The sequence below is a fragment of the Halichoerus grypus genome, chromosome 3, assembly GCF_964656455.1.
Source record: "Halichoerus grypus chromosome 3, mHalGry1.hap1.1, whole genome shotgun sequence".
Classification (NCBI taxonomy): domain Eukaryota; kingdom Metazoa; phylum Chordata; class Mammalia; order Carnivora; family Phocidae; genus Halichoerus; species Halichoerus grypus.
This window is the reverse complement of record NC_135714.1, coordinates 93,366,108-93,510,286: the sequence shown is the minus strand read 5'-3', so window position 1 is coordinate 93,510,286 and position 144,179 is coordinate 93,366,108. Positions and strand designations below refer to the sequence as shown.

The window sequence follows — 144,179 nt, the reverse complement described above, 5'->3', positions numbered from 1 at the left end:
ATGAAGTGTCATAAAAGATACAGAAATTGAGTGAGCACTTCTGTGGTACATCATGAATGCGATTGGTCATATTAATTTAACAGAGCATAGGTAATATGTGACTAAACGAAAGACCAAATGCTACACAATTTAATTATATAAAAACATCTATGTCAATTTTACTCTGTTAAAAATTTAACAGAATAAATTAAAATTAATTAATTTTACAGAATTATTAATAGTTATTAATTCATTAATAATTTTAACAGAATTAATTAAAATTTAATTGCCTGTAAAAATTATCTCAACAAAAAATTGTCTATTTTTTGTGGTAATGTTGTTTTGTTTCTTTTATGGTGTTCCCACTCAGCCAATTTTGGTCAAAGGTACTTTTTCTCACAATGTACCACCCATATTATACATATGTTCAAATATTTTTCTTTTTTTTAAAGATTTTATTTATTTATTTGACAGAGAGATAGAGAGAGGGCACAAGTAGGCAGAGTGGCAGGCAGAGGGAGAGGGAGAAGCAGGCTCTCCGCGGAGCAGGGAGCCCGATGCGGGGCTCGATCCCAGGACCCTGGGATCATGACCTGAGCCGAAGGCAGCTGCTTAACCGACTGAGCCACCCAGGCGCCCCTCAAATATTTTTCTTAAATGTAATACCTAATAGATTTTTGGAGGGGCATTGAGTTTACCATTCATTTTAATAACAAGAGAATCCTTTTGAAACTTAGTTTTAAACCATAAAATATATGCTGTGCACAATAGATTTTAAATGTTAAAGTGTTTCCATCACTATAGAGTAAATCATTCTGCTGACTTTATGATACAATGGATACTTTAATACTTAAAGCAATAGTTATTTTCTACAAATGCAGTTTCCATAGAAACAGTATGCTTTACTTATTAGACAAAGAAGGATCGGAACTGACTCTACTACACTATGAAGTCCTTTTCAGCTCTAATTTCACTAAATTCACATATATGTTAAAATCCATTTCAAACATTTAATATATTTTGTCTTGAGAGCATAAAATAACCTTCAAATTTTCTTGATGGTATATTTAGGATATTTATAATATATTTAATATATAGACATATTTGTTTATACATATATACACAGAGGAAGCAGGTGAGAAAGTAATGATATATTTTCCAAGTCTATTAGTTGCTCTCTAAAAAGATGACACATTTAGGGACACCTGGGTGGCTCAGTCTGTTGAGCGTCCAAGTTTTGATTTTGGCTCAGGTCATGATCTCAGGGTCTTGAGATCAAGCCCCACACCCAGCTCTGCACTGAGCATGGAGCCTGCATGGGATTCTCTCTCTCCCTCTCCCTCTGCCTTCATCTGCTGGTGCTCTCTCTCTCTCTCTCACTCTCTAAGTAAATAAATAAAATCTTAAAAAAAATAAATAAATAAAAAGATGACACATTTAGAAATACATCAGTGTAAAACTACAATAGTTTTGTTCCACATATTTGAAGAGTTGAGTTTTTTAAGTATTTAAGATATTTTAAAATGATATGCAGTCTAACATTATAATATTTCAGTGTACGAATGTTCATTCAATGGCATCATACTCATTTGTGTTAAATTGGTGAAGGTAGAAATGACTGATAAATATTTGTGGACTGAAAAAAAAAAAGTAGGGGAAGACATATGGAAGTGGCCTGTATTGTGGCTTTCTTTGAAATGGGACTCTTAGTCTCCCTCTTTTTAGTACTCTAATACATCAAGCGGTTACTTGGCCACTTGGAAAGAGTTAAGTCAAACCACCTGTCAAAATCTCGAATATACAGTGTTTATAAATATTCAGAATTATCTTCATTCACTCATTAGTCTTTAGTCTAAGAAATTATTGGATTATCAGTTTTTCACAGATGGAACCACCCTTCCTTTTTGGCATACTATACCTGAATGAATAAGCATACTGAATTGGAAACAGTACAGTAAAATAAACAGAAATGGTGATGTAATTTGCCTCCTGTCCTCAACATCAATACTTATTAGGAAATGGTTCAGTAGCCAAAAGAAATCTTTTTTTCATTTTATTTCGGTCCTGGTATGAGGTTGAGTAAGAAAAGTGAGTGTACTGGATCTAAAGAATACAAAGCAAGTTTTTAAGTGTGACGTGTAGCTCACTAGTCCCCAAGATTAGGACAAATAGCAAAGTATATAAACTTACAGGAGAATAAGTTCATGCTAGGCATTAGAATAAATGTCTTGAGAACCATGAGAGACTATGGACTCTGAGAAACAAACTGAGGGTTCTAGAGGGGAGGGGGGTAGGGGGATCGGTTGGCCTGGTGATGGGTATTAAAGGGGGCACATACTGAATGGAGCACTGGGTGTTATACGCAAACAATGAATCATGGAACACTACATCAAAAACTAATGATGTAATGTATGGTGAATAACATAACATAAAAAAAAGAGTAAATGTCTTGATTATGATGGTGGTTGAATAGCAAATTGAGGAACAGAGGAAATCATGGAAATATTACTATCCTAACAAGATCATCCAAAGGCACAAACATGAATTAAGTGGAGTCTATCTATGTACCATGCATGCTTTTCCTATCCTTGACCCTCACTTTCCTATCCCTAACCCACTTGTGTTTTTCTGTGGCTCGCCCATCAGATGTGACTGAGCAATGTACAGCTAAACTGCACTGATGGAATCCATGTCCTTTGACCCATGTGTTGCCCTTCTCCAATCAAATATAGCACTTTGTGAGCTATTCCCTAAGGTTACTCTCCAATTAGAGGAAGCTAATCAGAATAACTATGCCAGAAAAATATGTTAATGATTGTTAATTGCGTCACATATATTTTGAACTGTAACTATGGAAAGAAAGAAAGAAAGGTAAATTTTTTTCCTTTAGTAAGTGTTCAAGTCTCACTTTAGAGAGTTTGAGTCTCATAAAGATCCTGTTGTCTGATTCAAAGTATTCCTATGCTGCAAAAGACTCAGCTTTGAATGAGATATTGCTTACATGCTGGTTTGGATTTCTAAAACAATGAACTGCATTAACAGTAAGATCTTTTCTACCAATTGACTAAATAGCAGCCTAAATTCAGCATTCTTTTTGTATGTCCAGGGACTATTACAGAATTTGAGATTTGATAAAACAGACATGTGTTAAAGCAGGAAGACCTTAGCAAAATATTTGGTCAGATTTTAAGTTATTTTGATTTATTGGGTGACATTACTTTAAAATAGGTTATGTTTTTTATTTGTGGAATTAGAAAATGGCCAAAAGTGATCCCATTTTTATAATATCAGACAGTTTGAAGACACAAATCAGGCCAAAGAGATTATCGCCTAATAAGCACCTTCATAAAAATAAAAATTAAAAAACAAAATAAAACACAGAAAAGTAATATTTTAAAAAGCAGGAGGATTTCCATAACAGAAACAAAACTTTAACTTATTATCTCACTTTATCTTCAAAGGAAGTTGGTGGATAAATGGTTCTAGTACACTTGAATAAAAGTGGATCAGCACATGTATCTCAGTGTTTCAGGCAAGCCCCATTTACTGGAACCTTAGTCCCGACCTGGAATAAAAATCCCAGTGAAGATTCCATACATGCACAGGTGTTAGCTTCCACACGCTTTTAAATTTTTAAGAAGTTGTACCACCACCCGACATCTACATGAAGAATTCATGCATAAACAAGAGGCAATAATCAAAGTCCAAAACTCTTTGGTTCTTCTTACCATGTGTGACCAAAGATACTAGAGTCTGAGGAGGAAGAGAGAGGAGCCAGTCTCTGTGGGTGAACTACTACTTTCCCGGGGTGGATGTAGGCTCTTTACATGGCTTTCACTCAAAGCATCGAAGTGAGTTATGATTATTATTCCCACTTTTCAGCTTCAAAGTGGATTTTTTTTTTATTTCAGTGACTCAGACTCAAGGAGATGACTGAGGACTCAAAGAACTGAGGACTCAAAGAAAAAAAGTTCGCCTAATTTATACTACTAAAATGTCAATTTGAAGACAGGGGTCTACTTCTGGCTCTGCCACTGGATAACTTTGGTCAACTCAATTTCTTTAGCCCTCAAAATCCACATCTGTAAAATATTGTCATCATATTAGGCTGACACCTTGGAGACCTCATAGATCTCAAAATTTCTGAAACTATGATAGAAAAAATTAATTCACTGCCCAAGGTTGTTAAAGCTTAATAAATGAGTAATGAAATTTCATTATACTATTCTCTCTACTTTTTTACACAATTAAAATTTGCCATAATAAAAAGTTTTTTTAAGTTCTCTGTTATCTAAGGAGTAGCATACCAGCTGACCTTCACTAAAACACATAAATTAGTGGTAATTTGGAAATTATCTTCATCATCTTCCTATTTATTTTTCACATGGAATAGATATGCAAAAACTGCTACTGAAGGAAAGTGAATTTTTCCATTTGTTTCACATTTTGTAAAACCAAACTCCCATGTAACAAAATCAAACAAGAATATTCTTCACTTAAAAACAAACCCAAATTTTATTTGTCTTTAATAGTTGCAGTTTCCCCCTGAAGGGCTAAGCAAGCATTTTGTTCCTGTGGGAGCCTATTCTGGTGTAACTAACTCCTGTGTTTTATTTACAATCCTGGCAGACCTTGCCTAGATTCCTTTCTTTAAGGGGTGCAAGGACAAGAGTCCCATGTTCTGACAGACACTTTGAACTTGAGTATGGTCGAGTAGAGTCTGAGTCACTGAAATCTAGAAAATCCACTTTGTAAACCATACCATTTCTGCTGGGGTATGCAATGTTGACCAGAAATGTTTGAGCAAGTTAACTGAAGGACAAACAATTTCCCACATTCCTAAGGTTCCATCAACAATGCGATGTTCTCTTTTGAAAGATCAGCATTATGAACAGTAACAATGATCCCACTTAAGTATTTTTCATTCAAATAAGGAAAGCTGGAATGCTTAAAATATAAAGAACTAACAAAACTCAACCAGATGTCTTACGATGGCAGATTTCATTCTTGTCTTGTAGTCCAAAGTCCCTAAAACAATGAAGGAGGAAATAAATGTTCTAAGTTTTAAAATGTTTCCTTTAAATTTTCATTTAGCTGTTAAACTCTTATCCTATATACATTATATATAGGATATATCCTATATCCTAAACTCTATCCTATATACATTCAGAAAAGAATGAGGATTCTTGCCAGTTTTAGGACTATCTTTCTTTTGGAATGTCAATTCCCCTGCACTGTTCAGAATTCAATGTGAGGCAAACAACATTTGATTGGTGAGGGGCTTCCTTTGAAATGGAAATATTAAAGAGGTAGTGTTTTATTGTGTCTTAAAATATTTAGAATCTCAAATTAACTTATTACTTAAAAATTATTTCTGATTCAGAAATAATTATACATTAGATTCCAGATATATGATCTTGGTATTTCAAACTCTATTGGCTCAAAACCCCACCCAGAAGCACAAGACTGAACAGAAACAACATGATAGTCACTTTGTTGGCACGAGCTCCTTCCAACATGTAAATGTAAAATACACCACCTTTGGACATGAAAAAAAAAAAATTAGTCAGAAGTACTCTATTGTAGAAGCAAGTAAAAGGATTTAAAAACAGCTGTTGCTGCTATGGGGAGGATAAATATTTGATTACACAACACAGAAAATAATAACAAGCAAATATAATTCTTTAAAAATGGCTGAGATTGAGTACTTCCAAATATTTTCATCCCACCAAAGGAAAGAACAGAAATACTCCCTGGTTAGTACTTGAGAAAAAAAGGCAGATTTGAGCAGTTTTTTAATGGAGAAGAGTTTCAGTGGAATGATGTTTACTCACCCAATAGAATCTTGGAAATCAGAGTATTTTAATTTTATTTATTTTTTGGTATTTTGGACCTCAATCTTGTAAAAAGTAGCCATTCTGTATGAAGGGGTTCAAGTGACCAACTTCAAAGAAAGAATTAGAAGAATGGAAAGGGTAATCCCAACTACAGGAATTCAAAATTGGGTACAGAAGTTCAACTGAGCTTCCGGTGACATGTAAGAATAGAGTCCGTAAAATATAGAACAAGATCCATGTTTGAAAAAAATTTGTTAGATGCTATAAACTTGATAATTTGAGAGCTTTTGTTCACTTTCCTCTTGCAAGTTGCAGCAATATACTTAAATTGTAAAAGGGCTGTATTTTGACTATTTTCATTCATCAGTCTCCGTACCTATCATCGTCTCTCCATCCTTATTTATTCTGCTTGTTCTCCAGGAAGCTGATTTCTGTGGCATACCTGGATAGCCGCCACCCGCTCCAGCTTCTTGTAGGTTTGACCAATGAGAAGCACCAGCGCCTTGGAAGGGTGGAGGAAGAGGGTGGAGGAGGAGGGTGGAGTTCAGGGCATGTGTGTATCCTCCCAGGTCCATCCCCGCTGGAGGCCGGAATTGGCTCTAGCTCCACCGAAGCTCTCAGTTTCTGTCAGGTGGCCCCTCCCATGTAGCTATTTTCTCTGCTTTCAATAAAACTTGCCCTCTTCTCACTCTTTCTCCCCCCACCCTCCTCAAAGTACAGCAACCCAAAAGTGATTCCACATGCCCGGGTCAAGTGAAAAAATTAGGTCCGCAACAAAAGATTTTTAACAGGGGAAGTTATTACAACCACATGTCCACTTAAATAACTCATTTGGCTGGTATACAAGTTTGATAGGTCTTGGAGACTGAGCGTTACCACAAACTTAATCTGCAGTTGAGGATTAGGAAAAATCACTACAGTCCCTAGCTGCTAGTTTACAGCTATTGACTTAACCTATTTTTTTTTTTTTTTTAAATCTAACAAAGATAATCAGAAGCAGTTACTTCACAAAGTATCTTTGCCATTTTGGCTCAGGCCTTCTATCATCACATAGTTCTTTATAGTCTTTCTGTGACATAGATATTATATCGGCCTGTTCATTATATTGATGATGTTTTAACAAAAGCACCTGGGCATCAGGAATTAAGAACCCAGATGCCTTATAAGACCCACGCATGTCAGAGGGCAGAAGCTAAGCTTGAGAAGTTTCAGAGGTCTGCCACATTGGGGAAGTATTTGAAAGTCCAGTATCTATGAAATGTCAAGGTATTTCTTAGAAAGTGAGAGAAGGTTGTTATACCTTCTATCACCTACCACAAAGAAAGAGGCACAATGCTTGGTGGGTCCTTTTGGATTTTGGAGCAAAATATACCAGGTTTGAGTTGTAAGTTCCAAGTGGGTTCTACATCAGGACAAGGCTTCATGGCAGGTCCAACTAACCTTCTCTCTCTGAGTTTTTTTGAGAATTTAACGTAATAATCTGTAAGTCACCTAGTACAATGCCTAGCACATAGTAACCCCTCATTAAATGATTGCTTGAAAATAAGCCCTTTAAAGAAATACATTAGGGAATGGAAGGAGTTGGGGGGAAGGGAAAGAAATCAGGGTGGTTCACAAGCATAAATTTTTCATAACTTACCCAGTGTCTTTACTTTGCTGTATTCTAAGTAGGCTCATCTACATAATGCATTTTTAAGAGTGCTTTCAAATGCCAGATATTTAGCTTTGAATTAAAAAACATGAGTTAGCACAGCCAAGAAACTAATTGCCTGCCACCATGCATACAAAAATCAAACTCTTCTAGTACAAATATTTTCATTTAATGTACAAGCTTCCAACCAAGTCTCCTCCTACAGTCTTCAACCCAGATGGTTTATCCTACTCCTCTTGTTTTTCTATGTTATCTAATGGAGTAATGCTTAACTGAAGTACAGAATACATTTTTGCCAAATTATCACCACTTATTTTATAAAAGTTATTATACATTTTCCCCTTTCTTTCTACAATTCTTAGATAGTAAAAGGAACCTGATTATGAGAAAAAACTACATTATTGAAGAATCACAAATCACACAACTTCTAATAATAAAACAGATACCACTCTTTCTTTATTTCTTGGTGGAGTCAACTGTCATATAAGTAGAGAATTACATCAAGAGTGATGTCATCTGCTCCTGCCATCCCCTAGGCAATTCTTTACAGCTTCACACAAAAGATACTGTGGAAAAAAACACTACTTTGGTGTCTATGATATTGTGCTTCTACCAATATTGTCATTGAGTATACTCGTGACCTTGGCAAGTCACTTCAACTCATTTCACATCTGTAGTGTGAGGGTGGAGGTAACTCACCCACAGTGACTCTTACCTTTCTAAACAGAACCTTGCATCACGTACAGACCCATCTGCTGGGTACACCACACAGGTGTGTACCATGCCTATACCTAGGCCACAGGACATTGACTCATGTGGACCAAAGTAGATGCAAGATAATTTCAAACATGAAAAGAAACCGATAAATAACACTGCCCTTCAAATGCACTGAATTTCTTGTTAAGAACATTTTTTTGTCCAGTTTTACAACAACAGTCATGATATAACTCAACGGAAGGTAAACGTCTTAGTCCGTTCAGGCTGCTATAACAAAAGTACTGGGTAGCTTATAAACAACAGTAGTTTATTTCTCACAGTTCTGGTGGCTGGAAGTTCAAGATCAGGTAGCCAGCATGGTTGGGTTCTGGTGAGAGCCCTCTTCTGGACTATAGACTGCCAACTTCTTGCTGTGTTCTCACATGGTGGAGAGCGGAGAGAAGAAGCAAGCTCTGTCATGACTCTTATAAGGGCACTAATCCATTCATGAGTGTTCCACCCTCATGACCTCATTTAATCCTAATTAATTCTCAAAGGCCCCACCTCCTAATACCATCACACGAGAGAAGAAGAGTAGGGTTTCAACACATGAGTTTGGGGGAATATAAACAGTCTATAACACACCATTTCCCCCTATCTTGAAAATAATTTAATATTACCCATTGGACGTTTGCATATAACTTGGAACTCTTTTTCTACCTTTGACCAGAGTGCAAATATATACCAGCCTAGAAAAGTAATGGCAATAAAACAAGAAACCTCTGTAATGAAGTCCAGTGAAAGAAAATAAAGGTTTTCTCTATAAAAAAAAAAAAAAACAGACACACAAACTTCTAACAATGGTTGTTTGATTCCACTGCTATTAATATTCCTCTACAGGGTAGACCAATACCTTTTTATATAACTGGGAGTGTTAGAAATCCCAGAAAACTCATCTAGCAGTATAAAAGTATCTCCGTTCCATGTATAAAATGCTTTGTCCCTGGTGGGGCTGAGTTTAACAACACTGTCAATAGCACAGAGGTGGCAAAGAAACACCTGCATGGGCATACATCTCAAAGGGGGGAAGAATAGGCTGTTTTTCACCTCAATTACTGTTATCTATAGCCAAAAAATGTCAGTTCACCTAAGAATAAAACTTAGATTTTTTTCTTGTACATGTCCCTCAAAACCCGTCTTAGGTTTCTTATATCATACACAAAAATAAACTCAAAATGGATTAAAGATCTAAATGTGAGACCTAAAACCATAAAACTCCTAAAAGAAAACATAGGCAATAATCATTTTGGCATCAGCCTTACCAACATTTTTCTAGATATGTCTCCTCAGGCAAGAAAAACAAGAGCAAAAATAAACTATTGGGACTATATACCAAAATAAAAAGCTTTTGAACAGTAGAGGAGACCATCAAAAAAAAAAAAAAAAGAAAAGAAAAGAAAAGGCAACGTACTCAATGGGAGAAGCTATTTGCAAATATATCCAATAATGGAGTTAATCTCCAAAATATATAAAAAACTTATACAACTCAACACCAAAAAACAAAACAATCCGATTTAAAAATGGGCAGAAAACCTGAAAAGGCATTTTTCCAAAGAAGACATAAAGATGGCCAGCAGACACATGAAAAGATACTCAACAGCACTAATCATCAGGGAAAAGCAAATCAAAACCACAATAAGATATTACATTATACCTGTCAGAATAGCTAATATTAAAAAGACAAGAAATAAGTGTTGGTGAGGATGTGGAGAAAAAGGAATACCTCATGCACAGTCGGTGGGAATGTAAATTGGTGCAGCCACTGTGGAAAACAGTATGGAGGTTCCTCAAAAAATTAAAAATAGAATTACCATATGATACAGTTATTCCACTACTGGGTATTTACCCAAAGAAAACTAAAACTTTAACTCAAAAAGATATTTGCATCTCTATGCTTATTGCAGCATTATTTACAATAGCTAAAATATGAAAGTGAACCAGGTATCCATTGATAGATGGATGAATAAGGGATAAAGAAAATGTGGGGTATGTGTGTGTAGTGTTTGTGTATACCTATACACAATGGAATGTTACACAACCATAAAAAGGAATGAGATCTTGCCATTTGCAACAACATGGATGGACCCAGAAAGTGTAAGTGAAATAAGTCAGATAGAGAAAAAAAAATACTGTATGGTTACACTTACGTGTGAAATAAAAAAAAAAAATTAAAAAGCAGAAACAGACCCATAAATACGGAGAACAAACTAATGGTTAACTGTCAGAGGGGAGTTGGGTGGGGGGGATGGGCAAAATGGGTGTAAGGCAAGGGAAGGTGCAGGCTTATGAAATGAATAACTCACCGAAATGAAAGGTACAGCATAAGGAATATAATCAATGGTATTATAATAGCATTGCATGGTGACAGAGGGTAGCTACACACGTGTGAGCCTAGCATAACATACAGAGTTGTCAAATCACAATGTTGTACACCTGAAACTAATGTAATATTGTGTGTCAGCTATACTTCAATTTAAAAAAAAGAATAAATTCCCACTAGCAAGAAAGGCCTACAGGAGCACAGCAGAATTCTTACTTCGGAGATGTTTGAAACCAGAAGTGAATTGAGCCATACCTCAGACTCCAACACAGCCCTAACCAAATCCGTTCTGGACTGAATTGAGGTGATCAGCCCTTCATTCTCTGTGCCCATAGAAAAAAGGTTGAGGCATTCTATGTCTGTGCTGCTTCCAGACACAATGTCTGACATGCTAGTAAAAACAATCCCGATAAAAACATAGTAAAATCCTTATTAGAAGAAGTAGATCAAACGTAAATGTTACTATAAAATGTTCTAGGATGACAAAGAATGTTAATGAGTGACAGATAATATGTGATGCATTCAAGGTCAAAGTGCAAAAATAACTGCTAGTGTGGGGATTTGCATTTATTTTTAGAGGAGAGGAAGATTAAACAGTAGCCTTTCTACAATAGGATTAAATTTGGTTCCTTCTTCCTGCTCTCGCCTTTTCCACACAAACAAAATTTGTATCTTCAAAGAGATACTTCAGGATTCTCACCTCTAAGTAAAAAGATAGCTCTCAAAAATTCTTGCAAAAAATAAAAAAATTCAAAAATCCCTGTGAATGCAGGGAATACTCTGAGGAGCAGAAATTTCCAAGAATTACCAGGTAAGAATGAAATCAAGTTTTAATAAGACAGCATAAATGAAGAATTTCTCATTAATGCAAAAAGGAGTTAAAGTATTTTTTAGTTAATTTGAAAATAGTAGATAAATTGATTGTATCTTAAAAATATGATCATGTACAGCTAAGCATGTTTTTTTTTTAGTTTCTCCCTTGAGTGATTTATATGCATGTATACTTTAAAATGATTTCCATACAAATATATATATACTTGATATCTATATCAAATGATATAAAGATCTCTCTATATATATGTAGAGAGAGAGGTATTTTGTATATATACCTCTACTGCAGAATAATTACATTGTATTGGGATTGTTTATGTCCCCACTTGACTCTCATGGTATCTGATAAATGAAAGGTAGTCATTAAAGTTTGAGTGAATGAATGATTCATAAACAACATAAAAAACTGTGTGAAATTTAACTTCAAAATATGCAGCATTACCTTTATTTTCTACATAGTTCCAAACTTGCCTACCATTATATTTTCAAAAAGAGGCTTTTTAGCCATGAGGAAATAGTAGTATTTACTTTTAAACACGAACAATCACATGATTTTAAAAAATATGTAAAGATACCACTTGCACAGCATAAAAAATTCCAATCACTCAAAACAAATGTACAAACTATGTGCAATACCCCCACACAGAAAATTATTAATCTTCATGGACAGAAATTTTAAAATATATACAAAATGAAAAGAAATGTTATGATTATATTGCAAGTGTCAATATTATAAAGAAGTTGATCTCCCTAAGTTGATTTATAAATATATATATATAATTTTTTAATTTGTAAATTATTTTTTCTTGTCTATCATCTAGTTTAATTCCCTTTGACAATCTTGTGAATTTAGTCTTGCTAATCCCTATGGTAGACATGGAGACTCACACAGGACAGACTCCTCAGGTCCCACAAGTTATAATAATAAGGCTGGGACTCAAACTCAGGTCCTGGACTCAAGGAGGGGCCCAATCCACTGTATCATAAACTTTCCCTGGCACTGTAGCCCCATCAGTCTATAAGGTACAGGATTCCCAGGGGAAACATTCTGTTAAAAAGACATCCTTGATTGTGTAAGACTGTTGAATTACAGACCTGTACCTCTGAAGCAAATAGTACATTATCTGTTAAAAAAAAAAAAAAGAAGAAGATAGCAGGAAGGGAAAAATGAAGGGGGGGGGAATCGGAGGGGGAGACGAACCATGAGAGACTATGGACTCTGAGAAACAAACTGAGGGTTCTAGAGGGCAGGTGGGTGGGGGGATGTGTTAGCCTGGTGATGGGTATTAAAGAGGGCACGTACTGAATGGAGCACTGGGTGATATATGCAAACAATGAATCATGGAACACTACATCAAAAACTAATGATGTAATGTATGGTGATTAACATAACATAATAAAATTTTTAAAAAATGCTAAAAAAAAGACGTCCTTGATGAACTTGACATGTCTTTCTCCTGGAATGTAAACTCCATGAAAGCAAGGATTTTAATTTGTTTCGGTTATTGCTATATCTCCATCATGTAGAATAATGCCTATGTCATACATAGGTAGCAGTCAATAATTATTTATTGTATGAATAAAAATGAAGAATTAATCTTTGTACTGAAGTAGACGAAGGTAAAGAGAGACTTAGATACCACTGGTTTTTAGATTTAATCTAAACATTCAAATTCAGAGTAAGAATTAGAGATATGTGCATAGTACATAACATGGCTAGGGATGGCCTGCACAAATGAAATAATTACAGGCATCTCTTTGAACTTTAATGGTAAATTTGCTTTGCTAAATTGTTTTTCTCCTATTTCCAACCTAGGATCTCAGTCATCACTCAATAAAGCAATGAAAATACATTCTTCTTGTTACTTACCCAAAGGAGTCAAAACTTATATCCACACAAAAACCTGCACATGGATGTTTATTGCAGCTTTATTTATAATTGCCAAAACTTGGGCCCCCGGGTGGCTCAGTCGGTTAAGTGATTAAGCATCTGCTTTTGGCTCAGGTCATGATCCCAGGATCCTGGGACTGTGTCCGGCATTGGGCTCTCTGCTCAGCGGGGAGACAGCTTCTCTCTCAGCCCCTCCCTCCTGTTTGTGCTCGCTCTCTCACAAAAATAAATAAATAAAATCTTTTTAAAAAGTTATAATTGCCAAAACTTGGAAGCAACCAAGGTTATCCTGCAGTAGGTAAACTGTGATATATCCAGATGACAGAGTATTATTCAGTGCTAAAAATAAATGAGCTATCAAGCCATGAAAAGACATGGAGGAATTTTAAATACATATTACTAAGTGAAAAAAGCCAATCTGAGAAGGTCACATACTATATGATTTCAACTCTGTGACATTCTGGAATAACAAAACTGTGGAGATAATAAAAGAATCAGTGATTCCCAGGGTGGGAGAAGGGAGGAATAGATAACTAGGCAGAGCACAGAGAATTTTTAAGACAGTGAAAATATTCTGCGTGATATTATCATGACAAACATATGTCAGTATACATTTGTCCAAACTCATAGAATGTACAACACCAAAAGTGAACCCCAAGGTAAATTACGGACTTGGGGTGATTATAATGAGTCACTGTAAGTTCATTCTTAGTAAAAAAAAATATCATTCCGGTGAGTGTTGTACATAACAGGAGGGGCTATACATGTGTCAGGGTGGGAGATATATGAGAAATCTCTGTATTTTCCTCTCAATTTTGTTCTAAACCTAAACTGCTCTAAAAAATATATATTTAAAAAAACCAAATGGTTAAAGCACTCTTGAAGGAAAATAAGGTGGGATGTTTTTCTACTGAAATCAAAACACTATAAAGCTGCAATAACTTAATGTTATAATGGCATGAGGATAGAAAAATAGAACAATTTAACAGAATACAGAGACCACAAATATATCCATTTGATTTATGCCAAAGTGGCCCTATAACACAATGGGGAAAGGAAAGAAACCATAAATGGTGCTGGTTTAATTGGGTACCCATATGGGAAAAAATTGAATCTTAACCCTTACCTCACACCACACTCAAAAACAATTCCAAATAGAGTGTAGATATAAACGTGAAAAGGAAAGCAGTATAGTTTGATAAGAATTTAAAATCATATAATCACAATCTTGAGTTGAGTAAAAATTTCTTAAACAGGAAACAAAAAGTTTTAACAGTAAGGGAGAAAATGATAAATCATTACTTTAATATGTAGAAATTGTGTTCATCAAAAGATGGCATCAAGAAAGAAGTCAAAAAAATCAAATATACTCACTATACATACAACTGAGAAGAGGCTTATATGCAGGATAAATGAAACACACATACAAAATCAATAAGGAAAAAACACACAACTCAAAAGAAAAATGGGCAAGAGACTTAATACTAAAATGACAAATCTATGAAAATTTGTGGAACATACTAATCATTAGGAAAATTAAATTAAAACATAATAAGACATTACTGCATACCCACGAGAGTGGCTAAAATCGAAAGGACTTTTAGTAACAAGAGATGGCAAGGGCATGGAGCAACTAATTCTCATATTCTTTTGGCTAATGTTAAATTGATACCAGGAGTTTAGTAATCTATTAAGTAATATCTTCTAAAACTGCACACAAACACTCCTTATAAGATAGCAGTTCCATTACTAAAATATTCCCAATAGAAATGCTTGCACATGTATCTCAAGAGGCATGTAGAAGAACTTTCAGCATTATTCATGAGAGCTAAAAATTGGAAACAAATCCAATTTCCATCAACAGTGAAAGGAAGAGATAAATTGTGATACATCTGTCCAGTGTAACAAAAACCAGCAATGACAAAGAATAAAATACCGCTACTCATAACAACATGGATGATTCTTAGAGGCATAGTGTTGTGAGAAACAAGACAGGCACAAAAAATACATATTTTATGATTCCATTTCTATAAATTTTAATTCAAACCAAACTATAGTGGAGGAGGGAAAGGATAGAATTTGGGAGTGCATAAGGGAGTAGGCATTCTGTAGTGCTGGTAATTTTCTTTCTTGTTCTTTCTTTCTTTCTTTCTTTTTTTTTTTTAGTGCTGGTAATTTTCTATTTCTTGATATGGAAAGGGGATAATCATTGATCTTTACATTCATATTTTGTGCACTTCTTGAAAAATGGATTATATCTTACATTAAAGACTCAAAACCATGGTAGATAATATTTTTTGTAGAGAAGTTTGACAACCATAGAAACCATAGGGACAGATATGAGTCAAGTTCAAACAAATGGAACATTTTGATAAAATTCTGAGAGGAAATACATTCCTGGTTTATGGAGAAAAAAACTGATTAACCTAAGCTATTTAAATTTCCAAAAACCATTGAAAATTTCCATATCAAAGACTGGAAAAAATTTCTACCAAAATGACTAAGGTTTAGAGGAACATTTGTCATGGAGAGGAAATTGGCTCAGAACAAGGGGAAAAAAATAAAAGGGAAATTGTACTCTCCAGATGAGTTAATATAAGAACCTGTGCATTTTGGCATTTTTATAAATAATCTTAATGGGGTAAACAATACACTGTTTATATTTACTTGCTAAACTTTATCAGTTTCACTTCACCTTCCCTAATTTTTTCTTAGAAATCTTTCCATATTGCTCTTTATGTTCATTTATTTATTTGTTAATTTTGTTTCATAAATTTACTGGGGATTATTGTATAGGACTAGTGTGTACAGATAGTGTGTTGGGCACTCAAGTTTCAGTGTAAACAAGCCAGAAGATGCCCTCACTGATTTTGTATTTTACTAAAGAATATAGACAATAATCAAACAAAGAAATAAATCAGCAAGATGACTGCAGATTGTGAAAACTGTTGTGAAAGAAATTAAAATGGTATGGAATACCATTAAAATGATAAGGGATAAAGTGCAATTTAATCTTGGGGGTGGTAACCTTAGAAACAGTGCTTAGGAAAGGCCCATCTGAGGAAAGGAAATGGTAGCTAAGACCTTAGGGATGAAATGTAATCCTCCATCTAATCCAACAATGCATGTGGAACACCTAATGTGTAACAAGAACCATTCTAGGTGCTGGGAAATCAACAATGAATGAGAAAGACAAAAATGCAACTTTAATGGCCTTGACATTGAATCCTACAAGAAGAAGACTTTCATGCTGATGCAACAATGACTACAAATAATCTGGTTGGAAAAGAGCTTGATGGGCTCATTAACCTTTTAAAAGGAAAGAGCATCAATAACATAGTGAACTATTGCAGAAGAGGCCTGCAATGGATTTAAAGGAGGCAGGGACCAGAGCATGTGTGATCCGTAGGTCATGAAAAGAAGTCTGCCTGATATTCTTAGTAAAATTAGAAGACATTGATGGGTTTTAAGCAGAGGAATGGCATGATCAGATTTAATTTAAAAACATATTTGCTGGGGCACCTGGGTGGCTCAGTCGTTAAGCGTCTGCCTTCAGCTCAGGTCATGATCTCAGGGTCCTGGGATCGAGCCCCGTATCAGGCTCCCTGCTCAGCGGGAAGCCTGCTTCTCCCTCTCCCGCTCCCCCCGCTTGTGTTCCCTCTCTCGCTGTCTCTCTCTGTCAAATAAATAAATAAAATCTTTATTAAAAAAATAAAAATAAAAACATATTTGCTGTTTTGTGGGGAATGATATGAAAGGAGTAATAGTAGACATAAAGAAAAAAATTATTAAGCTATTTTTTAGGCAAGAAAGGATAGTAAACTGAACTGAGATTTAAAAACAAGTGGAGATGGAGAGTAAACAGATTTGGAGAATAATGTGAGGTAGTCACCAGAATTTACTGAAAGATTGGGTACAGTGTGGAAAAGAAAGAAAGTTATTACTCTTTTGGTTTCAGAAGAAACAACTAGATGGATTTTGATGCCATTTGCTAAGGTGGCAAAGAAAGAGAAGAGTTTAAAGAGGAGATTAGGGTGGAAAAGCATGAGTTTCTGCTTTTTTAATAGGTATGTTTGAGATATATATGAAGGATCTAATTGTGGTGTTAGATAAGGAGTTTGAAATACAAGTCAAAAGCTCAGAGATAAATATAAACATTTGAGAGTCATCAGAATAATTACTGAATTTATACCTATGCCAAATGAGGAGATCACCTAAGAAAAGTACGTTAAAGATGCAAAGAAAGGGCACCTGGGTGGCAAGTTGGTTAAATGTCTGACTCTTGATTTTGGCTCAGGTCATGATCTCAGGGTCCTAAGATCCAGCCCTGAGTCCAGCTTAGCATTGAGTCTGCTTGAGATTCTCTCTCTCCCTCTCCCTCTGACCCTACCCGTGCTCACACTGTCTCTCTCTCTAAAAAATAATTAATTAATTAATACAGTACACAAACACAACCCCCCCCCACATGCATGTGTGCACACACAAACATGCCAGTAAATATGATTTATATATTTAATATGCCAAATTCTCCAACTTTTATTTTAATTTAGATAAGTTTGCATTTCTCCTTAACCTTAGTAATAGCAACAATAATCCATTTATCATATTTTGTATCTTGTATAAATTATAGAATTTATTTTCACATACACATTACATTTGAGTGCAGTGGGTAACCCATGAGGAAATAAATGCAGTGTTAAAATTATTTTAGTGATTTGAATTATAGCTGTTTTGTGTTCTTATACAGTGGTTTCTAGGTTCTTATTTTCTTTTCCTAAGCATAGTTATGATTATTTTTTTAAAGAATTTATTTATTTATTTGAGAGAGAGAGACAGCACAGGAGAGAAAACACAAGTGGGAGGGTGAAGAAGGGCAGAGGGAGAAGGAGAAGCAGGGGAGCCCAATGGGGGGTTTGATCCCAGGACCCCGGGATCATGACCTGAGCTGAAGGCAGATGCTTAACCGACTGGCCACCCAGGCCACCCAGGTGCCCTGATTTTTTTTTTAATTATACAAATTTTAAGAAAATTGTAATAACAGTTAAAAGTAATTTATGCAATTTAAAACTTAATATAATTAAATTTTCATTTATTAGAGGTGAGGCATCAGCAAAATGAGTGGTATCTAACATTTGATGAATATGCACTAAAAAAATTGATGAATATCACTTCTCACCAATTCCATGAACTACATGGAAAACATTTGATTTTATTTTGTCAATAAGATATTTTGACATATTGACATATATTTACTGCTAAAAATATGTAAGTAGAGTCTAGAGTCTTAATGTATTCGAAGAATTGTGGCAATAGAGATACTTGAATAAATGTGCTAGAAAAATAATGGTGGTTATAGGAAAATGAGATATTTAAAACCAACATTTCATAAGTGCTATATTTTCTGGGGCTGAAAAAAAAACAGGGTAAAAATGGCTGGCCAAGAGAAATAAGAAGAAATTTGAAGATAAGACCATAGAACCAAAAAGGCAACATTTTGGATGATTTATTTATGTGGACACTGAAGTTACAAATACACAGGATTTAGGAATCTATATTCTTGAATAGTAGGCAAATAGACAACAATAACTTAATAATAGCTTCCAAGCATTTTTCACAACTTTTCTCAGGTCCCACTTCCTTCGGTGAAATTTTTCTCACCTCTCCAAACCATAGTGTTTGAACTCCTAGGACACTTACTACTGTCTGCACCATTCTTCTCATTATTTAACCACATATCAACTAGCCCTAGGAACTGTCACATATACATGCAAATCATTGTTTCAAGTATTTAACATGTTCATAAAATGCAGATACCACATTTTATCCTTAGGATATACATCTCTCAAACTGCAAATTAAGGTCTACAAATAGCAACTCTATTTTTCTGCAACTAACTCAGTCTTTGCCCATTCCTCTTAATGGAAGAAATGTAATATGATCAATTCCAGGTGTATTCAGACATTTATGGATTTCCTAAAAACACATAAATAGTACTTATAAGGTATGTTCACTAATTCTAGAATACTGGGTTAAGGAATTATGCTTTAAAACTTGAAAGCATTACCTCATACAGCTAATAATGGAACACTTCATCTCAGAAGGATATTCAGGCCAGTCATTCATTCAACAGATATTTAGTATCTGCTATTGATTCTGAACCCTGTAATAGATACATGTAGGGGACAAACCTTGATAAGACACAATTGTTTGTATCAGAAAGCTTTCAATATATCAATATGGAGTATTTCTTATAAAGAGGTGTTTTTGTGTATATATTTGTAACAATGATGGATCTATAAAATGATACCAGTATACACTATCTAGAAGAAAAAGAAAGAGAGGAAGGAAGAGAGGGAGAAAGGAAGGAATCTGAAGCAAGTTTTCCACTTTTGAGGATGGGGTTGAGAAAGAAAAACCACACCCTTCCATATGACCACCACAACCACTGTCATTAGCTAAAGGTCAGACTCAGAATAAACAGATCAAGAATGGCTGATCTGGTGTTCTTAGGTTCTCAAGGCAGATATTTTCAGTAGCAGTGAAGCTGATCTGTTTTCACATGGAATGTGGATAAAAGTCACAGTGTGTGACTCAACTACTTTTGAGTAGTTATCAAAACTTTTTTCTTGGGGTGCCTGGGTGGCACAGTCAGTTAAGCCTTGGACTCTTGGCTTCGGCTCTGGTGGTGATCTCAGGGTGATCAAGCCCTGTGTCAGGCTCGATGCTCAGCATGGAGTCTGCTTAAGACTCTCTCCACCTCCCTCTACTGCCCCCCTCACTGTGCTTTCTCTCTCTCTCTTAAATAAATAAATAAATCTTTAAAAATTTTTTTCTCAACAAACTACAACTTTCATTATATTACAAATGAGCTATTAATTGGAAAAAAAAAAAAAGAATCTGCCATCCAAAACATGTATAAAAGTGGTAGGCCCCATATATGATCCTTGAAAAGTGATAAACTAAAAATTGGGATTTGTCTAAAGTATGATAGCTACATTTAAAATCATTGTTCATTTATTCATCCAGCAAACACTACTACAATTCTATTATGCATTAAGCACCTAGGAGATATATTTGTTTATACTGATTTGTATTTCCAAGTAGTTTATTCCAATCCCAAACCAAAAATATTTAAATGCACACAAAAATTACTCTCCTACCCAGGTATATAAGCAACAGTAGCTGATTTTAAAATAGTAAATATGCAGGGGTAGAGGGAAAAAATGAATTTAAGGGCCCTTCAAAATTTATTTTAAAGTACATAGCAAAGACAACACAAAATTACCACAATTTTAGTAGTACTAGAATATTCTATGAAAGATGTCTGTTCCTTGATTTAAATGATGTAATTTTGAGATTAAACATGTGTTTTAACAAACAAAAAAACTAATAGACCATGGAAAAAAACTAGAAGGGTCATGAAGAAACTAACAGCAACCCAAGCAAGCTGGTTACAAAGTATGCCTTATTCAATTAAAGTTCAGATAAACTAGTGTACACATACTGCAAATTTAAGATGTCCCTAGGCATTAGTAACTTGTATAACTAAACCTTGCATAGTTGATTTTTTAAGGAACTCTAGGATTACCACAGTTTGTAGTCAATGTGCCTTTGAATGGGTCTTCTCAATTCTTGCTCTTTTCTCTTTTAGGTAAGTGAGCCAAGATATTAGTCAAAGAACAGCCTAAAAAGTAAATGGTAATGTTACTTGGTCTTTAAAGGAAAAGATCAACACTGAAAACAACATGTAGGTTGGTACCTACAACTTTAGATGTGTGTGACCTCATTGAAGGAATTCTCATTTTAATTAATTTTCTTAGGGTTAATCATTACCTAATCTATATCTATGTCCTATGTTAAAATGGATACAATAGAATGTAGATAATAGATAAACATACAGTATAGCTTATCTCTAATATGTAATTGATATACATATATATGCATATGTAATATATATACACATACATAAATCTTAACCAATAGAAATTTTATTTTTTTAAAACATTTTATTTATTTATTTGACACAGAGAGAGAGAGCACAAGCAGGAGGAGTGGTAGAGGGAAAGGGAGAAGCAGGCTCCCTAATGAGCAGAGAGACTGACTTGGAGCTAGATCCCAGGACCCTGGGATCATGACCTGAGCCAAAGGCAGCCACTTAACCCACCGAGCCACCTAGGAACCCCAACCAATGGAAATTTTAATGGCATTCTTAGAGCACCATAATATCATTGCCCATTTGTTTAGTGGGTTCCCCCAATTTTTGACTAAATTTGCATTTTAAATTGGGATTCAGACTTCTTTCTGATTGTCAAGAAGGGAAGAATAAACATATCTATATTCATTACTACAGAGAAATTTATATTAAAATGAGAGGAAGTAAAACTGACTACACCTATACTTAAACAGGCAGGAAAGAGAGTAAACCTTCCAAGGTGGGCCAATATAAAGGATGCCTTGTAAGAACACAGTAAACAAATATATCCTATGGAATGGATGCTCATTTTCACTCATCCCGTACTCAAAATATCACAATATTTAAAGGAAAAGAAAAACCTGAACTACCCTTGTGTATTTACATTTCCACAGGGAGAATGGTGAATACAACTTTAATAAAATATGCAGATTTTATTTGATAATTAAGTCAATTCCATTCAGAACTAAGTAACATAACAAACTGTGAAAGGCCCTGTCAGTTACTGTTGGAGATGGTTTCTCTTTGTTCTAGCAATAAAAATACTGATACAATAAATTGCCTAAGCTGCAGCTAGTCTTCTGGGAAGTTAAAGGCAAAGGTGGAAGTGTGCTCTCTTCCTCCTCCTCATCCGTTCTCCAGATTAATTCAGCAATTCTCCCAAGAAATATTACTAATGATAAAAACCATAGTAAGTTCTCAATCTGTGTTAGTTATTGTATTAACTGGCTAGGGCTGCCATAACAAAATACCACAGACTGGGTGCCTTAAACCACAGACATGTATTTTCTCACTGTTGTGGAGACGGAATGACCAAGATAAAGGGGTCAGTGTGTTTGATTTTTTCTGAGGCGTCTCTGTTTGGTTTGCAGTGGCTGTCTTCTCTCAGCGTCCTCACATGGTGTTTCCTCTGTGCTGGAGCATGCTTGGTGCTTCTCTACTGAGTCCAAATTTCCTCTTTTTATAAGGACTCTAATCAGGTAGAATTAGGGCCCACCCTAATGGCCTCATTTCCCAACTTAATCACCTCTTTAAAGGCCCTATCTCTTTTTTTCCCCTGTGTTCACTGAATATACAAAGATTCTTTTATTTTATTTCTTTAATTTAACTTCAATTAGCCAGCATATAGTACATCATTAGTTTTTGATGTAGTGTTCAATGATTCATTAGAAGCGTATAACACCCAGTGCTCATCATATCACATACCCTCCTTAATGCCCATCACCCAGTTACCCCATCCCTATCTCCAAATACAGACACTCTAAAGCAGTGGGGATTAGGCCTTCAAAATATGAATTTTGAGAGGAATACAATTTGGCCCATACCAGTTATTCTTAGTGTTATTATCGTGATGATTGCATTAGTCTAAAAACACTATTTTACTTGATCTTCATAGCTACACTGAAAGGTTGAGTATTTTCATCTCCATTTAACAAAAGGTTCTAAGACCTGAATTAAGGTTTCTTAAGGAATAAGTGGAGAAACTAGAAAGCCTTCACTGAAAAGTTTCTTTTGGAAAGTAAGTACCAAGAAAAATGTAGATTACTTTCCCTATCATCATTCTTTCCAGCCTACTGCTAGAAAATTCCAACTTGCAGCTAGAGGAAATCCTCCTTTCAACCAGGCAGAGCACCCACACACAAATAAACAACCATAACGGGTTGGTCTAGCAAAATTCTTCAATCCTTAGTTTTAAATTCTTTCCCCTTTGCTCAGAAGAATTCAACGTTGATTCTGGGTAGCTGATGAACATTTGGTTTTCATCACAGGACTTCTTGTATCAGGGTTTGGCTTTAATCTTAAGGAAAGAAAAGCCACCATGTTGAAAATGGTCAAAAGATTTCACTAAGTACATGAGACTAAAACAGTCATCCTTGCTTAGAAGTGAAGTGGTAGTTTCCATGGCAGCAGCTTTGGGAAAGGAGAGCAGCAGCTACAGAGTTCTCTAACTGTGCCTTAAAAAAAAAAAAAATGAACCAGATATTCAAATATATCATAAGCTATTTAATTAAGCTCAACAAATATACTTTGGGACCCTACTCTATGGCCTCCTTATTTGGGAATGTCTTTATTTTACTTAGACTAAGCTCTTTTCAGGAGTTCCAGCACTTTCTCAAGTCCATGGGGATCTCTCTACAGGCCTCTGTTTCACGTTATTCTATCAGACCACACAGATGCCTTTTCCCCTGCTTCTCTTTGCATTTTTTTATTTCATTCCTTTCTTTTTCTCCATGGAATAAAAAAAAAAAAGATATCTTCTTGCACATACTCAGGCAAAAATCTAATGAGTTCTGTTGTTTCTATTTAGAAGCATTTAGATGTAACCAAAACCTACTAAAGAAATACATGGAAAGCTATGATTAAAATGGTGCATTTCAGGGGCACCTGAGTGGTTCTGTCGGTTAAGCATCTGCCTTTGGTCCTGCGATGGAGCTCCCCGTCTGTCTCCCTGCTCAGTGGGGATCCTGCTTCTCCCTCTCCCTCTGCACCACCCCCCTTCTTGTGCTCTCTCTCACTCTCTCTCTATCTCAAATAAGTAAAATCTTAAAAAAATAAAAAAATGGTATATTTCATCCTTTATAATATTCACTTGCTTGTGTTTCTTTGTCAGGAATAAAGACATGTAAGAATCGCTAATGAACTAAGCTGGCTAGAAGTGTTTGCTTGTTTTTTCACATTATGTTTTTGCCGATTCAGAAACTATTAAATGATTTTATTGTTCTCTTGCTCCTAAATGCCATATAATAGAATACAATTTTAATTAATCTCTCTTAGTGGTGTATATAAATGATATCTATAGCCTGTTTTCTATGTTTTTCCAAATGGGCGACATTTGAGCAGGTAATACAATTTCCCTTTAAAACAGCGTAACAACAACGACAATAAACTAATTACAGAAAAAGAATTCCATTTCAACATGAAAATCAGTTCCACTATATAATAATGATTTAGGACATTACGCCCTATTTGCCCATTCCATCTCTTCCACTATTTGAGAAACTGGATCTCTTCATTTGTATCCTTCTGTAAGGAAGGGGCAATGTTGTAACCTTGGTGATTTTCCAGATCTGCCCCAAACCATGAAATGAGTGGTCCCTGTGGCCTTTTCACAATGGACATGCTGTGAACTGGTTTGTTTTCACACCTCCACCCAAATGGCAGCTCGAAGGTAATTCTCAGGCTCAGATGTGGCACAGTGCCTGACACCACCAATTGATTTATAGAGCCTATTTGCCAGTTGAAAAGAAAAAGTAGATGAGATTAGATCTGGCATAAAATTTATATATATCTATATATAGAGGTTGTGTTTTACCATGTTTTTAAGATAAATTGTCTTCATACTAGAAAATATGTACAAATGAACCAGTTAATTTGTAACAGAACCTTATTAGCAAGTCTACGAATTGGCAGACGTTCTGTTTCTACTTACATATTGAGTTCAGTGCTGGCATTAAACTCAGTAATATATGCAAAGATGTAAACTTTGAGGTATTTTTAATACAAAAACCCATATGCTGACTTTTTAATTTTTTTTTGTTGGTCAGAACATAGAAAATCAGCAGTAAATTCTTAAGTTATTACACAATCAATCTATTAGTGACATGTTTTCATGATTTCTGCCAGCTGGCACCAATATAAGAACTTTACTTACAATATTAAGCGAAAGTTTAGCAAATTTATTTTTTTAAAAAGGAAGTGATTAGATCTGAAGGAACAATTTATCTAAAAACTCTTACTAAGCAGAAGTCACTGGGCTGATCCTAAGGATAAAATGTGGTCTAAGAAGGAAGGGATGCCTTCAAGAAGTTTATAAGATACTTTCGGGGAGAAGCCACATAAATCTAAAATATACCAAAAACTAATCACTGAATCCTATTATTTTGAGAAATGGGATATTTAATAGATCAACAAACATTCTCTCATACTCCTTTATAATGAATCTTAAGACATTTTTCCTAAGAGCTTAACCTACACGTATAAAATATCCTACACTAATTATTTTTCCATAAATCTTTAAAAACACAGCATCTTGGGCTTGCTAGATTTTCAAGACCCTTAAAAAGATTATTGGCTAAAAATATGAAAATTAAATTATACATTGGAATTATTAATTGATAATAAAATGTATACAAAATAGTGCCTTATATCAAACTATTCAACTGCATTGAAAATCAATTTAACATAAATAATGTTTAATGTGGGATGTGGGGGCATATGAATATATTCGATATATAGTAATAGAGAATCAGATCTCTAAGAGTTCCTAAACTCTGTGAAGGCATTTAAATGGTCATGCCCCAACCAAATATCCAAATGGCATTGCTAAACATTCTGAGTAAACAACAATGAAACACAATTAAATAGCAGGGTTAAAATCATATGAATAATGTAATAAGCCTCAAAAAAATGTCTTTACCAGAAAAATAATAGAAAGAATACAAAAACATTTTTTTTTAATATATAATAGTCCTATGATCTGGACCAGGTAGTAAAATTTCAAACACCTAAATCAGGATAGCAATAATACTCTAATTGTTCTATTTTCAATCATTTCCTCACTTCCCATCTACTAGTAACTGCTGGTTGACCAATTTTCTCTCTGAAATGATGCTGCCATTCCTACCTCCAAGTCTCAGTTCATGCTTTCCTCACAAGGCAAGTTTTTGCCTTTCTCTCTCAGATCCAAAGCCACCCACTTTTCAAATATGAAAAGAATTTCAACTGCCCTGATCTTTTGCCCAGTTTCTTCATATCCACAGATTGGGAAGCAAATGGGGGAGAACTGTGACCTCACCTCAGACACCATGGTCCAGAACTGCCCGTGCACACCCATGATCCATAATTATGAGCTCCCCACTGCCTGATCCTATCCCCTAAATCTAGGAAAGCTGCTCCAACAGTAACCTGGTGCTGGACTGTGTGCCACACTCATGGAGGTGGCTGGTTCTCCTTGGATTTTGATCTCTGTTGCCCAGTCTCTCTGCATTGGTTCTTGACCAAGAGTTCAGGGGCTTTCTCCCTAGGTTTTGGATTGGTTGTCTCTCCAATCTGATCCTTCAACATTATTTGACAATTTGGTTCTCATTCTCTTCATGGCTCTGACCTTCACTATTCCTGCCTGCCCACTTTGTTGCTTCCCCCATCACTTTGAATTACTCATCTGCTTCCTCATGCACCATTGTCTTTTGTTATTATATTATTTCTTGACCCTTAGCTTCTGAACTCTTCTTTAGTCCTGCTTGACAAATCCTGTTCACCTGACTAAAGTTCATCTTCATAAGATCTATTATCAATTTTTAAAATAGTGGTTATCTTCTGAGTATCAATTTTTGACAGGTGTTTTACATATGATTTACTCTAATCTACATAGCAGGTTATCATTTCCCCCTTTTTAATGATGAGAAAAGTGAGACTCAACAAATTTAGACCTTAGTATCTCTGACATCAGGTCTACTCTGGCTATTGCAGTGGTAGCTCCCATACTAGAGAGATTTTTAAAATAGGATTCTCAGGACATATCCTAGAACTTCTGATTGTAGTGGTTGCAGGGGCTATGTCAAGAGATTTCAACCATGAGCCAGGTTTGGGAACATGCTACTGCAAATGTTGTCACTACCATACTATGTGTAACCTGTATTGTGGGGCACACCACCCTTAAAATGAAACTTGGGTCATTTTTAAAACTGGCAGTGTGTTCTTACAGATTTATGAGGTGTAATTTTACTCAGGGTCCTTCCATGCACTATTCTGCTTATCTGAAGAATATGTTACGCATTCTAGATTATATGTCATCCATATTCTCCTCTTTTAACCCAGACCTCAAATTTGAAGAGCAGTTGGTTAACACCAGTAGTCTTGGACTGAGAATTTTTCTCCTGAGGCACAGAAGACCTACATAAAGACAAAAATCATGACCATGAGGTCATAATCATATGGACACAAGTTTACATTGTGTGTTAGGAGAAAATATAATACGGTGACAGTATGCTCTTTTAGTCATTAGCACAAAGAAGTATATGCAACTGTATTGTTCCTATAACGAGATCAAATTTAACCTAACTATTCTAAAATAAATCTTTCTACTAGAAAATAACCATGAACATTTCTCATGACTTGAGGATATACTTTGTTGTATCACTATATTCCAACTAAAAACAAGAGTCAAAAATAATTAATTCATTCCTCTGAGAACTTCTAGGTGCTTCGTAGCTTGAAGTCAAGTATTAATTTTTTAAAGTAAATTGAGATGCATAGGATAGTTGCAATTAATATTGCTACTTGTACTCCTTAATCAAATGAATCACTAAACTCTCAGATATTTTAAGGGGATAGTGAGTGAATCATCATACTAATGGATTAAAAAAATAAGAACAAAGCATCTAGATAGCTATTTTACCAAACATGATAGTGACCATAATTTTTTCCACATTTACGCAAGAGAGAGAAATAAGGAATAGAGATATCCAGTAATCCTCTGAATCAATTTAGAATTTACTGGAAGATACAGAGAGGAAACCCAGGATTTATGACTGATGATTGCTCACTAAACACAACAGTGCCTCATGATGCTCACATTAATGTTTCTACCTTGCTTTCCCATTGTTACAGAATTCTCTTAGTTGACATTATCAATTGTGTTTTTCCTACAGGTCAATAAAATAATCTAAAAACTGATGTTTAAAGTACAAAGTAAATCAGCACAGCAATGAAAACCATCAAAAGTGAAAAGGCAACCTACTGAATGGAAGAAAATATTTGCAAATCATATATCTGATGGAGCTAATGTCCAAAATGTATAAAGAACTTACACAACTCAATAGCAAAAAAATACAAATAAGCAATTTAAAAAATGGGCAGGAGATCTGAATAGACAGTTTTCCAAAGAAGACATACAGCTAGCCAACAGGTACATGAAAAGATGCTCAATAGCACTAATCATCAGGGAAATGCAAATCAAAACCACAATGAGATATCACCTCACCTTATCAAAAAGACAAGAAATTACAACTGTTGGTGAGGTTGTGGAGAAAAGGGAAAACTTGTGGACTGTTTATAGGAATATAAATTGGTGCAGCAACTATTATGGAGGTTCCTAAAAAAATTAAAAATAGAACTACCACATGATCCAGCAATTCCACTTCTGGGTATTTATCCAAAGAAAAAAAAATCAGTAACTCAAAAAGATATATGCACCCACATATTCATTGCAGCATTACTAACAATAGCAAAGATGGAAACAACCTAAGTGTCCATGGATGGATGAATGGATAAAGATAATATGGTGTGTGTGTGTGTGTGTGTGTGTGTGTGTGTGTGTGTGTGTGTGTGGTGGAATACTATTTAGGCATTAAGAAGGATGAAATCTTGCCATTGCAACAACATTGATAGACCCCAAGGGCATTATGCTAAGTGAAATAAGTCAGACAGAGAAAGACAAATACCATATGATCTCACTTACATGTGGAATCTAAAACAAAAACAAAAGCTTATAGATACAGAAAACAGATTGGTGGCTGCCAGAGGTGGAAAGTGGGGGAATGGGGAAATGGGTGAAGGGGGTCAAAAGGTGCAAACTTCCAGTTACAAAATAAATAAGTCATGGGGATATAATGTACACCATGGTGACTATAATTAATAACAATGAAAGTTGCTAGGAGAGTAGATCTTCAAGGTTCTCATCACAAGAACAAGAAAAAAACATTTTGTAACTATCTAAGTTGACATGTTAACTAGACTTATTGTGGTCATCATTTTACAATGTATACAAATATCAAATCATTATGTTGTATGCCTTATATTCATATAATGGTATATGTCAATTATACCTCATTAAAAAAAAAAGGTATAAAGTAAAGAAGACCAAATGAGGTATGTTGCTTTTGTTTGGTTATTTTATCTGTGGTAGCACTATAAGAAAATAGATCTGGACCTTGGTTGGTCAAAACTCCACATAAAAGTTCTGAGTTGAATATAGTTGATTTTGGAATAAACCCAAAGAAGGACGAGGATCTACTTCTGAGATGGCAGCCCAAGAGGGCACTATGCCAGGAAAGAGTTTAAAAGCCAGGAAATGAATCAGGCTTGTGAATGGAGGGAGTCAAACACATCACTAAATCAGGAAGACCAGGCAGATGGAAAACCAGAAAAATATACCCAGCTTTGAAAAATGCCCATTGCAAAGGAGATTGAGGTCAAATGGGCTGATGTTTTACTGGTTTAATCATCTATCTCATCGTTCTTTTTATCCACAACATGCTGGGTCAGGGTAATTTCCATAAAGCAAGGCATATCTACTTTTGTTATGCCGTGTTCCTTTAACAGAGAAACCATGTTTTCTAAATTCTGACCTGTTGTCTGGAATTACACCTTTTGTGAACTCTAAAAAATAGGCTAAGAGATCTCAACATTTAATATAAATAGCATCTTTTTTCAAGGATGGGAATTTGGCATATATACTAGTGCTGAATTTCTGAAAATTATTCATTCACTTATTCATAATGTATTTTTACTCTAGACAAAGCAGGATCGTGTCAAGGGCTAGAGACTGCATATTACCAAATGGCCACAGCCTATATTTAGTAATGTGAATTTCAAAGGAAGAAGAAATTCTCTAGTTCTTCACTCATATTAATATTGCTCAAAGCAAGCTATTATGTATAAATCCGAGCAAAAAAAAAAATTAATCTATGCCTTGGAGAGCTAAGCAAAAGGAGAACGTTTCTAATTTTTGTTCTGTTAAACTCCATTGGCTTTACACCTTGTCAAAAGATTGCCCTCTTTGCATAATAACTTGATAGTTTTATAAATCTTTTATTTATAATTTGACATTCAGACAAAGCATCTCTAAGAGGTATTTCAGGATTCTTATCAATTAATTTATGTATCACAAAATTAGTATCTAATGACTTTTTAAGGTTTCTCTGCAAATCTGTAGTTAGAGTCAAACCCTCACCTTACTGAAACAATACTATTTTCTATGCCATAAAAATTTTCCAGTTATAAAACGTACTATATATACTTTTTCATCTGTTATGTTTTCTTTACTTCCATCTATAAGCTTTAACACTTTTGCTGTGCTGGGAGAGTGGGGACAGAGGATGTCCAAGCTTTGCTTCATAAAGCCTTAGAAAATGGGGGTCTGTAGGCAGAAAAACATTCCATTGAGTTACTTATGAAATCCAAACCAAATTTAAACCCTGACATTGGGAGGTTTATTGTGGTTTCTTTTTATTTAACATATAGTCACTAATAAAGTAAAATACCTCTAAAATGGACGTTTGAAAGTCAAAAATGTTTTTACTTCTCCTCTAACAAAAAGGTGGGGAGACCTGGAAATTGAGTTTCTTTGTGTGTGTTTGAGGTATGCTTAACTACCTACTTCTTTAGTTTTCCTTTAGAGTTTAATTTTGCTGCTTATTATAATACTTAGTTATATAAAGTGCTTAAAATAGGCATATATGTATACTTTAAATCCTCACAATAACCCTATGGGATAATTAATTATTACCCTTATTTTATGGATTAAGAAACTAAAACACAAAAAATGGAAATAACTTGTCAAGAAAGTTACTGGCTTATATTTCAATGGTGTCACTGACACATATCACAAGTAAACTATTTCTTGAAGGATTGTCATGTAATATAAAATAACAGAAAGAGGAATTTTCTTCCTAATTATTGATTTTTGAGGTTAAAATATAATTACTGATTTAATATACTCTGCTTCCTTGAAGTTGAACAACCAGATACAACATGCATATGAGTTTAGGATAAAACCCAAGTGAGGCATTTTCTATAGAAATTAACAGATGCAAATATGTCATTATTTTGAGAAATTTTCACCTAGCATATATAAATAGCAAAGATTTTTATATGAAGCAAAAATAGATACAAGAGTCTTTCTTTCTCTTGCCTCTTTCCTTTCTAGAATTGATTTTTCTTTTCTCCAAATATAAGTATTTTTTAAATTCTATTTGTTGACTTTACATCTGCATCAAATCCAAAAAGTATTGAATCATTACCTGTAAATACTTGTGTAATGGCAATTTCTTGATGTTAAAGTAGCCATCCTTAATAAGTATTACACAATCACATATGGTCTAGGCAAGTCTTTCATTTGTCAGTTTTAAAATAACACAGTCCTACTCAGGATGTCGTAAGAGCGCAAAACTCCACCCAGGTGTGGGATATAAAGCATGATCATTTCCTGAGAGAGGGCTTAGAGCCCATTCTTCCCAGATGCTTCAGTATTTTTTTTTAGCAGTCTTCTATTTGCTTCTTCCACAGGGAACAGCAGAATCCCAAGCATCTCCTTTATAACTTTCAAAGTAAGACTTATCATTTGCAACACATATTGTGATTTTGAAAAGCTACCATCAAAAGTTTTAGACTATTTACTCAGAGGCCATTGTAAATCACAGGGAATCGTTTTGTTGCTAAATGCTGACTCTGATAATCTAACTAGGTTAGTGGGTCATTGAAATTTTTTCCCTCGTTTTAAGCAAATCTTTTTTTAGGGGAAAAATACTATAACCAAATATCAACAGATCAGTTTTTCTGTGGTTTTTAAGAACTAGCTACAGAAAAATAACAAGTCTGTGAACTACATTTCAGAGTTGAAAAGGAGCTATGGTTTGGCTCATCTCTCTTTATGTATGCTAGCAATAGGAGAGTGACAGATGCTCTTTTTCTGCCCCTGTGTCCTCCTAATTTACTTTATTCACTGGACCAACTTGCAATGTAGATAAACATAGCCTCTGCTCTTATTTTATCATGATAATGGTGGAAAATCCTTAATTTTTCCCTTGTTGCCTCTATGTCCTTCTATATTTTTTAGCACTGAGACTTGTATGTGCTTGGTTTTTCTATTCACACAATTCCATTATGAATAATCTGATTAATTATGTTTATTTCAAGCATTCGCCTCCCCTTTTATAAATTCTCTGTTAAGTTCAGATTCTCATGTTCCTTTTGTTTTCAGTTAAAAGATAGAATTATTTATTGAACAAGAGAGGAAAAGGCAGCAAAATGTGGTTGAAATCAATGGACCCGAGGGTAAGGGCCTGAGTCTAAAACCCAACTAATTCATTCAGACTTCATCCACAATAAGTGTTTTTAAATCTCCAATTCTGTGCCAGATAATGAAAGAATATGGCACACGAAGTATTTATTGTCCCCACTCTTGTGACACAATCTGGTGGGGAACTCAAGTGATAATCAGATAATCACACAAATAAAAATGTAATTACAAAATGTGAAAAATGCCTTAGGACGTAGGAGAACTTGACTCCACCAGAGAGGCTAAAGAATGCTTCCTGGAGAAAGCAACATCTAACCTGAGAAATGAAATAACAGGGTAGTAGGGTCAGGAACAGGGAAGATTGGTCCAGGCAAGGGAAAGAGTAAGGGAAAGCCTTGAGGCAGAGTAGTTTACTTATTTTTTTTATTTTTAAAGATTTTATTTATTTGACAGAGAATGAGAGCAAGCAGAAGCAGGGGGAGCAGCAGAGGAAGAGGGAGAGGGAGATGGAGAAGCAGACTCCCCACCGAGCAGGGAGTCTGATATGGGGCTCCATCCCAGGACACTGGGATCATGACCTGAGCTGAAGGCAGATGCTTAACTGACTGAGCCACCCAGGCACCCTCACAGAGTAGTTTAAATAAGGAATTCTAAGCCCCTAGTTAAGAGGAAGAGAGGTTCCAGGTATCAAAAAGGATACCTGTAATATCTTGTAGGATCTACTAGGAGTTGTTAGTGATTTTGGTCTCAATGTTAATAGCAATGTGAAGAAATTGAACTGATGTGATCACATTTGCATTTTAAAAGAATTACTGTGCCAAGTCCAAGAATGGATTAGGAAGGTACAAGAGCAGAATCAGGGAAGAAACTATTACAGGAATCCAGAATGTAGATCATGGCCATTTGGATCAGTAGGAAGAGAGAAAAACAAATGGATTCAGAATATACTTCACTTGAAAAATAAAATCAGGAGGATTTCATGATAGACTGGATGTGGTAGATGAGAGTGTCAGCAGGGACTTGCAATTTGGGGGCTTGCATATTACCACTGACTGAAATAGAACATGTTTTCAAGGAAGATCATGAGTTTGGCTTTAGACTGCTAGAGCTTTGAAACTGAGGCTTGTAAGGGGTATCTACAAAATGAGAGAGTGAGTAAATCATCTCCAAGATTCCCTTTCAGCTACATATTTTGATTTTTATTCTGTCTCTTTTAAATCTTACCTATAGGAAAAACCAGGAAATTGTCCTTGATCTAATAAGTTCCTTGATCATAATCAGAAAATTTTAGAACTGGGAAAGAAGCAACTTTACCCTAGTGTTGACTAAGTATATTTTCAAGTGTACTTTCAAGGAAATGACTTTTGGAGTTCAATCTGTCAACTATAGTTTACTATTTTGGCCTCTAAACGAAATACAGTATTAAATTCCCTATCCAATTTTTTTGCCAGTAGTTCTCAAACACTTTTACAGGCCCCTGTTCCATGGAGAAGAAGGGGAGTGATAACAAAGAATTGGTACAATCAAATGCTATTAAAAAGTAGAAAAGTAAGGGTGCCTGGGTGACTCAGTCGTTTAAGTGTCTGACTCTTGTTTTGGGCTCAGGTCATGATCTCAAGGTGGTGAGATCCAGCTCCACATCAGGCTCCCCACTCAGCCGGGAGTCTGCTTCTCTCTCTCTCTCCCCATCTCCCTCTGCTCCCCCCCCCCACTTGTGCTCTCTCCCTCTCTAAAATAAATAAAGCAATCTTTTTTTAAAAAAAAGTAGAAAATCAGTACACACACAAAAATAAAAGGCCAGGAAAAGTAAATTTTAAGGTCAAGTCTACAAATGTATTAAATAATGCATTCATTCCAGGAAGTATAAATCATGGTTAGTTCAAGGCAACACTACATTCACGGTGATAATACAGAGTCCTTCCTGAAAATGGCAGTAATTCCAACTATCTACATGGACATGTTAAAAGAATTTGGCTGCTGTGGTAAGTAGCCTCTAAGATGGCCCTCAGTGATCCCCATTCCTTGGAATCCACACCCTTGAACGAAAGCTGGTCTTTCTGGAAGATACTTGAGACTTAACTCCATATCTAACCAAAAGGTGAGAGCCCATCAGAAAAATTTTACTCATTCATACTATATGCAGTGCAGAGCTCCATTTTTTAGCTCTTCTCTGAAAGATTCAACTATCAGTAGGAAGAGGCAGTGCAAACTCTAGCTATGACTGAAACCTTTTAATTTCCTACCCAAAAATTATATACATCTTAAATATACCTCCATGTTCTCTCATGAGAATATCATTCATCCCCACATGAACTTTGAGAAATCTTCGAAGGATAGAAATAACATGTTAACATGGTAGTCACACTTTGAAGCTCCTGGGATATGCCCATTATTTCATATAATTCTTACAACTTCATAAAGAACATTGATTAGCACCTTCAAAAAAAAAACCTGAGACACTTAGACAAGCACATTGTTCAAGGTTTTATCTAGCAATTGATAGAATAGGGCTTGTATACGAGTCTACCCATCACATTCTGAACTGCCTTTTTCCCGCGGCCCTATTCCCATCCCTCAAAGATATGCTTGAAGAAGGCAGCCCCCATCTACCCAAGGGGTCTTTCAGGCCCTTTCAGATTTCAGATGTCAGCTATCATAAATCCTTGTTTCCTCACAGGACCAGTAGATTTCCTTGCATCTTTCATTATTAGCAATGCATCTGATTGTTTTAGAATTCTCCAAAAAGTATTAGATTATCTTTTCAAAGGATGAACCCCTTCAACGGATGTCTTTCCAGTGGTACAGAATGGCTTTTCTTTGTATCTTCTGTCAATTTCTTCTCTCTCTCTTTGTCTGTCTCTCCTACTGCCAGATGTGTGTTCCTTTCATATTACTGAAGTGTTCACATTCTCTTTTGGTTTTATGCCCTCCATTAACTCTAGCAACTCTTTCATCTCTAGACCTGCAGAATGTGTGGGGAAGTGCTCCTTAAGCCTTCTCTGTCTCTCAAGCATGCTGTATAGTCTGTTTATGATGCTGGCGTTCACCTTTGGCAGGAAAGAGGAACTCTCCCACCAGCCACTTAAACAGCCTTCCAGCTTTGAATCCTCCTACTTAGGGCTGGCATTGGTAACATAAATCTTGCCTCTTAGGGCACAGCGCTTAACTTGCTTGGCTAACTGTGCAATAGGAAATGGATACATACATTGTTTTCTATGTAAGCTGGTTTGAACAGGGCTTCATGTTAAGTTTCCATATGGGAAAGAATGGGTAGGGACGGCAGGGTTATTTTTCAATTTGGGCTCCATCCCCCTATAGAGGAAAGAACCTCTGCTGGCCATCTAAGCTGCATATTAATTCTTTAACCCACCCTTTCTGGAAAGGAAACTGTTCTCTCAGGTGAGCAAGCCCTTGAGTAAGGAAATTGCCCTATGAGTTCAATGCACAATTGCATTCTGCTGCAATATTGCTAGTTGAGAAAGAAGACCTGGGTAGATAGTTAGAATTCTACTACCCTCTATTCTAATGTTTGCCACAATATACTTCTTAAATATTTATTGAGTGGAAATTTAAGAGTGAATTAATAAATATGAGGGTTAAGTTATCCCAGTGTACCTGTGGAAGACAACAGCAATTTTTTCAGCCAGATATTTGATGGAACTTAGCAGCATCAGGAGCTTCCCAACCAATCTCTCCTTTCCAAAGGTGGGGATTGGGCGTTTAACTCAGGCATTTTTAGAAGCTAAGAAGAAATATCAAATATCCCAGGACTTTCATATTCACTGAAGATAATTAGGCATAATATAGGAAGGAACTTTGTTTCATGAAACATCAGTTTCCATGGCCCCCTTTTCCTTCAGCTAGTATTTATTAAGTACTTGGTATGGAACAGGTACTATGGTAAGCCCTGGGCCTAGAATAGTGAACAAAACCTAACCTAGTCCCTATTCCAGTGTGGGGACTGGCATTAATCAAATACTCACAGTGTCTTTATAAGCTGAAATAAACATTCTGGACAAAAAGGAATATGGAATAGATGGAGGGCAGGACTGGTGCATAATGAGATCTGTGATTTTTTTTTAAACATAATTGCTGAATGTAGAAAATCAATTGGAGGAAACCCAAGTAATTACTCAGTAGTAAAATGTTCTGTCGCTTTGCAAGGGAACTGACTTTTCATATTAGTTAATAAAAGTACACATAGAAGAAACCTCATTTTATGTACACTTGTCTGAACTTTAAAAAAGAAATTTTATATTCTATGTGGGAAAACATGTAAGCTGGGCAACGTTCAGGCAAAACTACTCTATGTTCATGGTACTTTTGATGTTTATTGTGTATTCTTTTTATGCATGTTTTAACTGGAGTAGGGTCTGAGTGGGTGATAAGCAAGCACCCTTTGTTAAAACTTGCTCAACTCATTTGCTCTATAATGTTTCAGAATATGGCTACCAGTGGGACTAGATTCAACTAGTTATTATTTCTGAATCAAAGTATTAGGTCAACATGGATCCTTAAAATAAACCATAATATAAAATATACCATCACAGTAGATTCCTCTAGTTATTTCCAGAAAATAACATCGACAGGAAATTCAGCTAACAAACATGATATAGAAATGTTAAATTAGAATAGTACAAGAAAATAACTTTCTCCTGAAAGTAACTTAAATAAAATATATTTCAAAATGTTTAATGAGACAGCTCTCCCATCTTTATCTTTCCATCTTTATATAATACATATTTGTATATGTGCTGTCTCTGAAAATTCTATTATTCTTCCACTATTCTTCTATGATCTTTTCCTATTTAACCTCAAATTAATTGAAACACCACTATTTGCTTACCACTCCCTATACAGTCTAAAGTTTAGAAAGTCTCTGACATTATATTTACTTCCTTCCCTTGCATTTGATCTTTTCTACTTCACTAGGTATGAACTAGAAATACTCTCATTACAAATGACATCAAAGTTTACCACACAGGGAAAGTATGCTTAACCAAAATCAGAATTATTTTCTACCTATTAATTATGAATTTGAAAAGCATTCATCACACTAGCTATACACATATAATTATTGATTATTTTATGTTGAATTCAAATACACATAAATTAATTGGATAGTTCCACAAAGAGATACTATATGATTAAATGTACATTTACATGTAAAATTTTATAAAAACTATTAACATATCATCGTAAAGTACAGATTCCTTAAAATCATTCCAAATTTATGAATGTTATAAAACTTGTTTTGATGTGGTATTAAACTAAAAGAAACAATAAATACATTCAATTTCTTTCCAAAGGCTTTTAAGGAGCATACAGGTTTTTTTTTTTTTTTGAAGATTTATTTATTTAGTTATTTGAGAGAGAGAGCATGAGCAGGGAAGGGGCAGAGGGAGGGGGAGAGAATCTCAAGCAGACTCCCTGCTGAAAGAGGACTCCATCCCAGGATCCCTAGATAATGACCTGAACCGAAATCAAGAGTTGGACACTTAACCGACTGAGCCACCCAGGCGCCCCAAGGAGCATACAGTTGATAAAACACTGTGTGGATCAAAATCCTCAAGATGCTAAGAAGAACATCTGCAAAAATTCTGTTTTTTGTTTTTGTTTTTGTTTTTGTTTTATTGTGGTAAGTAAACACAAGATAGCCACAAAGGGAAATATGTCTTATAAAACCGTATTTTTATGAGCCAGATCTTCAATATTAAAAGGAAATTATATCAATTGCAATAACATTTAAAGCACTGAAGGACCCTTCTCATGAGATTATTTTAATTTTTTTTTTTAAAGATTTTATTTATTTGCGAGAGAGAGAATGAGAGACAGAGAGCATGAGAGGGAGGAGGGTCAGAGGGAGAAGCAGACTCCCTGCTGAGCAGGGAGCCCGATGCGGGACTCGATCCTGGGACTCCAGGATCATGACCTGAGCCGAAGGCAGTCGCTTAACCAACTGAGCCACCCAGGTGCCCATCATGAGATTATTTTAATATGAAAAGCTGACAACACTTTTTAATAGGGAATGCTGTTTTAAAAGGCATTTAAAAAAAATCTTATCAGCAAAATTAGTGCTTCCCATTTTGGACAAGAAATATTGCAAGACATCTGTATTTGTTTTAATGTTGCCAAAAGATGGTGTTATTGCTTCAGCTGACCCATTGACTTAAAATCATTTGCTTCCTAAGAGTTGGGGGTGGGGAGGCTAAGCAGGGGAGAGAAGGAGAGATCCTCCTCAAGAATCCATCATAATATAAGAGCATATTCTTTGCCAAATCTACTTATTTTCTGAAAATTAAATTCCTTCCGAATAACTGAGTATAAGAACTGACCTTACTAATGATGTATTTATGGAGTGCTGTGTTTTACTTTTTTTTAATTAAAATCTTCTGGCCTTTAATTATAAACAAGAAGGAAGACACCTACTTTAAAAAATAATAATCAAGAGCATGATGTAGTGAAAAAGGAAAGCAGAGGCAAGAGGTCTGTACTTTCATTGACTCTTTAGTCACTGATTTGCTATATGACCTTGAAAAGTCAAGGAATGACCTGACGCCAGACTCTCTTTACTCATTTGTGAAGTGAATACATATAGTAATGGTTACCAGCTGCTTCCAGGATTGATGAGTTTGGGTGTGATCCTCCCATGTTACAGAAATACACCCCAGCTAGGCCTGGCTGAGCCTATTACCAAAAGGAATAGGGTATATCACGAAGCATCAGGCCTGTGCCAGGCACCACACAGGATGCCACCCAGCTGAAGGCGGTCCAAGATGGAAACTAGGAAGATCCTGAACCTCCCTCCTGCAGACTCACCAAATCTATAGCTACACATGGAAAATTCCCTCAGAAAAAGACCTGAAAACTTGCTAAACATTTCCTTCTCAGCCGCAAATGAGAAAAGGGGAGGAGAGGCTGAGACGCAGTCTCGTCATAAACCCCAGCCCCAGCACAGCAACTCATAATCAGAAGAGAACTTACAAATCCAGAGCTGCTTTCTGAGGCATGAAAGGTTGGTACCCCACATCAGGCACCTCAACTTTTACAATCTGCACCTGAGAGATGAGACCCCGAAATATCTGACTTTGAAAACCAACAGGGCTTTTGTCCACAAGACCCAAAGGGCTGTAGCAAACAGAGAAACTGCCCTTAAAGGGATCATGTGCAGACTCACTCGCCCCCGGGCCCCAAGCAGAAGTGGAAGTTTGAAAAACACCCAGTCTATACGTGATGGAGATTCACTTGCTAATCTTAAAGTGTCCACCAGATGGGCAGAGGCCTGTTAGGATACTCTCTGGGGAATAAGGTGCAGGCAGGCGTCACTCCTTGTTAAAGCCAATACGTGTCAGGCAACTTTTTTTTTTTTTTTTTTAAATTCTGGGGGTGCTTTCTTCACGCTCTCCCTCTGCAATGCTCCACAATGCCGGTTTCTCTGCGGTGGGGTGGGAGTGGGGGCTTTTATACACACAGCTGATGCCCTGGTTTTTATGTCTGGTGTCCTGGTTTTTGCAGCTGTAACCCAGGGAGCACGCTTTGAACTCGTGGCTCTAGTGGTCAGGGAGACTTGCATTCCTGGGTCCCATGAAACTGTAACAGTCAGACAGTTCTTCCCAGACTACCACACTCAGGGCACTGCACAGATAGCAACTAAAACACACTCCCTGTTTTTCTGATAAAGAGGCCTATTTGGTTGTCTGGGAGCTTTGGCCTGAAGGGCAGGCTTCTGGTTGAGCTCACAGAGAGGTGCTCTGAAGGAAGGAGGCCAGCAGATTCAGTCTTTGTGCTTTCCCTCTGCCTTGCTCCTTCTCACTGGCATCTTCCAGGAAGGACCATATACCTTTGTCTGATTTCCTGATTTTTGTAGCTGCTGCCAGGGGACACCTCTACATCACCTGGTTCTGGTGCCCAGCAGGGTTTATGCTCACAGGTCCTACAGGACTGTGTATATTTGCATACTTTAAAAGTTGTTGCCCGAGGCTTTGGCTTCTAATCAGTCTGATTCTAGGTGCTGAGATCTCCCCCTCTGGAACACTGACAGTTCTTGGGACACCCTCACAACTGGGAGCCATGAAAAATAAACTAGGCTGCTTAGATAATCACAAAGATTCAAAAGACTACTAAGAGCTAGGGCAAGGTTGAATGATAAGGTTCATCTCTCCTACATGAGGCCATTCTTTCAAGACTGGAAGAGGTGGCTATTAGACCTAATACATAGAAACACAGAGAGTCAAGCAAAATGAGGAAACTGGGGAATATGTTCTAAATGAAAGTACAAGACAAACTTCCAGAAAAAAGATGAAACAGAAATAAGGAAACAGAGATAAAGAGTTCAGAGTAATGGTCATAAAATTGCTCACCAAACTAATGAATGAACACAGTAAGAACTTCAACAAAGTGATAGAAAGTGTAAGAAAGTACCAAACATAAGTCCCAGAGCTGAAGAATACAATAACTGAACTGAACATTACACTAGAGGGGCTCAACAGCAGACTGGATGAAGACTGGATGAAGCAGAGGAAAGGCAGCTCAGGTGAGTGTGTGGAGAATGAAGCTGGCACACTGGGAGATAGGCCCTCTCCCAGTCACTGCAGAACCAGGAGCAGAGAGGGCAACAGTGAAAGTGGGGAGAAAAAGGGAAAAGAGGGACACAAATCTAGCACATTTTGAGCACCTACTACAAAATGCAGATAGCCATAGTACTTCAGGGTGAAATTATGAGAATTAAAGAATTTGACTCTTTTTGGAAAAACCTTAGCAAAATTCCTGAAATAAGAAAGTGCTAAAAAAAAAATTGGTTTTATGGAGGTGGCTTAGGATCCAGATGGACTAGGTTCAGATTCCTATTCCAATATATTATCTATTTAACTAATTAATTTCCTTTTGTCTCAGTTTCCTTAGTTATAAATGAAAGTAAAGATACTACCTACTCACAGGGCTGATGCAAGGCTAAATATGTTAATAACGGCACAGCACAAAGAACAGTGCCTGGCACCACTAAGCCATTCAGTAAGTGTTATAGTTACAGTGAGCTTATCACTTCCCGCCAGATTCTCTGCATGATGCTTTCACAAGATTATCTCATTTTCCATGTCCAATTAATGTTCTCTGGGGCAAAAAAGGCTATATGGTAATTTGTATTCTCTTGGAGAAAGATATCATGAGGATGGTATTATGTTTCTGACCCAAAGAAATCTAATACAAAATAATTTTAAAGTAGATAGTACTCTGCAGTATGCTAATCTTGAAATACCATAATGAAAAATATCCATTGATGTCTTATTTATTCCACAAATGTTTACTGTTTACTATGTGCCAGACATATGTTGGAACTCTATATGCAGAATATTGAAGAGATTTCTTTTGAAAAGCTCTTTTTATTATCTGATGAAGGTTAAGATCAGAATAAACTTTCTACCAAGTACATTATATTCATTAATTTTATCCCCAGGAGACTTTTTTTCCTTCTAGTTTTTTACTTCCTTTCTAAAAGACATTCAGCTTCCTGTTCACTTTGGTCTCTGCAATCAGTCCTTGTTAGTCTTTTCATTCCCATGTCGGGATGCTTCTCCTTTAGGAAGGCTCCATCAATTTTGATCCCTTTGTTGCCGGGCTTTGTATCATGGCCTGAGCACAGATAAAGCCGAATTAACCATGGCAGGAGGACTGTTGTTGTATAACAAACCATACCCAAACTTAGTAGCTTGAAATAACAGGTCACTTCATTTGCTCATGATTCTGTGAGTAAACTGGGCAATTCTGGTCTGGGCCAGCTTGATGGATCTCTACAGTTAGATGGTAACTCAGCTGGGGCTGATGGTCTAGAAATGGCCTTATTTATAGCTAGGTGGTTCTAGTATGCCTCATCTCTGGAAGAAGGGGCAACTTGTTTTTGCTTCATGTAATTTCCCATCCTCCAGTAGGTTATTCCTGGTTTCTACCCACAAGTTCTGAAAAACAGAAAAGGCAAGTCCCCAGGTACAAGCACTTTTTAAGCCTCTGCTAATATCAAGTTTACTTGTGTCCCACTGGCAAAAAGAAGTCAACAGTTGAGCCCAGATTCAAGGAGAGGAAAAAATAGATTCCTTATCTTAATTGGAGGAGTTTTGCAAAGAGGCAGCATACAGAGATGGGAAGGATTTATGACTAGTGTGCACAAGAGGCTAAGCCTAAAAAAAAAAAAAAAAAAGCAAGACATCACAAATGTTGGAGAAAAATAAAATTTTTGATATTTGAAAATTCAAAAAAGCATTAAAGTGATTATAATGAAAAAATCAGTACTGAGTTAGATTGCCTTACACTTATAAATGATATAATATCTTGATGTTTTCAACCAAGTGGGATTTATTCCTGGGCTGCCAGGTTGGTTCCACATCCACATATCAATCTATGTGATACAGTACATTAATAAAAGAAAGAACAAGAACCATATGATACTCTCAATAGATGCCAAAAAAGCATTTGACAAAGTACAGCATCCTTTCTTGATTAAAACTCTTCACAGTGTAGGGATAGAGGGTACATACCTCAATATCATAAAAGCCATCTATGAAAAACCCACAGAGAGTATCATTCTCAATGGAGAAAAACTGAGAGCTTTTCCCCTAAGGTCAGTAACATGGCAGGGATGTCCACTATTACCATTGCTATTCAACATAGTACTAGAAGTCTTCAGCAGTCAGACAACAAAAAATAAATAAATAAATAAAAGGCATCCAAATCGGGAAAGAAGAAGTCAAACTCTCACTCTTTGCAGATGATATGATATTTCATGTGGAAAACCCAAAAGACTCTACCCCAAAACTGCTAGAACTCATACAGGAATTCAGTCAAGTGGCAGGATATAAAATCAATGCACAGAAATCAGTTGCATTCCTATACACCAACAACAAGACAGAAGAAAGATAAATTAAGGAGTCGATCCCAGTTACAATTGCACCCAAAACCATAAGATACCTAGGAATAAATCTAACCAAAGAGGCAAAGAATCTGCACTCAGAAAACTATAGAATACTCATGAAAGAAATTGAGGAAGACACAAAGAAATGGAAAAATGTTCCATGCTCATGGATTGGAAGAACAAATATTGTGAAGATGTCAATGCTACCTAGAGCAATCTACACATTTTATGCAATCTCTATCAAAATACCATCAACTTTTTTCAAAGAAATGGAACAAATAATCCTAAAATATATATGGAACCAGAAAAGACCCTGAATAGCCAGAGAAATGTTGAAAAAGAAAAGCAAAGCTGGTAGCATCACAATTCTGAACTTTAAGCACTATTACAAAGCTGTCATCATCAAGACAGTACGGTACTGGCACAAAAACAGACACATAGATCAATGGAACAGAATAGAGAGCCCAGAAATGGACCCTCAACTCTAGGGTCAACTAATCTTCGACAAAGCAGGAAAGAATGTCCATTGGAAAAAAGACAGTCTCTTCAACAAGTGGTGTTGGGAAAATTGGATAGCCACATGCAGAAGAATGAAACTGGACCATTTCCTTATGCCACACACAAAAGAGACTCAAAATGGATGAAAGACCTCAATGTGAGACAGGAATCCATCAAAATCCTTGAGGAGAATACAGGCAGCAACTTCTTTGACCTCAGCCCCAGCAACTTCTTCCTAGAAACATCACCAAAGGCAAGGGAAACAAAGGCAAAAAGGAACTATTGGGACTTCATCAGGATAAAAAAGTTTTTGCACAGAAAAGGGAACAGTCAACAAAACCAAAAGATAACTGACAGAATGGGAGAAGATATTTGCAAATGACAAAACAGATAAAGGGCTAGTATCCAAAATCTATAAGGAACTTATCAAACTCAACACCCAAAGAACAAATAATCCAATCAAGAAATGGACAGAAGACATGAACAGACATTTCTGCAAAGAAGACATCCACATGGCCAATAGACACATGAAAAAGTGCTCAACATCGCTTGGCATCAAGGAAATACAAATCAAAACCTCAATGAGCTACCACCTCACACCAGCCAGAATGGCTAAAATTAACATGTCAGGAAACGACAGATGTTGGCGGGGATGCGGAGAAAGGGGAACCCTCCTACACTGTTGGTGGGAATGCAAGCTGGTGCAGCCACTCTGGAAAACAGTATGGAGTTTCCTCAAAAAGTTGAAAATAGAGCTACCCTACGACCCAGCAATTGCCCTACTGGGTATTTACCCCAAAGATACAAATGTAGTGATCCAAAGGGGTACGTGTACCCCAATGTTTATAGCAGCAATGTCCACAATAGCCAAACTATGGAAAGAGCCTAGATGTCCATCAACAGATGAATGGATGAAGACGATGTGGTGTATACACACACACACACACACACACACACACACACACACACACACACACACTGGAATATTATGCAGCCATCAAAAAATGAAATCTTGCCATTTGCAATGATGTGGATGGAACTACAGGGTATTATGCTAAGTGAAATAAGTCAGTCAGAGAAAGACAATTATCATATGATCTCACTGATAGGAGGAATTTGAGAAACAAGACAGAGGATCATAGGGGAAGGGAGGGAAAAATGAAACAAGATGAAACCAGAGAGGGAGACAAACCATAAGAGACTCTTAATCTCAGGAAACAAACTGAGGGTTGCTGGAGTGGAGGGGGGTGGGAGGGATAGGGTGGCTGGGTGATGGATATTGGGGAGGGTATGTGCTATGGTGAGTGCTGTGAATTGTGTAAGACTGATGAATCACAGACCTGTACCCCTGAAACAAGTAATACATTATATGTTAATAAAAAAAAATCTTGATATTTTAAATTACATATGGAGCAAACATGGGCACCAATTTCTTTTCATGATTCAGTGTCTTAGCCTATTTGGGCTGCTAAAACAAAATACCACAGACTGGATGGTTGGGGTCTGATTGCTCCCACACTGGGCTAGGACCCCTGTTTTAGACTCTCAGAGATACACATCATCTTCGTAGCACTCATCACAATTGTAACTAATCACCATTATCAGTTCTCCCAGTAAACTGGAATGGAAACATGCAATTTCCATGAAGACATGGACCGTGCCTGTCTTATACCCTGTTGTATGTATCACCAATGACTGACCAGTAGTGGACCCTTATGGGGGATAGTTGAATGAATGGCAAAGCAGGAGAGAGGAAAGAACAAAGAGATAAGTATACAAACATATCTTTGAAATTGATTGAGAGGATGTGAACTGAGTAAGGAAATAAATAAAGAGGCCTGCCTGCACAAGTTAACAAAGGGAATGATTATCCACAGAGAGAATGATAACAAATAAAGATGTATTTGGGAGGAATTAAAGTAGAAAAAGGGAATGAGCAAAGATTTCCCATTTTGAGGATTAGAAGGCCCAAAGTGAAACTGAGCCCAAGGGTGGCTACAGTGGAGGTAAGTAGGACTTTGGGCAATGAAAGTGGTTGATAGATCAAAAAGCCAGAAACAGTATGGTAGGCCTGGGCAAGAGGGGCACCCACCCTGGGTTCCCACCCTGTGAGGGCTATTCTCTGGCCTTCCTCCAGCCCTGCTCCTTCCCAAAAGGTAGGGAGCCCACCCAGTGTCCATATACCTCCTTTTAGATCATATTTGGAATATCTGGGACCTGGAAGCTCCATGCAAAGATCACTCTAGATGTCTGTCCTCCTGAGGATGGATCACACAGCTACAGCATACTCTCTGGATTAAGGGGAGAGGAAGACAGGACTGTTTGGGGCCAGTTTGGCCCTAATCTGGAGTGTCTACACACTTTTACAAGGGTCTTGTGGTACAAGAGCAGGAGCAGGGGAAGAAAGAAAAGAGTGAACATGAACTGGGGACCACCCAACCCACCAGCTAGTGACATGGAACTCTGACAAGTCCAGGAATTCTAATCTTGAATCAGCCTTCCAGCTCTCAAATTGTATCTTTGTTTTCTATATATATTCCTTTGCTCTCCCTATAATAAAAGAGAATGCAGGCTTTCTAGGGCAGAAACAAGTTGGACACCAGCTAAATTGATGAAGTCAGAGATCTCAAACTGAGGCTTGACTTATTAGCTTGACTTATAACTATTAAATACTTAAGTATATGACATATAGACCTCCATTTTTAATCTTGACACCAGCCCTGCAATGTTAGGGGTGGACCTGGACAGGATGTTTACCTTATACTAGAAAGCTATGATTCTTAAATGATCTTTCATTATGGGTTGATCTTGGCTGGTTATGGACTTCTTACTATCCATAACTCTTATTTTTATGTGGAAACTTAACTAGACTATTCCACAACCACTGGCTTAGGTTTAGAGTTCCACTTACTCTTTTCAGATGGACGCTGAGTCATGTATTTGCTCAGGAGTCCCTAGAGGCTAGAGGTTTTCTGAACTCAAGAGAAATAAGAAAATTGGGGAGAGATGAAGAACATACAGGCATATGGTATTTGATTTCAAAACCCTTTCATATATATTGTCCTAATTTGGTTCTTAGAACCACCCTGTAAAAATAGATAGGGAAGATATTACTTCTTTACCTGACAGTTGAGAAAACTGAAACTCCAAGAGCTTGCACCATGATGGATAGCAGAACTAGAATTTGAACCTAGTCTTCAAATATCCTTTTATTTTTCATGTAAGGAAAGAGGTGATATATTTACAAAATTTGAGGGTTTTTTCCTTAACAAAATAAGACATGTAAACCTACAGTGAATACACATATGTAATCTCACCATGAGAAGATGTTGTAAGCACTTTTTGAAAAGATACAAATTCCTCTAGTTGGCTTCTGTTTGAAATCTCTCTGTCTTCATCAATTTGGCAGGTGTCCAACTGGCTTATGCCCTAGAAATTCTGCACTTTCTTTTATTAAGGGGAGAGAAAGGAAATAAAAAAAAGGGGGGGAATCAAAGGATATAATTTTAGGGATAGTTTTCATCTAATTCTTTATTTTTACTTGAGGTCACTGCAACTCAGAGAAGTTAAGTGAGTTGCCCTAAATCTCAGAGAGATAGAAGGAAGAGCTAGACCATGAAACCATATCTGATCCAGATCCCTGAGTCTTCCCTTCTTTCTGTGTCCTATGTAATAGTCTTTACTCCCTCCAGTTAATTTTACTTTTTTTTCTTAATTTCTCATCACCTTCTATTCTTTTTAACACAGTCTCTGCTACTAGTTTGAAACTATGTATAAGATATGCATACATATATCTTGTATGTTAACATATATATTTGTATATATATTTCTAGTGTACAAAATATTTCACATCATTTTCACTATGTATTACTTTAGATGCATATTTTATGTCCTTTTATATTCATAATTATCATTTCTAGTGATCAAGGCATTGCATCAAGTTGATGACTCATAATTTATTTAACCCATTTCCCTATTACTTAAAATTAAGACCATTTTAATATTACCTGTTATAGATAGAGCTCTCATGACCATTTTTATTAAGTATTTCTTTTATTCTACTGAATTATTAGGATAAATGTCAAAGAATGGTACTACTGAGCTAATGTGTAGAGATATTTGTGTGGTTTGTATGTGATACTGTGATATACATTGCCATGTTATTTTTTGAAAAATATATCTCAAACCAACACTCTCAGCAGAGTACCAGTTTCAATCCAATCTTACTAATACTACAAATCATTTATCATTCTTTTTACTAGTTTCCTAGGTATAAAAATTATGATAGTTTTCTTTACTTTATATTCCTTTCATTACAAATAAGACCAATATTTTTACTCTCTTTTGATCCATTTCTATTTGCATTAGTTGTCCAAATTCTTTACATATTTATTATTGGGGGTCAAGATATTTTTCTTAAAAATTTGAATGACTCTTTTAATGGAATACATATGAACTCTTTTCTTGTTATATTACTAGAAATATTTTCCCAGTTTATTTTCCTTTTTGATTTAGTTTTATAATTAATTTTCATACAGTTAAAATTTCTTATCTGTTACATTGAACAAGAAAAACCGGTAGATACCCACAACTTTGTTTTTATTTCTCGATGTCTCTAAATTCTGTGGGCCAAGCTTCTCTTGCCCTTCAGACTTCTGGAGTCCATCCTAAAAACAAATAGTCTTGTGATCACTCTACTTCACAAAATCTGATATTCAGATTTAGGATGCCCAATAATATATAGTTCTGAAAACTGTGAACTTCATCTAAAGCATATCTTTTGTCCCTTCCCCAGATCAGGACCATTTCAGCCTGGAAACCTAGAGTATTTCTCTCATTTACTGTTCCCTGCCTAGTATTTCTACCGTTCCTTCCCTAGCTTGTTAACTTCAACTTCTCCAGGATGAGTGTGCAGGGAGGGAGAAAGGTGAGAGTCAAGTAAGTCCTTAAATGACCAGTATGATGCACTCTGGGCCTGGTAGTTGTGCAAGGGTAATTTTTTCTCCTATGTGCTCCCAACCAACTTTTGACCATCTCCTATCTGCAGTTCCTTTGATGTGAGAACAGGTATCTGTAGGCATAATCCGGAGAGTTAGCCTTTCAGATTGGAAAGCTACCTCGTGATTCTTTTTTTGGAAGTCTGATTGACTGAGCCTTCGGCAGACCTTCCTGAACAGGGCCAAAGACAACTCAAGGCCTGCTTTTACTCACACATGGCCCACACCTGGTTCCCAGGAAGCCCTCAAGCATCCTTTGCCCTGTCAAACTGTGGGAGAGCTGGCCAGTCCCTGGGAGCCTCTCTTTTCCTCTGGCTCGTCAGCAGTCCATCCTGAGGCTTTCTCCAGCAGCAGGCAGACACCAGACCACTTGAATCTCAGGAGGTCAGCACCTCCCTCCCCAGGCCCATGTAGGCAGCAGGGTGAGGAGCTCTCAGGGCACACCAACAAGTTATTAAAACATCTCCTCACTCATACTCTCCAATGGCCACACGCTCTGACCCTCTTATTACCTTTGCATGGGTAAGAATGTTAAGAGTTGTCAAACTGGTTTTTAATAATCTCCTTTGAAAACTGGCACCTTGTTCTGGCACACCTCTTTGGAAAAATCACAGCTTTGAATCTTAGTGCCTTAGTTAAAACTTCTGATTTAATAGTCTATTATAAATATTTTATAATCATCTGTCATTGAAATTTCTATATCATTTAAAAGCCAAAAAATAGAAGAGTTTCCCTACATATATTTAATATAGTCAATTAAATTTTCTGTTGGGCTTTCTTTAACTTTTTTTTTTTTTCATTTAGCTCTCCAATTTCAACTAGATATGTTTTTCTCTTGGTATGTGCTATAAGATGTGGATTAATTAATCTTTTTTGATGTGGTTATATAATTATCCAATTATTATGTTCATCATTCTAAATGCTTACTTTCTTTTATTTTGAAAAGTTTATTTTCACATATTGTTGTCCTATAGCATCGGATCAGTTTTTGGCCTCTCCTTTCTTTCACCCATCAGCATTAAATTACTGTTGTATAGTAAAAAGTCCTATCTATGGTCAGTAGGACCTTTATGTCATTGGTAAGAGTTTATCATGCATATAAGAATAGTTCACAAACTGGAAGCTTTCAAACCAACGGTGGAATGAGGCTCAGAGGTATATGCTGATCAGATAGTTTATATAGTGACAATGCAGAGGCTGCTTGTTCTTTACAATGATTGGTTATGGCTTTAGACTTTTCTTAGTGGTAGGGAATAGGTTAAAAGTGGTTACCTCATGCCAATTTTGGGGAACAGCTTTTGTCTGTTACTATTCTTATAAATATTATCATATGTTGAGTTCTGAATTATCATCGGACTGAGGTTTTACTGGAATAACATTATACTATTAATTAATTTAGGAATAATTATAATAGGAATAACAAATTAAAACAAGCCTTAATATTGCTTGCAATGGACAAAAGCTGTCTTATGTGCTTTCAAGTATTAACTCATTTAATTCTCAAATGACTGTGGTCGATTTAATTATTGGCCGCATTTCATCACCTTTTCTGGCATCCACAACTTTTTTATAGCCTCATCCTGAGAAGGATGTATTTCCCACCCCTTGACTCTGGGCTTAGTTATAAGATTTGCATTGGCCAGTGAGATGTAAACAGGTAAACAGAGCCTTGATCTTGGTTCAGCTTGATCTCTTGTGCTTCAACTATGCCCTGAGAAGAATTTGTGTCCATCCCACTGATCCCAGGAGACAGGAAACAGTTGGAGCAGATCTGGCCCAGCAAATCCTCAAATCCATAAGAATATATTATTGTTGCTTTAAGCCTTTGAGTTTTGGGGTAGTTTGTTAAGTAGCATTGTTTGGTGATAGATAAGTAACATGCCACACTATGAAATAGGTATTATTATTATCTATATTTTACAGATGAGAAAAATGAGGCAAAGAGAGACTCAGCAACTTATTAGCTAGCAAGTGGGCAGTATGATTCCACAGTGCATGTTTTTGATCATCTTTATAACACTGAATCCTTAGTTTGGAAAACAGTATATTCAAAACTGTGTATTCAAATATTTTCAACTCCAATATAAATATATACTTCTCTTTATAAAGATTTTGCACGTCTCATCTAGTTCATCTAACACTTATATGATTTGATGATTACCAGTTTCTTTTAATACATTTTGAGTTAAAACCCTGTTTTCTTTCCAAACCTACTTAGTTCATCAACACTTCAATACTATAGATCTCTATCATTGTCTGTTGGTAAATTCAGAGAAAGAAAAAAGCTTTAGTAAGTTATTTGCAGAGACCTTATTCCAATGAATTAACACCTGCTATGTTCCTCATCTCACTCTTCACTCTTGACTTTATTGACCTTTCTCACTTCCTGGTGTGTTAGTTCTCTGGTTCATAGCTATTTGATATTCTGTTCTCTTATGATGTCCTTCCCTTGTTTTTTCTTTGTACAACCACCTGACATAACTTAACCTTAGTTTCTTCACACGTAAAATGGTAATAATAGCATCTATCTACATAGGTTGTGAAGAGCACTGGGATAGTTCATGAAAAACCACTTAGCATAGTACTGGCACTGTGCCATTACTGAGTAATGTTCAATGAAATTTGCCATCTTTGCTGTTACATTTCTCTTGCGACTTCTTGGTTTCCCTGTGGGCCCTATTTTGTCTTCCCTATCCTAAATAGTTCTGTCCCCAGCCCTTTTCTCTCTTCTTATTACCCAACTTCCCTTGGGAAATTTTTCCCACCCTATCTAGATGTGGATACAATTTTCTCTCCTCCCTTGTTCTCTGAAGTCCAGACCCATATATCCACCTATCTACTGCACTCGTCTATTGGGATGCTTCACATATCTCAAGTTCAACAACACCAGAGTAATTTTTTCCATCTAGTCCTCAAATCTGCTAGTCCTTTCATGACTTCTACTATTATAAGTGGTACTACCATTCTGGCTATTTCCCCAAACCAGAAACTAGGTATAATCATTTATTCTTCCCTCATTTTTATTCTCCAATCACCAACTTCTATTGGTTTCTCCACTATATCTTATAAATTCATATGATTTTTATTCTTATGATTTACATGATTCTTATAGTCTTTAAATCATATGATTTTTATAAATTTATACAGTTTAAAATTGGGAATATGCTACTTTCTGGATGCCAGATCAGGCACTTATTCTTACTGAGGAGCCTTGACTCTAGATGTCACAGCTATCTAGCCTCATTGAGACCAGACACCAGAACATTTCAATCTCAGGAGGTCAGTACCTTAGACCTTTGGCCCATGCCACAGGGAGAATACTATGAATCCTGCCAAAAGACACCACTATAGACGAGCTGGATTTAGAACTCAGCTTTTCCTTCCAGTCTTTCCTTTAAGTGCATCTGAATCCAGCAGTGCCTGCACAGGCAATTGCCCCTGTCACTCACCCACTTAAGCTTCAATGCCTTTCCCTTCTTTTCTTGATCCTTGTGGCTTGGCTATCTCCCAACTTTAATTCTTCCTGCCATCTTACAGAAACTCACTGTTCAGCCCTCAGATGTTCTGACTCTAGATTTATCCACCCATTTTTCAGCTGTGTTTCCCATACTGTATTTGATAGATGGCACCAACCTCATCCATTAAGTAACCTATTAAAACTTTTTGATGATTTGGCTTCTAAATCAGTGATTTTCAAAATTCTATACACACCAGAATCACCTGGAGAGCTTTTCTTAACATAGATATTACCAAACTCTGGATATTTTGATTTAGGTCTTTGGTGGAGCTGGGAATTTCCTTAAAAAAAAAAAAAAAAAAGAAAAAGAAAGGCCCTAAAGGAATCTGATGAGCAGCCAAGTTTAGAAATTGATATTCTAAACAGAAAATTGCTATGTAAATAATAAAGAATTTTACTTACAATTTAAGCAGTAAGAACAGATTTTAAAATTGTGGAAATGACCAGGTTTCCCATTTCTCTCTTCTTATTACCCAACTTCCCTTGGGAAATTTTACCCACCCTATCTAGATGTGGATACAATTTTCTCTCCTCCCTTGTTCTCTGAAGTCCAGACCCATATATCCACCTATCTACTGCACTCGTCTATTGGGATGCTTCACATATCTCAAGTTCAACAACACCAGAGTAATTTTTTCCATCTAGTCCTCAAATCTGTTTAAAAGTCTGCTTTCACACGTTTGCTGAGTGAAAGATCTCTTCTTTGACAGTTCAGATTTTCTGAGTTTCTAATGTCAAAAACCTTGTTACTTTTGGGTAGCTATGTTTATACACTGTTGAAACTTTAGTGTCACTCACATTACTCAAATTATTACAGCTTATTTCAACAGAGACTTCCCAAGAAAGAGAAGTGATTTTTACTTAACAATTACTAAATCAGCTACTTAACCACCCTAATCATAGAGCTCTTGTTTCTTGAGACAATGGCTCAAAGCAGCCTTTGTTCTGTAGACTAAAAAAGAGTTAATAATGATGAATAAGGAGTTGATTATATAGAATGCATATCAAAATGACTATATTAGGACAAATGTTTCTTTTAGACTGTGCCTGAATTTAAACTTGGTGACTATTCCTTCATTTTTAAGTACTTAATGTACTTATAAACCCAAACAAGCTGCAACTGAGTTTTAAATCTTTTTAATAGTCTGTAAGTCCTGGAGTGACTATTTTCACAACTTTTTAAGCCTACATTTAAAAAATTAGCTGTATCTTTTAAGCATCTAAGTACATGTTTAGTTGAAAATAAATGCCTATAGAGAAAGGGAAATAGGGTGGCAGGCATGCTCTCTTAGTAAGCAAAAACATAATAACAACAACTTATCTAGGTGTAACTACAACTACTTATCAGTAGTAAGCTAGGGCATTTCTGCCCATGCATACGGGGGGCTATGGGAAATGTCTTTATGGTGAGGATTAACATGGAAGTTTCAAAGAAATACTGTGTGACTATCCATTTTAGTGTTTGTCTGTGATTTTCTTAGCTTCTGCATTTACTGATAAGCTCCTCATATCCACTCCTTTATTCCACCCTGGCATCCACTACCCATGATCTGTCCCCTAAAGAGCCCCAGGCCACACTGTGGTCTTAGATCACACTGTGATCTTACTCTGATCTCCCTCTCTGATGGTGACCTTCCTGACAATACATTCTATTATTTCTTTTCTTTTTCCATCATCCCATCAAAGAAGGTCCTATACTGGGTCCCTGATTCCTTTGTCACTTGTTTTCCTCTTAGGTGATTACTTCTTCCTAAACTTTTAACAAATGCCCCTCTCCCAGAAGATGATGTAATCTTTAAGGAATATATTGCTGTAGAAATTTCACACTGTGGCAGTTGTGTGATACTAGTCTTTACTCCCTCAAATCTCTCCCTAAAAATGTCCTGGGATATCTTTTCCTATATTTTCATCATGTCTTGCCCTAACCAAAAAAACTTTAATAGACTTAGTGCTCTCAGGGTAAAATTCAACTCTTCAAATTTTTATGGACTGAAGCCACTTATTTGTTGCTTCTATGTCTATAAATCCATCCCAGAAAGGACCTTAATATGATTTACTTAAGTATTTTTTCATGTTATGTCCTGCACAAAGGACCTCATCACTCCTAATGCCCTCAAATCAAGTTCCAGCCCTTTATACCTTTTCAAAGCTTCCAATATCTGGTGTGATCTGAATTTCCTAACATCATATACCAGTCTCTCCCAGTCCAAATGTGTCTCAGCCAGTTGGTCTTCTCTTTCCTTTTACCTGAAATGCCCTTCCTGTAATCTCCTCTCTTCTTTCCCAAATTTTGATTGTCCTTTAAGGCATACTTTCAGTCCCACCTCCTGATTAAGCCTCGCCTGAATAATCAGTCCACACTAATTTCATCTCCAAGCAATTCTATTTCCTCTCTCTCTCTTTACTGAATCAAATAGTACCTTTAATTTTTATAATGCCATTTCATAACTAGAGGACTGTGTAATATGACTATATCTAAGCTGAAATAAACCTATGGTGTGGTTCCATAGGTGAAGCTGATGCCTGAATACCAGAAATGCTGGCTCTAAAGTCAGGAAAAAACAGCTAAGTTATAGAGGGTCTTTAACCTGGGATTTCATGAGGACACTGAAACTACTGCTTAGAGTGCATGAAACTCAATCCTGTAATGAGAAATGCGAAGTTTATGTGCTTATAATACCAGTGTATGTACAGTAAAGCATAGGGCATTCAACAGCCTCTGATTTCATTCTCAAGGTATTCCTTGTGGATGTGGGAATAACCATTATCCATTTCCCAGTTTGGCTAGGGCACCCAACCAATGGATTTTCCCTTTGAGTCACATCTCCTTTGGTCTGCTGTAGCATGACTATTAGTGTGCCTTGGCTCTGACTACTAATTGCAAATAGTTCTTAGTCTCCCTTAATATTAGTACTGTTTGCTCTAGAAATGGCATTTTTAGGGCCAGAATTCTGCCCTTCTATCCTCAATGTGGAGAGCATGCATGCCTTGTGTGAAGAGTGGAATTCTCTAACTCTGGCAGCTGTGTTCTCTCTGTGCTGTGTGGCTAGAAAAGATCTTAATGTCCACTTGTGGGAAGATTATCTTTTGAAAAACATGGCTTTTGAAGACAGACAGATTTGCAAGTCTAAGTTTCCTGTAAAAAGGGCATAACAGGTTTTCCTCAGCTGCCACTAAGGTGCTCTGTTCTTCTGCGGAAGCTAAGGCCAGGGTGGGGTGAGGCTCTCACTTCATCCTGTGACTATTACCTTGCCTGGCAGCATCCACTCAGCCCTCATCTGCACCAAGGCCTCCAGCTGGGAGCTTGCCTGCTTCTACTCAGTCCTCATCCTGCACCATGATGAGGTGAGGCTCACAAAGGGTAAGAGCCCTGCCTCATTAAAGCAGCGGGTGTAAATGTTGAACCTTTCTGGCTGGGCTTGTTTGCAAAGTCTCTTGCCAGTGTCAACATAGGAGCCTCATCTGCAAGGTAGGGGCTAAGGGACCTGTCCCAGCAGCTGGTGCCACACCAGCAGAAGGTCCTGCCCCCTCCACCACTGCTGCCCCAGCTGAGAAGAAAGTGGAAGCAAAGAAAAGAAGAATCAGAGAAGTCTGACGATGACATGAGCTTTGGTCTTTTTTACTAAACTTCTTCTGTAATCTGTTCAATAAAAAGCTGAACTCTTAAAAAAAAGGGGGGGGGGTGGATACCAAACAAAATAACATTTCCCTCAGTTTAAAGGTTACTTCCCTGTACCATTCACCCATTAACCACACCTAGTCTACGTCAGATTTCTTTGTTTTAAAATTTCTTTTAATTTTGTTCCTTTGCTTCAGAATACTGCAGAATAGTAGGTAACCTCTGGAGTTTGGGGGTGATTCATTGATCAGCGTATCTCTTCCCATCAATGTAAGTTCCACAAGAGCACACGCTGTGCCTGATTTAGTTAACCATTACTTTCCCAGCTACTAGCATTAGCCCAGCTCCTCAGATATTTATTGAATGGAAGAATACCTCATAAAATTGGTAGGGAAGGAAAAGCGATAAAGTATGTAAAGCACAATATAAACACCATAAGGCATATGTATGTGTATATTTATGTATGTGTGTATATATATATAAAATCAGTATATAGAGCACTATGGTTACCACATGGTAAGCCATAAATGTTAACATTATCATTATTTACTCTTGCTTGAAATCTGAACTGAAAAGGGCCCTCTTTCTTGCATAGCAACATGGACTAAGTGCTAAGTCACTGACTATCCCCAACTAAAAGCAGCTGATTCATCTGAACGTCTTTTAACACTCAAGCACCTTGTTAGGCTTACAAAGCTGGGAGCCTTACCTCAGTGCTTTCCAATGTCCCAATATTCAGTTCACTCGCTACATATTTGGTGATTTACCTTACAGAACTGCCAAGATCATATTTCCAAGTAGGCCTTCTAACACTGCTCATCCCTCCACAGACTAATCAGAATGGCTTCAGGGAAGAAAATAAACTGGTAGAAGGCTACACGTGTTAGCAAAATTACCTGTATGGAGCACACTGCAAGTTTCAAAGGTGCTAAGTTTCCATTTTACAAATGTTTTGCCTAGAAACGAAATAGGAACTTTAGCAACAGAAAGGAATTAAAAATAATGGCTAAGTGAAACCTAGATTTATGCTTAGGCAATTGGGAGAATCTGGCTTTTTATGTGCCAGCCCATAGTAGGTGTTCAATAAATAATTTGAATAAATTTTGGGAAAGAAACATGTCTCAGTGGCTCTTGGCATTGATTGCCTCCTCTACAGATACCACAAATCCCTTTCCTGACTGAGCAGGGCTTTAAAAACCTGTGACTAGTAAAAGCAGGCATATCTTCCTAGTCAGGACAAGCTTTTACAATAGTTTCACTCCACATAGTTTAAAAAAAAAAAAAAAGTGATGAAGTTCCCGGAACTATTAGATGGGAAATGGTTTCTTTACTGCAGGAGTGCAGACTGGGCTCTCAGTTCTTGAGGGTGAAATGCGTAACTCCTCTTCGCCCCACATTCTTGGCTGGAGACGCGCTGTGGGTAAGTTTGTGGGGAGGTAAGAACAAGGGGACAATTTCAATATCTTCACGTAGGGAGAAGCTCATGAGGAAGTCAGGCTGTCAAGGCCAGCAACAGGGAAAGGAAATTCAATTTAAAAACTTGTAGTCGCGACTGTTTAAAAAAAAAAAAGAGGCGGGGATAAAAAGAGTAGGAAAAATGGGGGGTGGTGGTGGAGGGAAGAGACTAGTAAAGGAAAACTAGAAGAGGAAGAAAGAGTGTGCTACGCAGTTTGTTGTTTCTCCTGCTCGTCCTCTCTCACTCCCTCCAGCAGCTAGAAAAAGTTCGCAAGCGCAGCATTCGGGATGGGCGAGAGAGCTCTTCATTTACGGACCCACGAAAAGAAGCACCCGCTTCACCCCTCCCGATCCGCGCCCCCGCCGTTTCCCCCCTCTCCGGATGATGGAGGGCAGCCGGCGAAACCCAGAGAGGAGTTAGCCCTGGCGGACTCCCCTGGATCCCGCAGGGATCGAGGAGAGGCGCGCAGCTATCCTTCTGTCCCGCAAAGCCTCCCCTCCCTCCTCCTCCCGCAAAGAAAAAAGGAAAGACCGAACCTCTAAACCAACCTTACCCCTCCCCCTCTTCCTGGAGGAGCTAAAGCCGAAAGTACCGTTCTGTGATTCACCGGACAGAAAAGAGGAAGGAGGTGGCCACGAACGCCTAGTGCGCAAACTAAGTAAGTTAGCTGACAAAACGCACCCATCTTTCAGCGCCTCGGCCGGGTGCGCCAACTCCGCGGAGACCAAGTGGGCTCGACGTGGAGGGGCCACCGGGGCGGGGAACCCGCTTCGCTCCCCCACGCGCTCCAGCGGCCCGGAGGACTCGGCGCCCGAAGTTCCTGCAGAAAAAGGGTGGTGAGCGGTGGAAAGAAATCAGGAAACTGGGCTTTCCCCCCCTCACTTCGCCGCCTAGTGTCGGGGAGATTGGCAAACGCCGTGGAGAGGACCGGGAGAAATAGCCCTGGAAAAGTGGAGAAAGTGGTCAGGAAGTCGGTCCACTTCAGGCAGCTGTTTATCTGCTAGTGTACGGGCGAGGCGTGGCGGCTCAACTTCCAGTGCTTTCCAGGTGAGGGGACGGCCAGACTGCCGGTCCCACCCGGCCCGCGCGCGCCCGCCGCAACCTCACTCCTCAACGTCCAGGGCGCTCTGGGCAGAAAAAGCCCCTACCCAAGGTGATTCTCAATCCCTTACTAGACTTCTTCTCCCGAGAACTTTTGGGTGGAGGCATTGACTTTTTTTGGTGGCAGCTGCTCAGGGGAGCGAGGAGGAGGAGAAAGTGAAATTTGAAGGAGAAGAGCGACTCCTTGTTTTTCCGACGTCTCATCACTTCTAGGAGGTTAAAGAAAGTTGTTGGATGTGGTGACAGCGGAGAGGGGCGCAGGACTTCTTTCCAGGTGGAGATAGTCCACCGCCTGTTCGGTCGACCCCTCCCGCGTGCATGTGTGCGCCGGCGGCGGCACGCGCTGCGTGGTTCGGCGAGTGGCGTCTCAGCCGGGACCTAAGTGAATGGCCCCCAGGGGCTGTGCGGGGCCTCCGCCTCCGCCGCCTCCGCCTCCGCAAGCCTGGGTCTGGCCGGGAAGGATGCTAGCCATGGGGGCGCTGGCAGCCTTCTGGGTCCTCAGCCTCCTCACCTACGGTTACCTGTCCTGGGGCCAGGGCTTGGAGGAGGAGGAGGAAGGGACCTTGCGAGCTCAATCTGGAGAGAGACCAGAGCCCAGCACGACGGGCTCCCAACCCCATCTCATTTTCATCCTAGCGGATGATCAGGGATTTAGAGATGTGGGTTACCACGGCTCGGAGATCAAGACTCCCACTCTTGACAAGCTCGCTGCCGAAGGAGTTAAACTGGAGAACTACTATGTCCAGCCTATTTGCACACCGTCCAGGAGTCAGTTTATTACTGGAAAGTAAGTGTTACCACTTTGTATATTTATTCCTTGGAGAAATCTTAAGCATTTAATTAAGACCCAGCTCCTAATTTAAAGGAGTAACAGAAAATATGGGGAACGAGTGAATGAATGAAATGTGGTATAGAGTTATGGTGAGTATCAAATTGGATGCCCTGTTAATGATCTTGAACATCTCCTCTCTAGTCTAGTCTCATTTGCCTTACTCTCAGAGCCTGCTGTGAAGTGCCCTCCAAGTTTTTAAATGAGATCAGTACTTGTAAAAGTCTCGCCTACCAACCACATGTCTCCAGAAGGGGTCTCCTTTTCCAAATCTATTTTGGCTTTTGAGCATGCTCAGATTTGGTTCAGGCGTCACAGTAGAATTCACAATCGCCATCACTGATAAGAAAGACAGATCAAAAATTTTCTGCAACTCTTGGTTTGTTCTTAAATCTAGAATTGAATGATCAAAGCCATAGGTTCTCACGGACATAAAAGAGGCCAAGGAAACAGATGGAAAGCAACGCAAAATCAGTGTACAGATGACTCTGTTTGGGTCTTTGGTAGGTAATTTTCTCTGATTGGATTAATAAGGAGGGACATGTGTGATTACCAAGGCAATTCTCAAGATGCAAGGAAATTCAATGATAAATGTTCAACAGGAGTCCAATTTCATCTGAAGTTTTCTGCTCCTTTCATCTGAAGTCTGGGAATTTTCTGGTTAACTCTAAGAAAAATCAGATTATTTGGATGCTTAAGTAAAGCATTTTTAATTTGTTGTTTTGCTAAACAGCCAAACCTTCTACTTAAGGCATTCACTCATTTTCACAGTTTATTCTATCCTATTAGAATATAGGTTACTATTACTGATTTGGATGTCCAAAGTCAGCCTGTGCAACTGAGATAGACTAGGAGGTCTGGAGGTCAAGCTACCACTGGACAGAGGTAGAAGAGAAGCCTTGGTGGTTCAGTATATGCATCCTGTGAGTTCAGTCTCAGGGAACCCTGCTTCAGTGAAGTTGTTCTTGGAACTGGATCCTCTAAAAGTAGCCAGTATCCATTGGAAAAATAAAGATTATTTTGTAAGAATCTCTGTCTTGCAGAGACTTTTGCTTACAGCATGATTTCCATTGCTTAGCAAACTGTCAGAACGTAGCATCACTGCCAGAAAAGAAAAGAAAAAAATCCCATCCTTTCCTTTCTTGAGAATGAGAGATTTTAAAAAAAGTCTCACTGTACTTCAGAGATAGTTTAAAGGTTATTTGTGGCATCACAAAGTCAAGGGCATTTGATATTTATAAAGGAGCGGATTTTTGGCTGGAAAATAAGTCCATCTGGTGGCTGCAGATCAAGTTCTTCATGTCTAATCCCAACCACTCTTGTATTTGGCTTATGAAATAAATGTGTCATAACTCACTGAATCTCTTCAACTAATTTAGAGAATTTAGATTTACTGAGATAGCCAGTGGTAGTTGAAAATATGTACATGAATTATATGAATTTTATCTTTCACAATAGAGCATATGCTTTAAGGCTTTTCACCAAATAAGAACATTTAGTTCCTAAACATTATCTTGCACTGATAAAATATCTAGGTTTTATCTTTTAATCTTTATGTTTACTTAATGACATGAAACAGAAATGAAGCTAGGGACGCCTGGGTGGCTCAGTCCTTAAGCGTCTGCCTTCGGCTCAGGTCATGATCCCAGGGTCCTGGGATCTAGCCCCGCATCAGGGTCCCTGCTCGGCGGGAAGCCTACTTCTCCCTCTCCCACTCCTCCTGCTTGTGTTCCCTCTGTCGCTCTCTCTCTCTCTGTCAAATAAATAAAAATCTTTAAAAAAAAAGAAATGAAGCTAGAAATAATTCCTAACTTTTTTCTCTTTTTTTAATTGAAGATGATATACAATGTTGCATTTGTTTTAGGCATACAACATATTGATTCAACAACTCTATACATTATGCTATGTTCACCAGAGCGTAGCTAATTTTTCTCTTTTGTCAAAGGTTGGCTCTCTTGTTCTTTCAATGCAATCGAACATCTAATGAAAAGATTTATTCTCCTATTAAAATTTTCTATTCAGTGTGACAAATTGTGTAGCTGTTTTATAGACAAAAAGTTTAAATAGATACTGTAACTTGATTTAAATTTTTATTTGACTTAAATTAAGCTGAAGACATTTTCATTTGCAGTTCTCTTTTTTAGACTGGAACCTTCCTTTAAATGAACACAAATATAAGAAAGAAAGTAGTGATAGAAGCCTGGTTGTGGGCCTAATATTAATGGTGCAGAGCCCAGGGATTATGGTCATTTGTCCTCTCCATGAGCACATGTGTATACTCCCTGGATCTTCTAAAGTAAAACAAAACAAAACAAAATCAGAAAGCAAAAAAAAACTAACTGTCCTGAATTATTTTAAGTGAAAAATGGGTTATATAAAATACGAGAGGATTCAAATATCTTTTATGAAGAAAGTTAAAATGATTAAAACTGAGGCTACCTTTTTTTTTCTTTTTTAACAAGCCTCCTTTTATGTTTTGCTGAAGTCAAAATGTCAAAATCTATTCCCCTATACTGCATAAATGTGTAACAAATTCCAGATTGCTTTAATAATTTATATCATACCCATCTGGTAATATTAAATATCAGTTAGACTGTCAGTAAGCATTCACTGTGTACAGATCCCTGTATTGGAGCTCCGAGGAACAGTAAGAAGTAAGCCTTAATCTCTGGATAGTGGTCTTCAGATTTAAATCTACAAAAATAATCACTCAAAAGGCTAGTTAAAATGCAGATTTCGAGGCCCAACTAGCAATTCAGCTTCAGTAGGTGTGGGGTTGAGCCCAGAAATCAATGGTGATTTAACAAACACTTCAGGCTATTCTGATGTTAACAGTATTAGCACAAATTAAGGGTGTTATTATTAAGTGCTAACACCCACTGTTCCAGGATAATGCATTTTTATCTCGTTTAATCTTAATAAAACTCTGTAAGATAGTTGCTGTTGTTATCTTCATTTTACATAGTTATGGCAAAAAATTTCAAGAGAGGTAGTAATGCAGGGGCTCTGTACATGGGACTTTGAGAAACAGCGTTGAATGTGTTCAAAGTTGGCCTGGTGATAAAAAAGGTTGATTGAGAAAGTGGCTGTCTATGTTTGATTTATTTCAAAGTAATTTTCTCACCTTTTGTTTTTCATAGTTTTACAAATAAAGACATGGATAAATGACATCATTTTTTCTTAGAATATAGTGAAGGCTTCAGAAAGAGAATTAAAAGTTTTGCAATATTTAGAGGCGCCTGGGTGTCTCAGTCGGTTAAGTGTCCGACTCTTGGTTTTGACTTAGGTCATGATCTCAGGGTCATGATATCCGGGTTGTGAGATGGAGCCCTACATTGGGCTCCGCACTCAGTGCAGAGTCTGCTTGAGGATTCTGTTTCTCCCTCTGCTTCCCCTCCCCCCCGCACTCTCTCTCTCTCTCAAATAAATAAATAAATCTTAAAAAAAAGTTTTGCGGGGCGCCTGGGTGGCTCAGTCATTAGGCGTCTGCCTTCAGCTCGGGTCATGATCCCGGGGTCCTGGGATCGAGCCCTGCATCGGGCTCCCTGCTCAGCGGGAAGCCTGCTTCTCCCTCTCCCACTCCCCCTGCTTATGTTCCCTCTCTCGCTGTGTCTCTCTCTGTCAAATAAATAAAATCTTTAAAAAAAAAAAAAAAAGTTTTGCAAAATTTAGGCACGCATTTTATGCAGACTTTAAAGTAGGAAAAATCGGCAATCTGAGCTGAATTTATATCTTTGGCGATAATTTCGTTTTTTTACTACTTTGTTATTAATTTTTCTACTTGAAGTTACCATGGTGATCATTTTTATAAATGCAAAGGCAACTCAAATGTGTATTTGTAATAGGATATTTGATAAATTCATTGCGTATTAAAGCAACTCCTGCTTCTTGCCCAGGGTAGTCACTCTCCCAACTTCTAACACCTCAGGTTAATTTTTGCCTTGTGTTTGAACTTTATCTTAATGGAATTATAGAAATGTACTCTTTCATGTCTGCCTTCTTTCTCTTAACATTATGCTTGTAAAACTTTTCCATGTTGTTGCCTGTAGATGTAATTCATTCATCCTCATTACTGAACAGTGTTCTTTTGTATAGATATACTACAATTTATTCATCCATTCTGCTGTTGACAGATGTTAAGGTGGTTTCCAGTGTTGGGCCATTATGAATAGTGTTGCCATGAATATGTATTTGTATGTGTTTGTTGATGAACATATATATATGTTTCTCTTGAATATCTATCAAGAACTTGGATTGCTGGGTTATGGGAATGTGTGTATTCATTTTCTGTAGATACTGCCCAACAGTTTCCCTAAGTGGTTCCACCAGTTTATGCTCTTACCAGTACACACTCTTAGCAGTGTATGGAGAGTTCTGTTTGCTTCACATCTTTGTCAACGTTTGATATTGTCTTTTTCAATTTAGTCATTCTGGTTGTTATGCACTGGTATACCATTATGGCTTAAATTTGCATTTCTTGAGTGACTAAGGAAGTTGAGCATCTTTTTGTATTTTTATGGACTATTTGAATATTCCCTTTTAAGAAGTATCTGTTTAAGTCTTTGTCTATTTTCTCATTAGCTGATTGCTCTTCCTTGTTGATTTATGGTAGTTATTTATATATTCTGTTTCTTTGTCAGATATTTGTACTGCAGATGTCTTCTTCCACTCCATGGCTTACTTTTTCACTCTTAATAGTGTTTTTGATGAACAGAAGGTTTTAATTTTATTGTAGTCTAATTAATAATCTTTTTCTTTTTATGTCCTATTTAAGGTATATTTGACTAAATCAAGATCATGATTTGGTCTTTTTTTCCTAAAAGTTTTATTGTTTTATTTTTATATTTAGATCTATAATTCATCTGCAATTAATTTTCTGTTATGGTGTAAGTCAGGGTTCAAGATTATTTTTTTTCCATGTGTACCTCCATTTGGCCCACACTATTTATTAAAAAGGCCATACTTTCTCCACTACACATCAGTGTCACTTTTTCATAAATCAGAAAAATATAGATGTTTGGGTCTATTTCTGTTCCATTAGTCTCTTTGTCTATCCTTGTGCCAATACTACATTCTTAACTATTATAGCTTTATAATACTGATATCTGGAATGTAAGTTCTCTGACCTGTTCTTCAAAATTGCCTTAGTTCTTCTTTAACAGTTCATTCATTTTAAAAATATGGATGTACAAATGGGAAAGGTTGGGAGATTTGGTTTTGGAATATGGAGTAGTTCTTTTCTCAATTATTCTACTCTCTAAGTGAAATAACAAATGAGGTCATTAGCTGAGAATAAAGATCTGGAGGTTTAAAGACCAAAATAGAAAATATTCTTCCAGGAGAATGAGAAAGTGAATTAAGTAGGGAAATGCTGTACAAATACAGGGCACTCAACTGAGCCCACTTGAGATTTGTAGTCATAAATTTAAACAGAGATGGGTCATCGTTTGTTTGTTTTTCTCATGCCATGGCCCAGTGCTGGTGTGCAGAAGAAGCACCATTGAAGAGGTAGATTTAACTAGATACGGGGCTTTGCCAAATCAATCAAGTGGGATCATGGACTCTAAATTGGCAAGGAAAAGGGGAAGACGTTAAGGGGTTAATGTTCTCTAAGAAATCACCAGGTCAGTGAATTGACTCTGGCTGGGGTTGAAGTGAGGATATATAATAAACTTGGAAAGCTAGATAGATATTGGTAGTTGGAGAAGTGTATGCTTGGGGTTAAAATTGTGTGAATGGTACAGTTTTGGGAAATGATAGGGGAATGGGTGCTAAGGTGAGATGGAAGAAAACATCTTTGGAAATGAGGAAGGCACGGTTTAAAGGGCAAGGTATTGGATAGATCACTTCAGGGGATATTGAAATTATTAACAACAATGAGAGAAGTAGTATTCAAGAGGATGGTGAACCAGGTGCTGGAATCATCAGGTGCTGGAGGTAAGGGGCAGGGCCTGGAACTAGGTGTGTGAAGGAGTCAAATAGGAAAGATAGTCTATAATCCGTTGCCTTGCTTTTCAAGGGAGTTGAGCTTTTAAAAGAAGAGAAGAGCCAAAATTGTCTGAAAGTGCCAGTGAGGAATTAGGAGGACATTCATCCCTGCTTCAGGCTCTGTGATAATTGGGGTATGGGTAAAAGAACAGCCCCAAGTTGAGAGGATGTCAGGGATACCCAGCAATCAACTAAAGCAAGAAGGTGGAGAGAAAGTCCAGGAAAGAGGAGAGGTCATAGTAAATTTTGCTAATGTCAGATTTTCAGTAACAGAAGGCTTCTTGGCAAAGGTTAGGGAGTTAGGAGTGGAGGGGGATTGGTTGAATCAGAGTAGAGATGTACAGAGACATATAGAGATTAGAACCTGAATGAAAGAAGTTACATGGGAAGATTGGAGTTATAGTGAAAACACAAATGGCGCTGAAAGGCATTGTAGGATTTTCTCCACACAATCTCCTAGGAAATGATAAGTGTTCAGTTTTAATTTTAGTGTCATTCCGCAGATTGAGCTCCTGACCGTTTATCACCAACTACTGCAGCCATACTGTGTATAGTCAGGCACACAGTCAGGAGCTCTGGGGCTTCATTTGGTCTAGGAAGATAGGATCCATGTAGGCCTCCTTCCTCTGTAGACTGCAATGGGCTGTACAGGCAGGGAAACATGTCTCTTGCGAGTTTACAGAGTATTGTTTCTAGATATGAAATTGTCAATCAACAATTATGCTAGTGTTGAAAACCCTGAAAAAGTAAGTGAATTCTTTCAGTCATTCTCACAGGAGAAAGATTCAAGGAAGCTAAGGAGAGTAGGGTTTGATTATTCCATTTCATAGGCATGTGGGTACACATATACATTTCCCCTCCACTTCTATTGTAAACATAACATCAAGAATCATGCATGCTTTCTCTTCCATCCACTTCTTTTATCCAAAGCCTAGTTTTAAGTAGTGTTCTACATACTAAGAGTACACAATAAAAATCAGTTGCTAAGAGTTCACTTATTACATTTGTAAATATTTAGTTAATGCATAAACATCTAGAGAAATGTTTATGGTTAGAAGTTTAGAAGAGACAGAATTTTTTTCCAAGACTCACTTTGGCTTTGGAAAATGAATGTAACAACAAATGAAGAGGGTGGCTTTAAAGTCTCACATATCCATTTCAAAAAGAACAGCTCAATAGAGGAGACCATTCAACAAATAGCTGCCTCTTCCTATTTGACCTCATGGGTTTTTCTGACAGTAGAATCATGGTCAAGTAATCTGTTGGCACACTCTTGTGATCAAAGTCCCCAATTTTAAATGAGTCTTTTAAAGAAGATTCCCTTTGAAATGAATTTCTATTCAGGTAATCCTGGGTGAGTTTCCTGAGTGGCTGCTCTGAAAGGTGGACATTTATTCACGTGTGGAGAGTTGAGAACATTTTGTTTCATCCAAATGACCTCTCCTAGAGATCAAAGGTGAGAGAAGCGAAAGACTTAAGCCCCTGCTTCTAATATGAGCTCAGTATGAAAGCCTCTATTTCAAAGTTTCATTCAGATTTTTTCCTACAGCAATATTCCAGAATTAAATTCACTGTAATCTTTTTCTGTATTTTACTTTGATATAATTAGAGTGTGTTGCAATGTTCTTTTATCATTCTAGATAGTAAGCATTCCCAGTAGTGTTACCTCATTGAGACATTCATTCCCCTGTGTGCTCTATTGCCAAAAAGACTTTTTACCTCTAATCATTTACTCCCTCTCTCTTCTGATTCACCCAGCATATTTGCTTTATTCAAGCATGACTCTCATTACATCACCAGCCTCAGCAAACACCCTCCCTGGCTCAACCCTGACTACCACAGAAGGGGAACAGAAATTAATTTTTACTGACAACCTTATTGTACCAATCACTTTTCAAACATCCTGTCATTTGATCTTCACACCCACCCTGAAGGTAAAATATTTTTATTATTTTGAAAAAGTTATGAAATATTTAACAGATGTCTTCCTTTCGTGAGTGATATATGAAAGTTTTAGAGAAATTATATAAGTTGATCACAGTCATACAGCTTCTAAGGAGCAGAGCCTGTATTTGAACATAAACTTGTGTGGCTTCAACAAGACCCTTGCTGTATTCATCACCTCATTCTGCCCGATATGAACATTGTAAGCACCTTAGTCTAGTCTTTAAAAAAGTTTTTAGCCTTATTTTCCTCTCTCAAGCTTCACACTCTCCTCCAGCAAAAAGGATGATTCACTGTTTCTTGAGCACGTTCCATACTTCACTTTCTTCCTTCTTTTGCACATACTGTTTCCACTCCTTGGAATTCATGCCCTATCTCTCGTTGCCCAAATGCCAGCCATTCAGACTCACCTAAAATACTACCTTTCCTGTACAGCTTTACGTGATTCCTTAGCCAGAAATAATTTATTCTAGTGATGACCTTTCATAATTCTATTACTGTCTTATTATGCATCTCATTCATAGCTGTCACTAAACCTCGTATCTCTGATTTATAATCTCCATAAATCTCACAGTGCTTTGTACTAATAGGCACTAAGTATATATGTGAAGAATGAATGAATGAATGAATGAATAGATGAATAAATGATTATTTATTTCCCTGTGGCAGGCAATGTGATAGAGCAGAAATAGCATAGAATTTATAGTGAGGAAATCTGAATTACAGTGCTGATTCAGTGAACAAATTCCTGACTGACCTTGAATAAGTAGTTTAATCTCTCTAGGATTCCATGGTTTCACCTGTAAAATAGGAATAATGATATTATTTATATTGCCAACCTTAAATTGATCAATTGAGGTAATATCTGAAAAGTGTGAAAACTTTTAAGTATTATATAACTTTTAAGTAAAAATTCTTTTAAATTTAGAGCTATAGCTCTGTAATTTTTAATCATATACAAACTTTAAAGGAATAGTTCTTTTTAAAAGTTTTCTGTGATACAGTCATATCTCTTTTCCAATTTCAATCTATTGGTGCAAAGAGTTAAAATTAAATCCCATATGTTTTAATTTCTGTACATAAGTTATTTTCAAATGATATTGTTAGTTCTGAGATATTCAGGAAGGTGATTAGGGGTATATATTTTTTTAATTTCTGCACTTGGAAATTGTGCATATTGTTGTCATCATGCTTGGCAGAATCTGATGGAACCCTGCTAAGCTTGTGACAACTGAAAGCAGATGCATATTTAAACAATGACATTGTTTAAGAGTACAACACTAAATGAGAAGAAATGGAAATAGGGTAATGGAAAGGCCAGTGATTACTTCAAATTCCTTCAATCAACAACAACTTTAAAATCTTATTGAGTATCATTAACATACCTCATTCAGCTTTGAATGCCAGTTCACCCCAGGGACTACCACTCAGGAGGTACTCAATAAGTTGTTTTGAATTAAGACATTGCTCTTGGCTTCTTGGGAATTGGAATTTGATATGCTCTGTGACCACTATTTCAGTCTCCTTCTAAATGACTATGTTGCCTGCAGCATCTGCCTTTAATACTAGGACTTGGGTGAAATTTCAACACGTTCGAAAACCACTTCCCTGGTTAAAATCTTTTAGAAACTGACATTACCTATAGGCTAAAGCCCCATTCCTAAGCATTCTATATAAGGACCTTCAAAATATGGCTTCTGGTAAAATTCTGGTGCAATCTTCCAACACATTGCCATTTATACCTTCTCTGGATTATCACTGCCAAGGTACTATGCCCCCCAACCCCCCTGTTTCCATCTAAGCAGGTTTTCCTTTGCTAGAATATCCTTCATTCTCCTCTTTGTTGCATCCCTCCAGACCCTCTACTACCTTCATCTCCTCTGCAATCCTTCTCTGATCATTTTCTTACCCCACACCAGGCAGAAGCAAGTGTATTCTCCTCTGTTCCTACAGCCTCTCCTCTTTACATTTTTATAATATTTGTAATTATTTATGTACCTATTTCCTCCCAATTCCAAAATGTACAACAATACATTAAACTGTAAACTTCTGTCTTTTTAAAGACTTTATTTATTTATTTATTTATTTATTTATTTATTTATTTAAGGGGGGAGGGGCAGAAGGAGAGGGAGAGGTAGAGACTCTCAAGCAGACTCTGCACTGAGCATGGAGCCCAATGTGGAGCTGGATCTCATGACCCTGAGATCACAACCTGAGGTGAAACCAAGAGTCAGATGTTTAACCAACTGAGCCATACAGGTGCCCCTGAACTGTGAACTTCTTACCACATAGTCTATTTAAAACAAAAACAAAAACAACATATCCTACTGATTAAAAAGAAGGATTCTGTAAGACACCAGCCATGTAACTTAAGCTATATATGCCTCATTTTCTCATGGGAAAATGGCCATGATAATTATAGTACCTACCTCAAAGAGTTCATTGTGAGGGTTAAGTGGGATTATGTACATGGAACATATAGAATAGAGTCTGCCACATAGAAACCTATTTATTTATTTATTTATTTATTTGTTTGTTTCTATAAAATCTTGATCATCTTGGTTATTATCTTCATTCTGGGCAACTTTAAGCTATCCCACAAATAGTGAATGTTGATAAGCAGACTCTCAATAAATATTTCTTCAATAATTATACTGAATCACCATTGCTGATCAACTGGGATTTGATACTGTATTTCATAGAGTTAGGTGGACATAAATATTTAGATTGGTAGGAACTTTTAACAATTGTTCAAGTATAATTTTAACCTTTATTATGTTCAGCGAAAGCAGCCATGTTAAGTGGAAGTTATTTGAGGAGCAGGGTGCTATGTGGGAAGAACTGTAGGCATAGAGTTGAAGACCTGGGTCTAAACACCAGTTCCCACCTACAGTGAAACCTTAGATAGTTACTTCATGCCTCTGAGTCTCCTCATCAAGTGAGAGTAATAGGAGCTAACAGACCATTACTTTCTGGTTTGGTTATCCTATTAAATGAGACCATGTTGGTGAAAACATATAGAGTATTGCCTGACATATAATAGATGCTCAATACATTCTACTTTTAGGTTTAACTGAATTCTGCAGGGCATTTATTTTGAATAGAAAAGGAAAAATCTTTCCAAAGTCTCAACTATACTTTTAAATTTTTTCCAAACTGGGGATGTGTAGAGCCTTACCAAAAATTGTGACAATACTCACGAACCTTTTGGGTTTACCATATATAGGCTTTATACAACTTTTCTTGGGTATGATTATGACAGCCAACACAGTGATAGAACTCTTAGAATTCAAAGGGATATCACACGTAATTTTTTTCCAACCCCCTCATTTTATGACAGTGGATAGGAATATTCTTTCCACTGACCAAACAGAATCAATAATAATGCATCTCTATCATAACACCAATACCAATCTACTAAGCACCTGGGCCTAGTAGGGAGACGAGCCAGAAAATAATCACTAGGTTATTGTCCTCTTGCTGAAGAGATATATTAATGTGCTTTTCTCAATACTTGGTTGTTCTCAGACTTCATTGGAGAGGGTAAGGGAACCAGACCTAGATGAGAAAGAAGCTGAGAAAACTAACTGGACCCTATGGGATTACTGGATTGGTCTATGCACAGTGACCACACAGGCTTTGTGAGCATGGTTTGGCAACATTCAGTGTCTAATAAGGTCCAGCCAAGAGGTACATAGCAGCAGGAACATGAGTGGCAATCAATACTGGATTAAATTCATGCCCACAAATCCAAAATAGGCACTCAAAAATGCCCAGTAATCTTTTTAACTTCCTCTAGTATATGTTCCATTCTTTAGAACTACTATTTCAAAATTTCTCATCTCCTCAAACTGCCAGTATCCTATCATGAGCTCATTACCTGACTTCAAAATTCCATTGACAGAAGCAATAATGAATAATCTATACCACAATATTAATGTATACTATAAATTATCTATAATTTTAACATTTTTAATAAATCTGTGATTTATTAGAAATTTATAAAAAGATTTGCCATAATCTTGGATCTGAGGACCTCAAGGATTTTTAAATTGTTTTATCAGACTTTAAACAATTATCTTCAGGGTTGAATATTACAAGATTAAAGACTGTATTATATCCTTTGACCATACCAGGTTTTTGCACAGAATAAGGCTATAATAAAAGTATGTGAACTGAGTGTATCAAACTTATCAAATTAAATTTTTTTTAGTTTAGGACACCTGGGTGGCTCAGTTGGTTAAGCTTAGGACTCTTGATTTCAGCTTATATCATGATCTCAGGATCGTGAGATTGAGCCCCACATCAGGCTCCACACTGGGCATGAAGCATGTTTAAGATTCTCTGTCTCCCTCTGCCCCTCCCCCCAACATAGGAAAAAAAATAAAGTTTTGTTAGTTTAGAGAATTTTTAACATACTTGAAAATATAAGCTCAAATACTTGAAATCAGTTTTGGTTTTTATTTTCTTTTTGTTTTTGTTTTGTTTTTTTGCTTTGGTTCTAGTTTGGTTGTCTTTCAATGTTCTGAAGTATAATTTAATCATAAATTTTTCTAACTAAAAGGTTTAGTTGAAGATAAAATCTTGGGAGTAGAGATGTCACATTTATTTGGCACTTAACAAGTGTTAAGAAATTATATATATATATATATATGTATATACATATATAAATAATTCTGTATTATATATTCTCTAATTTGTCTATGTATGTATCTCTCTCTCTTCCAATATGTATATCGACCTCATAACTCAGGGGTAATTATTATTATCAACATTTTATATATGAAGAAATCAAGCTCACAGAAGTAAACTATCTTGGCCAAGATCCCATAGTAAGTAATGAGGCTAGAATTGCAACCCTAACACTATGATTGTTCCACTACATTACTCAGATGGTTGACAAGATGGGTTTAATATAGCTGCATAGCTACTCTTTAGAGTTAGAGTGGAAATTAATAAATATCTTGTTCAAGTAAAGCCACAACAGGCTAAAATAGGTATAGCTATTCTAAAAAGCAGAAACTCATTTTCAAACTGGCTTTCTCATACAATTTGGGGAAATTGGGATAAGTTCTTATTATTCGTTTCATATCTACATTAAGGATGACACTATTATTTTACCTTTCAAAATTTGTAATACTTAAATTGTTAATCAAACTATACTTTCTCATATTGAGATGAAACAAAGAATTTAAGTGGTCCAAAGGGATTTAAAATATAATCTCAGCTCTGTTTTTGTTACTATGTTTTGAAGTAATAGTTGAATACTTCCTATAAAATGTTTTGTTTAAATTTGACTTTGAAAAGTTTTAAGGATTTTTTTCATACATATTATTGCCCCTAACCTCTTAAATATTAACAATTAGACATTTAGAACTGTAAGATGTACGTAATAGTGCAATGCGTAAGAATTACCTGGAGAGCTTGTTAAAGCCTTCATTCCTCTGGACCCCACCCAGAAATTTTGTTTCAGAAGGTCCTGGGTGGTGCCTGAGATTCCTCATTTCCAGTAAACAGCCTGGTGATGATGAAGTTGCTGGTCTGGGGACCACAATGAGTGCGGAGTAACACCGCAATACAGTTTTGGTCTCTAAGGCTCCATGACTGTTTATTACCATCTTCTTTCTTTTTTCCCCCCACCATTTAACACCCACCATATGCATAAGGCTGTTTAATTTAAATGCCATCCAAGTAGCAAGTGCAGTTAATTCATGTGGTTTTCTTTATATCCTCTATAGTTGAAGGCTTGTTTCAGGTTACGTAGATCTGGCTCCTGGAAGAGACAGCTTCTCTATTAATGTGCTTCTGCTCTCCCACAGAATGAATGATAAAAAAGATTCCTATTTTGGGCAAACCAATTGCCTCAAGAGCAAAAGCAACTGAATTTCTTAGAACTAAATTGTGAAATTAAAGGTGCTAGGAGATATAGATATTTTAGCACATTGTTCTCTTTTAGAACCTTTCTACCACAATGCCAACTTAGAGAAAATGGACATTTATTTTGGGGTCTTGTTTAAATCAATAAATAAAGAATTTGATCTAGTTTGCATCAGTTTCAGGATGAGTTCAGATATATCCTGATTTTTTTAAAGTGTTCTAGCTGGTCTGAATTAGCTGAGGAATTCATTGTCATCATTTACCTTTAAATGAGATTAAGTCATTTGGTTTAACAGTCTGAGATTTGCTAAAATAATTCAGTGATTTGGTTTTAACAATAGAACTTCTCAGATCTCTTTTCTGATGTGGCTCTGAATGATCGCAGATGCCAAAATAATAAAATATATAATTTAAAATAGAGGGTTTTTTATTTTTTAAGACCAATGTTAAGCCTCACCACAAATCTATGAAGAAGGTGAATGTTAATATTTCTCAGTCTTACAAAGGAGTCTCCCAAGGTTAAATGCATACCCTTAGAAGTTCTGTAAAGGAGAAAACTACACATTGACTAATTTGTCACACTCATGTGTAAACCTTCATGAAGCTTTCCATTACCAGTTAATGGTTCTTGAGGTAATCACCTTTGATTTAATTAGGCTTCTTGTTTTTATTTCCCTGAGATTCATTCAGCATTCATTCATTCAGTACCAAGCACCTACTCTGCCAGATGCTGTTCTAGGCACTGGGAGACGTATCAGTCAACACAACCTACAAAAATCCCTGCTCTGGTGACTTTTATATGTTAGTGCAAGGAAACACAAATAAGTGAAATATATAGTATGCTAGAGGACGCTATGCTCTGTGAAGGAAAATACAGCAAGAAAGGGGATGGGAATTAAGAGGGTAGTGTTATGGAGGTCATGGAAGGCCTCATTAAGAAAGAAAGTAAGGGGGGGGAGTCTTGTATGTTGGTGCTCCAGGCAGACAGAACAGTAGAAGCATAGGCCCTGCGGTAGGAGCACCTTTGATATGTTGAGGTACCATTAAGAAGTCCATCTAGCTGGATTGATCAGAGGGAGGACAGGGGAGAGTAAGAGGAGGTGGGGTCAAGGTGGTTAAAGGAGCCAGATTCTGTAGTGCAGTGCAGGCCAGGACGGGATAGGGACTTCCACTGTGAGCAAAATGGGAGCCATGGAAGGCTTTGAGCAGAGATGTGACATGACCTAACTTAGTTTTAACTGAATTGCTTTGGTGCTTTTGTTGAGGATAGATTGTAGAAGTAAGGTTTGCAGCAGGAAGACCTGGTACAGAGATCATCCATTAACCTGTGTGGGGAAATTACAGCTGTGGAGAGGGGTGATGGAAAGCAGTAGATTCTGAGTATACAGAATCTCCACAGGTAGAGCAGACAAAATATTTTTATGGAGTACAGATAGTTTTGGGGGAAAAAGAGGAGTCAAGGACAACTTTAAGGTCATTCATTCTGCTAATAGCACAAAAACAAAATGTGCTTGCTCAAGCAGGTGAAGTTACTACTGATTACAAATTACAGGAATGCCTTCCTTCAGTAATTACATCTGACACTTCAAAGCCCACCGATACACGAGAGCCTTTGTTTCTCCCTTCTCCTTTGCCTGACTCTCTTGAGTTTTTACAGTTTGAAGGAGTGCCATAATATATATATTTTTTTCATTTAGCAGTAGGGTCCACAGAAGGGCATGGTAGATGGAGTTGGAAGATCTGCATTTGAATTCTAGCTCAGCCACTTACTAACATTTCAAAGGAAAGATAAAGCGCAGGAGAATGTGCAAGAGGCTGCTTTGTCAAGACAAGAGCAAGAACAAGAACAGGGCTCCTTCGGCCACAAAGTTGTCCAGAATGGCATTAACTAGGTAAAGTCACCATTCCCATCACTTTGCCACCTCAGACTTGAAGACACAAACCCTGCGCATTATTGGTACAGTACACATTACTAGTATTAGAGTTGCTCAGATGGTTGCTGAAAAAGGAAACCAACAAGCACAACCAATGTATAAATTGGACATTCCTCTCTATTGCCATTACACTGAAAATGCTGCCACTTCAGTCAGATTAAATGTCAAGTGTATACAACACACACACACACACACACACACGCACACACACACGCACACGTTTCTCCCTTTCTCTCGGATTAACGTCTAGGCCAAAGAGTCTGAGTGGCACTTGGTGGTTGAATCTTCACCTGCACTTACGGAGTTATGACTTCTAAGGATTTATTTCTGGTATGAATTTTTTTTTTTTAATTCGAGCTGTGCTCCTTTTGTTTCTTAGTTTACAAATAGCTAAAAATAGAACATCTGGTTTTATTTTTAGAAGACAGTCATTTTAAAAACTTTCCCACGTTGGTGATCTCTTCTTTTTGTTCTCTGAGTTAATAAAATTGTTCTCTAAACAATTTGTGAACCACCCTGGGTAAGTTGTATTGCTGCTGGCTTCTGTGTTGTTTTCTGGGCCAAAGAGTTAACAGCTGTGCAGATACGGAGACAAGTTTTAATGAGATGAATGTTTGTTTCAGTGAGTTCATTCACCTTGGTTACCCCCTAGTATTAAGATTGAAAGGTCCACCCTCCATCTGACATAACAGTGAGCCCAAACTTTCCCTTTCTTGGACTTTGAAGGACAGGCACTGTAAAAAATTTTATACTGAAGCAAAAGAAATTTTTAAAATTATTTCTTAAAGAACACTGAATCTCAAGAGTCTTTTACAATCTCTAATTTCTCCTCAAAATCCCTCCATTTTAAATATTTGTGGGAAACTTTAATGAAACCGTGTTGTCCTGTCCTGTAAGAGTTGCCTTGCTTCCCACGTGCTGAGGCCTTTCTGGGCCTTTCCGGGCCTGAAGCAGGGCTGTAATCTCATGCCTGCAGCTGTCTACGTAGGACCCACACAGTCCCTTCTTTGTCCCAGAGCTTCTTTTTGACCTTGAGGAGCTGGCTGGTTCACAGGTTTGTCTGCCACATGTAAATTGATTTAATTTCCTTGTTGGACTTGAAACTCGTTCTGTGACTTACAAACTCTTTTTCTATGGTGGAACTTTTTATTCAAGTGAGGTCTTCGATGGAAAAGCTCAGTATATAAAACAGATGAAAGTAGGGAGTCTGGCAGAGGTTCCTAGCCTCAACCCCTTCCTTCAAAGGCTGGCTCAGGGCCCCTCTGCCCCATCTCCAGGGTTCCTGGGTCATGGTTTGAGATACTGAGGCCTATTTTGTCTACTCTGGGAGTCATTTCCCAACAGGTCAAGAAAGATACTTGCTGCAAATGAGTACTTTGTGGACAATGCAGTCATTCTCAAGAATAGAGAATATAGGCATTTAGTTATAAAATATAAAAATAGTACACAGCAGCAGCAACAACAAAACGCTGCCTGTCTTTTCAGTACATCTTTTATAAGTCAGTGCTTTGGTTACAACAGATTTTTTTTTTTTTACAGATTATGATGTTTGTCCTGATGCTTTTAATGAATTGATGATAGTTTTTAAAGATGATGCAGCTAGTAATAATCTTAAGGTATTGTAATGCTATAGTGCAGGGGCATGAAAGACTTTAATATCCGAACTAGTGTACATGGAAGTATGAGGAAAATAATAATGAAGCAACAATATCTGTAGGGTGGAGAAGACTTTCCAAGTAATATCAGACTTTCAAGGCTTTTTTTTTTCTTGTCTTCAAATACCATTCAGTAGCCCAATAGAGAGTACCAGGGAGCTATTATTTAATAACTAAATTATAGGTAAGCATGTTGCAGAATAGTTATTGAGAACTAATACTTAAAGTTTGTCCTCTTTCTATGCATAGTCTATAAAATGCCGACTATAACTCTACTGCCTCATTATTATCTCTCTAATTCTGTAGCAGGAAAATCAGTAGGAAATTGTTCAGATGAGAAATGAGAAGCTGGAAAGACATAATAATAAGAATGGAAAAGAGAACAAAACTTCAAGAGATAATCCGTATTAGAATGGACATTACTGAATCCCCAGATGAGCATAGCTTGAAATGAAAAGAAGAGAAACTACAGGACTTTCAGGAAAGTTCTCTTTGGGTGGCTGGTGGATCACATAACATTATCCAAAGTAGACATTAATCGAAATGCAAGGTGGCAAATATTTTGCCTTTAAACTGTGCTGCTTGTCTTCTTTATGTCTTCCTTCTGTTTTCTGGAAACCAAATATCTTTTGATAATATGCAACCATATAAAGACATTCTGGTGAAACAATCCCACATCCTTGCCATCCCATTGTAGTTGCCAAATGGTCTAAAAAAATCATGGTAAATAAATATAAACTGAAACATAGCAAATGTCTGTAAGATTTTTGTTTAAATGCTACACATGATCATTGTAAATCCTATATAAATAAAAAATTGTAGCAAACTGAGGTTCCTCTAGTAAATGTTGAAATTCAGAAAAGATAAGACATGAAAACAGTAAAATCTTATTTCTCTCTTACCCTGGCCTCTCGTGAAAGCTAAAAATTCTGTCTCCTCTGGGACTGTGAAATTGTTCACAGGTTCACATATGTCCCTAACATTTTAATAGCTAACTGTCTTGGAAAGCTTTATGACTCTGACTCATGTTTGGCCAGAATGATTCAACCTTAGGGAATCAGTGCACTAGATCAGAACTAGTCTGTGCATTTGAAACATTAAACAGAAGATTTTTTAAAGGAAATATTATGTATATTTAGAAGTAAAGCTGTTAACAGAACAGAACACTGGACTGAGGGTGAACAGAAATTATTTTCCTCCACAGTGTGCTATTGGCTTATGAGGTTTATGTTCTGTGTGAGCCACTCAGAAAGATGTCTACAGCAATTTCAGGCAGATTACTTAATTTAACATTTGCCTGAAAAGAAATGTGCTTTTTAGACAGTTCTAGTTATTACTTAAAAAAAATTTATAGTGCTTTTAAGTTGCTATTTTAAGAAGAAAGACATTTTTATCACCCCCCCCCAAAAAAAAGAACCTAAAACCACAAATGGCTTTGATTTTGGAGAGGTTACTAAAAGGGCTGGTGGAATAGAAATGGAGAGTTGTGTAATTTGTGAGAGGAGTTTGACTTTGAAACAAAGGCAAGAGAGAAATATTCTGGTGATTTAAAAAGTAGCAGGTTCAAAGAGAGGATATTTTCAAGATAGAGAGACATGTGCTTGAAGATGTGGGTGAAGGTGTAGCAGAAAATAAAGGGGAATTTAGGGGAAAGTAAATCTTTAAACAAATGGAAGTGGTACATTTTTATCACAGTTGCCCTCTTCTCTTGCCTATTTGAATCTTATTTATCCTTGAAGATCCAGATGTCTGTCTGCCTTTCTCCAAATCTTCCTCACCTTAAGCTCTGTTATGCATGCATTTGTGTATATATAACTGCTAACAATAAAATATTCAGGTTAACATCCATAGAGAAAAAATATATAAAAATCTGTGATGTAGGGGCCTGATATTTGTCAAAGTAAATGGTTTACAGACCTTCTATAATTACCACAGGTGTCTGGTTTGGGGAACATAGTACAAATAGAAAAATTATTAATGGATTTCTTAATTTCTCTACACACAGGGAAACCTTAGACCGCATTTTATCTTTAGTCATAGCATCGATTACACTGTTTGTACTACTGGTTATGCACATAATTTTTCATTTAACACTAATTTTGGCTCTGTAACTCTCTCCCTAATTAGACTGGATTTTCATACAGCAATGCTTTATGTACAGGGACATTCAGTAAGGTGGCTGATTTGTCATCTCCTTTTTCACCAAACCAACCACCTCACTGAGTTCAAGTTGCATCAGGAGCACTGTTGTTCAGTTTATTCTCCATGGTATTTTGGAAGGAGCTGGTAAGAGGAAGTAGAGGCTCCAGGCCGTGGCAACAGCTGGAAGGCATCTCTAACTAGATTCCAGGCGGACTTGGGCCACATTTATAACTTTCCATATGCTGGCTTACAGTTCCTTTTAAAAAGGTTCCCCAAACAACATGCAAATTTAAAAAGATTTGCTGCACTTGTATATGTCACTCAATATGAAGCTGTTTTCTCTGAGCACCTTAGTATGGAACATAGAATGGTAATCACCGAGTGCTAAGTTAGAAGATGTTATCCAGAAAGGATGTCTTAGGAGGTCTGTGTGCTTCACTGATTTGTTATTTATTCATGAAAGTTTCAAGACTTCCATTACCTCATAAAATTAAAAGATATAAGCCTAGCAGATGAAATTCTATCTGACTTTTAAGTTTTTTCTCTGACGTATGTGATTTGGAGTCTCTCTTGTAAGTTACTGGTTTTTTTAAGAAACACAAAAGAAGCCAACCATTGTGTTCAGTATACAAACAAATCAGTGGCCGTGAACTATGAAACATATGTTGTGCATTTGTGATTATAGTGTTGTGCTCAGCGGTAGAGAGAAGGTTTGGAGTTATTGGGTTTTATTTTTTCAGCATTCTGTCCTGGAAAGACTGATTTAAAATTTTCCTTTTCAAGGAAATTAAAAGTTATATTTGTTGCAGAAGAACTTTAAAGACCCATTGCTATTCTCAAATGGATTATCAGTCTACTTAATTTTAGATTTTAAATTTTCCAATAAAACTTACTGCTTATTAGTTTTGTACTTATGAAGGATTTGTTTTTGTATTTGCTTTCTCCAGAGAGAAATTAACTTAAAAAAAAAAGATTGATTTATTTATTTGAGGGCAGGGAGGGGCAGAGGGAGAGAAAATCTCAAGCAGACTCCACTCTGAGCGCAGAGCCCAACACTGGACTCCGCCTCACAACCCTGAGATCACGACCTGAGATCATGACCTGAGCAGAAACCAAGAGCCAGGTGCTTTTAACTGACTGCACCACCCAGGAACTCCTTAACATTTTTAAAAAATATTTTATTTATTTGTCAGAGAGAGAGAGCGTGCACAAGCAGGGCGGACTGCAGGCAGGAGAAGCAGGCTTCCCTGCTGAGTAGGGACCCTGATGCGGGACTTGATCCTAGGACCCTGGGATCATGACCTGAGCTGAAGACAGACGCTCAACCGACTGAGCCACTCAGGTGTCCCACCCCTTAACATTTTTTTATTATTATGTTAATCACCATACATTACATCATTAGTTTCTGATGTAGTGTTCCATGATTCATTATTTGCGACCCCTTAACATTTTTAAAAGAAGAAGAAACCCTTAATATTTAAGGATGTTAACAAAGATATGTAAATGGGGATACCAGGGATCCTGGGATCGAGCCCTGCATTGGGAGAGTCTGCTCCCTCTCCCTCTGTCACTCTCCCTGCTTGTGCTCTCTCTCTCTCACTTGCTCTCTCTCAAATAAATACATAAAATCTTAAAAAAATAAAGACATGTAAATGAAATGGTGGTAATACCTTTTGGAGAACTGAATATAAAAGAACAGTCACCATCCCAAGGCATCAGACATCATATTGAAGACTTTATTGCTATTAACTTACTATGTAATGAATCTTCCTCAAGACCCTCCTCCCCACACCTAGCCTTACCTCAAAATATTTCATATTTATGAGCTGCCCACAATTACTAAAAACATTAATTATTCTAAAGTAAAATGATTCTTTAATTTATGATAACACATCATTATGTAGTTTCATCTTGCCCGTACAATTGCAGTCACCTGTGAAATGGTCCCCTGCCACCAGTCTCTTCTTTCCATCGTTTTTCCTCCCATAAGCCCCTGGAATTGTCTTTGTAAATTACCAATCAGAGAGACTGATCATGTCACCTTTGTGAACTTACCTCTTTTACATCTCTTTGCCTTTCCACAGGCTGTTCCTTTTGAGGTGTTCCCTTTCTCAGTTTATTTGTGATTCATCCTTCAGAACTCAAATCAAATTTTACTTCCTTCATTTATTCCTGTAGATGAGTTTCTCTTTTTTTATTCATAGATTTTATTTATACTTACCAGGACTGTAGCACTCGTTGCCATATTCTCCATTGTATGCTGAGCTCTTCAAAGGCATAGGCCTTGTCTTATAAATTTAAATTCACCCTGTACCTAGCATTACATGGCATATAACAAACAGTCAATAAATATTTATTAAGTGAAAGTGTGTTCCCACTGATTCTAGCATATTGGTAATACTTTTTAGTATTTTTATTTTAATATTCTAGATCCCCTTCTCTTTATTTTTTCTGTCAAATGACTAATAAGTACCTCTTTGTGTTCTAAGGAAATAATATATTAACCACACCCTGTAAGAAGAGACGTCTCCTTTATTATTATGAATAATTTCGATCCTAATTTTTTATTCTAAATATATGTTTTCATAAAGAAGGCTTTGCCTCACTTTCTTTCAAAATCAGTACAAGTTCTATCCTTAATATTATCCTCATATTTTTAGACAAAGAAATTAAATACTATATTATAATTATTTTTCAGCTTGGGCATATGACTGAATGAATATTCAACTTCTCCAGTGCTGGTTTGAAAAATTATTATATTTCAGTACAAGTCTGTTTTGTTAAGTTGTTCCATCTACAAATTATCCAGTCTTGGTGAAGAGATGGAGTTCAATGAATGCTTGGTTATAGTTTACATCTTGGTTCCAACTAGTGAAAATGGAGCTTATGTCAAGTCAGTTGGAAATATAAAGACAAAGAGAAGAGAAAGGGAAAAAGAAATGATCACACTATAAACCAAACAGCTACCATTTGGGTACAGTTGTCAAAGAAGCCTAAAAATATGCTGTATATCTTTTAGATATTTTATATCTGTTCATGTTTGACCATTAATATATCCTGCTGAGAGACAGTTATCCTGTATCTCTACCATAAATTTCAAATCAGGTCTTTTAAAGTTATAAAACTGTTTTGTCCTTCCTGAATAAAACCCATTAATTTTACTTACTATAAATTATTATGTAAATAGAAATTAAATATTATAAATTATTTGCCATATTCCCCTAATATATTAATTTTCTAATTAAAATCAGGATATAATAAGCAGAGGTTGAGTTATCTTCTGTCTTCTTGTAAGTAAGATATATTATTACTTTAGAATAATTAGATAACAAGTTTCATTTTCTTCTGTAGTAGTTTTGGATATAGTCCATTTGCTTATCTTAGGTTGGAGTTACATGGTAGCTGAGCAATCCCCAAAAGGGGAAAATTTTCATTCAAAAAACAAAAAAACAACCCACCAAATTCTAGGGAAGAAAATTCCAAAGCCTTCTTTAAAAATGTCATGGTTACTTTCAACCACATAGGCAGGAAAGTTTTCCTTCATAATAACCAATTGTAAATTCCAGTTAGGCTTCTTCTATCCTTCTTCATATTCAGTGGAATTAGAATACTTCTAAGCTATCATTTTCATAACTTACAAATGCCTTAATTCATCCCTTAGCCTTTATTTTCTTGAGCTTTTGTTTTTGTGGAGTGTTTTCTGTGTCATCATGACCGGATCACGCATGTAACAACAGCCTGATGTGAAGTAATTGTTTGCAAAGTACTTTAGCTTTCATAAATTATATAATGCCATATAAAGCTATATTTATAGTTTCTATATAATAAAGGCATTTTTGTGACACACACACACAAAAATTTTGTGACACTAGATAATCTCTCAACTTAAACAGGGTAGAATAGAAGAGACAAAATAGAACACACTGATCCAACCAGCATTGCATTCTTCCTAATAGAAGTAGATTTACATGAAATTTTTTCACAGAGAGGAAAAATACGTCAATGAAGCTAAACAGGTTATATGTATATCTACTAGATTAAGTTCCTGATATTTGGGCTTTTTTTTAACCTATGAAAATGATACTTTTGTACCTAATACTGACATTAATAAAATGATGAAACAATGCCAAGAAGTAGCAGATACTATGAAGAAAAATAAGGCAACTTAAGGAAAAAGAGAACAAAAGGAATTGCCATATTTCTAAAGGCACTCAGGAAAGGTGTCTTTGAGGAGGAAACATTTGCAACCTGAATGAAATGAAGCAAAAGCTAATGTACAATTGGTCTAGGCTAAGGAAGACACAGTGGCCAAGGTCCAGGGATTGGAGCTGCCTTGGCACGTTTTTGAGAAATGGGCAGTAGGGTGGTGTGCAGTAAATGAACAGAGCATGGAGGGAAGTGAGAACAGAGACAGAGTCTGTCTCGCAGCCCATGGTAAAGACTTTGAAACTTAACCTAAGGGTGAGGAGATGCCACTGAAAGATTTTGAGCAGAAGTGTGACATGATATAATTTGTATTCCAAAATGATTTTTTGCAGCTCTTAGTACTTTGATCAGGCTGTATGATGCAGACGGCTGCAGCCTCCCAGAATAAAGAATAGTGTACTTCCCAGGATAGAACGAAATTTGCTTTCCTTCCTTATAACCACTTGGATTTTGGGCTAGGTCAAGAGGAGCTGGTCCACAGAAGTGAATTTTGACTGTCAAACTCTGCCGTAAAATGTGGACTCATGCACCCGCACAAATGCAGTCTGACTCCCCATGTTTCCAAGGCAGGCTTCCCCACTTCTGCCTGGAGCCCAACCCAAGTGTTCAGAAGCAGGGAACACCACCACGGTTCACCATAGGCTGCAGGAACCTCCATAGCTTATCCACCATAACACCGGCCAGCTACTGAGTGTGGGGCTTTGTCGCTGATACCAGCGCACTAGAGGAAGAAATTTGATAGAGTTACGGCAACGTCATAAAAAGGCAGCTATGTCGGTCACTTATGGACCTTTCACAGAGGCACCTGTACTGTACCATCAGAGGTTTGACGACGACTGACGAGTACATTAATTTTGGCCTCTGGACAAGATCAAAATCTGTAAAGAAATGGGCTTGTTAATTGCATTCTTTGTTTCTCTTAAAATAACTGAATTGCCATTTGCAAACGTTTAAAGAATAGCATTCCTATTTTAGCTACTCAGAACTTTATAAAACCGTTTCCTATTTCAATCAAACATTTTTACATTTTGCCCCAAACTAGAGTGAATATACTTGCTTTAAAATTTGAGACAGTTGTCTTCAACTTTTCTTGAATGTTTTTACTATAGAAAAATTTCAGGCTTTTTTTTTTTTTTTTTTTTTTAAGTGTGAGCTCAAACATGCTTAACATCAAACTGCTATAGCAATTACATTTTATACTTAAAGACATGGTTATCTATTTTTCCCTCTTCTGAATAAATATATATCCTTTATCTTTTGTCTAGAAACATTGATAATTGGGATAGGACCTTTATCAAAGGTAATCAAATTTAGTGTGCCTTGAAACTTTATGTTCTTAACACATTTTGTTTTAAATTGGTGCTCTTTGTTCTGAGGCATTACATTGCTCCTGATTTGTTGGCCCATTTGTTTAGAGCACATGTCAGTAACCATGAGGATCCCTGAGTGAGGTTCTGGGGTTTTTCTATGGCTGTAGTCTACCCAAACTGCAAATTTCAATACATAGAAAAGAAGTATTTTTGGTCACAAGTGGAACCAAGTTAAAATGTTTAAAAACTTCCAAGAGTATTTTCAAATTTTCAGTTTAAAAACGCTGTTTCCATAGTACGAATGGCTCAGAAATATTATCTTCACAAATTATTAGACCATAGCCCCTATTGTTGGAAGATACTAAAAGACAACATTTTCTAAAAGTAACAGTAAAAAGTATAATTACAATATTATTGTTCTTACAATGAAGAATTTGTTAAAATGTTTCAAAGACAGGCAGCACACCGTAGTAGAATTTAGGCTAGATTTGGAATTAAAAAAAAAAATCCACTCATTTTGGAATCAAAAGTTATGGCTTAAAACATTGTCTTTTGCTATGTGATCATAATGATTTCATTTTAGCTCCTTAAGCCTTAGTTGCCTTACTGGTCAGTGAGGATTCTAATGCTTATGAAGGGTAAGCAAAGCAACGTGTAGACCAGAGAGCACCATACAGGTGTTAGTCAGTATTATTTTCATGGTATTTATCAAGCTGTACCCATATGAATTTGGTGCTTGAAAACACCAAACAGACTTCATCCTTGTACTTTCTGTTATAATAAAAACTATGACACAACTCCTGCGGGGTGGCACGGAACCTGGGCTTTCAAGCAATTCTGTTGATTTTTTTTCCCCTGAATTTTCTGGTTAATTATGTAATCATTTAGATTACCATGAGTCCATGCAGATTTAGGACCTAAAAGAAGTTGGGTTAATTGGTTGAGTTAATATGTAAATAATAACCTGTCTGCCCACTTACTCTGACAGACGTTGATGAGAATTTGGGAGAGGGGGAGGGAAGTATAGTGTATCTGCCACAGTTGCTCAAGCTAGATATATGCAGGGTCACTGGATCTGGCAAAACTTTGAGAAGTGGTTTAGTGTGTTTCTGACAATGAGTGTCTCTGGTTTTCACTTGTACCCTTCCATTATCTCCTTCCTGTGTTAAAAGTACCTTGATCTCCCTTTCCTCTGATTTCTCCAATAATTAATTTCATCCATCTGGCATAGACTCAGAAGCAGATGCTGTGTGCTCACATATGCTAAAGAAAACAGTCAAGAAATTGAGAGGAGGAATAAAAAAGAACACAGCTCTGTTTGTAGTGGTAAAGAATGGGACCAAAATAACACAAGACAGATAAATGCACAGAGAACAGCAAAGGGGAAGCATTACTGCATTAGAACAAATTGGAAATCATTTCTAAGAGGTTCCAGACATCTGGCTCCTGGGGTTTGGGGGTTGAAGATCCATAGACCTTTTTGGAAACAGTGCAAATGTAAAAGGCATGGCTCTATTTTCAGCAAATGGGCCTTTGGTATATCACTGCCCAGTGTGATCTGGCTTCATCTGTCTCACTGCTCTGAGATAAATTCCCACTTATTGGCAATACCCATACATCAAAAAATGCCCATAATAACTGTGGAAATCTTTGTCCCAGGGACAGTCTGTGCAGTGAGAGTTAACGGAGATAGATGTGGACTTCTAAAGTACAATCTATGTTTAACTTTAAATGAAATAAGGGAAGATACTTGATTTTTGGAAGCAGTGCTTCTTAGGTATTTTGTTTGAGGCAGAATTTGAAATAAACGTTTTATTTATTTTCTTTTACAAGTATTTAAAATCTGTATTTTCATAAAGAATGAAAACATAAACAAGAACATAAACCTAAAATTTTGTTCCATTTCACACTCCTTGCAGATTATATATTTTAAGATCAGAGAAAGCTATTATGGAAACATTATTTATTAATTTTAATGAAAATTCTGTGTTAATTACAAAGAATATTTTATATATACTGGGAAGGAGGGAGGCAAAGAGGAGGGAGACCATGGCTAATAGATTTCTATACATTCACATATGTAATGGATATAGTCACATATCGAATGAGATGTCAGTGACTTGAAGAAACCAGAGGACATCCCTTCAGAAAGCCTAAGATAGATCTTCGTGGTAATATATTATTTTAATTATTTCTTGTCTGAGAAAGCCATTAGAAACCCAAAACAATAGAGCTATTTTAAAGAGCCACACTCACTTAATGTAGACCTATAACTCATTCCTAATATATTTAGAAATACTGCTTTTTTGAATCTCACATTTCTTGAAACAATTTTATTCAAACTTATGTGATGATGCATCTTTGATATCAATGACCTTATCATTGCTCCTGCTACCTTTTTGATCCTTTTTTTCCCCCAGAGCACTTTACCTTTACTTCCATCTAAGTTATTTAACATTCAGCACTTCTAAAATTCTTTTATTGTGCTACCACTGATCATTTCTTTTGATTTTACAGATACTAAAATTGAAAATCTTTTTTTACCCTTTAAAATATTTTCTCCCTTAATTAATGAGTTAACATTTTCACTAGGTTGATCTGGTGCCACATATGTAGGGCCGGTATTGGGGGCCAAAGGTGCAGGTCCTGTTTGAAATTCCAATTATTATTGAGAATTCTCATTGCATTACATTTGTCTTAACTCCGTTGTACTAAACCAAAGAGTCATATGTTGTCTTTACAAAAGGATATGTTCGTCACAAGACTTTAAAGAAAATAGAATGTACTAAGAGAATGCATTTTGTTTACATCCTAAAGCCGAATGAACTTCAAACTGAGGGATTGGTGAAGTACAATTACCAGCAAATAGTAGCACGAGACAAATAAGATGTGTCTGCTCTCCATAGATTCTAAGAGAGATGGCCAGCTGTCACAGCTTCTGCCATGCTGTCTTCCCAGAGTTCTGATTTCCTGAATCAGTAGACCCTACAGTCTTTCAGCACAGAGAGCACAAGCTTCGGAGCTCAGCAGGCCTCACTCCAGATCCCACGTCTGCCACTTCAGTTTCTTAATCCCTAGTTTCCCTTTGTCTAAAGCTCAGATGCTGTTACTTTCCAAAGGTTGTTCCAAGAATGAGAGATATTATTGGTTTATTGCTAGATGATACAGTATTCAATAAATTGTAGGTATCGTCACTGAATCTGTGCTATTTTGATCTTCGTTTTCAATATAGACTTCAACGGTGACACCAAGATTCCTGGTGTCAAAGCTATTTTCTGACACTGGTATCCAATGCTTCCTAAGAATGTTGTCATTGCTGTGTCCTCCGACTGATTGTGTCCCAGTTCTAGCCCAGTTCTTATGTGAACTGTATCTAAACTGGAATTTTTGGATAGCCTAAGAGATTTGCCTCTGCTACAGAGATCCCTCTTGATTGTGTCCCAGTTCTTATGTGAACCATATCTAAACTGGAATTTTTGGATAGCCTAATAGGTTTGCCTTTCCTACGGAGGGCTGGCCATCTCTAACCTATAGGTCTCTTGGTCCTTCTAACCGGCTGTCACTCACACAGGTCTCTATTTCTCAGCCCTCTGTTGCCCTCTAGTGATTGCTTTCAGCACTACCTCATTTGGTGGTTTATCATTGTACTGAAACTCTTGTTTACCTGGGTTCAGACTGTAAGAACAGTCAGCTGAACTGAGAATCCACCATGGATTAAATTACATTCCATATTTTAAACATTAACATGTGTGAAAAAATTGAAAAACAGCCATAGCAGACTCCTGAGAAGAGGTTATCAGAATATTGAAGATGTGTAGGATCTCAGTGACAAAAAACAAGTCTAGATTATAGAAACAAGACCCATAAATTGGTTATAGTGCCCTGATAAAAAAAAATATTCTACTTGACTAGGAAATGATTGTTATTGAGTAAGTTAGTAATGGAATCAGTGATCATTAGGATCTATCTTAGATTCATTGAGAAGAAATTATGCCCCCAAAATATCATTTACTTTTCTTTTGGCATGCATGTCAATATCAGCAGAAGTTATAGGTATACTATATCTCAGTTTCAACAAAGCTCATAGAAAAGACGATCCTTTTTAATAAAAAAAATTAGATTGGTCAGTAAAAAGTTGAGCCATTCAAAGTGAATTGAGTAATAAAGTTGACCTGAGGGCAGGTCTCCAGTAACATTTTATAAGGCTTTGATCTGAGTTAGTGTTGTCCCCTCAAAATCTGTAACATATGGTTCAGATGAAGACATATATTGCCAAAATTAACGGAGGAGAAATAACTAAGGTATTGGATGACAAAATCAAGTATCTGCTGGGTCCCTAAATGGCAGGAAGAATGAGAGAAAACATCCAGAAGTGGAAAATTTTCTGTAGATTCACAAATTAAACTGTTCTTCTCCAAAATACGGGAAACCTGGCTTAAGGAAAGTATACATGAAAAAAAAAAAAAATAATGTCGGGCTTTAGCCGCCTGCAAGCTCACCATGTGCCAACAGTGTGATGAGCTGCCAAATAAGCTAATGTGAGTCCTAATAAAGTGTAGAGTTCAGATCAAGGAAAGTAATAGTCCCATTGAATTTTGCACTGTTCATACCACATCTGGAGTATTATGTTCAATTTAAAGTGCCAGATTTTAAGAGGGACACTGACAAACTGAACCTCGTGCCAAGGAGATCTGGCAAGTGCAGAGCACGAGGACTGGCTGAGATCGCTGAGATGACTCAGAAACATGGTAGCTGTCTTCACGTATTAGAAGGACCATAACGTAGAAGAGAGTCTGCGTTCATTAAGATTCCAGACAAGTCGAGCCTGGATCAATCCAAGTAAGAACCTTCTATTAGCAAACTCTTCAGAAACAAAATGAGCTGTCTGGTGAGAAATCGAACTCCCCGCCACTGGAAATGTTCTAGAAAAAGCCATAGGACTAAGAAACTATGGCTCTTTATAGCTTTACTGTTTGGGCTGTCTACTGCCTTTCTTACAAATCTTTAACTTTTAGGATTCTATATTTCCTTTCCCTCTTTTTACACTTGTTTCTTCAAAAGTAGAAACCCTCATTTATTTTCTTTTACTCTCCAATCCCTCCTCCCAAGCTTGTGCAGAGTTGGACAAGGCAGTGCCATAAACAGGATTACAGCATATCATGGCCAAGGCTGTATGCCAATGCTTCAACTGTATGCACATTTCTTTAAGAATAAGATGCTGTCTCAGGGGTGCCTGGGTGGCTCAATCGTTAAGCGTCTGCCTTCGGCTCAGGTCATGATCCCAGGGTCCTGGGATCGAGTCCCACGTCAGGCTCCCTGCTCGGCGGGAAGCCTGCTTCTCCCTCTCCCACTCCCCCTGCTTGTGTTCCTGCTCTTGCTATCTCTCTCGCTGTCAAATAAATAAAATCTTTAAAAAAAAAAAAAAAAAAAAAAGATGCTGTCTCAGAACAGACTCCAGAGAAAATAATTCCCGTTCCTATCCCCAGTTATGGTATAATCAGAAAAGCATAGCTTCTTAATGTTTAAGCCTTTGTATTCGGTGGCCATAAAAATAAAGAGAACACAATCACTTTAGCATGAGCCTAAGGAGCTTATGTGTAGTGTTTTGATAGTCATATTACAGAACCAAATAGAATGTATGTAACTTCAGAATTTGCAGGCCTTTCAAAGCAAAATCAATTCTCTCTCTCCCTCATTACTTCTTTGCATTCCTCCTGCTTTTTTCCTTCTCTCTCTCTTTCTTTCAAGATTTATCTCACAGCTGTTGCACAGTGTTTCTTAGCAGAATGATTGACTGTCCCGTTCCTATGTTTCTCTTGAGTTGTTTCCTCATTACCAAACCCAACTGACTGCCAGGTCCAGGGCTCATCTGGCTGGTGCCTCCTACATCTGCTGTGCTGGGAATAGCTTCCTCTTCACCAGCTGCCAGTAAAGCAACCATGAGGGTGCAGAGGGAGGCAGGTTTGGGGGGAGCATCAAAAGAATGGGGAGGAGGTAGAACAGATATGTCCTTTCTTCTCTGTGATGGATTTCCTTCAGGGCAGCTCTAGACAGCTGAAATCTCTTTAAAGAGAGGGAAATGGAGAAGCTGTTCTTTCACAAGTAGGTTTCTCCTTTCAGATGGTCCAATATTTACTACTCCTATGTAATCACTTTTCAGTACATTTTATTAGAAGTTATTTTTATTTCCTGAGAAACCATGTAGCTTGCATCTGTATGGCGTGCGTTTCTGTGGACCTCTGGAGTCCTGGCATTTACAGCGTCTGACTCCATTCCCGGACCAAAAGTTGGGAAAACCTAGGAAAGAAAATCTCCACATCTCCACACTTTTCTTCCTCCAAAGAGTCTTTAATATCAAGTGGCAGAGAGGCTGTGAACATTAATAACAAGCATCTCCTTCTGCTGTGCAGGGGCGCTGGGAGGCATCAGGAGCTAATACGACACGTATAGAGCAGAGTACAGATTTCAAAAGTATATTATTAGTGATGAGACCATCAGCTTCATCTCTTTATGCCTTCATTTCTCCATATTTAAAATGACACTAAAATATCTATCCCATGGGGTAATTATGAGGAGAAAACAAGAAGGATGTAAAACACTTAGCATAGGGACTGGCACAGGGTAAATCCTCAATAGCCCTGGGCTATTAACATCATTCCTGTCTATTTTTAAGTGGAGCAGTTAAGTTTTAAGTTGAGGGAACCATCAGTAAATACCCGTGGAATGAAGGTGGGGGCCATTGAATACCAGTGTTAGTTCAATATGTGCAGATCTTGAGCTTCATTTAGAAAATGGCAGCTTCTAGTGTGTGCTTCCTCAGCTCCCGTTCATGTGCTTCTTTTTCCTCCTTTGATCAAAGTCAAACAGAAAGGAAAAAGGCGGTCTCTGGCATTCACTGTATCTTCAGTTCTAACCAGGAAAAAAAGTGCCATGGTGAGGTAGCACATTTCTTAAAGGTGGGCTTTAAGAAACTCTTTGAGCATCTGTTGCAATGAAGAGATAGAGAAAATTCTAAGACCAAGGGTAACTGGCTGGCTTAGTGGGTAGAGCAGCGTGTAACTCTTGATCTTGGGGTTGCGATTTCAAGCCCTGTGTTGGGGGTAGTGATTGCTTAAAAATAAAATCTTAAAAAAAAAACCAAAAAAAAAAACAGAAAGGAAATTTTAAGAGCAAAGCCAAATACCATCTAAGAAGCATGGAAGAGGATGTCATATAGCTATATCCAGTTCATTCGTGGCTCAGGACTGCACTCTTCTCTACGTGCTTCTGTAGTAATAGAATTGTTATGTTTGCCACTATGTGCTTTATTTTTTTTTGTATGTGCTTTAGAATGTGGTTCTAAAATATGATTGCCTAGACACAGAAGAAAATCCGTGAAGTGCAATAAAAATCAAAGCTATAAGGATAACATTAACAGTATGCTTGGAAAAAATTCTAGAAGGCAGCATGCTTGCAAATATTATCAGGAAATAATACAGTGTAAGGGTTTGTTTTTAAAATAAGTAAAAATGCCTAGATATTATAAAATATGACATTTCATATAGCTGTAGGATTCCTGCAATGGAAAGGGAATGCTTCAATCTTTGTTAACTGTAAGGAAGTTTCTGAAGAAAAGAGTAATAATTTTAAAGTTTTTCATGGTTTAAATTTCTTGGTGATTGTAAACCATTTGGGTTTACTGATCTATAGTTATGAAAGAATATAAATTTCGACAAGTAATTCCTTACTTGGGCTCATAGATAAGATAATAGAATGAAGCCATAAATAATTCACAAGCATATTACTTCTGTTGGAAACATTCTTCTCCACCCTCTTTGGGTCTCCAGCTGGGCCTCAGAAGTAAGCTGACATCCGACAGATTAACAAGAGAAAAGCATGCAAGTTGTATTGAATTTCTACATGGACATGGAAGCCCCCACAAGAGAATGAAGACCCAAAGAAGTAACCAGAGCAGGAAGCTTTTAATACCTTTTAAATAAAGAAAGAATACATTTGTGAAGAATGGTAAAGAAATAAGGTTTCTTTACACAGCCTTCTTGGCCCTAAATTCCCCATCTCTGGTGATTAGAATGTCTTTCTTCCTCCTGGTACGGGGAGAGAGCCTTCCACATGGGAGGTTTCTCTTCTGCTTTTTGAGAAGTGGTGCCAGAATGACCTTCCTACTGCTACTCTTTTCTCAAACTTCTTCATCTTATGTCAATATGTCAATATGTCAAGGTGTCATAGTTTAGAGTGGCGTGTCCTGAACTCCATCACTTCATAATATAATAAAGAAATATTACATTTTAATATATTTTCATCAGATACAAAGTTTAAAGGCTTACTTTCCAAATGTTTTAATTAAAGATAATACTCTATCTAGGAACTACAAAACACTCATGAAAGAAATTGAAGAAGACACAAAAAGATGGAAAAATATTCCATGCTCATGGATCGGAAGAATAAACATTGTTAAAATGTCTATGCTACCCAGAGCAATCTATACCTTCAATGCCATCCCGATCAAAATTCCAATGACATTTTTCAAAGTGCTGGAACAAACAATCCTAAAATTTGTATGGAATCAGAAAAGACCCCAAATCGCCAAGGAAATGTTGAAAAAGAAAACCAAAGCTGGGGGCATCATGTTGCCCGATTTCAAGCTATATTACAAAGCTGTGATCACCAAGACAGCATGGTACTGGCACAAAAACAGACATATAGACCAACGGAACAGAATAGAGAACCCAGATATGGACCCTCAACTTTATGGTCAAATAATCTTTGACAAAGCAGGAAAAAACATGCAATGGAAAAAAGACAGTCTCTTCAATAAATGGTGCTGGGAAAATTGGACAGCCACATGTAGAAGAATGAAACTCGACCATTCTCTAACATCATACACAAAGATAAACTCAAAGTGGATGAAAGACCTCAATGTGAGACAGGAATCCATCAAAATCCTAGAGGAGAACATAGGCAGTAACCTCTTTGACATCACCCACGGCTACTTCTTTCAAGATACATCTCCAAAGGCTGGTGAAACAAAAGCAAAAATGAACTTTTGGGACTTCATCAAGATAAAAAGCTTCTGCACAGCAAAGGAAACAGTCAACAAAACAAAGAGGCAACCCACAGAATGGGAGAAGATATTTGCAAATGACACTACAGATAAAGGGCTGGTATCCAAGATCTATAAAGAACTTCTCAGACTCAACACCCAAAAAACAAATAATCAAGTCAAAAAGTGGGCAGAAGATATGAAAAGACACTTCTCTAAGGAAGACATACAAATGGCTAACAGACACATGAAAAAATGTTCATCATCATTAGCCATCAGGGAAATCCAAATCAAAACCACATTGAGATACCACCTTACACCAGTTAGAATGGCAAAAATGGACAGGGAGAGAAACAACAAATGTTGGAGAGGTTGTGGAGAAAGGGGAACCCTCTTACACTGTTGGTGGGAATGCAAGTTGGTACAGCCACTTTGGAAAACAGTGTGGAGGTGCCTCAAAAATTTAAAAATAGAGCTACCCTATGACCCAGCAATTGCACTATTGGGTATTTACCCCAAAGACACAGATGTAGTGAAAAGAAGGGCCATATGCACCCCAATGTTCATAGCAGCAATGTCCACAATAGCCAAACTGTGGAAAGAGCCGAGATGCCCTTCAACAGATGAATGGATAAAGAAGATGTGGTCCATATATACAATGGAATATTACTCAGCCATCAGAAAGGATGAATACCCAACTTTTACATCAACATGGATGGGACTAGAGGAGATTATGCTAAGTGAAATAAGTCAAGCAGAGAAAGTCAATTATCATATGGTTTCACTTATTTGTGGAACATAGGGAATAGCATGGAGGACATTAGGAGAAGGAAGGGAAAAATGGGGGGGGCGGAATTGGAGGGAGAGATGAACCATGAGAGACTATGGACTCAGAAACAAACAGGGTTTTAGAGGGGAGGGGGGAGGGGGGATGGGTTAGCCCGGTGATGGGTATTAAGGAGGGCACGTACTGCATGGAGCACTGGGTGTTATACGAAAACAATGGATCGTGGATCACCACATCAAAAACCAGTGATGTATTGTATGGTGCCTAACATAACATAAAAAAAAAAAAAAAGATAATACTCTATATTCAGATATGTTTGGTGATATGTGTTTACCATATTACACTTATCTAAAGAAAGCCTAAAGTATCTCAAGCTAAATGATCAAAAGCAAAAAGCAAAATTTATTAAGTAACTTATAAAATACTGTTTGTATAATTTCCTTATTTACTGGATAAAGAAAAAGCCCTTTTCACTTATAAATCACAGTTAAAGTACCTACATATCACAGTTGAAAAATTTTGAATATATGTCAATATGTCAAAATATCTTATTGACAAAAAGAAAGTCAAATGTTTTCCATAAGGTTCATGGAATGGGTGAGAAGTGATATTCATCAATTTTTTTAGTGCATAGTCATCAAATGTTAGATACCACTCATTTTGTTGATGCCTCCCCTCTAGTAAATGAAAATTTAATTATGTTAAGTTTTAAATTGTATAAATAACTTTTAACTGTTATTGTAATATTCTTAAAATTTGTATAATTAAAAAAATCATAACTATGTTTAGGAAAAGACAATAGGAATCTAGAAACCACTGTATAGGAAAACAAAACAGCTATAATTCAAATCACTAAAATAATTTTAATACTGCATTTGTTTCCTTATGGGCTACCCACTGAGCTCAATTGGAATAATGTATGTGAAAATAAAATTATGTAACTTATACAAAATATTATAAATGGATTATTATTGCTATTAAGGTCAAGGAGAAGTGCAAAATTATCTAAATTAAAATAGAAGTTGGAGAGTTTGGCATATTAAATATATAAATCATATTTACAGGCATGTTTGTGTGTGCACACATACATGTGTATGTGCGTGGGGGTATGTTTGTGTACTGTGTGTATTTAATGCAACCTTTTTTTTTTTAAGATTTTTTTTTTATTTATTTGACAGAGAAAGAGACAGTGAGAGAGGGAACACAAGCAGGGGGGAATGGGAGAGGGAGAAGCAGGTTCCCCGCTGAACAAGGAGCCTGATGTGGGACTTGATCCCAGGACCCTGAGATCATGACCTGAGTCAAAGGCAGATGCTTAACCGACTGAGCCACCCAGGTGCCCCTAATGTAACCTTTCTTGATTTCCTTTTTACTCTGAAATGTTCAGTGGAGACCATGTGCAAAATTTGGGATGCTGATCCATTGTAAAACATAACATATTTAAATTATCTTTAGTGTCTCAACATTCTTTTCTCCCATGTACATTTTTTAATGCTTCTAAAAATACCACTTGATGTGCAAAGGAGTCTTCTCTATGTGGAACTTCCATGTGTGTCTGCATCATTGTATTTATGCATAATGATTTGCAAGTCATTAAAAGGTGGGGATTACATTTAGGATTTGTTTTCACTGTAATTTTGGAGCACAGTCCCTATTGTTTCCAGTTCTAAGAAAGTGTAAAGGAGACAGATAAGAAATCGGTGAAAAAGACATCTAGAAGAGTGAAGGAGTAAATTCTGGCTCACTTTTTATTTCCTTTTATTCAACCTGGGGAACACAGAAGTGGCCTACATCTCTTTCATTTTAAGTTACTCTTTACAGTAACCACAGGCACATTATTTTTATACCAAGGAGGAAAAGTGATTCTCAGGGGGGAGAAATTTAAAGTGTAGAAAGGAAGTAGTTTGTGTGAAATTGCTTTCCTAGATCACTGTGCCTGCAGCCTATTGATACTGATATTGATTGATATTTTGATTTTTGATTGACATTTTTAAGCCCCCAGTATCCTCTACCAACAATCAAGATTATTGGTTCAAATCAGAAAAGAAGGTGTGTGGAAATTACTGGGAGAATTATTTTTCTTTTCATTAGGAAGAGAGAAGAAATCAAAGAATGGGCAAAATGCCGGTATACAGGGCACTTCTAAACAATAGTTCTTTCATCTATTTGTATAAATGTCAGAGCCATAAAGGTAAACTGCATTAAGGATTTTAATATGAAAATGGAAGAGCGCCTGGGTGGCTCAGTCGTTAAGCGTCTGCCTTCACTCAGGTCATGATCTCAGGGTCCTGGGATTGAGCCCCGTGTCTGGCTCCCTGCTCAGTGGGGAGCCTGCTTCTCCCTCTACCTGCTGCTCCCCCTGCTTGTGCTCTCTCTCACTCTCTCTCTCTCTCAAATAAATAAAATCTTTAAAAAAAACCACCCTCCTTTAAAAAAATAATATGAAAATGGAAAATGATGGCAATTAAACTGGTTTTCTCATAGCTGTTCATAATGCCTTTTTTGGAAGAATGACAAAAAAATTCCCTTAGAATGTTAAGTATCCTAGGAACAATTATATATATTCAGTCACAATAATGACATTACCCATATCTCGACTGGTCAATTATAATTCTAACTATTCAGAGTTTACTAATTTCTATTATATCCTCTTTAAATGTCAGAACTGGACATTTTAAGAGAGACCACCAAAGAACTAATCCCAGCAAATCACTTCCTATTCGGAAATCAAAATTGCCCCTTTGATTTTTAATGCACTATTGTTACTCTTGTTAACATGTAATTTCAAAAGATAAAAATACTACTGTCATTCAAATATAAAATAAACATGTCAAAGATTTATTTTATTAAATTCATTAAGGAAAAATTTCATTAAGGAGAAAACCATTAAGATGTCAATATTAATTTAAATGAGAATTTGAAGAAGATATATATGCAATCATGAATACTGAAATGAATTTGTTAATAAGTGCAAAACTAGTTAATATTCATGGGGCAATAATGTTCGGAGTCATCTTTTCTATAGGGCAGAGATCAGTTGTATCTCTGTCAGACAAAATTCATTTGCATCGCTAGGGACGAGAATCATTTGTATTACCCTCGGTTTTCTGACACTTAACTTCTAACCTCTACAGAGTTGTAAAATAGCCTAGCCAATAATAAGACTCACATTCCTGTAGAACTGATAATCCCCAGAAGATCTGGTAGAACACTCTACCTCCCTGCATAGCCCTGAAAGGACATTCAGAAGCCTCTTTCCTGTTCTTGGGAAATATTTCCTTCTCAATGTATATAATTTTATTGGACATATTGGTTTTGATCACTGTTTTTTTTTTTTTTAAGGTAATGGATCCCTTTTGGTGACTAGACAGCTTTAAAATTACGAGGCCATTTTATGAGGCCTCATCCACCTGATGAGGAGCAATGGCGTTAATATAATAGTCTCAAACTTTTAAGACAGAGCTATTGATTTCTTTATGTGTCCCTCTCCTAGTTTTCCCATTGTCCACACAGTTATTTAATCCCAAATCCTAGGAATCATCTTGACTTCTACTAATCCATCTCCCTCATCCCAAATACATAAAGCCACACAGTTATATACATATAGAAACACACATACACACGCATCCCCTGTCTAGCGCTGTCAGATCTGCAAGCAAATCATTCCCTTCCTAAATATCACTTCTCTGAGTCTCCTGGTTCTAAACCACAAACAGCACTTGCCTGGGCTAGTGTAGCAGCATTCATACTGTTTCCTCTTTTGTCACCAAAATTGCATTCTCTACAAGTCAGCAGAGAGATTTTGAAAAACTTAAATTGGATATTACTTCCCTGCTTAAAGCTTTCCAATGGCTTTACCATTTCAGTTAGAATAAAATAAAAATTTTAGGACATAGCCTACAAGGCCCAATACATTCTGGTCTTATCTATGTCCCTGGCCTTGTTACCTACCATCTTCGGTACTTCACTGTGCTCTAGCCACACTGTCTTTCCCTCTGTTCATGGACACATCTATCTGATTCCCAGCTCAGGACACTTACTTTTACCACTCCTTCTGCTTGAATGACTTTCCCCCGTATCTTCACTTGGCTTCATCTTGTCATTCAGGTGTCAATTCAAAAGCTACAGCCTCAAAGAAGATTTCCCTTGCCCCCCTCTCTAATGTACCTTTCTTCAGTCACTACCAATTGCTTGTTTTAATTATTTCCATAGCAGTTATTACTACCTGAATTTTCTTATTTGCAGTTGGTTTGTTTATTATCCGACTCCCCTGTGGGGAGAACAGAGCTATGGTTCATGTATACTCTAGTGCCTGTCCCATAGTGGTGTTCAACTGAGATTTGTTAAAGCATAGGTAAACCCCATAGGTAAAATATGTTTGCAATATTTACTGAGGAATTTCTGCTCTGTTTAGGAGTCTAAACTGCTACATGTAATGTGAGAGAACATCATGGAATGGTGCTCAGGACAATAATAGATCTAATCCTCCATGATACCATAGAACATAAGAACAGCAAAGATTCCTGCATAGGGCTTTGGTAGGTACTTTTGGACTGGGAGGTACAAGTAAGTCCTTAGATGTGAGCTAAGGGGTGAAACACAGATTTGGGATCACAGGAGCCCCAGGATAGGAATGTGAGCAGGGAAGGTTCAAATTGGGGTCTATGGCAGATGCTTACTTCTCTCTGTCAACTTCTAAAACGTATCTGAGCAGCTCTGGGTCCACAGTGATAAACGTTGGCCAAAAGGAAGTCAGTGGACTCCAGATAAATCCTGCTTGGGTTTCAAGACATGTAGAATCAACCAAAGAGATTCAAAGCCTACCTTTGTGAACGACTATCTTGAGATGATTTGTACTCCTAATTTTTATTTATTTATTTATTTATTTATTTATTTATTTATTTATTTATTTTAGTATCTAGGTAAATTTCTGACTCATTAGGCAAGATCTTTTCTTCACATATATTTATTAGCCGCACCAGTTAATTATTCTAGGCTATGATTGAACATATGGCTTGGGTGCTATTTAAGTAAACATGTGGTACATTTTTTTCATATTTTTATGACTTTTCCATTTTAAGAAAAAGTTCCAAAATTCTAGCAGAATTATGCATTGTGTATATGCCAAATTAAAATGAAAATCTGAAAAGATCACTCGTATCCACTGCTTGCCAAAATCTAAGAACATTCCCTAGTCATTGTTGATTGTGCTTGCTTTGTGCCTCAGGGGGAGGAGGAAAGCTCCATGGCGGAGGTGGCATATGAGATGGGCCTTTAAATGTGGAAGTGGTACCAAAACAAGGATTTATATCAAGTTAAGTCTCAGGAGTAGTGTTGTTTGGGTTTATTTAGAACAGTGAGGAAGTGAGCACTAGTTACTTGGGTCTGTGAAAATTTGCAGCCATAATTTCAAGGGCCACATATTCTCAGATGTCTATACTTTATGTACTTTGCAGGTAACTGATTTTTAGCAGCAAGCTTATATCATTGGGATTTATCTATAAAATATTGAACTGAAAACTGTCTGATAAATTAATTTGAGGAGAAGAAAAAGTAGAAATGTGAATTCATTGGCTGCATCCATGGTCTTCAAGTAATCCCATCATCTGACATTCCTTTGCATTTCCTTTCGTTCCAGCAAAACTTGACAGTTCTTGTGTTCTTCAATTAAACATGTTTACCTAATAAGATTCCTTGTAACTGGTATCCAGTTTTCCTCTTTCAGTTTAGTCATACTTCAGGGAGGTCATGTCCTTAACACTTTCTCTAACCTGCTCTCACCATCATCCCTACAACTCTCCTTTCAGGAAGCATGACCTACATATGTTCCTTACCTCTCTAAACCTCTAACTTCTAATCTGTAATAATGATAATATCCACCTCAGAATTGTCCCAAAGTAAATAATGAAAAGGTTTTGAGCATTCTTATTTTTAAATTGGTGCAGTTTGAACTTGGCAATATTAATTTAGCATTTCGTCTTGCTATACAGTAATTTATATACATGATTTATTGCTTCATCTAGATTCTAATTTAATTGAAGGTAGAAACTGTATATTATTTTTGTTTTTACCAAAGAGTTTATTATGGTGCCTTATGCATTAGACATTTAAGTTTTCGATTTGAATTAAGGGACATTTTATAATTGTTAACGGCACATCTGTCTTGAATTATGACTATTGGGGGCTTTTAGACAACACACCAATATCAGATACTTTAGTTTGTTGCAACTCATTTGAAGGCATATAGGCCATGTCTTCTTTTTTTTTTTTTTTTTTTTAAGATTTCATTTATTTGAGAAAAAGAGAGACACCGAGAGTGAGAGAGAGAGAGAGCACAAGCAGGTGGAGGGGCAGAGGGAGAGGGAGAAACAGACTCACTGCTGAGCAGGGACCCCAATGTGGGGCTCCATCCCAGGACCCTGAGGTCATGACCTGAGTCAAAGTCAGATGCTTAAACAACTGAGCCACCCAGGCGCCCCCATGCCTTCTCATCTTTGCATTGTCCTATTACATTCCTAGTAGATTTTCTTCCTACCATTTGGAAGAAACCATATGGCAGGAACCAAGTAAACATTCACTGAATCAAAACATGAACACAAAGGAAGCAACTCCTATATTCTTTAAATTCTCTAAGATGTCAAAAAGCAACTACTTTGGCTTGCTTATTTGTGTAATTGAAAAGTGTTTGTTTTATTTTACAACTTTTAAAGTCCCTAGAAACTCTTAACTAGTGTATCTTATTTCCAGAATATGGGGTGTGTTCACATGTTGCTGTGTATATCACATTTGCATCTAAAAAGAAGTCATTCATTCTTTCTAGAAATATTTATGAGCTTCTACACTGTTCCTGGCTCTGTTTACTTTCTGTTGATAACCCCTCAAAGGCTACTCAGCTGAAAGGCTATCTTTGTCCGTGTAACCTAGAGGTTGACTTCAGGAAGGCATTGTAGAAACTGGAAGAGAACAGGAAATCAGTTGTGTAACGAACCCCTAAGAGCCTTGCTTTAAACATATATGCCAGGATTCAAGAAACATGCTTGCCATCTGTCAAAATACTTAGATTTAACATTAAAAAATTCTCATATTCAAATTTATAATCCATTTTGAATTTATTCTTTATCTCTTTCTTAGAGCCAATTTTATGCCAACTTTTAAAGTGGGTGGAATCTATCTTTCGTAACTCCACCTCATCTGGGTCTTGTCTTCATCCACCTTTTCTAGGCAGTCAGGGTTTTCCTGTTGCTTTAATATAGTGAGACCAAATTCTCACCAAAGTTTTAGCATCTTTTAGCTTTATTAATTTTCTTGTGTTCATAGACTTTAATGCAATGTAAGTAAAAGTGCTAGCATGAACATATGAACAGAAGATATTAAAGATACATTAATATTTTACTTGAAATAATCAAATTCTTAGGAGCATTTTTTATTTATTTTGCTTCATTATCATTCTGTTTTTATGAGCTACAAAATAAAAGTTTTGATATTTGAGCAATAATAAAATATCTTCACCTCTATAATTAATGATAGTGCCTCTATAATTGTTTTTAGATTAAGGAAAGACTACAGTGAATCTGATTCTGATTCTAAAAGAATCCATTCTAGCTTTTTAAAAAAATTTTAATACAATAAGTGTGATGAGCACAGGGTGTTGCATATAAGTGATGAATCACTAAATTCTACTCCTGAAACTAATATTACACTATATGTTAACTAACTGGAATTTAAATAAAAACTTGAAATACAATAAATAAATAAATACAATAAACAAACAAACATTTTAATAACTACTTTTATGGTTAGATTATTTCAATGTAGTATAAAAAGTAGAAGCCAAAGTATTTTTTTTTAAATTAGGCCACTATTTCTAATCCTAGCTATTAAAAATGTATCTTTACGTAGTAACATTCTCTAAATAATTCTTTGTTTAATGAAAAAAATGTTATTCTGTGTTTATGGGTTATAGCGGGGAAGACAACATTATTGTCTTTATTTTATGAACAGGGGTTAAAGACACTATAATTTTTATATTCCTTGCCTAATATTTAGTATGTAAATCCCATATAGCATTCTGCCCAATAATAAACTGAATATTCGACAAGTATCAGTTGTTATGATGAGTCCTTTTTCATGGTAACTTTCCTCTTTGTAATAGTTAACTTTATTCCCTTCTCCATTCCACCATGACTCAACATTAAAACACACATACTGTACTACTTCAATGGTATTATGCATTAGGCACTGTGCAATGCACCAACAATACTGTAATGAAGGAGTCAGAAAAGGCCTTCACCTGCGTGGAACTTAACATACTAGTTCTAGTAAGCAGGGAGAAGGGGACAAGTAAGAACCCAGTGAGTAAGATAATTTCAGATTATTCTAAACAGGAAATAAGCAGGTTTATTTGATTGAGAATACTTTTTAACATTCAACATTTACTCACACACATATTCATCCAATTTATTTATTTGTTATGTAGCTAGTATGTACACAAGAAATTACAGACTCAAATGTCTGTGTGTGAAGTGTGTAAAGCAGCAACTTAATGGAATTAATGGAAGTTATAGATGTGTTTTCAAATGTTCTTCCAATTTGTTTTACTGGCTAAATCAGAATCCCCTTTTGGAATGCATGTGGTCTACTGCTGTCTACTTCTACATGTAAATATCTTCTTTTAAGGCAGCAGATACATTGTCTTTCTTTTGATTGCCAATTGATTCATGAACACTCATTCATTTATTAATTCCCTCATTCATTCAATAACCTTTGAAGTGACACCTTTATTTCAGTGTGCTTGTACCAAGTGGAAAACCAGGATGACATGACTCAAACTCTACCTTCTAATAAATTATAAACCATGTGACATATGAACCCTTCCCTCATCTTTCTGTCCACCCAGCCAGAACTAGTTTCCTTCTCTTCAGAACATTTAAATAATTTTCTGTCTTGTATATGTTTCTTTATATGTCTTATCCTCCTTACTTAGCTATTTCTCATATATCTCGGCATTCTTCATGCTATCAAAAGTTGTTACTTACCCTCAGATATTGGTCAATATATGTTTATTATATGAGTAAATGTCAGATTAAGTCAGAGCTCTCGCTCATATGATCACAATGTTTTTTACAGGTTAGAGCATCATTTTTGCATTTATTTACATCACAAATTATGGTGAGGATATAATGGACAGCACCTTCTCTAATGATTTGGTTTTATTTGACATTTTATTCCCTCAGTTGGTATCCTTAGTTAATTAATTAAGCTTAGAACATTTAAAATACATTTTAAGTTTTAAGAGAGGCTGACTTTCACAAAGAAAAATACTATTAATTACTATATTAGGGAAAGTTTGAGAATCATGGTATACACTTAGGATAAATGGGAAAGTAGAGGAATAGTTGAGCAAGCTGTCAAAATAAGGACATAGAGTATTCTAAATCAGGTTATGGGAAAACTGGTTTTGTTTACTCTTACTCTCTTAGACCAGTTCCCATTCCGGTATAGTAAAATATAAACCCCAATTGTATAATACACAATTTCAAATTATTTATTATTTTGAAACATACAAATACTTATTTCAAGGAGGGAGGTAAATTAAAAAGTTTAGTTTGGGCCTTATTAAGCATGAGGCATATTTTAGACATTAAAGTAGAGTTGTCAGGTAAACAACTAAATACAAGAAACTGGGGTTTGGAAAAGAGATTATATCTGAAGATATACATGAAAGACATTAAGGGCCATGAGATTATATGGCATCCAAAGATGAACCCTAAGCACTCTAGACTTAAGAGGTCAGTGGATGAGGGGGATTTTCAAAAGCATACCAAAAAGAAGCAGCCAGTGAGTTAGGAGGAAAACCTAGAGAGTGTGTTCTGGAAGCCAAGTGAAGAAAGTGTATAAAGGAGAGGCAAATGATCAACTTTGTCAAAAGCTACTCATGGATCAAGTGAGAGGAAGGCTGAACATTGATCATTGGCTTTAACAACATGGAGGTCAATGGTGATCTTGTAGTAGAACGGTAAATAGAAAAACTTACCAGAATATATGCTAAAGAGGATGGGAGAAAACTAGATGGAGACAACAGGTATCAACAAGTATTTCAAGGAGTTTTGATGTAAAAGTGAAAAAACAAAACAAAACAGGGCAATACCTGGAAAGGGAAATAAGGTCAAGAGAAGATGTTTGTAAGTTGGAATAAATAATAGCAACAGCATATGTTAGCTGATGGGAATGGTTCAACAGAGAGGCAAAATTTGCTGATGCTGAATATAGAAGGATGTTCTTGAGTAGGCAAGAGAGGATGAGATCTAGTGCACAAGGTGAGGGATTGGCATTAGCCATGAACACAGGAAGGAAGACAGGGTGTTATGAATACAGAAGCAAGGAGGTGGTAGATTAAATTGAGTAACTTATGGAAGTTAGAACAGAATCTGAGTGATTCTGTTTCCTTTGTGAAATAAGTAACTTTACCAGCAAGAGGGAGGGAGAGGGAGGAGCTGTTAGAGATCTGAGGAGAAGAGTATGGTATGAAATATGTATCTAAGAAAGTGAGAGGCGATGAAGGAGGAAAATAAAGACTAGGGCCAGCACCAGGGCCCACTTGAGATTAGTGATCATGACTTTAACGTTAGACCAGTACACTTCATTTTAGGTTGTTCTCTGGAAATGGGTTAGGCAGAGAGTTGGATTTAATCAAAATTGGAGTTTTACCAAAAGAGTATGATAAAGTTAGAGGGAAGGAAAGAGAGTGGTACACATGTGTAAGAAGATAACTACAATGATGGTATGTGGAATTTAAACTAGGCAATTGGGTATAGGGGTAGTGGAAAGGTAGTATAATAAATGGATTACTAGTCTCAAAGAGAACAGATTTTTTATTAAGATATTAGAAGGAATGAGCAGGAAAAAAAAATTGGAAACAGTGATTAGAGAATGAGGTGCTTAAAATTGTGGTTAGAGTGGGGTTTCCATAAATGGTAGTGAGAAGATCTTCTAGGGCATGATCACTGGAGTTGGTAGCTGGATTAAAAGACCATGGGAGGAGAGGAAGTCAAGAAATCAAGAGTCCAGGGCATTGGAAGAATCATTTGTGTGGATATTGAAGTAGAACTGAAGAATGTTTTACAGTACAATAAGAGCCAAAATCTTCAAGAACTGAAAGGGAAGAATGACATGGAAAGGGGGTGCTAGAAAAATGATATACAGTAGATTCTATAATCTGATAACATGGGATTCAAAGTTTGGCATTATAGGGAGAAGAAAGAGAATTGTTTGGAAGTGGTAATAAAATGTAAGTGGGGTATTTGCATTCCAGGGCTCTTCCAGGCCCAGTGGTGTGAGAGGTATCAAAAAGAGAAGAGCCACCACTTGAGAATGTTATAGGGGATGGAGTGTCTTCACAAGAGAGCCAGTTTTCAGTGGAAACCAGAAGATAAAGATCCCATTCAAGAGGAGACTGAAGATAAAGGGGACTATGCTTATGACTGGCTGAGAGCTCCAGAGGGCACAGTGTGCTGGGGAGGAGTCAGGGATGGGAACAGAAAGATGAATATACAGGGCCTTATGGAAATTAGAGACTGAGACATGAGAGACCCAGGTTTTACCTAGGGTGTGAACAAATAGGACTGGTGCTGAGCAGGAGAGTGGTGGGGACCTGTCAATGGTGTGAGAGAGCACCTTGCCTATGGCCTACAGAACTGAGAATATACTATTGGGAAATAAACATGTTTAACAAATGATGTTTACTGTTCATAAGTGGAAAGGTAGAATGTGAATAAGAATAGAGTCTAACTAAAAAAAAAAAAAAGTCTAACTTTTTGCTAGGAAATTCTGCCTTAGATCATTTATAAATTGATGATATTCTGCAGAAATTTAGCCTAAGTTGATCTTAGCTTATAAAAAAAAAAAAAAAGGCCTTTTAGGGTATATCTTTTATGAGTTTTGTCAGATCTAGGCTGATACTGTGGTTCCAAAAATTCACATATGTTTTGACATTGACTTCATGGGAAAATCTGGAGTTTCACATAATATGATTTGTTTTCCCCGTATTTCCCTTCAGTTCTCCAGAGTCTAATAATATTTAGCTTTATTGTGGTAAAAGGGACTTAGTTCTCTGGGCAAGCCAATTTTCTGGTCCATGCATCAGATTTAATTATTCTAAAAATACATATATACTATGGGGCGCCTGGCTGGCTCAGTTGGTGGAGTGTGTGGCTCTCAATTTCAGGGTTGTAGGTTCGAGCCCCACATTGGATGTGATTACTTAAAAAAATAAAACCTTAAAAAATACATTTATGGGGGCGCCTGAGTGGCTCAGTCGGTTAAGCGTCTGCCTTCGGCTCAGGTCATGATCCCAGGGTCCTGGGATCGAGCCCCGCATCGGGCTCCCTGCTCTGTGGGAAGCCTGCTTCTCCCTCTCCCGCTTCCCGGCTTGTGTTCCCTCTCTCTCTGTGTCTCTCTGTCGAATGAATAAATAAAATCTTTAAAAAAAAAATACATTTATGCTCTTAAATCCTCTGCTTATGAATAAAAACCAGGTAATTGCCAACTAAATAATAGCAAATTGTTTAAGTCTCTGAACTATTTACCTCTTCTTTCATTCCTTGCATCATTTTCTGACTTTTTAGCAGATTCTCTTCATTGCCATTTTTGAGGCTATGATGTTCAGTTTCTGTCTCTGTTGGCTTCTTATTAATCTCATCACTTTTTCTTGATTGAGATTAATAATTTCATTGCCCCCATGTTTACATTTCAGTTTGTCTTGATTCAGACATTAAAGTGCATTTTAATTACTCCTGGATCAAGATATTTCCTGCGTTTCAATTTAATTCTAATTTTTATTTTTTATTTGTTCTTATAATTATTACTTTTTTCTTGCAGATCTTTTGAGCCTCTTGACATAAGTTCTTGCTTGCTTGCAAAGCGTCCTCAGACGAAAGACATTGTCCATTCCAAAATAATCTAAAAATTATTTTTAATCATGACTAGGTAAAAATACTTTCTTGGAGACATTTACTTTAAACAAAGTTCAGTAACATAATAAAATCAGGGATGGAGCAGGGGAGAGTATACCTAGTCTTTCTTGAGGGTGGCTTTCCTCTCTTCTAAACAGGTGGAAACAATAGCTACTCCTTTCATAGAGCAATTGACCTTCTCCTCTACCCTTTTTTACTTTGGTTATCTCATTAATTCTTTTCCCCTCTTCACTTAATCTTGGATAATGGGATAATGGCAGGTCCAAAAGGAGTGTAAAGTTTTTAATGAAGAGGAAAAATTCATACTTATTGTTTTTCTTCTTGCTCAAAATGTTGAATTTGGGCCAAAGCAGAGGAAGCTGAGCCATTAACAGTCTTTATTTTTACGCACATTTATTTATACTTCTATTGGCTACAGTTAGCAGACTTAGAAACATGTGTGGACCATATTGAAAAATCAAATTAAAAAGCAGTACTTAATTGTTGATACTTAATTGGATGATATTTAACTTTTAAGTTTCCTTGATTCAGGGTGTGGTATTTTTCAGGCACTGCGTTGAAAATGAACCTTTTTCTTAGATTATTAGATCATTCTTAGATTCTTAATAGCCAGGATCATAAGATAAAGTACTGGTATTTTCGCTATAGGGATAAACTTGTCTCAGGACCTGGACGGATTGACGAGTCCAATAAATGAGGTGTCCAAATGACAGGGCAATCTCAGAGACACAAAAGTTAAAAACTGCCACTCTGATTTATTTTTTTGGATGACTTGCAAATCATTGTTCCTCATTCTGAGTTACACATTCATTCCTTTTTATATATGTGCTAAGGTAAAATTAACAGTCGCCACCAAATGACTTACATATACCACAATTCTTGCCTAACATGTTAATTTTGTAGTTTAGTTCTCACAGGGTTCATCTTTTTTTTTTCCCTTCTGAGTTTGTGAAGATGCTGTTCTCACATACCTCTTCACAGCAACCCACACTGTTGTACTGTCTGCAGTGAAGCTAGCCCTCCTTCTATGGAACTTCCTCTGATTGACCGGACATTGTGAAAAATGAGGTGTATGAAGTTGGCTTCTAGAACTCCCATTTTCTATTTCAGTATTTCCCTCCCTCATAACTGGGCTCCATTGCCTCATTGCACAGTTCTTTTCTGGTATACCTCATTGCCTAATCCTGCATTTTGTGGACAGCCCCATGGCTCCATGCCTGTCTCTTCCAGATTCTACTTTTTAAAACTTTATGGTTCTGCATTCCTTAGTAGATGTACTCTCTCCTTGCTGTAACTTGAAAACTAGAGCAAACTATAGAGTTCTACTGGCAAAGTCATAGCAGCAGACATCCCAGTTAGCTAGTTTTACCTAAGCTTTTACCACACAAAGACCCTTACCCGCATCCCCAACCCTGGCACTTGCCTACCATATTGAACTCCTTAAAATTCTACCACTGCGCCTGTTCACATCATCTAGCCTCAGTTTGAAAGGTTCTTTCCCACCCTTCTTCACCTTTCCATTCTACATTCTGGTCTCTGCTTAAATATTTCCCAGGGAACATTTCCTTGAACTTTCTTGATCTACAAACATTTGAGTCCCCATATCACTCTGTCATCACCCCTATTTAAGCACTTAACACACTGAATTGAAATCACCTGGACATTTATCTTTTATTATTTGGCTATAAAGTCCTTAAGATAAAGCACTATGTCTTATTCACCTTTGTTTGAGCAGCACATTGTTGGAGAAGGGAGGGAGGGAATAAATAAAGGAGGGAAGAAAGAAGTTAGTTATACAGCTAAAGAAGACTAAAGAGCTATGGGTCTTTTCTTCTACCTTTAAACAGACAAAAGTAAATATTTGCTGGAAAGCCTTCATAATGTGAAGGGTAGGGACATAAATTTGAAGTTTTATAGTATGGCATAAAATAAAACAAATTATCTTTGTTCTGAGCTATTCATCTCAATGTTTCTGCCTAATTTACTTCTTATGGTTCTTTTAGAATTTGTATCACTTTGATATGCAAATTTTAGACCTATGCATTGCTCTGGAAATACATTTCATATTTTATTGATTATAAGATGCCATTAATAGTGGAGAACCCAATATATTATATAAAACCACATAAAATATGTAAGTCAGTTATAAAATACTTCACAATTTGGGAATTGTTAAGTTATGAAAAATGTGCATTTTAGGATTAAGGACTATAGTAATAATACTAAATAATACTGAAATCTAACAATTATTGAATGCTTACAAAATGCCAAGTACTTCATGTACATTATAATACTTCATTCTCAAAATAACCCTAGGTGGTAAATCTACTATTATTATCATATTACATAAAGGAAACTAAATGTACAGAGAGGGGTGTGTGGAGGATGTAGTGTGGGTATGTAGAGAGAGGGAGAGGGAGAGATTGATTTTAAAGAATTGGCTCACATGATTAGGGAGGCTGGCAAGTCCAAAATCTGCAAACTAAGTCATCAGGCTAGACACCCAGGGAATGGTCGATGCTACAGTTCAAGTCCAAAGGCAGAATTCCCTTTTCTTCAGAGGAGATCAGTCTTCTTCTATCAAGGCTTCAGCTGATTGGAATATACCCACCCACATTAAGGAGGGTAATCTGCTTCATTCAAAATCTGCTCATTTAAATGCTCATCTCATCTAAAAAAATATTTTCACAGAAACATCTAGGATAATGTTTGAACAATTATCTGGGTACCATGGCCTACCCAAGTTGATATATAAAATTAATTATTCCATAGTTCGCTGAGCACGTTTGTATGCAGTACAACAAATTACATTGTTCCATGGAGTACACTGGAAAGGGATTTGACTAGTATTAAAGTAAGTTGCTTTTATATAATCAAACAAAACTGACATGTTTAATCAATCACCAGATGGAGCACTCTGAGTTAATGTTATATTGTTTCATGGTGTTCTAAAACTCTTTGATGCTATCTAATTATTACCAAATATGACTTTTTTGTTTTCTGTAATGTATGAGTAAAAGTATGAAGACGCTTTAAATGTTATCATTTTCTCCATAGTGAAAATACAATAGTGATTGATGGGGGTTGAAGCCACCATTACTTCCATCAAATAACTAGAGAACATACCTAGTATATTTCTATATTTGAAAAAAAAAAAAAAGCTTAGCAATAGAGCTGATAGGATGATATTATGTTACTCATACCACAATTAAACATTGAACAATAGCTAATCATAAAAGAATAATTAGAATATTTGTTAATAATCCTCCTGTTTATGTTTCAAATATGAAAATTAAGTGTTAAATTACATTTCTTCATTGATTGCAAACTCTTAGTAATTGGAGCTATTTAAAATTTAATAACATGGGGCGCCTGGGTGGCTCAGTCGTTAAGCGTCTGCCTTCAGCTCAGGTCATGATCTCAGGGTCCTGGGATCGAGCCCCACATCGGCCTCCCTGCTCTGCGGGAAGCCTGCTTCTCCCTCTCCCACCCCCCCTGCTTGTGTTCCCACTCTCGCTGTCTCTCTCTGTCAAATAAATAAATAAATAATCTTTAAAAAAAAATAAAATAAAATAAAATTTAATAACAATATTTGATTTGGTCTGGTTTTTAATTTCACACCATAGATTTCAGCTCATTACTTTCCTAACATAACATCTTTGACTAAGGCATGTTTTACTTAAGCACAGAACTGCCCTTGGAAAGAGAAGTAGAGACAGAGCTATTTCTTGTATTTTTTTAAAGATTTTATTTATTTATTTGAGAGAGAGAGAGAGCATGGGCGAGGGGTGTGGGAGGGCAAAGGGAGAGGGAGAAGCAGATTCCCCACTGAGCCGGGAGCCCAACCCGGACCTCCATACCATGACCCTGAGATCATGACCTGAGCTGAAGGCAGACACTTAACTGACTGAGCCACCCAGGCACCCCTATTTCTTATATTTTTTAAATGATTTTCCATGTGGTAGATATTACTTTCCACACAAACTGTGGTGTTGATATTGTTCTCTTTCCCACTAGAATAGGGAAGATGAATCACAAGGAAAACAATCTGCCCTATTCACATTGTACAAGCATGATGGTTGTTACTTGATTTATTCTTAGGACTCCTTGAGAATTCATTGATATTTGCCTATTTGTTTAGACTCATTGTCCACCTGAAGTTTTCACCAACTTACCCCGGGGATTCCTGGTGTTGCCCACCAGGCTGTCTGCATGCATGTGGCTGTCTGAAAGATGAAATTTTATGTTGCATTTGGGCTAGAAAATACTGAGTTACAGCCTTTATTTTAGTAGTTTGCAAAATACAAAGTGACTATAGCTTTCTGACTAAGAGGAGAAGCTATGCCATTTGGCAAGTTTAATTAACACAAGACTGGTGAGATCATTCCTAGAGTTATGGGTTAATAATCACTAAGATGGTGGCTTCATTTATATCTTGGATGAGCAAATCTGTTTAATCAGCTTTATGTTTAACCTAGCTCTTGGTTAAAAGTTACATTCCTGGTAGATTAAACACATTTTGTAGTTTCAGGTGAATAATTCTGAGAGCCTCTTGCCCCTCCTCAACAAACATTAAACAGAAGAACTGTCATTCAAGATAAGAAGAAAAAGAGTATGTATAAACCAAAAGAATCTTACCTAAATCTTTTGCACACACCTCCCACCCTCCAGTCTCCTAACAGCCTGGCTCTTTGTGTTCTTCCTTCTGTTGGAGGAATGAGTAATACTCCACACAGTTTATGGAAGTTGCAGAGCATGTGTGTCAACAAGATTCTTTTCTCTCAAGGCTTGTCATCAAATACCATGGTTTCCTATAGTTTCTTTTCATTTTAAGCAAAGCTGACTCAAAGTTTAAAGCTTCTAATTTTTCTTTCCACACTCTGGTTTCACAGTTACGGTCATTTAAAATGTGTATCTGCATATCTATTTCAGAGAATTTTAAGCAACATTCTGCTCTCCCTCTTTGTTTGATGAGTCTCCCTCAGCTCCACACAGCAGGTGCCTGCAGCATCCAGCCATCCCATTTCATTCCCAGTTAATGCTCCAGTATGTCATTATTGGTGTCACTGCTTTTAATCTAATACCTTCTACACCTTGTCAGTGTCCCAGATTAAATCGTTCAAGAATGTAAATGTGACTTTTGTAGTTATCATGGACCTCTGGGTTATTTAAAAATTGTAAAACTTCAGTTTTATTCTAAAATGTGATAATGTACATGAAATACCAAATTGACTTTCCCATAGTAGGCAGTTAAAACAGGCAAATTGTCATAAGTCACGTCCCTCCATGGACTTTTATTTAAGTATGGGCCACTCTTAGCCTCTGAAGAGACATATAGGCCCCTGGATTCTTTATGATTTCTCTCTTTAAGCAAGTTTTCATCTTAGGAGAATTCCATCCATCTTTCAGCTTTTAATTGCCAGTAAAAATTATTTATTCATAGAATGTTAGAACTGAAAGGCCCAGAGGCTCCCTAATTCCAGACTTTTTATTTTATATAAGAAGTTTTACAGTTTTTCCTGATATTGGCTAGTGTATTTCTTTAAATGTATTACCAATTGTTATTCTGGCCTGTTTCTGCAAATATATGAATAGACCACAGTGTACAAAGATGTTGTGAAGTGATCCTGGATGATTTTTGTTTGCTGCTTTGTGCTATGAATGTGTGCTCTAAGCCTGTTCACCTAATAGCTACTGAACACTTTTCTAGAGAATATTTTATGACACTTGAACACTCATGCAAACATAAATATTCTGTAGAAGGCTTTTATTTTTTCTTTCACACTGAAACTAGCCTGTTCCAAGAAATAGAGAATAATTATGACCTTTGGCACAATGTTAGTATTAATTTTTCTCTCAGAAACTAGCTGTTGGCTTTATACAAAGGAATATCAAGCTGCCTTCTCTTTTATTGAAATTCAAAGGAACATAGAGCACTGTATTCAATACTCAAGAGGAAGTGCTTCATTTCAATAGAAACAGTGCATTTCTAGTTCCTACTAGAAATCACTAATAAATCTTAACCATACTCACTTTACAGAGCATGATTTCCTGTTAAATATGAAACTTTCAACAACCAGATTATCTCTATGGGAGGGATCTACAGGACTGTCTTGCTTCTTGCTCCTGTTACTTAATAATGATAACTAAACTTCCATAATATTTCATTCTTCAAAGAGGGAATTTATACATATTATCTTATTTAATTTTCACAACAATCTGAAGAGAAAGTCGAGTGTATGATTGGGACCATATTAAGTGAAAGTCAGGTGTCACACGAGGTAGAGATTTAACTACAAACCACAGCTCACTTCCATAGTCAGGGCTAGTGAAAGCCATTCCCATTGTTTTTCTTTGCCTTTCTCAGCGTGCACTCCTTCATCTGCCCACATTCCAGATTCCTCTCTTTGTCACACTGAACCACGAATCTCTGCCTTTCTCCTGTCTCCACAAGATCCCCAGTGCTTTTCTGAGTCATGACTAACTTTTCTGAAAATGTGGGGTCATGTTGCATAGCAACAGGTTTCTGCCATTTCTCTGGCTCTCCACTTCACAAGCGACTCCCTCCCAAAGTCCACACACCTCAGACATGTCCCTCCTTCTCATACAGATGGGGAAAGTTAGGTTTAGGAAGGGTAAATGATGAATCCAAATGATGACGCATGATGTGAAAGCCATGTGTCTCATTACAGAATCAGGACTCCACTCATGACTTCAGCAATATTAACAGTAACCATTTGTTTAGCACATTGTAGTTTACATAGACATTTCATTTGCATTAACATGTTTTAATCTGTTTAATAGCCCTATGAGGGAAGTATTACTATTCCATTTTGCAGAAGCAGATATGGATACATACAGAATTGACTTACCTAAGGCACTGTCTATTTATTATCATTTGACTTTAGCCTTTCCTTTGAAATTTCACTTACATAAAATTGATTTCAACTCCTAACCTACATCTTATTGAAGTCCAGTATTCTTTTCTTTTTTTAAGATTTTATTTATTTATTTATTTATTTATTTATTTATTTATTTAGAGAGAGCACAGGCCAGGGTGGGGGATGGGACAGAAGGAGAAGGAGAGAGAATCTTCAGTAGACTCCACGCTGAGCACGGAGACCGTTGTCACAGGACTCAATCCCACAACTCTGAGATCCTGACCTCAGCAGAAATCAAGAGTAGGTGGCTCAACTGACTGAGCTGCCCAGAAGCCCCTCCCGAGGAATTCTGTTAATTACTAGGAGCTCACAGTCTCATGATCACCTCTTTCTATAGCGTTTGATCTCAGCTGAATCTCATGTTCTAGTCTAGATGATATGTCTCTCAGCTTCAGTGCAACCCAAATATGAAGAATAGTCCTTTTTATGTATTTATTTTTAACTTTTTATAAAAACCAAAGCCAACTACTCTAGAAGCTGAAGGAAGTGATATGGAAAATTTTCACGACTAATGTGCATTATGTCAGAGTCAGCTTACTAAAAAATATTTGTTTCATCTTGCTACAGAGTTAATAATGGATTCAGTATTGGAAATTTTACAGCTAATCTCATGTTCTTTTTATTATAAAATACTGCTTCATAAAATTATTCATTATTTAGCCTTAATAATGATTGATGTATCTATTCAGAAAGTTTTACCATAGAATAATTTAGAGAATTTTATGACATCAGTGTTCCTCAAACTTTTTGGCGTCAGGACCTGCTTACATTCTTAAAAATCACTGAGGATCTCAAAGAAATTTGTTTAAATGAGTTAACTGTTGTTTTTACCATAATAGAAATTAAAACTGAGAATTAAAATATTTGCTTATCAATTCATTTAAAAATATAAATCAATTACATGTTAACATAAATAAGATCTTTTTATCAGTACAATAGTCCCCCTCATCCACAGGGGATATGTCCAAGAACTCCCAGTGGATGCCTAAAACTGCAGAAAGTACCAAAACCTATATACACTCTATTTTTCCTATATATACACACCTATGATAAAGTTTAAAAATTAAACTCTCTAAGAGATTAATAATAGCTAATAATAAAATAAAATAATTATAACAATATGCTATAAAACTGTTATGTGAATATGATTTCTCTCCCTCAAAATATATTATTATACTAGATTTACTCCTCTTGTGATAATGTAAGATGATAAAATGCCTATGGAACAACATGAAGGTGAATTACATAGACGTTCTGATGTGGTGTCAGGCTACTGTTGACCTGACAATATATAAAGAAGATCAATGGCTTCTGGACCATGGTTGACCTTGAGTAAATGAAACCACAGAAGGCAACAGTGCAGTTAAGGAGGACTACTGTATAACTACATTTTTCTAAAAAATAATGAGAAGATGAGCACTATTTTTTACTTTTGCTAATCTCTTTAACAGCTAGTTTAATAGAAGATAATTGGCTTCTGGGATGCCTGGGTGGTTCAGTTGGTTAAGCCTCTGCCTTCAGCATGGGTCATGATCCCAGGGTCCTGGGATCGAGTCCCACATCGGGCTCCTTGCTCTGTGGGGAGCCTGCTTCTCCCTCTGCCTGCACCTTCCCCTTGCTTGTGCTCTCTCTCTCTCTCTCTGTCTGACAGAAGGTAATTGGCTTCTCTTTGCTATACCTTATTACTATTGAAGTATATAAAGAAAATTCAGCTTCATGGAGGCATATAGTTGGAGAGAGAGATGTATTTGAGCCATGTTTTCAGATAAATGTGGATATTCTTTAATACTACACCAAAAATTTGACAAATGGTAGTTTCTTAGAGAGTCTTACTATGTTAGGTGAGATCAGACAACCAATAGGTTGGAAAATGTGTTAAGTCTACAAAATTCTAATAACCTCACTGCACTCTATAATTTTTTTCTATTGTGTTTCTCTTTGTTAGAAACTGTTCTAAGCACTTTAGATCTACGAATTCATTTAATTGTCTTGATAACTCAATAACAAAGGTGCTATTATTAACCTCATTTTATGCAAATAAGGAAACTGAGGCATAGAGAATCTCTAAAATGAACTTTCCTTGTTTCTGCTCAGCTCTATTGTTTCACAGGATAGTAAATTTGAAGTAAAATAAATCTAATGACAAGGATAGGTAATAGAATTTCAAAGTTACTGGTAAGCATATGAAATATTGAACACTAATAATACATTGGTAAATTACAAAGGGAGATAACAGGCCAAAATCACTTACTATTCCCTTAGTATGCCTCCAATTATAATGTCTATTGAAATAGAATGACCTATTTTTGGTAACTTGTTTCCAATACATTATTTTTCTGAGTATGACATCTAAGAACTACATCAGTACAGCTTCTGAATATAATCTTCAGCACATTGCACTTTTGTGTGCACTTTCCCTTATATTGCTATAAAAACACCTTAAACTAATTTTAAGAAGCCATGTTTGGGATCCTAGTAAGAAGTTCCAGGATTTACATAACTCTCTAGGATTGCAAAATCTCGAGAACATAGGGATAACAGTTTGGGACCTTATAACACAAATTTTTAGAGGAGTTGCCGGAGAAGTATAGCATGAGGACATATAATTCTTCTCAATGGCACAAGAAAGGAGCAGTGGGCACTAGAAGCAGTACCATAAAGGACAGTTTTTACTGCAGCAAATCTTAATGGTACCTTCTGGGAGCTTTCCAGAATAGAGTCAGCTGAGAAACCTGCGCTCAAGAATGGGTGTGCCTTCCCAAGGTCGTAAATGCAGATTTGTATAATATTTTGGAAATCTATCTGTTGTGGTATGAGTAAAGAATAAGAAAAAAATTGGATAGTGTATTCCACCTTAGGTTTATCTATCAAATCTTCCCTTTTATAGATAAGATAAACGTTAATTAATAATATTAAAGCACTCAAAATAGAATTTGGGGGAATAAGTTTATCTCTACTTCTGAAATATGTCAAGAAGCATGTATTAAATTAATAGTAGAAATTATGATTCAGACAACTAATAGATCAGTTGGTTTTTGTTTATAAGTCATTATAACTCAGCATAATTTATTCCTATAGACTCACCACCTATCCTTGTCACAAACTGTTTCCATTCGGAATATTTATTTCATAAAAATAAGGCTAAGTAATTGGCAAAACTTGGGTCTCTCTATAGAGCAATATGAATTATATTTTTTGCATTCCTCATAGACATTTAGAGGAATTGACACATTTGTCAAGTAAAAGGGAGGGAAAGCAACTTCAATTTGACAATTGGAAATTCCAATCTAACTGCTGGGAAGAAAGAGAATGGGCAAGATACTAGTTCACTAGTTCCAAGCAATGGAATCACATATTTGCTTTGGTTTGGTTTTGGTTGTATCACTTGCACACAGTAGGGCAGTGGAGGAAGAGGAGATGGAGTTGAAAAGATGATGGACAGGAAGGGCACAAGAAAAGATAAGATGTAGTAATAATTAGTATAATGAGCATTTGTATGAAATTTTACAGTTTATAGTATGTTGTAAGCATTTTATTTCATTTAATCCTAACCAAAAAGGGAGGGGGGAATCCTGTGGAGTTGATGCATTGCTAATATTAATATCTCTGCTACAAACTAAGACACTGAGGTTCAGGTTAAGTGGCTGTCTCAAGGCTACATAGCCAGTAAGGAGGAGGATTCAAATTCAGACATTGTGATTCCTAAGACTGTGGGTTTTTCTCAATACCACCACATAGGCTGGATTATTTCCACAATACATCCTAGAAAACATCCTATGATGTCAAGTCATTGGGCAGAATGTCCAGAGTTAAATATGGCCTCTACTAATCCCTCCACCAACCTGATTTCTAACAAATAGAAAGATATACATTTTCCTACTTACTACCCGGGAAATGGATGGTTGTCCTCCTATGAGACATTGGGGCTGTAGACCCAACCCTGACCCCCAGGGCAATCCTTTTGGAGAAAATAAAGAAGATTATTGCCAGAGCACATGTGAAATAAACACTGTGGACTTTACAGTTAGTGCCCTCTTTAGTCTGTAAGCAGTGAGCCCTCTCCTGAGCAAAATAATCTGCCTGTATAATGAGTACTTTCCACTTTACTTGTAATGTTTGGATAACTTTCCTGGAAAAAAAAAAAAAAAATAGAGGGCTGACTAGCACTTGTAGCAAGAGAGATGAAGGTTAACTGTGATAAAGGTATTCTGATGGTAAGCCAGAGTGGGGAGAATCTCCTCCCCGGGGTATGTTTCAAGGCAATAGGTTTTTTGTTGTTTTTTTGGTTTTTGTTTCTTTTTTTAATTAGAGATCTTCAGAGTATATTTATTTTTCCTTTTTATTTCTAGTTTTAAACATTATTTTTATTATCACTGTGAAACATTTCAAACATACTAAATCTTTTTGAGAATAATATGACAAATACTCTGGGCATTTTTCTACATAAGAAGAAAGTTGAAGGGCATCTGCCTTTGGCTCAGGTCATGATCTCAGGGTCCTGGGATCAAGCCCCACATTGGGCTTCCTGCTCAGCAGGGAGTCGGCTTCTCCTTCTCCCTCTGCCCCTCCCCCACTTGTGTGCATTCAGTCTCTCCCTCTCTTTCTCTCTCTCTCTCTCAGATAAATAAAATCTTTTTTAACATAGTTGAATGAAAATTTTATTACAGAAAATTAAGACAGCTATAATCATCCTGTTATATATATGGTAGATGAAAGAGTATAATAATTATTAGAGCAAGGGGTCCATTTTAATTTCTAATTTTCCTAGTCTCATTTAAAGCTATGCATAAATTTCAGCACTTCAGAATATAAAATATAAATTCCACATCCTTATCTGCCAGCACTAATTGCTTATTAATGCTACCATTTTAACAATAAATCCTAAGCTATTCAAAATAGTTCAATATCTGTATTCAGGACAGAATCAATAGTCCATCACTATTAGAATTTAGAGAGAAACCAATAAAAGGGCAAAGTCACAGACAGAAGTCCGTGAATTAAGCTTTTAGGAAAAAAATTATCTAATACATGCCAGTTAGTGCCTAAGTTCTAAGTCTAATGATGCCTGTGTGAAAATGCATGGCTCTAACCTTGAGAATTTGGTCATACCAATTAATGGAGTTTTTATTCAATAATTCTCTTTTTCTTTCGTTGAAACGGTTATGTAGCATAGAATTATAAGCATATATTTGTTAAGATTTTACTTATTTATTTGACAGAGGGAGTGAGCAAAAGCAGGGGGAGCAGCAGAGGAGAGGGAAAAGCAGGCTCCCTGCTGAGCAGGGAGCCCGAAAGGACGCAGGCTCCATCCCAGGACCGTGAGATCATGACCTGAGCCAAAGGCAGACACCCAACCCACTGAGCCCTGAATTATAAGCATCTTTTAAAAATAATGTTAATCAACTGAAAGTATTAGTAAACCTAGTGGCTTTGAAGAATGTAGGTTCACAACTCTCTGTAGATTTCCTGGTGTAATCTGAAACCTGTCCCCCTCCACAGAGAACAGGGAGAGACCTAAAAAATAGGCCACTCCAGGTTGGTAGGTGGCATTTTTAATACTAGCAAAAGGAACTTACATAAAAGGTTTGTCTTGGGGGCGCCTGGGTGGCTTAGCTGTTAAGCATCTGCCTTCGGCTCGGGTCATGATCCCAGGGTCCTGGGATCGAGCCCCACGTCATCTGCTTCCTGCTTCCCCCCACCCCCAGCTTGTGTTCCCTCTCTCGCTGTGTCTCTGTCTGTCAAATAAATAAATAAAATCTTTAAAAAAAAAAAAAAAGGCTTGTCTTGGGTGGCAGCAAGATGAATGGATCCCTGCACACTCCCTCCAAATCTTAAAAACGTATTAAGAGTCCCTAACTGGGCTCACCTATGCTGTGCAGGTGCTTTCAACATCACACCACCATCTCAAGGCTCTGTCCTTGGAGCAGCCTCTGGGAGCAGGAAAGACAGTGAAACCTACATTCCCAGGACCAGGGAGAGGGTGAGGAGCCTCCTAATGCCCATGGCTAGCTCAAAGGTCAATTGACAGGCATGTCTTTTTGATCACATTCCCCAACAATTATATAATGGTTACATATTCCCTGCTAAGCCATCTTTACTTTCAGTTTATTTTCACCTGGCTTGCAGCTAAGACACTAATGAGTTCCACAGGAGTTTGACATGAAATACTTTCACCTATGTGGTAATTTCAGTGCAAAGATACTCAGTTATCTGAAAGATAATTCCTAACCTTGGCTAAGAGGAAGTAATTCTGTTCAAGAATGCAAGAATGTTACCACTTTTTTGGGGAGCTAATTCCTAGAGAAGCCACATGGTGAACATAAATGTCAAGCTCTTCATAATTTTTGTCTTCAAAGTTAGAACTATAAAGAAAATGTTGGACTTAAATATGGCAGTCCTCAGGCACCTGGGTGACTCAGTCAGTTAAACATCTGACTTCAGGTCATGATCTCAGGGTCCTGGGATCAAGCCCCATGTCGGGCTCCATGCTCAGCAAGGAGATCACTTCTCCCTCTCCCTCAGCCCCTCCTCCCCCCCCACGCCCCACTCATTTTCTCTCTCTTATTCTCTCACTCTCTCGCTCTCTCTTTCAAATAAATCAGTAAAATCTTTAAAAAATAGTAAATAAATAAATATGGCAGTCCTATTTCTAGGGAAATAACAATAATGATGGACTAATGCATACAAAGGAAAATGGAGAGATCATATTTTCAAAATATTTGAAAGGATTTTTAATTTTTTCTAAGGAATCTATGTTACTTTGAGAATTCTAATATCAAAGGATATTAGGGATTTTTTTTTTAACACATCCTGTCTCTAGGGTAAAGTTGGTAACATGAAATGTGGTTTAACATTTAAGTATTCTCTGGTCCATACCTTCAAGTGCATTTTCTGTTTAGAATAGAGGATGTTAAAACTTGCACGTTTAGAAAAAATTGATTTAATAATACTCTGTGGTAGTAAAGAGAATAGCAAAAAAAAAAATTGAAAATTTTATTTTGACAGTATTGTTACATTTTGCTTTATGGAATATATGTGACCTTAAAATAGTATCTGTAAATTAAATAATTATAAATACACCTCTGGAGTTAAATTTTACTTTGTAAATAATTTTACAGAAAAGGAACAAACTAATTATATAAATCATTGTTCATTTAGACAGATGTTTGGTAATCTTTTATTTATGTCTTAAATCTTTCTTTTTTTTAAGATTTTATTTATTTGACACACAGAGAGAGATAGCGAGAGAGGGAACACAAGCAAGGGGAGTGGGAGAGGGAGAAGCAGGCTTCCTGTGGAGCAGGGAGCCCGATGCGGGGCTAGATCCCAGGACCCTGGGATCATGACCTGAGCCGAAAGCAGACACTTAACGACTGAGCCACCCAGGCGCCCCTTAAATCTTTTTTTTTAATGGAGTAGAAAGTATCAGTCTTCAAAAGGAATAATTCCAGAAGGAAAGACAACATGGAAAAAAAGAGTCAGGGAGAAGACCTGTTGGGAAGTAAATTTGCCTTTTGATGGAAACTACCAAAAATTCACATACACACTATAGATAGAACTGTAACTGAATAAAATAAAAGTTCATCCACCTGATGTGCAGCAAGCCAATAAAAACTGACACTCAGCTTTTGCAGTAAAGAAAGACAGGCTAGGGGCGCCTGGGTGGCTCAGTCGTTAAGCGTCTGCCTTCCGCTCAGGTCATGATCCCAGGGTCCTGGGATCGAGCCCCACATCGGGCTCCATGCTCAGCGGGAAGCCTGTTTCTCCCTCCCCCACTCCCTCTGCTTTTGTTCCCTCTCTTGCTGTGTGTCTCTCTGTCAAATAAATACATAAAATCTTAAAGAAAAGAAAAGAAAAGAAAAGAAAAGAAAAGAAAAGAAAAGACAGGGTATTTATTAGTATGGTGCCACCCAGGAGAATGGGAGCTAATATTCTAAAGTTCCAAACTCCCTGATGGCTTGCAAATGAAGGGTTTTAAGGGGAAAATTTGGGGTGGGGGTCTCCTGAAAAGGGGGACACCACTGATTAGGGATCCATGAGGTCATGCTACCAGGTGTTCTGGTGCCACTTCGTCTGATCTCCTGGAGGTCTTTTCCATCTCAAGAGACTTAGAATCTGAAAAATATCTTTATTCTTTATGCTAGAGATTCATTTGGTGCATCTGGTGACTATATCTTTAGGGTAGTGCTGATTAATACCTAAAAGCAAGTAGAGTTGCATTCCTACAGGTTCCTTGGTCAGTCCAGCCCTGCCTGGGGCACTATGACCTCTGGTGTTCATTCTTTCATCTGAACTGGCAAGATGGACGCCGGCTTCAAGTTTAAAAGGAAAATTTCCAGAAAGAAGTCACTTAACATGTAATTTGCAGCCATGTTTCTAATGAGACCAGGAAGACTTTATTCAGTGTAGCAAAAGCTTTGATGTTGTAAATGTTAACATATTGTGGATGAGCAAGGCAATTGCAAGGACGAACAGCAGGCACTGATGATGAGGAAAGACCATTCAAAGCCAGGAATTTTTAAGTTACTTGACAAGTTATTCTTTTTTCTTTTTTTTTTTTTTTTTTGTTAAATGGAGCATTTTCTCTGTCTTCTAAGACAATTATAGAATTCATTTAGCTCATTCCATCTGCTTTCTTCTGGTCTCAATGTGGTCTCCTGAGTAGATGTCCCTAATAGGAAGAATGTTCCTTGATGAGATGAACATTTTCATTCGTTTAGCATTTAATTTCTTTTTTTATTTTAAATTAAAAATTAGTCCCATAAGCTAATTTTTTAACACCCTTTCATCTAAGTTTCATTTATAATATATATAAATTATATGTAAATTTATATATCAGGAATGAAAGCTCCCCCTTATTATTATCTCCCTGGAAATAATCATGTCTAACTATTTGGAGTGTATCTTTACAATTTTTTCTTTCTCCTTTTCTTTCTGTGAATATACACTCACTCTCATTCATTTAATCATTCAACAAAATTTTATTGATGTCCTATATGATGAGCCAGGTGATGCAGAAGAACAGTAGTGAACAGTCCCTGTCCTTGTGGAATGTACACATTTTTTGTTATAAAAATGTAATAATACCATAGATATTCTGCCATAGCCAGATGCTCTTTTACTCAACAATATATCATAAGCATTTCACCACATCAGCACTTGGAGCCCCACCATATTCTTTTTTTCTTCTTCTTCCATTTATACATCTTGAAATAGTTTATACTCACCATCTATACATTTTGTCAACATAAAAAAAAAGCCAATTATTTTACCAGCAAAATGGGTTTATTCAGGAATGGTAAAGAATTACAATTCAGGACCTGCAAGCTACAGCAAAACCATAGGCAAGTCCAACAGACAAAGGAGAGGAAGATTATTTTATAGACAAGAAGGAGGAAGTTGGGAGGGGTTGTTCTGAACTAAAATCCATTGAAGAAAAAAAAGTAAGAGTTCAGGGTGATGACGGTTTCTCATTGGCTGAGAAACTGGAGTAGTTGATTTCTTGTAGAAGATGCAGTGTATATCTTTTCCTGGTAGGGCCTATAATTGATCGTTCTTTCCTGTCGAAGATTCTTTTGTTGGGGTCTATAATTGACAATTCTTCCTGTAATTGATGTTGAGTGGTATGGTTCCTTCTAGCATCCCAACTCCACTTTTGTGGAAAATTAATATTTTCACAGTTTTCATATTCCATTCAGGTCTCAACTCACTAAAATCTGGATTTCTACTAAAATATGGTTTACCAGGTTGTCAGGGAGAAAGAATTCCCTCTGCCCTTCAAGGTCCTTCTAGCTGGACTAAGAATCAAATTGACGTAAGACAGATTAACAGGAGAAAATCAAATTTAGTTTCATATGTATGGGAAATCCACACAGACATGAACTTCCAGAGACAGTCAGGCAACATGAGGTTTATTTGACTTTCTGGGCTAAGGAGAGGGGTAAGGGTTTGGGGATACAGAGGAAAGGAAGTCTATTAGCAGGAAGGTGAGGGGAGATGTTTGGAAAACAAAGTTTACCCTATTATATGGTCAAGTTTCTTAGGTAAAAAGGAACTTACATTAATATCTCTCTTCCTGGTACATCCAGGAAGTTGTGGGGTAGGTAAAGAGCTTTTTCTGAATTTGCTGTGTTTAACTCAAAACAAATTTCATGCCAAAGTAGCCCGTCTTGAGGCAGCCTGCCCTTGACTCCTACAAGGTCATACAGGCTTATTGCCAAGTTCAGTTGATGTCTTTTAATTCTCACCTTTCTTGGCTTCTCTACCGTATGTGATGCCATCAACTCTAAAACTGCCCTTTACTACTCTAGTTCACACAGTAGCTATTTCATCTCAAACTCTTTCACTGGTGCTCTTGCTTTTCTTCTGAGTGATAGCATTTCCTGGGCTCCATCTTTGGCCCTCAGTCTCCATCTTATCTTTAGATGGTCTCATGAGCTCCCATGAATTCACCCACCACCTATATGCTAATGAGTCTCAAATCTTAGAGCTATTTCATCGTATACATCTCTACCTGGATATCTTACAGGTGCTTCCAACCAAACAGAGCAGGATTCATCATCTTCCTATTCATTCCTGTTCTTCTTCCTACATTTCTTAACTTAATGCAAGAAAACTCCTTTCACCCCACCACCCAGCCCAGACACTTGGGACTCATTTTTAACATCCCCTGTCCCATGTTCCCCACAGCCTATAGCCCACTCAGATGTGCCTCGTTAGAGTCCTCCCCTCATCCTTACTGTCACACATCTCTGTTTCAGCTGTCAGTGTTTATCTCTTACACTAGGGCAGAACATCCCTGCCTTTGTCTTGTTCCACTACAATCCAATCTACCCTTCACACTACAATCAGAGTGTTTTTTCTAATGCAAACTTTTATTATGTATTACTCTTTTCAAAAGTATGTCGGTGGTTTCTTGTGAGTGTCACATTAAGTACAAAAACCTTTGTATAGCTGTATGCTGTAATACAACTCTATGTAACTTGGCACCTACTTGTCTCTGTAGTCTCATCTTCCATCAAGATATGTCTGAATCTCTGTTCTCATATTCTGAACTGTTGATCCACAGAGGGCCAAATTCTCTCCCTTTGTGCATTTGAACATTCTACTCCTCTTATTGAAATACTCTCTTTGCCTTCCCTTCAACTCTTCACCTGGCCGGCACCTCCTCCCTCAACAATCACCTCAGATTCATGTTCCCTTGTGACTACGTGCTTTTTTCCATATTGTTCTGGGTGTTTCACATATCTGCCTTTTCCCCATATTCACCTAGATACCCCTATGAATGCACTTAGATCAAACATGGCCCCTTTTGAGAGCATTTCCTGACCTTCTGTGAGTACTCAGAGAATGCTGTGTTGTCTTTCTTGCAGTGTTTACTCCTGTCATGATAATCCTCTAGTTGTTGTCTGTCTCTAACACTAGACTTGTTACCTAACCATCTATCATAGCCTCTAATTCAGGAAATGAGGGGAAGCCCTGGTGTGTTACCACAGCCAACTGCTCCATCCCGAGGAATCCTGACAAATCAAAAGCATAGCTCCTGGCTGGGTTTGCCAACAGTGTTGTCCGACAAATTCAGATAAACTTGTCACAAGAGAAGCCAATAATTCAAGAGGGGGTTTTAGAAAAGAGAAAGAGAGAAATTTATTTTGGGTGCAGGCAGCTGGGGAGGTGGCAGGCTCAAGCCTTAACAACTGACCTCTTCACTGGCAACCTGAAATTTTATAAGGAGAGGATGGAGGTTGGAGGTGTGTGCAAGAGAGCAGGCAGAGTACATGATCATGGATAGGGGTCAGTGTGTGTTCAGCCCATGAACATGGGTGGGGAAGGGGATGTGTGGTCTTCTAGGCAGTCCATTGCTATCTGGGTTTTTCTGGCCTGGTGGTTAGAATGTTCCAGTCATTGCAAGACACCTTCATTAATGCCTCAAGAAAGTGTGATAAGAAATAAGCACAATGGGTTTTACTTAGAGCATGAATTAAGTGATCTTATCTATTTTTTGATTTTAACTGTTGGGGTCTATAGTTGAGTAAGAGGGCTCACTAACTGAGTGCTTTTTGAGCAGGAATCATCTTCTACAAATTTATGACCCCCAAAGTTAGCAGTGTCTGGCTCATTGTAGGTGAATGAGTTTTAAATAAATGATTCATTCTAAACCATGACGAGTTTTTCATCTCATGAATGAATATCCAATTCATGAGATAAAAATCTAGACATTGAGTTGTTATGGTACCTCTCTCCCACTTACACCCTTTGTCAGAAGATATAATTAACTGAAAGATGAAAGAAATTAAGGCCTATAAATAGAATGACAGTCTTTGAGATAAAGGAGTCTTTTGGAAGGAAGTGATGAAGGAACACCTTTCAGAATATGGAAAATTAGTTATATTTTTCTAATTTATAAATATCTGAGTGACATTTGATTCATAACCTAGTGTCTTATACCTGGTTCCTTCCCTTCAAAATACCAATTTCTCCTGCATATTGGCTGATTTTGTATTCTGTAACAATCCTAGACATTGGAGTCTGCATGGAACTGTGAGGATTCATGTTTTATCTTTATAAGTATCTTGTATTTATAAGAGTACATTAACTATGTAATTGGATTAAAACAATAATATTATATTAGACATTCCTAGACAAAAGAGAATTCAAAACTACTGCCACTGCCAGAACCCAGTGATATAAATTAATATTTAAAAAAATTACAGAAGTCTTTACACGTTCTAATGCCAAGCTGAAAGGCCCACTTAGCTTTTGTCTTTTAACTTGGCAGGAAAGTGAGAATGATGGCTATTGATGTTAACAGATGTGGCATCAACTCTAGGTTCACTATTGTTCATATGGAATTTTCTTCACCTGGTACCCAGATGGTAACAAAAAAGTAGAATAAATTTCAAAATTAGTTTATTTTTTAATCATGATTACTGCATTCAGAAAATATTATGTGAGGGGCGCCTGGGTGGCTCAGTCGGTTGAGTGTCTGCCTTCGGCTTGGGTCATGATCCCGGGGTCCTGGGATCGAGCCCCGTATCGGGCTCCCTGCTTGGCAGGAGGCCTGCTTCTCCCTCTCCCACTCCCCCTGCTTGTGTTCCCTCTCTCGCTGTCTCTCTCTCTGTCAAATAAATAAATAAAATCTTAAAAAAAAAAAATATTATGTGAAAAACCTATTTTTTAAGCTAACTTTATATTATTCAAATAAAGAACTTAAGTATATATGGATGCATTATGGAAATTTCTTTATCAAACACCTGTACATAATATTATAAACTTGTTTTTGTAAACTGCTCTGAGGTTGCACAGCATTCTTTAAGGAAACGTTGACCTGTCATCCTTGATCCGTGAATTCTCAGGTTTAGAAGGCACCTTAGAGGTAACCTAGTACTCCTTTCCCATTTCAAATACATCTTCTAAAGAATCCCTGGCAGATGACTATGTAGTCTTTTTTTTTTTTTCTTCTTTTAGTTGTGGGGTTTTGTAGTTGTTGTTGTTTGCATTGTTGTTGTTGTTTTGCAATCTACCATTTTGTAATGTTATCCATTAGTCATAATTGTATACTTTGGAACGAAACAGAGATCAGCTGGTCCATCCACTGTTCACCAAAATATGAAAGCCACAAATTCAGAAGTCCTTGATTTTTTTTCCTTTTCCTTTCCCACTACCCTCCCTTCACTGATTTTGTCCTATCAGTTCTAAATTTAAATTATACATCTGATTTACCCACTTACTTCCATTTTTACTGCCACTAGGTGGTAGTCCAAGCCACCATCATCTTTGACCCACGCTACTGTAATAGCCTTCTCATTAATCCCTGTGTTTCAATTCTCATCTCTTTACAAGCAACTTTCTGTACCAGCGGTCTCCACATTGGAATATATACACTCCAGGGCAATGCAGGATCATTCATTAGGATACAAGAACAAATACCAGAAATTCTATTTCTATTTATTTTTATCCCATTCTTCTTAATTTCTATTTCATGTATGCTTATAATGTTGATAAATTAGTACAGTACTGCATTTGTGTCATTTATAAATAAATAAATGTACATGTATTTGGGGGATCATGCTTAAATATTGAATACTCTATTCCAGATATGTTCTGATTAGCACAGAGTAGGATTATTACTTCTTAGAATCCGCACACTGCCCTTATATAATGTAAGATCTTATTAGCATTTTAACTCTTTGCTTTTTTCCAAATTCATAATCTGATATATCCAACTTCCCAGATCCATAACGAACATGTAAATCATTGCTTCTTAACATGCAGTGCCTTCCATTTGTCCCAATTAGATTTTCTTACACTTTCTAAAAAAATTTTGAAACAATCTCATACTTACGGAAAAAGTCAAGTACCATACAAATACAACACAAATAATATTTTTTTCTGGACCATTTGGGAGTTCACTGCCAACCTGATGCCCCATCATCTCTAATACTTTATATTTCTGACAAAATCTCTTTCTACGCTGGTCACAAGACTATCAAAATCAGGAAATTAACATTGTTATTCCCATTTAATCCTTAGACCCTATTAAAAATTTGCCAGTTCTCAAAGTATGTCCTTTATCATAACTATTCCAATTCAGAATCACATGCTGCAATTATTTGTCAGGTTTCCTTATTCTCTTTCAAATTGGAAAAATTAACTCATTCCTTCTTTGACTTACATTATCTGGACACTTTTGAATATTTTAGACCGGTTATTTTGTAGAATATCCCTCAATTTGGGTTTGCCCATTGTTTTCTCGGGATGAGATTGAGGTGATGCATCTTAGGCTGACACACACGGAAACAGTGCTGTGCTCCTCTCATTACATCCTATCTGGAGGCACATGATGTTGGTTTGTCCCAGTTATTGGTGATGTTAACTTTGATCGCTAGATTAATATGGTGTTTATCAGGTGCTTTCACTGTACAGTTACTCTTTTAAAGATTTTGTTTATTTATTTGTCAAAGAGAGAGCACACAAGCAGGGGGAGCAGGCAGAGAGAGAGGCGGGCTCTCCACTGAGCAAGGAGCCCAATGTGGGAGCTGACCCCAGGACCCTGGGACCATGACCTGAGCTGCTGAAGGCAGACGCTTAACCGACTGAGCCACCCAGGCATCGCTGTACAGTTACTCTTTTATTACATGTTTTGTGGGGAGGTACTCTGCGACTATGTCATTATCCCATTCCATAGCAAACTTTTATTATTTACCAATTTATTTATATTAGTATGGACTCAGGGTTTCTATTTTATTCAGTGGGTATAATTTTTTACTATTTTTTACCATCATTTATTTTGGTACTCTCATTGTCCCATATTTGGCCAGTGAGATCCCCCTCATTCAGGCTTCTGCCTCTTTTTGACATTCCCTTCACTCTTTGAGCGCTTCCTTGATTTTTGATCTATATCTCACTTTCTTTGTTTCGACATTTCAGGTCATTTATATTACTTTGAGTCTTGATTATGCCACTTATAATATCAGCTATTCCTCCTAGATGATAAGCATTTCTTCTGTTTCTTTGTTCAAGTCATGGATAATAATGGATGATAATGGATATGGATATATAATGGATTATAATAATAAGTGGATAATAATGACCAGTGTGTTGAAGCCGAGGAAAGAGCCCTGCTGTACTGTTCCAGAGACTACTTCCCAGATCAGGAGTCTTCAACCAATTAATCAATATACTATTTTGTAGTGTATTTTGAAGACTTATTGATCATCAAGCTAGTTGCTGCTGCCAAGTCAGAGTCACTATCAAGCCAAAGATTCTTCCCTGGATTCCAACCATCTCCTTCCTGAAAGAAAATAATTTCTTAGCATTCAGTGCTGTTCTCCATGACCGAAAGCACTGTCTCCATCCCCACCTGATCCCAGGGTTCAGAGAACTCATACTTTATTTTTTTATTTTTATTTTTTTAAAGATTTTATTTATTTATTTGACAGAGAGAGATATAGCGAGAGAGGGAACACAAGCAGGGGGAGTGGGAGAGAGAGAAGCAGGGGGAGTGGGAGAGAGAGAAGCAGGGGGAGTGGGAGAGAGAGAAGCAGGCTTCCTGCAGAGCAGGAAGCCTGACGCAGGGCTCGATCCCAGGACCTGGGATCACGACCTGAGCTGAAGGCAGACACTTAATGCCTGAGCCACCCAGGCGCCCCGAGAACTCATACTTTAAAGTCACTCCCATTGCAAGAAGGATCTTGACTTAGAGTTCACTTAAGGATATCAAAGCTTTGGGTACCAGGAGGTGGTAGACAAAACAAACAACAACTTAGTCCCTGGCACATATTTTACACTCAGTATACTGCTTAACTGAGCAAATGAATAAATACTGAAGATTAATGCAAATAAATTAATCCAAACTTGAAATGGGTCTAGCTGTCCAATAATCTGTGAGTGTTCATGGAAAACCCTCTAATGCCAAAAATCTGGATTCCAGATTTTTTTTCAAGACTTACAGCTGTGAAACTTGACAAACCACTGAATTACTCTGAGTTTCAGTGTTTTTTGTTTTTGTTGTTATTAGACAAAAATAATAAATGGAACACTCCTGCCTCATCCACAGACTTGTATAAGCCAGAGAAATCATGTAAATGAAAATTATCTGTATGCCTTAATTGGTATTAATGTGTAATATCATTCTTATGATGAATATACAATGTTACCATACAGTTATTTTTTCATTATTTTATAAAAAATGAGCAGATTAAAAAGAAAATGAGCAGATTTTTGAAATGCCCATCATTTTCCTAAACTGTTTACCTAATACTGACATTTTTTAAAAAAGAAAATGAAGCTTAAAAATTTTTTTAAATTAACTAAATAAAATAACACAGAGAAGAAAAGAAAATGAAGCTAACTTAGCTTTTTGAAATACTCACGAATTATCTACTTAAAAATTGTTCTCAGATTTTTCTGGGATCAATATAAACCTCACTATTTGATTTACAAAAATCCTTCCTTTCTTTAATTAGAAAGTTAGAACAGATTTGCTTCTCAAAACTGATGGCATTTTTCCCCTGCTCTTTGATTTTTCAAAAAGTACTGATTTTATTTTTTTTTAAGATTTTATTTATTTATTTGTCAGAGAGAGAGGGAGGGGGAACACAAGCAGGGGGAGTGGGAGAGGGAGAAGCAGGCTTCCCGCTGAGCAAGGAGCCTGATGTGGGGCTCAATCCCAGGACCCCCGGATCACAACCCGAGCCAAAGGCAGATGCTCAACCGACTGAGCCAACCAGGCATCCAAGAAGTACTGATTTTAACTCTTAAAAAGAATAGAGAGAGCATCAGATTTAACTCCTGTCATTCAGGAATCATTTCCCAGCTTGGTGGGCAGGCTGGAGGAGTTGGGGGTCATCTCTATATCTCTATTCTATCTATAAAATTAACATAAAAGCATCCTACTTCTTACTGTTGTAGTGAGGACTAAATGTAATAATGCATGTGAAAGAAGGCCTATAAATAATAAAACTTTGTACAAATATGTAAGTAACATATGACTCAGAACTTGGAAGTAATAATAGCAAAACCTGTCATCTTTGATGTAGTCTCCTTATCAAATTCTATGCTCTCTTTCAATGCTACAACGACCCAATATGTATTATTATCCCTGTTTTACAGATGAGGAAACTGAGGATCAGAGGGGTTAAGTACTGCCCAAAGTCACACAGCTAATAAGCAGTGGAGCAAATTCAATCTCAGGTCTGTCTGACCCCCAAACTCTACCCTTAACCCATGCCACAAATTCTACCCCAAACTTCACCAATTTGGCCCCAAAGTCTTGAATCCATTTAATAAGAGTCTGTCCTGAAAAGATCGCTTGTATTCATGAGCTGCTGCCCAACCTTTATGTTGTTGGTTCTAAATTTTCCTATATGAAAACTGTTTTAGGTTGTGGGGAAAACAGAAACTATACAGTTAATAGTTCTGATGATGTCTCTTACTTATCTGCTAACACTGTATCCTCTCCTGAAAGAAGCAGACCTCTTCTTTCCTACTCTTTTTGTGAGCATTTTCTGTATTTCATGCTTTTCAAAAGGCTCAATTACTTTTGCTTTTAGGACTAGCTGAGAAAATGCCCAATTTGATTAGAAAGACTTGAATTGGTTAGCCATTCAATGAGTTGAATAGATACTCTGGCCAAGTACATTTTCTGCATAGAATAATTTAGTTAATAATTCATTAAAATTCTTACCCATGCAGATTTTCCATTTTTAAATTTACTCAATGCTTACATTGATAGGTGTTACCAATTTGTCATGTACTCATACAAAATCGATGGTTTCACAAGTAAATGTTTTGGATCCTGAACTGGATCATCAGAAATTATCAAGGATAGTAACAATACTTTATGAATTGGGTGCTAAATAATGCTTATGAAATGCTTATTTCTTTGAGAGTTTATTACATTTTAAATTACCATAATTGTGATAATTGTGAAACTTTGACAGCTTAATGATCAGCAGAGTAGACAGGGCCCATGTTGAATGCTGCTTTGCATTAGTGACCAAATTTCCCTATGGATCCTACAAAACCATCAATGTTACTGCAACTGATGCTTCAAAAGAATTCACAGTTACACTATACTATCATTTGAAAATTTAAATAAATTGCAGTATTCACCCAAGGTATGTATGACATGTTGGCCTTTCAGGTTAAATCAATTTAAAAAATTTTTTATTTTGATCTCAATATTACTCTTTGTAACTTGATTCCAAGAATATTTTCATATCTACCTTCTGCAACCTTCATTTTCTCAGAATTTCTGTATTTTCTATTTTAAAAGTCCTTTTGAACTTATGTAATAACTATGGAATCAATTGCTTTTAAATGTCATGAACTAATAAACACATCTTGACCCAAATGAAAATTCATACACTTATGTGATGATAACCATTCTCTGAGGAAAAGTCCTTGGCAGTATATCCTTGGGAAAAGAACAATGTTGGAAACTAACATTCATTTAATTTTAATGTATAATGTTTGCCTTGTTTTCTTAGACTATAAGTGAATGTAATTTTTTTTTAAATGGAGACACTGGAAAAAATATGAAAGGACTTGTTTCCTGCTGTTTTTGGGAAAATGTAATCCTTCCTTAGCATTAGCTAAAACCCTTACTCTAAAATGGTTTTCCCAAAATAATGTATTGGGAGCCAGAAAAATTCCCTTTCTCTTTACAGAGATCTAACAGGTTGGGAACTAATTATAACGTATTTTTTGACAATCAAACAGCAGACTTTTATATAACTTTTGCTTGTATTTTTAGTGCTTCAGAATTAGCTTGAAATAGATCTCAGGAAATGATTCGGAAGCTAATGTGAGGTGCCTAGACTAAAAACTAATAATACTACTACTCTAACATTTGTATCCTTTTCCTCATCACATTAGTTTTCTATGTCATATAATTAATTAAGAGATTAAAGTTTATTCAGATTAATTCCATTAAAAGAACTTTAAAAACACTTGAGATATGGGTGCCTGGGTGGCTCAGTCGGTTAAGCGTCCAACTCTTGATTTCGGCTCAGGTCGTGATCAGGGTCAGGAGATGGAGCCCTGTGTAGGGCTCTGAGCTCCATGCTCAAGATTCTCTCTCCTTCTGCCCCTCCCCCATCCCACTCGCACTCTCTCTCAAAAAAACAAAACAAAAGTACTTTGAGGTAAGGGGTGAAATCTTAGTTTCAAAAGGACTAATTTAGAGTCAAATGTATTTCAAATGTTAAATATGAAGCTAATTAGGATAAGACTTCTGAGTCAACAGTAGAAATGCTGAATTGGTCCTATTTCATTTGGGGTAAAGTTTCTCTTCATAGAACCGTTGTTTAATTTAAGAATCATTGTAATATCTCTTTTATCCTGCACTGACAACATTTTTACTCTTGTCAAGGTATCAGATACACACCGGACTTCAACATTCTATCATAAGACCTACCCAACCCAACTGCTTACCTCTGGACAATGCAACCCTACCTCAGAAGCTGAAGGAGGTTGGCTATTCAACACATATGGTTGGAAAATGGCACTTGGGTTTTTATAGAAAAGAATGTATGCCCACCAAGAGAGGATTTGATACCTTTTTTGGTTCCCTCTTGGGAAGTGGTGATTATTATACGCACTACAAATGTGACAGTCCTGGGATGTGTGGCTATGACTTGTATGAAAATGACAACGCTGCCTGGGACTATGACAATGGCATCTACTCCACACAGATGTACACTCAAAGAGTTCAGCAAATCTTAGCTTCTCATGACCCCAGAAAGCCTATATTTTTATATATTGCCTACCAAGCTGTTCACTCACCACTGCAAGCCCCCGGCAGGTATTTTGAACACTACAGATCCATTATCAACATAAATAGGCGGAGGTATGCTGCCATGCTTTCCTGCTTAGATGAAGCAATCAACAATGTGACCCTGGCCCTGAAGACATATGGTTTCTATAACAACAGCATTATCATATACTCTTCAGATAATGGCGGCCAGCCCACAGCAGGAGGAAGTAACTGGCCTCTCAGAGGTAGCAAAGGAACATACTGGGAAGGGGGCATTCGGGCTGTCGGCTTTGTGCATAGTCCACTTCTGAAAAACAAGGGAACCGTGTGTAAGGAGCTTGTGCACATCACCGACTGGTACCCCACTCTGATTTCACTGGCTGAAGGACAGATTGATGAGGACATTCAGCTGGATGGCTACGATGTCTGGGAAACCATAAGTGAGGGCCTTCGTTCGCCCCGGGTGGATATTTTGCACAACATTGACCCCATTTATACCAAGGCAAAAAATGGCTCCTGGGCAGCAGGCTACGGGATTTGGAACACCGCCATCCAGTCAGCCATCAGGGTGCAGCACTGGAAACTGCTTACAGGAAACCCTGGCTACAGTGACTGGGTTCCCCCTCAGTCTTTCAGCAACCTGGGGCCCAACCGGTGGCACAACGAACGAATCACCTTGTCGACCAGCAAAAGCGTATGGCTCTTCAACATCACAGCCGACCCATATGAGAGAGTGGACCTGTCTCACAGGTATCCTGGAATCGTGAAGCAGCTGCTACGGAGGCTCTCGCAATTCAACAAAACCGCAGTGCCTGTCAGGTACCCCCCCAAAGACCCCAGGAGTAACCCTCGGCTCAATGGGGGAGTCTGGGGACCATGGTATAAAGAGGAATACAAGAAAAAGAAGCCAAGCAAAAATAAGGCTGAGAAAAAGCAGAAGAAAAGTAAGACCAAGAAGAAACAGCAGAAAGCAGGTTCATTTTCAAATTGCCGTTCCGGTGTTTGCCATCACCGTGGATAAGTACACGTTTTTTCCTGGCTGGTTAAACTTAAGTCAGTCTTAGTCTTTTAGCTGTTTTCTAGGTAAACCAGCAAATCTGGCTCGATAATACCACCGCCATAAGCACCAGACTTACTTTCATGTGTTGGCCACAGGGAAAACAGGGCTATTCAGTGCCAAAGGTGCTAGCTACCCTTGCGAGCCACACTTGGAGGAGAATGGAGATGCTTATTTCTTTTGCTCCTTTGTGAAAGTGCTCGTTAAGGATTTCAGCTGCTGTGTTTCGGTCAACGGACCAAACACTTGCTTTAAACTGCAATCCATGAATATGTTAATTTGATGCAAGTTACAGGGTAGCATGATGAAAACTACCTTTGATCAAGTACAAAGGTTGCCTCACCTCAAAAGGCCTTGAAAAATATTTTTTCTTAGTGAATTATTGTATCTCCATCTTATGATACTTGGTTTTTTAAATTAATTCCATTTCACGTATCATTTCCTTTCCTGTGAAAATAAGCTGTTTCCTCCTGTGTAAACAGCTTGCACCTCATTTTATCACGCATGAGGGAATGGCAAATAAGAATGTTTGAGCACACTGCCAAAACATGAATGTAACTATTTTCCAAACACTTTAACAGAATGACATTTCAACGTAAAGTACATAATTTATTTTACAGAAAAATATTTTGTTTCCATAAAAAGTTATACAAATGACTTTAATTTTTATTTTCTATATACTGTTAGAAGTTTATTTCATATCTTCAAGATTACCAAGCACTGTAATACTATAAATTACTGTAATACTGTGTGAATTCATAGAATATAAAAAGAAAATTAGTCAGAAAAAATGATAATCATCATTGTTCAACCATTATTTTGAATGTAAAAAGATGAATATATTCCTTACAAATTACTTGGAAATTCAGTGTTGTACGGGGTTGAGAGACAACTTTATTGTTTCTGTAATAAACACTTTATTTATGTGTCTTTATTATTAAAATGACTTATTTTACAGCACTAGCAAATTTAGTGTGGTTTTCCTGATCTAGTTTCTAGATAAAATTATATTATTCATCTTAACAACAAAAATCTTTACAAATAGGGAATTGAAGTCATGATTTTCTAACAACCATATTATTTATATATAAAAATATAAAAATATATAAAATATATATGTATTTTAAATATATAAATATGTAAAATATATTTATATATTATTTATAATATGGATTTTGCAAATAAGAGGTGTTTCCACTTGGCTATTTCATAGAGAAAAATGTTATTTTGTTAATCTATAACATTTATAATGATCCTACTCTTACACAAAGTAGATACCGTGGGGATGTGATTTTAAGTTCTCTATTAATGCCCATAACTTTTTCAATGGAAATAAATTAGCCCACAGGCTTCTATCTGGAAATGGCTTCACAGATGTTCGCTATTTGTAAGAATACCTGCCACCTGCACATGGTGCTAGGTAGACTGTGATTTAAGAGAAGTCTGTCTTGCAGGGCACCTGGGTGGCTCAGTTGGTTAGGTCATGCTCCTGGGCTCCCTGCTCAACAGGGAGTCTGCTTCTGCCCCTCCCCCTGCTCATGTGCTGTGCTTACTCTCTCTCTCTCAAATAAATAAAATCTTTTTTTTTTTAAAGTCTGTCTTGCCCTTAAAAAACTAAAGTCTAACATAATAGTCATCTATAAATAATGAACAAAAATATTTTCAAAATGCTGTCAGCAAACCTCTAGGTCTTTCAAGACATCCAGGAAGGAAAATCCTCTACAGTTGACTTTCATGCCCTAATCATTAAAACTGTGTTAATACTGGACATTTAGTCTCAGGCGTCATTCTCCTAAACTATGATTCTCAGGCTGCATTTCTAGAGCTGTCGGTGGCTCTTTCAAGTGTAAACTGCAGCTCTTTAAAACCTCTGATCCTTTTACCAGGAGACCAAAAGAAAGTCCTGGACTGAAAAATAAGTTTCCCACTAGTTTTGTCAGAAAACAGCTTGTGGATATGGCCATGCATCTTGGATGAGAAAGGATATAAAACAGTTAATGCGAACAAAAAAGCAACAAACCCTTATGGTCCCTTTCCAGTGAAAACATCCACCCCAGGTCTGTCAAGTCTACTAAAGGAGTTGTTTCATCTATATTTACATACTCTTACTTCACTTTTCAAAAAACTGAGTGAATGTTACAGTTTTCTTGACCAGGCCCTTTTTGAAAATCTGAAGGACAGAGAAAACACTGGCCCACTGACAGCTGAATAAGTATACAGTAAATACACTTTAACATTTGCTATTCCACGGTCCATGAATTTGGCATCAGGATTAACTTCTTAAGCATTTTATTCATAGGATTCTTGAGCACCCAAATTGTGAATTTGTCAGTAGCCATCAGAATAGGTGTTGGCAGAAAGATATACATTCATTCAACAAATATTTATTAAATTCTACTATTTGTCAGGTAAAATTCTAGGGGCTTGGGATGTATCAATGAACAAAATGAATAAAAATTCTTACCTTTGTGCAGGTTACACTCTTGCCAAGTTAGGCAGACAATAAATAATGAACATAACTAATAAGCAAATTATATACATAGTCTCCCGCCTTAGCCACAATTTTGCTTTCCGCGGTTTCAGTTACTCTAAGTCCACTGTAGTCCGGAAGTAGGTGATCCTCCTTCTTCTGTATCATCAGGTCCCTTGTAGCCATCCCAATGCCTATGTCATTCACCTCGCTTCATTTCAGCACTCTGGGACTTTTTTCATCTCACATCATCACAAGAAGGCTGAGTTCAGTACAATAAGATATTTGAGAGAGAGAGAGAGTACATTCATGCAACTTTTATTCCAGCATGTTGTTATAATTGTTATTTTTTTATTAGTTATTGCTGTTAATCTCTTACTGTGCTTAATTTATAAATTAAGCTTTATCATAGGTATGTAGGTATAGGAAAAAATATAGTATATATATAGGGTTAGACATTATCTGCAGTTTCAGGCATCTGCTGGAGGTCTTGGGACTGCTGTATATAAGTACTATATAAAGTAATATGAAAAGGAAAAAGTACATCAGGAAAAGGGGAGGATTCATTCAACGCCAAGTTTATCCACCCATTTATTCAACATTTGTGAAGTGCCACATGTAATGGTATCTGCTAGGGTCTGGTGACAAGGATCATCAGACAGAGTTCCTGCCTTCAGGTCGTGTACATTCTCCTGGGAAACATACACAAATCAAATAGACATCCTCATCTCCCCCACACTTCTTCCCTAATTGATCTCTCTCCGTAGCACTTCTCACCCTTTAATATAGTTCATATTTTACTTACATATTTTCTTTATTCTCTAACTCTTCCCTCTAGAGTATAAGCTTCTTAAAAGTGGTTTATGTCTGGGGCGCCTGGGTGGCTCGGTCGGTTGAGTGCCTGCCTTCAGCTCGGGTCATGATCTCAGGGTCTTGGGATCGAGCCCCGCGTCGGGAGCCTGCTTTTCTCTCTCTCCCTCTGCCTCCCCACCAGCTTGTGCTCTCTCACTCACTCTCTCTCAAATAAATAAATAAAATCTTAAAAAAAAAAAGTGGTTTATGTCTGTTTACATCTGTCTCATCAGTATATAAAGCAATACCTGGCTCATAGTCAGCATTCAATATATATTTTTTGAATGAATAAATAAAACAATCACGTATGTCCATATGTTCAGCTATATTTGCTTGAGTTTCCGTTTTCCATTTTTTTTTGTTTGCTTTCCATTTCTTATATAGGGATTTCACTGTTGAGAATAGAACTAATCATCCCTAATACTTTCCTCATAATAATAGCAATAATGTGAAATGCAGACATTTCTAGCACTATAAAAAAGTAACTCTAATAATGTATAGTTATAAAAACAAAGTGTTATAGCAAAAGCCAAGCGAAAGTCACACAAAATTGAGAGCCAATTTTATCTATATAATCTTTATTACCTAACAGGGCAGAACATTATTATTCTAACACTACTTTGAATATCACAGAATACATTAGCTAAAATGAGAGTTTCCAGAAAGGAGAGGTGGGGGCTTAAATTGTGAATATTTTTTTTTGTAGCAAGTGGTGAAAGGAAAAAAAACATAAATAGCAAATAAACCTCTATGTCTTCATAGAATTATGAAGACACATGGACTATAGCTCCTATCCTTGGGTGTTCTATTATAAACTTCTCCAATTTGGCAGAGCAGGAATTCTTCTTTGAAGATAGGTTTTTCTTAAGCTGGGTTGTAGCATCTCCATGAAGTCTGTTGATGTATAGGCTAGCTATGACATTATTAAACCCAGGATAACAAAATGTCCTTGTGAGTTGGGCAAACACATTACCTAACCTTCCATTTCATATCTATGACTTGAAGTTTCCTTTCGCTCAAATTTTTCTACAATCTTATATTTTTGGTCAATTGGTTTATGCAATTTTGTGTAAAATTAATCCCAACAACTGCAAAGGAGCAAGAAAATAACATAAGCTCATGAGAAATGTCTACATAGTCACTCTTTGCAGAAATTCTCTAGCTGAAAATTTTAAGTGAGGAACATCTTATGAATCAAAGAAAAGTGAAATTTGTGTTTCAGAATAAAAATCCAAAAACAATTTTCAAGAGGACATAGTAATCTCTCTGGAAACAATAAAGAATTAATGTTCCTTCAACCTTGAGAGCTGTGAATGACTGGTGGATACTTTCAACTGAACTTCTAAATCCTAAACAACTATGAGAAAAAAAATTTTTATAACTAAAGTTAACAGACACAAAACCTTGATTTGAGGTAGCATCTGAAACTGTATTTTCTCACCTCACCATCACTAGAACTTCCAGAGGCTCTTTTTCAGCAAAAAAATTATAGCATAATTCATCAGTCATGGAGATGCATTCTAATACATGTCCCACTAACATTTCTCTATTTGTAGCTTTTTGTGATTGGAGTATCAATCCCCTCCCTACCTGGGAGGTAGGGAATTACAAGCATGTAGCATCCACATTACTTTTTACTATGCAGTCACACTTAATTCAGCAACAAAATGTAGGGGTTCAGGGTCTATCACCCCAAAATATGCTGTCTTGGCATATTGGTTACTTTGAGTGAGTTAAAGGCAAGTTAAAAATGGCAGATGCAAGAAGGGACCTCTGACCTTCCTTTGTCTTCTGGAAGGCAGGAGATAAAACTCCCATGAAAAGTGCCCTCCCTGTTGCTGGAGTGGGGAGTGGGGTGGGAGGGATGGGGTGGCTGGGTGATAGACACTGGGGAGGGTATGTGCTATAGTGAACGCTATGAATTGTGCAAGACTGTTGAATCACAGATCTGTACCTCTGAAACAAATAATGCAATATATGTTAAGAAAAAAAAAAAGATAGTAGGAAGGGATAAATGAAGGGGGGGAAGCAGAGGGGGAGACGAACCATGAGAGACGATGGACTCTGAAAAACAAACTGAGGGTTCTAGAGGGGAGGGGGGTGGGAAGATGGGTTAGCCTGGTGATGGGTATTAAAGAGGGCACATTCTGCATGGAGCACTGGGTGTTATGCACAAACAATGAATCATGGAACACTACATCAAAAACTAATGATGTATGATGATTAACATAACAATAAAAAAATTTTTTTAAAAAGTGCCCTCCCTGTACCAGGAGGAAGGAAGACATTCTCGTCACCAGAGAAGGGGACTGAAGGCTGAGAGAAATCTGTACAAACTTGTTAAACTGATCCTCATCTCTCTAGTCACGTTTCCACAATTAACTGCCCTAGCCCAAACCCCTTTGTTTTGTCACGTTCTTACAATTTACCACCCTTTGTCCAACCTAGTACGTAGCATTCAACTCTAGCTACTTCTTTGGGTCTTCATTTTCCAGTGAAGGTGCCCACATACATGTAAAAATAAAGTATACAGTCTTTTTATTATACTTGTCTTTCTTTTCTTCAGGTTTTGCTCAAAGCCCTAAGAGTTAACTTAGCCTTTCAAAGATTACAGTAACTGCTGCCAAGATAAGCTATTACTTTCCAGCGGGGAGAAGTGGCTGCAGTGACCATCAGACTAGGTAAGTGGATAAGTGGAAAGGTTTTTCCCTTCTTTCTTTGGCTCCATGCCTGTGTACTTCCCTAGCATCCGGGCTATGGTTGCGCTGTTTCTTTCTGTCCTCTATGGCTCCACATTTTTCATTTTTAGTACCTTCATTATCCATCCCTGAGTCCCACACCACTTCCTGCCACAGAACTAGGCACAGAGACACCTGTGTCCAGCAAATGATTGACATCTTAATTCCTCCCCTCCTAAAGTTCCCCAGCATAAAGAGATGAGTGTGTAGAGCTACCCTCATCCCCCCTGGTAACGGGAAGTCCTGAGCCCCACACTTAAACCTTTAGCAGTAGAGATCACGGTAGAAGGGGAGTGGGGGAGGGGAGAAGCAAAGTGTTTCCATAGGAACAAGTGAGATCTATCTCCCTTCAGGTTTGAGCAGCTTAGCAGCTGCAGTGCCCAAAGCCTTACTACAGTTTTGGTAACTAATTAATGCTTTTTCCTCCTGTCTACAGGAGAAAGCAATAAACAAAGTAATTTCTACTGTTTGGGGCCTACCCAAAGCCCACCTTTAGGAATTCCTGCTCTTTCTCATCTAGCCTGGAGGAGAAAGCAACTGAGACGTCTTGTCTACCTACCCACAGCCCAATTTGGGGAATTCCTGGACCTTTTCTTCCCTTGCCTGGAAGAAAGAACAAAAACCAAAAGCACCATTTGGGCTGCTTGTTCCAATCCTACCTCCCGCTCCTCAGCCAACAAAGGTCTCCCCATCCTTTCAAAATGGTAGCCACTAATTCTGTTGACATCTCTCAAATCCTGTTAGTCAGCCTATGAGGTTCTCCTGTGACTCTTCCGGCAAACCAGGTTTCAAACAGGATCCCATCCTTGTCAGCAAAATTGATACATTTTTACTATTTATATTTCTTCATAGTTATCCTGAAAGAAAGCCTGACCTTGCTGGGGTAGAGATCAGAGTCATTGTTATTATTTACTCATGATGACATCACCAGTTTCCCAGAGGTGACCTCATAACAGCCACATGGTTAGGACTCCGTGTCCAGGAGTCGTACCACAGGAGCAGAACCCTGAGATTAGGAATTGGGGTTTTATATAGAAACAGGATACCTCTCCCCTCCTCCCCTTCTGAGAAAAAAGGAGAAACCTCTGCTCTGCAGGCTTTCACAATCCTTTGGAATGTAAATGAATTAAGTCTGCACCACAGAATGCAAAGCATTTGGCTCTGGAAGAGGTAAGTTTTATTACCCTTCGGATGAGAGCAGATGGTTCAAGGTCTATCCAATACCCTTTAACTTCCAAGGCTTGTCCTTTAACCCAAGTGCCAATAATGTTTTCTCAGAAAGGCCTAACTGTGTAGAACCATGAAGATAGCCACTTCTTGACACAGATCAGTGGTTGCCTGTGGCTGAATGTTGGAGCGAGACTGAGAGGGAATAGGTAGGAGGGAATCTTCTGGGGTGAGGGAAGTATTTTAAAACTGAATTGTGAGGTCTCGAGATCAAAACGGCAAGCAGGCCTGCTATTGCAGCATCCAGCCAGTGGCTGGAGGGTATTCGGAAATGGTACCATGATGCCACAGGGTTCAATAAACTGGAGTTAGTGTGAGATGATACAGTATATGAGAATGATGATGTGAAAGAGGCCATAAGCTTCCTGAGAACCTGTACAACCACAGGGTGTTTCACACTGAGAGAGCACTGCATCTGACCACGAGGCAGCAGATCATGCCTAATGAGCAGTGGACAAAATATGAGGAGGATCAATTCTACTTGAACCCTACTTGAAAGAAGTTATTTGGGAAACAGAAGAGAGAGAAGAATGGGCAAAGAAATAATCATGCAGTTGAAATCTGTGGTTGCAGCTGCCCTCAAATATTTTTAAGAAGTTGGGTAAATCTGAAGTGTACAATTGAGAACTATTTGGGCTGTAAATGTACTACTTTAAATAAATGTCTATTGTAATTTTTAAAAATTAAATTTAAAAAATGTTAATAAAAAAACTGAATTGCAGGGATGATTTCACAACTGCACAATGTACTAAAAATCACTGAACTGTACACTTGAGATAGGAAACTGAAGGGACCCCATGAAGGACTGCTTTTTTGCTGCCTCTATTCTTGCAAGGACCTGCACCTCTGCTTTACCCATGCCTTAATGTATGTCCTCCTCATCAAGGTCAAGGAGTTACTGATTTCTTTGGAGTCTTCCAGTATGATAGATAACATTTAAGGAGAAACTGGGCGAGGTCATTTTTTAAGACCACTGACTCCAGACACCTTGATGCCAAGACTCTTGGCTTCAGGGCATATTAGGTGACTTATGGAGGGCACCTGAGCACTTGTCCTTGTTTTGACTAGTTCCTGGATGCGTGGGAGGACACGTACACCAGACCACTATCCTCAGTAAAACCTCCCCAAAACCAAGCAAAGATGACAGTCTCTCTCTTTCCTCTCCAAGTCTCCCGGATGCTCGGTCTGTATCTCTGTATCTTCAGTAAACTCTGCTCTCACTTCCTCTTGGCTCCCGTTTGATTTCTATACTGCAAGAAGCCAAGGACCCTCTTGGCTGGTCCTGTGGGACCCCCTCTGTGTCCTTGGACCTGACCTGCCTACATCACACTTACAATGGGCAAATTGTGTGGTATGTAAATTATTCAATAAAGCTATTAAATATAAG

At 37.1% G+C, this 144,179-nt stretch overlaps 1 protein-coding gene and 2 pseudogenes across 1 annotated transcript; all 3 read left to right on the top strand.

Moving 5' to 3' along the window:
* The first annotated feature begins 54,464 nt into the window (after nucleotides 1-54,464).
* LOC118523889 (large ribosomal subunit protein P1 pseudogene) lies at nucleotides 54,465-56,014 on the top strand (annotated as a pseudogene).
* A 1,117-nt stretch (nucleotides 56,015-57,131) lies between these two features.
* Nucleotides 57,132-136,465, top strand: ARSJ (arylsulfatase family member J). Its single transcript, XM_078069174.1, has 2 exons — nucleotides 57,132-59,351; nucleotides 134,065-136,465. Exons 1-2 carry the CDS (start codon nucleotides 58,951-58,953, stop codon nucleotides 135,467-135,469), a joined length of 1,806 nt encoding a protein of 601 aa, XP_077925300.1. The 5' UTR covers nucleotides 57,132-58,950; the 3' UTR covers nucleotides 135,470-136,465.
* A 402-nt stretch (nucleotides 136,466-136,867) lies between these two features.
* On the top strand, nucleotides 136,868-143,457 carry LOC118527726 (cytochrome b-c1 complex subunit 7 pseudogene; annotated as a pseudogene).
* The last annotated feature ends 722 nt before the right edge of the window (nucleotides 143,458-144,179 follow it).

Excerpts from the sequence above, each read along its gene's own strand:
- ARSJ (XM_078069174.1), top strand. The coding sequence starts at position 58,951 with ATGGCCCCCAGGGGCTGTGCGGGGCCTCCGCCTCCGCCGCCTCCGCCT. Across the intron at positions 59,352-134,064 it reads AGTCAGTTTATTACTGGAAA|GTATCAGATACACACCGGAC; the intron begins GTAAGTGTTACC and ends ACTCTTGTCAAG.